Source organism: Elgaria multicarinata, chromosome 11, assembly GCF_023053635.1.
Source record: "Elgaria multicarinata webbii isolate HBS135686 ecotype San Diego chromosome 11, rElgMul1.1.pri, whole genome shotgun sequence".
Lineage (NCBI taxonomy): Eukaryota > Metazoa > Chordata > Lepidosauria > Squamata > Anguidae > Elgaria > Elgaria multicarinata.
In genome coordinates this window covers 28,443,479-28,565,374 of record NC_086181.1, presented here as the reverse complement: position 1 = coordinate 28,565,374, position 121,896 = coordinate 28,443,479, and the positions used below count along the sequence as shown (strand labels likewise).

Here is a 121,896-nt window from a genome sequence, read left to right as displayed (position 1 = left end):
GCTATGATTTAAGAGAGCTTAAAAGGCAAAACTGTACATCCTTAAGACAATTTCTTCTTTTATCAGGGATGGCAATCAGGTTTGGTTTTGTTCTTTGTGGAGGGGTATCCTTTCGCATTGCTGGAAAAAACTGGACTTTCCCCGCACCAAAGAACATCGCAAAGTGGGGTGGGGGGAGAGAGGCGAGATCAGGGCAGGGCAAGGACAACGTCATGTGAGTCCTGTGCTGCACATCAACATATAAAGCAGGGCGACTGTGGGCTAAAATGCTGGTGTGATGGAGCTCTAAGTCAGGGGTGAAGAAGTGGACTGAGGGGACCGAACTGCCTCCCCTCCACAGGCCAGATGACAACAGTGGGCATGTCATCGCTCCGTCCATTTTGCCTTCCATGCTGAGAGAGGCACGGAGTTCCATGCCTCTCTAAGTAGAGAGGAAAGGACTTGGGTTATCAGAATGTAGAAGCAGCTGTAAAGCACGGAATGGCAGTGCTGGTGGGAAGAGAAATGTTAGCTGAGTGCTTCATAACAGAAGTAATACACATGAGTGCTTGAAGCCCCCCCCCCCCCATTAAAGGGGCAATCCTATGCATGTTTAGATAGGAAAAAAGTCTTACAACTCCTGGGAATCCTGGGAGTGGTAGGACTATTTTCTGTCTAAATAAGTATAGGATTGTGCCCTAAATGGACACAAATGCCACCATTGGTGGCTGGGGAATGCTGGGAGCAGTAAAAAGTCCAGGGTTTAAAAGTACTTAACTGCACCATTGTTAGTGATTTTTTAAAAAACTAACAAGTCAGCTATGCAGTTTTCTATCATTCAAGTTTGAATTGGTGCCATTCCATCACTTTAACTTTTATAGCCAGTTTTGCTTTATTTGGTTTCCGGTTAGGCACTGGCTATTTGGAAAAGGAGATACTAGTCCACATGAATTTCTCTGCAGGCTTGTCTGGATGCTGCCACAAAAGCTTCACCGTTCAAAGGAAGTCAAAGATACAGACCCCCAAGAAACAATTCCCTCTCCAAATATTTGCAAGGAGTTAGCCTTGAAGGATATGACTTGCCTCGTGATGACTTTGTCACCCTTTAAGAAGCACTGATAGCCGTACACCCTATCAACAACATCACATCTTACTCATCACTGTTTAGGATTTCAGGCTCCAGGCTGATCATGACACAACGAATCATTACATGAAAAACTTCTTAATAACTATTTAATCAGAATAGTTAATCATGCAGTCACGTCAGTAAAGACAAGCCTGGTTCCTAACAATAAAATGAAAGTCCTGCTGGATGACACCAAAGGTCCATCTAGCCAAGCATTCTGTTCCTCACAGTAACCATCCAGATGCCTATGGGAAGCCCAGGGTGTGACCTTTCCTCACGAATTTATCTAATCCCCCCTTAAAACCATGTAAGCTAGTGGTCTGTTTCATTCTCACATTGTGTTCTGCATGTGTGTGTGCATGTTAATTAATAAATCTATATTCTGAACCTCGACTTTTATTTTTTGCCAGGGAGGTTCCATTTACAGGTTGCATGGTTGGAAGAAGTATGATAAGATCAGGAAGTTAGCCTAGAGCAGGCTTCTGCAATCTGCCATCCATTACACAGGTTGGACTACCACTCTCATGATCTCCCAGGCAGCAGTAGTCTAACCCATCAAAAGGGGGCCAGGTTGAGGAAACCTGATCTAGAGAGTTTGCAACCCAAGTTAGATAGACAAGTACATATTTGTTTCAATTTAGAACTGTACAAGCATTAAGAATTGGTGTCTGTTTTCTTGTTTTCCTTTCCCCTTCCTTTTTTGTAGCACAACATTTTAGATTGCAAGCTTGAGGACAGGGACTGTCTTGTTTTTATTGATCTAGAAGCCATTTTGAGAGTCTTTCAGGCTGAAAAGTGGGGGTATAAATTCTTTAAATAAATTACATAAATAAAAAGAATTATTTTTCTTTTGTCTGTCTTGAATTCACTGCCAACCCATTCTAATTTTATGGAAGTGGGGTTTAAAAGTTCTCTTTATTCGCTTTCTCTTGTCTGCATCATGTAATTTTATAAAGACCCACAGCACACTTACTTGGGAGGAACTCGGTGGAACTTGGTTAGGAGTAAATATGCAGAGGGGTGGTATAGATTCACCCGTAAACCAGGTAGCCACATTTGTCAACAACAACAGAGTCCCGTGGCACCCAAAAGACTTAATAAATGTAGCTTTCCATGGGCCAGAGTCCACTTCATCTGCTTTTGACCGACGACAGCTTGTGCCCCAATAAAACTGTTTAACCTTTAAACATGATAGGACTCCTCTAACAGTGTTATCACTTTGCATATGCTCAGAGACACCCTCCCCTTTTCATCGTTGCTTCACATCCTAATCTTAGGGTTCTAGCCTTGCCATTAAAAATTGCTTTTGGGGCTAACGTCCTAGCATACGTGTAGTCCCTCTAATATAAGAAGAACTACCCCAAATTCTACCATCCCCTCCCCTCCCCGTACACGCAACCTGTTATGCTGAGTGAGGGGCGTGGCTTATGCGCCAGTTCCTCAGTTGTGCGCATGCGCGAGGGGATGAGGGGGTGGGAGCGTTCCATCCGGACGATGGGGCGGGGCGGGGCGAGGCGTAACTATAAAAGGGCCACGTGCCACTCTATTCGCCCTGTTTTAAATGGCGGCGCGTACAGGGTGAGTTCATGTGTGGAGGTGGATAACGGACGCGCGGGGAAAGGGTTGTCCTTCCATCTTGGGTCCTTCCCGGGTGATTTTAACAATGGTGTGATATAGAGGCATTCAACTGGTAGAGCCTTGCAAGGGGTGGGGTGGAGGTTGGGCCTTGCCTTGCTTTGCTGGATTTCTGCCTGCTATGCAAGCGTTCTGGCGAGAATGGTGGGTGAGAAACGGGGATTAAAGAGAATTGCAGTGTGTTGAATTGTAGAGAGGCCTGTGGTACAGGAAGAAAGGCCGGGCAAGGCAAAGAGAAATGGCGCTTAGTTGGAAGAGTGCCCCAGACAGGCGCGCGTGTGTTTGTGTGCGCGAGAGAAGGAGAAGGTGGGGGGAGTTGCAACGTAGCGATAAAAGGTACTGAGAGTATAAAATGGGGAGGAAAACTAAGGGATGTTGTATGGCGATGAGGACGTGTGTAAAGGGGAGGGGTTCAGGGTATGCGTTGAGGGTATAGGGTCATTGGGGTGGGAGTAGTGTGGCAGGATGAGATTGGACTGCTTTTGGGGGTTAGGGTGTACGGGAGGTGGATGGGATGGTTGGGGTGCTGTGCAGCCCTAGGATTAGAAGAGGTTGAGCAGAGCTGGAGAAGAGAGTGAACAGGAATAGAAGGGGTTAATCAGTTCCAATTTGTGGGTTAAGGTGATGCTGGAACAAGCTGTGATAAGATGACTGGGTGAGGAAGAAGGTGATGTTGCTGTAGAGCAGCCTTTCTCAACCTGGGGCGCTCCAGATGTGTTGGACTACAACTCCCAGAATGCCCCAGCCAGGGCTGGGGCATTCTGGGAGATGCAGTCCAACACATCTGGAGTGCCCCAGGTTGAGAACCACTGCTGTAGAGGATCCTGGAAGATGGGTTTATTTTACTGATCACTTTTTCCCTTCCTGCAGCAACACAGATGCTCCTTCCTACCTCCCACTCAGAATGGAGCACCCACTTGAGGCCTCCTGTGATCCTATGACCTTGTTGTACTGGGTGAGTATTTTGGGGAAATCCTGTGCTTCCCAGGAGCCTTACTATGTGCTCTTCAAAGGTAGACAACATATCTAAAAGACAGCATGACCAGTCTTCCTCTGCAAGGTGGAGTTGCACATATCGTTTGTCTTCTAGGCTGTGTGTGCAATTCATGCAGGGAGACGGTGAGGCCTAACAGACCTGGCTGTTGCCATATAATATAATCTAGAATCTTCTGCAGCGTGCAGAAGACCCTTAACAAACATGGAAAAAGTTAATTGCTACTTGTTGGGAGCGGCAGTACAACAGAGTTTCTAAGCACTGGCAGCTGTGATCTGCATCTATTGTCTTTCCACAATTTGCCCCTTTGGAGATAGAGGTAAGTTTGGGTGGGGTGGAGGAGGAGAGAGAAATATTGTTATATGTAGGTGAGACTGCCATGGCAAGAGGGTTCCTCCAATGATGTTAAGCACTGGGCGCGGAATGTGATGACGATGACGGTGCCCCCCATGCCTTTGACATCATGGGGGACTGAGGAGCAGAATCCCTACCCATCCTGGGAGGAGGCTGGGGGCCAAGCTCTTTGTGGTGCTTGATCCCAAGTGGGGAGCTGTGGAGTGGGGGAATGGTAGCATTGTCCTCTCAACAGTGTAGGTGGGTAAAGGGTATGTTTCTCCACATCCCAGTACCACTCATGGGTTTTTTGAATTGTGTGTACAATATACATGCATACCTCTGACGGATGGCTTTTTCTGCTGAAGAGGGAACTGTTAGGACTGGATAGTTCAGGGAAATCTCTCCCTTCCTCCCCATGAGAGGCCCCTTTCATTTGCCTACCTAGGAGAGCAGTTAGGTGATAACACAAGAGAGGGCCTTTTCTGCAATGGAATAAATTGCCATCGGGAGTCTGCAAGACCCTATCTCTGCAAGCTTTTAAGAAGGCCCTGAAACCATAGTATTTCACTTTGACCTTCCCTTGATATATTCGCTGTTGTTAAGGCGGTAACAGTTTTAATTATGTGTTTTATTACCGTGCACTGCCTTGGAGGACTCCTGCCCTGAAAGGCAGCCTATTATTACTATTTTCAACTACCTTTCTCCTGCCCTTTCTATCCCAGTCAAGTATATGGTGTAGTTTTGTAGCGGGGTGATGTAACAGAGGCAGCAGCCTTGTTAATTTCTAACACCTAACTAAAGGTACTTCTGTTCCTGACAGGTGACTCCAGCACTCAGATGTGTGGCCCCAATATTGTTCCCAGGGTGAATATCTGCCCACCCTCGTGAATATAGCTACCTACTGGGACATCTGCTCTCTGAATAAGGTGAGCTGGGCTCTTTGGCATTCACTTAATGAGAGGCAAGAAGGCAAGTTTTAAGTGGGTTGACAAGGGAAAGACGACCTAGTGCTAGGATAACAAAGTCTGGGATTGGGAAGAAAGTACCCCAATGATGTCAGCACTGGGCTCCGATTACTGTGATGATTCTGTGCCTTCTGGGGACTTGACACTCCAGGAGACTGAGGGGTTTTGAATTTGGGACTGCCTGTGTGCCGTGTGTATTTGAAGGGTGAAGTACAAGCTTGGATTCCCAGCACTGAAATCCCGCTGGCAGGGGCACCATGCAGCAAATCTTGGTTCCTTCTGTTTTGGTAGTGAATCATATGCATTTTGCAGCTTTTGCAGGTCCAGAACAAAATGTGTTTCCGTTAAAACTGGAGTAACCAGAATGTTAAACATAGGGGCAGCATGTATTGCGCTGTCCAGAGACTTTCTTTAAAAAGCAAAGCAGCTTTGAGGTGTGACAATTTGGAAGAGAGAAGTAGGGCGAGATGGGTGTGTGACACCCTTGCTGAAAATGAGGTTCATTCTTTGCTGTGATTTAAATAAATCTTCACATATTGCACCTGTGAATAGCTGTGGGTCATCTCTGGTTCCTGCCTCCCTACCATTGGGCCGAAGAAAGAACCTCGTTTTCACTTGCTGGTGCTGTTCTGCTCAACGTTTCCCTCTTCCCAACTGTTTCCCCCCTCCTGGAGATCCAGATGTGCATTTATGAGCGTAAACTCTGTAACTCTGTGGGTAGAAAAGCAATTAAGAGGGTTGAGCAGGTCATAAACTAACAATGGAAAGGTTAAGCATGCATTGTGGCACAAACTTTCATGGACTAGCATCTACTTCATTAGATGTATTTACGCAAGTGGACTCCCTTTTCGTAGTTAGTTGTGATTGGGTTTGATTGGACTAGCCCATAGGTTCTGTTGGGAGGTAACAGCATGCTGCCCCACTCATCCTCTGTGCCTGTAACATCCAAACAGGGCCTACATGCATGAGACCCAATGTGCCTTAGACCCAGGCAATAGCTTGTGAAACAGAAACCAGCAGCTCGTTGTAATTCCTCCAAATATTAGTTGCGTCTGTTGAAAGGTGATGACCGAATGATAACAGCTGGAGTCGAAGTGTTTTAAACAAAAGATGCACAGGGTAACAAAGAACTTGCTGAGAGTTGCAGTCCAACACATCTGGAAGGCACCACCACGTTGGGAAGGCTAGAACTGAAGCAGCATTGGCTCTCACATCTGGGCAGCTGGAACAGCGTGCCCTATTCTTGCCAACCACATTGTTCCCTCCCTACAGATGGCTTCACCGGAGCCCTGCCCATAGTGTCTTTTGGAAGTAGAAGGATGCAAGCTGTTTCCTGTTTCACAGGTATAATGCTATCTTGGGGCATGGGACAAAGATACGGGGCTATTTAGCTTCTTCTTTTTTTAGTTCCTATGATTGTAAGCCGCCTTGAGGATTACTTTTGGGTTTTTTGCTAGAAATGTGTGGCACAAATCAAACAAATCTGGTAGAAAGTGAGAGGGCAGTTGCTCTTTGCAATGTGTGCCTTGCAGCTGAATGAAGAAGTGTTAGTCTTTTATGTTATCAGATATGTTGTGTTTGGATGTACATATATATTCTCTTCCCCAGCACCTTAGATTTCGATCCTGTGGCCCATAGGTTTAAAGGTGCTTGATGAGGAGGTGGGGGAGTAGAGGAACACCCTTTCTGAGCAAACTCCTACAATGACATTGTTGTATAGAGGTACCAGGTCCCTCAAGGTGCGATTGGCAACTTATTAGCCAATCCTAGGTGGATTTGTTGTAGATTACCCTTAGCTCTCTGGTGCTATGATGCTAATGCATTCTCCATACTTCTTCCTGTTCTGTCTCAACCAGGCTGGCTGACCGCTTGTGAGTGAAAGCAGTGAAGATGCCCAAGTGGATAAGGCCCTGCAGGAGGCAATAGGACTTTCTAACACCTTTTTTGGTCTGCTGCAGATACATTTGTGTTTTGGCATTGCCTGCCATTAGTCTTTGATGCTTCTATATGCGCATAAAGAAAATGGAAGGCCTTGGCTCAGATGGACTTCATGGTTTCCCCTGGATTAGAGGCAAAAGCGAGCCTGGCCTTATCTTCTGAACCTTCCACTATCTTTCCTGTTAATCATAATAGGAAAAATTAACCAAACGTCTATACCTTTTTTGCATGAAATTTGCAGCCATAGTAGACTCCTTCTGAGGGGGATGAAGCCTACCCAATTCCACACAAATAGGCCTAGGAATTATGGAATTCTGAATAAAAACAGTATTTGGGTTGGGTTTTTTACAAAAATATTTTCTGTTCAATTTGAGCAGTGTGATATAATGGCTAGAGTGTTGGACTGTGAATTGTTAGATCTGAGCTTGACTGCTGCTCAGCCCTGAAGCTCACTGGGTGATTGTTTCACTTGCAGACTCTTAGTCTAACTTACCTCACAGGCTCGTTGTGAGGATAAAATGGAGGGGGGTCATGTAAGTTGGCTTGGGCTCCTTGGCAGAAGGCAGAGTATAAATGTCAAAGTAGCATAGACCTACTATCAAGCACTTCTGTGGTCTTTTCAATGGAGATCATAGAATCCTAGCATAGTAGAGTTGAAAGGGGCCTATAAGGTCAGCACCCTGCTCAATGCAGGAATCTCACCTTAAAGCATAGTGGACAAGCTTGGATTATAAGATTTCTGGGCAGGGACAATTATATTCTGGGCAGTATTTTAAATAAAAGGTTACAGTTTGAACAACACATGCTTGTCTTGCATAATTCTACTTTTATGCTTTTTAAATGTAGACGTCTTTTTGGCATGGCACTAAACGGGAATCCAGGATTGATGGCCAGTAGATGTACAGTATAATAGTCATGAGGTCCAGGGAAGCTATAGAGTTAGAACTTGGAGAAAATTGTATATAAGTGTATCTGCCAAAGTCTCTTTGTGCAACGATGGGTAAATGTCGAAGAAAAGACATTAAAATTAGTACTGTAATCCCCCTGCAACCTGGCTTCTAAATCCTTGCTAGATCCTGCCCACACTTTTCAATGCTTTCTCTGCCACGAGGAGGACCGGAAATGTGATTTTGTGAGAGCAATTACAAACCTCTCTTGGCCAGAGCAATTTTCCTTACCAAATACAGAAAGCTCATGGCCCTCTGTAAGGGATGTAAATATATAAGAATTGCCTTGCTGGATCAGAGCCAGAGGTGCATATAGCGTGACACTTGCAGTTCTGAGCACAGACTGGTCATCTTCCCCAGGGATCTCACAAGCATGGCATGCAGACGATGTATACAGAGTTCAGTTTGCTTACATGAGTGTGCCATAGGCTGAACAAGTCTTGCTGTTTTATTTTCAGTCCCTTATGAATTCCCTACATTGAATTTGTCTCTGGTTAAGTGTTGCTGGCATTTATCTCCAGTGTGTTTTCTACTGTGAGCATTTGGGGATGGAGTCTAAACCAGCGCCCATTGGCTCCAACCTGTATTTCCCAGAGTGCACAAAGGCCATCGCCTGTCCTTATTTCCAACAAGGGGATTTGATGGTTGCCATGAACTCCTCTTCACGTCACCTTCTCCAGTACAAGATACCCACTCCAATTAATGCTACGCTCAGCAGACCTACTGCCACAGCCAGTGCTGTTACTGTGCGCCCTGCAAACAGAATTGAAAAGCAGGTGTAAGTTAAGCTGGCTCAGCCATCTTTACCTAAGGAAGGAGAAGGGTGAAGTGGGCGACAAGCAGTCTCTTATTACCTGTGCTTCTCTGAGGGTTTTGGCATTCAGCATCCCAGTCCTGTGGGATAACTGTACGGGTAAGGTGAATGAAGAGTGGTAGTGGGCAAGGTGTGGAGCAGCCAGGCAAGACTAGTGTGTGGGGTTGATGGCTGCTTTTGTTCCGGTAAAACATGGCTACACTGAATGAACTGAAACAAGAGAAAATGAAAGGTTAGGAGCTGCTTTTTATTTCTCCTCTCCCCCACTTTCTGACATAGCCAAGCAAATAATAGTTGCATCAGTCAGAAAAACCTTTAGAACAGCCTTCCTCAACCTGGGGCGCTCCAGATGTGTTGGACTGCATCTCCCAGAATGCCCCAGCCAGCTGGCTGGGGCATTCTGGGAGTTGCAGTCCAACACATCTGGAGCGCCCCAGGTTGAGGAAGGCTGCTTTAGAAACTATCAAAAATACATCCACACCAACATGCAGAAAGCAGTCATACTTAAAATACGTTCAATAGTCAGGAAATTCCTGAATCTGTAAAAGACAGCAAAGCCTGTCATGTGCATCTAGAAAAAGCGCCATGAAGGAGAAAGATAATATTTATATAGTGCTTTATTACAAAGTGCTGTACATAAAGTAGATCAGCAGTTTTTAAAAAATACAATACTAATAGAAACCCTTAGGTGAATTAATAGAATATAACAGCTTAAGATAAAAACCAGTACAAAATATATAATGGCCACCACAAGGACCATCAGCATACTCTACCTCAGGAACAACCAGCTAACCGCTCTATTAAAAAAAGAATGCTTTTATTCTTGCAGTCTCTCAGAACCTTCAGGTACCAGCGTCTCAGCCTCTCCATAATGATTCTGTGCTAATGTGTCAGCAACTAAATGTGCTGACAAGTCACTCTTGACTGAGGCAGTGAGTTATGCTGCAAGGATACCCGTAGCAGGCAGAGAGTGAGGGATGGGTGCACTGTCTGGTCTGGGAAGAAAACTGTGTCTGGCTTGTAAGAAAATACTGATTATGAGTTGGTGGGAGGGGGTTAGCCAAGCCACAAAATGGGCATAGGTGTGGACTTGTATAATATCTGTCCTAAAAACAGAATCCTGTAGTCTCTGCAAAAAAAAAAGTCCATTACATTCATTCTACGTCTGCTAGTCCTCTGGAGGTGCAGAATTACACAGCACGTGAAAGTCTGCTCCTGTGGTTTGAGACATTGCCAAGCGGTGTACGCTAGGCATGAGCAGAAGGTAGATCTGATTCTATTGGTACATCTCTGCTTGATCAGCAATAGATTGGCAAAGATCTCTTGACTCAATTATTTAATTAGCAGAAAAATGGCTGTCTCCAATTATACTGCAAAAATGAAGAAAGCTTGGGGTAACCAGGAGAGGATTTCTGTGTAGAAGGCCTTTGAGCTCCATTCAAATAATAAAAATTATATAGCGCTTCGTTACAACGTGCTGTACATGAAATGAAATAGGTCAGCAGTTTATAAAAATGCAATAATACAATAATTCTGATAAAAGACCTTAACTGGGCTCAGAATCCTTTAATTCTAAGTGAATGTCTTTTGTACTAGCCTTTGGGGGTTATTGGGACTTGAGTAAAAACAACAGCAATGGAGTCTGAAGCCGGCCCACCTCTGTCCTATACACTTTCCAGCCTGCCCTCAGGGCTGAACACTTTTTGGTTTGCAAAACTAATAAAATGCAAACTGGTAACTATCAGAATGCTGAGCCATTGCCCGGGGCCATGTTTTCATGCTTCTGTGGTGCAGCAGCAGCAACATCCATGTGACTTTGCTGGAGGGTGATATTCAGAGGACAAGTCCAACCCCCAACAAAACAAAAGACACCCCCCCTAATATTTAATTAGACATACTTATTGCCTTCCTGGTAGAACTCAAATCCGTGACAGGCAGCATACGGTGGCAGATGGCCATTATAAACGCCCAGGGCTCCTTGCAGAGCAATTAAGGTGCTGTCATGCTAAAAGGAGGAAGTGGAAACAATTTAGCCAAGGTGTGATTCTGCATATTACAGTATACTGTGATATCATTCCTCCCTCACATATCAGTTTGGCCGGCCATCCTGAGGGTTTAATACTCTTTGGTATATGGAGTTGTTCTTAGTGGTGCTGTCAGAATAGGACTTTGAGGCAGGGGTCCAGGGCCCCACTCAGCAGGGGCACCACTAAACGCAGCAGGGCTGGCTTACCATATCTGGATGTAACTGAATATCGAAATAGCTTCCCTTCCCTGTTTGTCCGCAATCTTAAAATTACCTACGTGCACTGCTGATTCTGCTCGCTCTAGCTCAGGGATTCTCAACATCCCACCCATGGGCACTAAGACACCCTCAAGGATTTCCAGTGGTACCCACAAAGTGCTCCCCTCCCGATCCCTTCAAGAAAACTGTTTTAAGCAAAGCCTTGGCAAATGTTAGGGCAATCTTTCTCCCATTTTCTAGCTCCTAGTCAGTGGAGGCTGGTGGCTCCAATGTCAGTGAGGTGGCGACTCAGCTCCAGGTTTTAGTCAGAACTTTAAAGGAGCCATCCAGTTCCCTTAGAATTCTGTCTGAAACCCAGAAGCATGTCTCTTTGTGCTGTAAATACGGTCCAAAGTTTGCAGGTTTGGTTTATAGCTATAGTAATAGTGAAATGTTTTTTAGCACTTAAAAAAAACTAAAGCTCCTTGCAGGGAAGCATCTAGGCTCTCAGGATTGTGAGGAAGCCATGAGATCCTGTCCTAAACAGGCAGTTCCCTAGACACCCTTGACCATCCACATTTTCCCGTGGGGTACATTCATGGAGGCTAGGGGTAGCAATGGCTACTAGTCACGATGGCTATGTATCACCTCTATTATTAGAGGCCATATGCCTCTATACCAGTTACTGGACAGCATGGCTCTTAAGTTCTTAATTTTATGCTGGGGAAGGGCTTACAGCAGAATACATCATCATCTTCATGGGCAGATCTCTGCATACAATTTTGGAGAAGTTGCTCAAGATAGCACCCAGTAGCAACCCTGCAGAGAGAGAGAGAGAATGGTAATACAGAGGAATGGCGAGATACGAAAACAAAAACTGACCTATAGACAGACACAAAACTTAAAGCAGCATGGATCTCAGGTTACGTCTTATTCAGCAAAAAAACTGTTTTGGGTTTATCGGACTCCACAATGCCCTTTCAATAAGGGTTTGTCTAACTTGCACAATTGTTGGAGATGTAATGCATCTAATGCTTCTTTAACTCATGTTTTGGCAATGCCGTGTAGTTGCCCCTTTTGGGGAGGAGGTTATAATAAGGATAAACTTTGTACTGAAACAATCCATAATATGGAACAATGCATGTGTCCTCCTAAATTACCTCCTGGCTTCTTGGAAGTAAATATGGTGAACGCAGATGGATTTTCAGAGCCTTTATGACAGCCAAAAAACGTACACTATCACATTGGAAGGACAAATCCACACCTCCCATAATACAATGGATTGAGGACCTGATAATGTTATCAACTTTTGAACAGGTGTTATATAGACACAACTTGCGAGTGGATAAATACATGGATATTTGGTCTGCTTTTCTTGAAACCTTTGTATAACTCCCCCCCGCCTTTTTTTTTTAGTGAACTGTACACATAGCCATCTCACCCCCAGCTGCAACCTCTTTTTGGGACTGGGAGCTTAAGAGGCAGGCGCCTTTGGGGGTGGGTCCGCCACCAGCTGGGTCGCCCCCAACAAGGTGCGGGCCTGTCCCCTTATTTGTTTGTTCGTTTTGTTTTCTCCCCCTACTGACCTATAATTTTGTTGTGTATTTTAAACTTTTTTTTTTACATTTCTTTTCCTATGTTTTAAAATGCATGTTTTAAACTTTGTAATACTGCCTTGAGGCCCAGTATTGGGCAAAAGGCGGGATACAAATAAATCTAATAATAATAATAATAATAATAATAATAATAATAATAGAAAATGACAATAATCCTGTATATGTAATATGTTGTTATTTAATTTTCTTTTTCATGGTGTATTTTCTGTTCTGTTGATATTCACAATAAAAATTTAAATTAAAAAAAATGAGCTGACATTTTATTTAGCAAGTTGCATCAAACCACTGAATCCCAAGATTTGTTCTGGCATGTTCTATATCAGCTCTTGCCACATGGAGGCGCTCTCAAATAAGATATTCCTCATAGGCAATGACATGGCACAATGCGTGACTTTTACTGTATCCAACAGAACATAGATATATTCATATAGTCCCAGCATTCCTGACCATGGGACGTACTGACTTGCAATGATGGAAGTCATAGTCCAATGCCTTTGGAGGGCACCAGGTTGGGGAATGGCTGTTCTAAACAAAAGAAGTAGGTGTCCCTAAGTTGTTTGTCATCAGTTTTCCACAACCCCACAGTCACCTCTGCATATCCTATTCTCCATCCTGTCCTCATGGTTTATATCTGCTTTGGGAGAATGAGAATTTCACTTGCACTTTCTGCCTCCTTAGGGAGGATGTGGCGTTAAGGCTTGTGAGCCTTAACTCCCAATTTCCCTGCTTTTTGGTGCTTGGTTGAAAACTGTAGAGCCTTAAAGTTGTTTTGTAAACCGTAGGTTTTCATTTAATGAATTTCATGTCTTTGTGTAACGGATGACCAGATATTATACAGTTGGCAACCAAGCCAGAGGCAGCCAGGATGTTACACCATGTTGACATCCAATATAAAAACAAAGCTAGTGTTATGCATTGAACTTACTTTTCAAATTAATAAATTAACCAAAATGTCTACATCTCCCTTATTTTTAAAGATAAAGAGATGAAATTTGGCACCATGGTAGCTCTTACGTAGGGATTTAGCTATGCCAAGTTTGAAGCAGATCCGTTCATCCCTTGAACTTGAAAAAAATCCTAAAAATCAAGGCATGAACAGATCTGTTTCAAACTTGGTGGCTAAATCCCTACTTAAGAGCTACCGTGGTGCCAATTTTCATGTCTTTATCTTTAATTTCAATTTTTTTAAACTTGTACTGCTCAAGGTCCTAGACCCCAAAGAGACAATTTGAATTTGAACTTTAAAAAAATCCTAAAAATCAAGGCATGAACAGATCTGTTTCAAACTTGCCATGGCTAAATCCCTACTTAAGAGCTATCATTCTGCCAAGTTTCATCTCTTTATCTTTAAAAATGATGGAGCTATAAGCATTTTGGTTAATTTCTATAGGCTATAATGGGCTCTTTATTCCAACTTTAAAAGCCCCATTGTCTTTATTGGGCCTTACTCCCAAGTAAGCGTGCCATCCCATAGAAATAAAGCTTTCACCCACACTCTTTCTTTTGTAAAAGACTGTAATGCTTGGGTGCAGGATCCTTCTCATTAAGAATGGGATACTTCTGTTGGTTCAGAATGCAATGGTAAGGTTTTAGTGTTGCGCTTATACTGCATGCTTACTTAGAAGCGATGAGGAGGACCCTGCACCCAAGCATTGGATTACTAAGAGGTATGCAAGCAAAGACTGGACAGCCATCCCTGAGGGAAGCGTTAAACTGAATTCCTGCACTAGCAAGGGATTGGATTTTGATTGCCTTCCAAATCTATGACTCTAGGGTCATCGTCTGACTGACCTGCTATGATTTCTTTTTGTTTGTTTGTTTGTTAAATGTTTATCCTGCCCTTCTTCCAAAGATCTTAGGGCAACATAAAGTACATGGTCACCTCCCCACCCCATTTAACCTCACAACAACCTTATGAGGTAGATCAGGGGGGATCTACACTACAGCTTTAAAGCGCTTTATAACAGTTTTGACAACTGCTGGAGCCCAGGACACACTGCATATACAGTTTTCAAAACGTTTTCAAAGTGCTTTAAAGTGCTTTAAAAGCAGTAGTGTAGATCCCCCCTAGGTTGAGGGATGGGTGACTGACCCAAGTTCAAGCTTTGTGGAGATTTGAAGCTGGGTCTACACAGATTGAAGCCAACACCCTGGCTCAGGGGTCCCCAGACTTTGGATTTGTGGGCACATTTGGGAATTTGAGAAACTGCTGGGTGCACCACTACAAAGTGGCTTCCATGGATTAGCCTGGCTAGTCAAAAGTGGGTGCAGGGGAGAAATAGCCAGGCTAGCAGCTGGGAAATGGAAAGAGTTGCTTCTTGGCCCCCCCAGTCTTCCGTTCACAGACCTTTCCCCTTTGCGCTCTTTCTCTCCCCGCACTCCCAGCCTCCAGCCTTACTATTTCTCCCAGCTTCTGTCCTTGCTATTTCTCTCCTTTCCTAGCCTTTAGCCTTGCTCTTTCTGTCCCCCTTTGCCTTGCATTCTCTTCCTGCCTTGATCAGCAGGTTCAGGAACAAGAAGGAGAAGCTGGCACCCAACTTTTTTCTTCTTTAATAAACATTCTTTTTTAAGGGGGGCAGTGAGTCAAGAGCTGTGTGGACCCCTGCCGAACCACACTGGCTCTCCAGTAGGCATGTGCTCCGCTCTGATTAGGAGCGGAGAAGCAGTAGCGGAGCGGGGGGCTTCGCCTGCCCTTAAGGCGAAGGCGAAGAGGATTGGGGGGCCGGCGGAGCGTGGCGAAGAGGATCGAGGTGAAGGCGGATCCTTCACCTCGATCCGGAGCTCCGCTGGAAAGGTAAGTGGGGTTTACCGGGCCCTGCCGCTGTCGCCCATGCGGCGACAGCAGCAGGGCCCGGTAAACCCCCCCTCCTCTCCCTTACCTGCCTCCGTCCGCGGGTCCGTCGCCGTCTTCAATTGAGCCCGTGGTTGCAGCAGGAAGTCTGGGCCGTGCGGCCCAGACTTCCTGCTGGAACCACGGGCTCAATTGAAGACGGTGACAGACCCACGGACGGAGGCAGGTAAGGCCCCCCTCCCCGTTGGAGGGGATGGCGGCAGGGCCCGGTAACCCCCCCTATGGGGGGGACCGGAGCTCCGATCCGGATCCAGAGCTCCGAGCGGAGTGGAGTGGGCACAGGCGGAGTGGGGGCGGGGCGGAGCAGGCCGATCCGAAAATGGCGGATCTTAAAGTGAAGCGGAGTGGGGGGTCCGTGCACACCCCTACTCTCTAGCTAGCAGGCACTTTTTGCTCTTTCGACCACTGTGTGCAAATGACCCCATGTTTCTTTCTTGTAACACGGTGTTACAATGTTTATTCTTCAGCTGTGAAGGCCTACGATTATAAACAATGAACAACTGCATTTTAAATGGTACCTCCGGTGAATCGGACCTTCTCCTGGCTGGCATGCATTCCCACATGGGCTTCGATATTAAACGCTTCTATTTCTGAAAGTGTGCTCAGGACCTGTGAGGTGGCCCAGCCAGGCAAGGCCAGGTTGTGTGTTTTCTACAAAGCAAAGTGGAAGAAAGGCATGAGGGGAGGTTTCTTATTGCTGAAAAAGTGGTGGAGGGCTGTAATGAGATGCGGTGTCTCTACCTGACAGAAAAGGGAGTCGTGCACTTTCCAAAGGCCCCTCAGAGTCAGCTGCTCAGGTTTAAGCCCTGTGTAATTGGCCATCTCTGTTACGAAGCCCTGCAAGAAAGGGTAAAATATTGGCTAAAAAATGCAGAGTTCAGTTGGTTTAGCTAGCTTTAGCATCTTACAGCCTTACTTGTATCCAATGGGACATACTTTCATATAAATCTACATAAGTCTGGCGTTTTAGGCCCAGACATTATAAGTGAAGTATGGGTGTTTTGCAAAACCCATTTCCGCCTGGTCCAGCTCTGCCAATAGCCAGAGTAAAGCTGTCACCTCAGGCGGCAGATGCTGGGAGGGGGCAAAAAGATGTCAGAAGAGATTTCTGTGTTCCTTGAGGCCTGATCTGCACCCCTAAGTTAGCTTGCTGTCTTCAGGTGCGGTGGAGGATACTGTCCCATCATCTGTGTTGAAAGCAGGGTCTTCGGCCAGTCCAGAGCGGGGGCTCCATCTTGTTATTTGCCTCAGGCAGCAAAATGCCTTGGGCTGGCCTTGTATCTACATAATCGTGGCTTCATGCTGCAGCCACAACATTTCTAAAAGCATAATCCTATGCATGTTTAGGCAGAAGAAGGGTCCTACAGTTCCCAGCATTCCCCAGCTGGCACGGCTGGCTGGGGAGTGCTGGGAATTATTGGACTTTTTTTTGTCTGAACATGCATAGGATTGCACCTTAAGTGGCTTCTTTCAGGGGTCAACTGGGGCATGTGTAAAGACCCATGTAAGGGACGGCCCCTTGGGTGGCTCAGCAGTGGATGCTACGTGAGAAGCCAGTTAATTATAGTTGTGGTGAGCTGTAATTGCCACATGGAAATGTTTTTTTCAGCAGAAAGTACATCATACTACTCTGTACCATCCTGTGTGCCCTCAAAGGCAATCTGCTAAAACTAGGGGGGGATCTACACTACAGCTTTAAAGCGCTTTATAACAGTTTTGACAACTGTTGGAGCCCAGGACACACTGCATATACAGTTTTCAAAACATTTTCAAAGTGCTTTAAAGTGCTTTAAAAGCAATAGTGTAGATCCCTCCCTCCAAGTCTGAGGTGAGATTCATGCTAATTAGAGGGACTGCTTTTGGGGGGGCGCTCCAGGTGTGTAATTCCCTTGTTAACAAGCCTCACTTGACATTAACATTGTTGGCTTTCAGATGCTAAGCTAAAACCTTCTCCTTTTCTCAGACTTACCTGGGAGTAAGTCCCAATGAATGCAGCAAGACTTACTTTTGAGTAGACATGCCGAGGATTGTACTGTCAGACAATTTATGCATTGCTGATTTATCTTGTGTCTGCTGTTGCTGTTAATGTTTTGTATTTCCATCTGCTTGTTGTAGTTTTAATTATAGTAAGCCACCCTAGAATCTATCTGGATCCAGGGCAGCATATAATTATTTAAAGTTAATAGTCTTCAAATCTGGCATTAGACAAGCCCTCTTCAAAGTCTTCAAATACACAAAGTTGCCTTAAGCAAGAGAAGGTGATCAGTTATCTCCTGTGTCTACCATGGGCAGGATAAGATCTAACTGCAGCCAAAGTGTTCTGGTTGGATATTGGGGGGGGGGGAGTTAAAATTAGGGTGACCATATGGAAAGGGGGACAGGGCTCCTGTATCTTTAACAGTTGTATAGAAAAGGGAATTTCAGCAAGTGTCATTTGTATGCATGCAATACCCGGTGAAATTGCCTCTTCATCACAACAGTTAAAGCTGCAGGAGCCTTGCCCTCTTTTGTAGTGTGACCAGATATAAAAGAGGGCTGGGCTCCTGCAGCTTTAACTAATGTGATGAAGAGGGAATTTCACCAGGGGCTACATGCATACAAATAATAACTGCTGAAATTCCCTTTTCTATTCAGCTCTTAAAGATACAAGAGCCCTGTTCTTCTTTTCATATGGTGAACTTAGAAAATGGTTTAGGATGGTAGGTAGGGTGACCATATGAAAAGGAGGACAGGGCTCCTGTATCTTTAACAGTTGTATTGAAAAGGAACTTTCAGCAGGTGTCATTTGTATATATGGGGAATCTGGGGAAATTTCCTCTTCATCACAGCAGTTAAAGCTTTTAAATCTGGTGACTCTAGTATAGCTCCTGCAGCTTTAACTGTTGTGATGAAGAGGGAATTTCACCAGGTTCTCCATATATACAAATGACACCTGCTGAAATTCCCTTTGCTATGCAACTGTTAAAAGATACAGGAGCCTTGTCCTCCTTTTCATATGGTCACCCTAATGGTAGGGCACTGGAACAGGTTACTTAGGCACTGGGCATCTTTAACAGCATGATGGGCAAACGTTTGGTTAGATTTGTTTAGAAAGATTCACAAGGCAGGATAGAAGGTTATTTCCAGGCCTGTACTTCTGAAAATGAACCTTGCCTCTAGAAACTGTCTTACCCTCTTTCCTCCTCTTCCTCCCCTCCCTCTTCATTCATACCTTCCAGCCTTCCATTTTAGCTTGATAGCTTGGCAAATTAATTGTCTCTTCCATCAACTGTTGGTATCGTCGGCAGGTCCGGGTTGGAGGCTTCAGCAGCTGTGGGGTGTAGATAGGAAAGAGAGACAGAATCGAACTGTTGGAGAAGCCCAGCTCCTTGCTCCTCCCAAATCTGAACAGCTTGTAGGGTGACCATGTGTCCTGCATTACAGGAGACAGTCTTTTAGCTGTTGGAGAATATGTCCTCTGTTTGAAGGTGTCCTCTGTTTAAAGGGATGTCCAGTTCAAATCCAGCTGAAAGATAACCTTAAGAAGGGAGAGGTAGGGGCCTTGATGTTGCCCATCAACAGCATCTGGACAGGCACACAGGTCGCCTGGTCATAGGACAGATCTACACGAAACACAATATAACACTGTAAAAGTGGTTTGAAAACGGTATATAGAATGTGTCATGGGCCCCCAATAGTTGCCAGTGCACTACAACACTGTTATAAAGCAGAAGTGTAGATCCTGCCCTGATCTTCTCCACTAGGCTGAGATGTATTTTGTTTCTGTTTAAATAGAATTCTAAATTTGTATCAACGCATATACAATTAGCATAAGCAAATCGATGTTCTCTTTTTGACTTCTTTTCCACCCTCTTTTTTTGGGGGCAATGCATAAGTGGCTACCCTACAACTAGGCCCGTGCTTCTGTGTAAGAGAAACCAAGCATCCTGAATGAACCTCAGTCATCCACATGTACACTCTCAAACCACTTCTGACTCTGAACAAAAAAGCTGCAGTGTAGTGGACTGAATGCCAGTAGGGTGGCCACTTATGAAAGGGAATGCATCACCCCAAAAAGGACAAAAGAGGCTACCAATTTGCATAAAAGTTACATATGCTAATTTATATGCATAGATTTATTTATTTTTATTTATTTATTTATTGCAGTTATATACTGCCCCACAGCCGAAGCTCTCTAGGCCAGCCTTCCTCAACCTGGGGCGCTCCAGATGTGTTGGACTACAACTCCCAGAATGCCCCAGCCAGGCTGGGGCATTCTGGGAGATGCAGTCCAACACATCTGGAGCGGAGATGCAGTCCAACACATCTGGAGCGCTCCAGGTTGAGGAAGGCTGCTCTAGGCGGTTCACAAAAATTTAGAAATATTTATTGCAATTTGAATAGAGATACAGTACATTTCACCAGAGTGGAAGACTAACTGGGTGACCGGTGTCCTGGCCTATTCAGTCCACTGCTGACAGGCAACTTCAAGGCCCTGTTTTCCCTTCTGATGGTGCTTTATCTTTAAGCTGGACTTGGCCTTGACAGCTCTTCAAACAGGGGGTGCCTTCAAAACAGAGGACAGTAGAGGACTATCTTCTGTAAGAGAAGAGGTGGTTTAGGTTCAAATCTCTGCTCAGCCCCAAATCTCTTACCTCGTGTGGATTTCACTGCCCTGGCAATTTTGGACCGAATTCACAATGCCACACAAGTTTGAATGGCAAATAGGTTTATGAAAGGACGGGTGTGTGTGTCTATGTCTAATTTATAATTTGGATCAGAATTAATATGCAGTTAATAGACTGGGATCACAGAGTATTGTATGTGTGGTAAAGCAGCTAAGAAAAAGAAACCAGAAAGAAATTCATCAATGATGTTGTTAAAGTTTGGTTTAGAGATGGTTTCCCAATTTTCTGCTTTCAGGAAAAACTTTCCTCATCACGTTTTCCGTCAAGAAATACATCTATTTGTTAACTTTATAATCCATCCTTCAATACAAGACTCCCTGGACAGTGTATAATAAAAAGAATGTAATAAAATGCCATATAAAAAGAAGTACAGAAAGCTCTGGCGTGGGCTGATCCATGAAGTCACGAAGAGTCGGAAGCGACTGAACGAATAAACAACAACAATAGCCAAGAACCAGTAAAATCAGTACATGTTGCAAAGGATTATGGGGCATGTTCTAATGCACATCCTCTGCTTGTGTGACACACTAGCTGGGCCTCTTTTGCTCAAGTGGACTGAGAATGTCTCTAACATTCCCCTGCGGCTGCATATTGCAGAGGAAGGCTGGAAGGGGAGGGAAAACTACCTTTCAGAAAAATGTTCACTATTACAGGTCTTGTTGAGGAATGTTTGATAAACTTTGAGAAACCACAGCTCCCTCAAACAAAGTTCTAAAACCACGAGTTTAGAGGACTTGGGGCAGGGACAGTGTCCAGGCTAGGACATGTTAACCCATTTGTCAAACAGAACCAAAGGCGATAAGACTAGGACCCAGAGTCATCTCATGAAGCTGAATGGTGGGAGATTCAGTACAGATAAAAGGAAGTAAAAGGGGATTAGACAAACTCATGGAGGACAAAGCTTTCAATGATTACTAACAGGGCCAGCGCTACCATTAGGCCAACTAGGCAGCAGCCTAGGACGAAGACCTCAGAGGGGCGCAGTACTGTCCTTTAAGGGTCACAGTTTTATACAAATTAGTTGTTTTTAAGAAAAAACACAAAAGGAAAATATAATAGTTCAGAAACTCTTCTTGAACAGCTGAATCAAAGTTGGCAATTTTGGGGGGGGGGGTGCAAGTAGCTCGCCTTGCCTAGGGCGCAAAATATTCTGGCACCGGCCCTGATTACTAATCAGTTTGCTTGTATGTAAAAATTTTATTTGCTAAATGGTCTATTGACCGAAATAAACTGTTGTACTAATCATGTTGGCTATATATTACCTATCAGAGGCAGTAGGTTGGTTTGCATGACACATTGACAGTTATGTGAAGTTTGTTTAAGCCTTGAATAACCCATGAAGGCCAGGTTTACACGACACAATGCAACCCCTGATCACCCTGAATGAAAATAGTGGCCATACATGCCCAGCACATGCCACAGCTCATCATAGGTTAAATAACTCATGATGATCTGGCTGTGTCATGCGAACCTGGTCAGAATGGCTCAGTATACTAGTTGCAGGGAAACATGTACATGTGCGCTTCCCATAAGCAGTTGTTGGTCACTGTATGACCAGAATGTTACACTGGTTTCCATTCACTTACCTTGTCATACTTAACAGGCACTGAGTGTATGGGGACCGGTCTCCAGCTTATCTCCGGATCTGAGTATGGATAGAGTCCCATCAGGTTGGCTTGGGCACTCATTATCGTGCGATCATAATCGGTGCTGCGGATGTATATCTGAAATGGGTACAACCATGAAATCTCTTCCTGTCTCTTGGTGTCCTAGGCGCAAGCCTGGCCTCTCTTGGAGAACCAATTTCCTCCCCAAAAAAGAAACTGTGAGGAAGATGGGACAGGAAATAGTGGGCGGGCAGTGTTGGGGGTGGAAGGACACAAGGCTTGCATATAGGTATTTAAAGGCAGTAGGCTGGTCAAGGTTGAGGATGATTTCTCTGTGGCTCTTGGTGTGTTCTGAGGTTGGAGCACAGAGAGGAAGGGAAAGGAGGGGAAAGAGAAGAAGAACGAAGAAAAGGGAAAGAGGAACGAAAAGGAAGAAGGAGAATCAACTCTCCTCTTAAGAGCTGAAGCCTCCTGTAGCAGTGCCAGCTGGGAGGTCAATTGGAATGAAGTGATGGCAGGTGAATATTGCTGTACGTGATGGAGCAGCTCTTCACTGCTTTCTGGAACTGCCTCCCTACCTCTGGTGCTCAGACATACATAGGGCATGTCTAGATGGGGCGATATCTTGGGGATTGTCCCTGTGTGTCCCTGATGCTCCCTGTGCTGGGGCATCTTCCCTATTATCCCGAGACCGTGGAAGTTGGGGGCTGCTGTCGTGGCTTGTCCTGGCTCCTCATGAGTAAACACGAGAAGCCGGGAACCAGGCATGGGGCCTGTTCTCCACTACTGTTAATAAGAAGCTCAAAGGTGGTGTGGTGGCTAACTACAAGTAGCAGCACTGCAGCAGAAAGAGAGAAAATATGATCCTTGGTGAATTTATTTTCATCTCTCTTGTTTGGCCTTCTCTTATGAATAATCTCTGAGAGTGTCAAAGGGAGGTGGAGCTAAAGACATGCTAAATCTCCTGGACAGGGCCAGCCCTGCCATTAGGCAACGTGAGATGACCACCTCAGGTGGCAGAGGCTGAGGGGCAGCTGTGTTAGCTTTCAATTTGTTCCTCATGAACTCTCTGGCTCTTCCTCTCTAGTGTGATGGAGGGCTTTATCCCATTTTCAGTGCTGAAGTAAATTTCAACTGCCAGCCCAGTCAGCTTCTGTACATGGTTTGGGGTAGGGTGACCATATGAAAAGGAGGACAGGGCTCCTGTATCTTTAACAGTTGCATAGAAAAGGGAATTTCAGCAGGTGTCATTTGTATATATGGAGAACCTGGTGAAATCCCCTCTTCATCACAACAGTTAAAGCTGCAGGAGCTATACTAGAGTGACCAGATTTAAAAGAGGGCAGGGCACCTGCAGCTTTAACTGTTGTGATGAAGAGTAAATTTCACTAGGTTCTCCATATATACAAATGACACCTGCATTAATTCCCTTTTCACTACAACTGTTAAAGATACAGGAGCCCTGTCCTCCTTTTCATATGGTCACCCTACAGAGTCTGGGGAGGGGGTGCCATCTTGTCTTTCACCTCAGGCAGCAAAATGTCTTGGGACAGCCTTTCTGCTGACCTACTTTGGCCTGTAACAGTCCCCTCATTCTCTTGAGATCATCAGTGGAGGCCCTTCTCCAAGTGCCCCCATCTTATGAGGTATGACTTGAGGGAACTGAAGGGAAAGAGCGGTCTTTCAGTGGTCACCCTCACTCCTTTGGTATATTCTCCCAAAGGAAGTTGCCTGGGCTTTCACCAATGTCATTTATTTGCCCGAAGAGGAGGTTTTTCATTTTCCTGGTCTTTTTCCTGATCTTCTATTCTTCCTGGATTTTCTAAATGATTAAGGGGCTGGATCATCTTCCCTATGAAGGAAGGTTACAACAGCTGGGATTGTTTAGCTTGGAAAAAAGGAGGCTAAGGGGAAACATGACAGAGGTGTACAAAATTATGCATAGTGTGGAGAATGTGGATCGGGAGACATTTTTCTCCCTCTCTCAAAATACTAGTGTCCTGCTTGTAGGTCCCTGGTCAACAGCTGGTCAGCCACTGTTTGAACAGAGTGCTGGACTAGATGGACCCTTGGTCTGATCCAGCAGGGCTCTTCTTATGTTCTTGTCTTCCTTACACAATAAAAACATTGACTAGAGCTGTTGTTATTACCAGTTTGGACGCGCTTTTTGGTGCTGCTTATTTTTATATTTTTTGTGAACCGCCCAGAGAGCTCCGGCTATTGGGCGGTATAGAAATGCAATAAATAAATAAAAAATTAATATATGTTTTAGATGTTAACTCTCCTGTGTTTTATGTTTTTATGATTATTTTCATGTTGTTTCCTACCTTGGGGATTCTTGGGAGCTGATGGAGTGGGACATGATGTTATTAAATAAGTCAATATTTACCTCCTGTGGTTTATAGGAGGTGCTCAAAAATCCGGCGTATCTCTCTCTGAGGAACCGGCCCAGCGCCTTCTGTTGCAAAATACCTACCTGCAGCAGAGGAAAGGAGAAAGGCCGGAAGCAACAAAGATGGTTATCGTCTCCTCCTAAAATAAATCTGCCCCTTTGCAAATGTAGGAGTTACCGAAAATAGGAGTAGAGCACCAATCTCATTCAGCCTTCACAAATACTCCCCACCCCACACATGCTGATCATGGGAATGCAAAGACCATTGCCACCACTTCACACCAGGCCTTACCTCAGTAAGCTGTTGGAAGCCTTGCGGCCAGGCCCCTGACTTGTGGGGATCTGTGGGGTAGGTGCCCAGGGGGGACCGGTCACCATGGCGATACACCTAAGAAAGAAGAAGGGGCTGCAGAATCATGGCAGACCGACAACCCAGTGAGAGTTTTCCCCTCAACTCTAATCCACAAGCCAATAGGTCTTTCTAGCACACCCCGCCGCCGCTTTAAACCCAGCCTGCAAAATGGAGCCTGCTGTAATTTATCATTCATATTGTTTATGCCTTTGTCATCAATAGCTTCCTCTTCTCTTTCTCCCCCACCTTCTCCTCTTTTTCTCCGACACTCTGGGTGCTTCCAGATGGACAGCTACTGGAGCTACGAATCAAAAGGCATTGTTCAGCTTGTCATCTTTCCTTCCCTAACAGATTTCTTTTTTTGTGGTAATGAAAAAAGATAGAAGTGGCAAGAAAGCACAGGATGGCTATGAGTGGAAGATTACACAATTTGGGGCACTCATAAAATTCCATATTTTGAGGCAGTGTGATTGCATAATAAAAGCCTAGTCTGGAAGTGCTGGTTCTCTCTCTCTTTCTCCCTCTCTCATATGTTTTCTTTCTCCTCTCTCTAATAGATGTCTGTGATGTTGCTGGTGGATCAGGGAGTAAAGCAGAAACAAAACAGCTGCTGCCCCAATTTGGGGGTGGGCAAGAGGGAATATCTACAGGTGCTTTAGAAATTTTATTTATTTATTTTTTAGGTTTATCCAGTGCATGTTATGTATATTGTTCTGTATCAAGAATATTACAAAATAAAAACATATCTTACTCTAGTATCAATCATCTATCTATCAAATCAAGATGTCAATATTATAACTTTCTGTGCTGTAAAATCTGTTCCTTTGTGGTACATTTTAGTTATTCCTCTTTAAATCTGAGGCACCCACACACATCACAGTATGCATCAAACTTATTTTTCAAACAATTCCTTTAAAACAATATTTTTCTAGTCAGGGAGCTTAAGAGAGGGACAGGGTAAAATAATTAGGATATTATTACCACTGAGCTATTGGTCAAATCAATACACTGAAAAATACATAAGCGGGTGTTTAATGTGTCTGCGCATAGAGCGCACAGAGAGACATTAAGCCCACTCTAAGCAGCCCTTGCAGAGATGGTCTTCCTTTTGCCCAGCTCACCAGAACAAGGAGGGCATCACTATATACGACTCACTGGTTCAAGCTTATGGCACTTGGCTTTCGCTCCTGTCCCAGATAATCCAAAAACATTGGTCCCCACGTCCACCTGCTGTCAACCGGTAAAGCCCACACCTCTCCCAAAGCACACAAGGAACACTGGCTCCCAGTCCTCTTGAAGCACTGACTACGAGACCCATCTTCTTTCCCAGAGAACCCAGGCATCCTAGCTCCTCATCGGCCTCCTCCTGTTCCATGTACCAGTGTAACGAAGCGCAGCGTCCGTTCTTGGGCCACTACAAGAGGCAGAACATCCTGGAGGAGAATCATCAAGAGCTTCAGAGTTACAGAGAGTTTCATTGTGTTGCACAGATCCCACCACCTGGACGTGGTTGCTTTTGGGGGAGGAAGGGCAAACTGTCTGTTTTATAGGCCCATCCTCAGACCTGGTGATTATCTCTCTCTCTTTTTTTTCTGCTGACAAGTCAGATCTAACAGGCGCCACCACAGAGTGTAAAAGTGGAGTGGAGGTAGTGTCAGTTCTAAGTGCATAATATCTTTTCTCCATCCCCTCACCAGCTAGTCATCCTTAAAACATACTTGTCTGTGAAGGATGGGGTGGGGTGGAATGGAGAGTTCCTCTCCATGATTACAAGTCCCAACCAAGACATTATGTTTTGCATGTTTGATTTGCTGAGAAAAGGCCGGACATGTGATAACGGGTTGCTAAGTTTGTTTCTGGGATATAAAACACAGGATTTGTTTCACAGGTAAGCAGAAAGGTGGGAAGAACCAAAAGGAACGCATAAGTGGATGAACACTTAACACACTTTCCCCATCCCTGCTTTATCATACGCCTCTGAACAATGAAATAGAGGAGAACCCACAATTGTAGGGCGATCTTTTAACTCCTGGCTGTGCAGTCTGGGGTTCTCCAAGGTAGTGATAAGTCTCAGTGGCTGAGAGTCAGTATAGTGTCATGTGGAGCTTAGGAGATTCAAGTTCTAGTTGACCTCCATGAAGCTCCCTGGGTGACTTTGGGCCAGTAACTGACTTTCAGCCTAACCTACCTCACAGGGTTGTTGTGAGGATAAAATAGAGAGGAGAACATGTAAGTCACCTTGGAGACCTAGCAAGAGGAAATAAGGCAAGATATATTTAATTATTTATTGCATTTGTATACCGCCCCATAGCCGAAGCTCCCTGGGCGGTTCACATAAGATAAAAACACTTAAAAACAATATACAAAGATTAAAAACCACAAAAACAAGCAAAATACGCGTACATTTAAAACCACTATAACAACTTTAAAAACGATGAGCCAAAAAACAGACTCAAGGCCATTACAAATTGCTAAATGCCTGGGAGAAGAGAAAAGTCTTGACCTGGCGCCGAAAAGACATAAATTTAATAATAATAAATAATTAAATAAATAGCTGATGACGAAACAACTGCTGAAGGGTAACTGGGCAGGCAGGATAATGCTTCTGCTGCCACCACACGCCTTCCCCCCTGCCTTCTCAGGAGTGTTCTGGATTTCTCTTCTCCTCTCTGTCCTCCCATCCCTCTACACCAGTGGTTCTCAACCTGGGGCACTCCACATGTGTTGGACTGCATCTCCCAGAATGCCCCAGCCAGCAGAGCTGGCTGGGGCATTCTGGGAGTTGTAGTCCAACACATCTGGAGCGCCCCAGGTTGAGAAAGGCTGCTCTACACAGTCTCCTCAGACTCTCTCTGTCGTTCTTCTCCCTCTTCAACAGCCTTCCCCCAACTTGGTGCTCTCCAGCTGTGTTGGACTACAACTCCCACTATCCCCAGCCAGCATGACCATTGCTCTGGTTTAAAAATAAAGCACCACAAGGGAGAGTGTAGGCTCGAAATTGTTCATCCACAGTTGGCACCTGGATGGTAGACTGAGCGGTCACACAGGTCAACTGCTTAATCTTCCCCACTGTATTGTTACATTATTTTTATTTCAATTGCAGTAACGATTCTAGTTTTCATATATAAAGTAGTATACGCCCTCTCTGTGTGTCCTCTCATCCTCTTTTTTGGTAACTTGTTTTGTCTTTTCTGGCAATGTGTAAGTGGCCACCCTCTTGTATGTCCCCCAAATGCTGGAGATATATTTAGTTGGGACTATTTGTTGTTGTTTATTCGTTCAGTCGTTTCCGACTCTTCGTGACTTCATGGACCAGCCCACGCCAGAGCTTTCTGTCGGCTGTTGCTCCCCCTAGCTCCCCCAAGGTCAAGTCTGTCACCTCCAGAATATCATCCATCCATCTTGCCCTTGGTCGGCCCCTCTTCCTTTTGCCTTCCACTTTCCCTAGCATCAGCCTCTTCTCCAGGGTATCCTGTCTTCTCATTATGTGGCCAAAGTACTTCAGTTTTGCCTTTAATACCATTCCTTCAAGTGAGCAGTCTGGCTTTATTTCCTGGAGTATGGACTGGTTTGATCTTCTTGCAGTCCAAGGCACTCTCAGCTGCACATTGTCTTTGAAACTCCCTTCCATGGAAGGCCCATCTCACATCCTCAACAATCTTCCAGAAGTTGGTACTTAGACCTCCCTTGTTAGGAGTGCATTTGCTTTAGAATTTGCTGCTTTTAAATCTGTTTTTTTTAAAAAATATTTTAAAAATCTTTATTATTACTGTATTTTAAATCTCTACTGGTATTCCCATATGTGTTTTTTTAAAAAAAAAAAAAATTACGGCTATTTTTAATTGTTAATGTATTGTTGTTAGAGGCCTTGAGCTCCTAGGAATAAAGGTGGAAAACAAATGTTTCACATAAAAATAAATAGAAATAAATTACCAGAAATAAATGTGGGGTGCAAAAACATTTGAAGTAAAGTAATGCACATTATCATCTAAAGAGGGGGGGCCGTAAGACCATAACACCAGAGTCTAAAATAATCTAATTTCACCACTGATGCCAAAATATATTTCCCAGTCTTTAAGGCTGTTTTGTTTTTACTTTGGCAGAGGGACATGGCTGCCGCTCAGGCGTTCAAAATGTTTGCACATCCAAAAGTCACTGATACTTCCAGGGAAGCGAAATTGCTGCTTTATGCCACACATGGAGGCCATTCCTGGTCAGTGCCCTTCGGGCCTCCTGCCTACTACATTCAGGAGCAGCCTTTGCCCTCTTGCATCAACTGCAGCCCTCAGAACGCGAAAGGGTTGAAGATTGACGGGGCAGCAGTTTAGAGGCGAGCCATGGCAGCATCTCGAGTCTTCATTGTCACCCTCTTTTTCCTTGGAGCAACCGGTCAGTACATACACCCCAACTGTCCCTTTTTACTACTTTTGTGTGTGAGAGAGAGATCTGTCCCTGCTGAATGGCTGTCCCTGTTTTGGCCATTGGGACTTGTTGCCTGGTTAAAATATTGATAGGGTGGGTGGCTAGAATTGTTGTTTTTCAGGATCTTGCTTCCTTGCTAGGTCTCTACAAGTGAAATCGCAGAGTGGGGAAGTCAACAGATGCAGCATATCTCTCTCAAGCACCCTTCCCCAACTGGGTGCCCTCCAGATATGTTACACTACAATTCCCATCATCCCCAGTCACCATGGTGCTGATAGGGGATTACGATAGTTGTAATCTGGCACATTTGGAGGGCACCAGGTTGGGGAAGACTGATCATGGGGCAGCCTTCTCAAACCTAGTACCCTCCAGACTTTTTGGACTACAATTCCCAGTGTTCTCGACCATTCACCATGCCATCTGGAGTGATGGCACTCCAAAACATCTGGAGGGCACCAGTTTGGGGGAATGCTGCTGTAGGGCACATGCATGTAAATTCCCATGCATGGAATCTGTGGCACTCAAGATGTTTTCAGATTGAAAGTCCCATCATCCCTAACATGCTGTTTGGAGCTGATAGGTGTTGGAATCCAAAAACATCTAGCAGGGCAAAGGTTTTCCAGGCCTGTTGTAGTGCCAGTTGTGTTATTTGCTTAACTGAAAAAGTAAGCACACTCTTAACTGTAGCATAGTTAGGTAATTCTAGACTCTGGACATAATAGTCCTACAGGGGGGAATGGGCGCTTAGATAGCAGTCTGTACAAGCCGGCTCTGTCGGGTTCAGGTGGGTCCCTCCTGCGCATTCTGCTGAGTGGGGCCCTGACATGCACCCCAAAGGTGCCACTTCTTCTAAATTGGTGAAGGACAAGCTACTGCAGAGTAAATGCATATGGCAGAAGACAACCTTCAGTAATTAGGGTGACAGTATGGAAAGGAGGACAGGGCTCCTGTCTTTATCAGTTGTAAGGAAAAGGGAATTTCAGCAGGTGTCATTTGTATGCATGTTGCCCCTGGTGAAATTCCCGCTTCATCACAACCGTTAAAGCTGCAGAAGCCCTACCTAGCATGATCAGATACAAAAGAAGGCAGAGCCCTTGCAGCTTTAACGGTTGTGATGAAGAGGGAATTTCACCAAGTGCTGCATGCATGCAAATGACACCTGCTGAAATTCCCTTTTCTATACAACTGTTAAAGAAACAGGAGCCCTGTCCTCCTTTCCATATGGTCACCCTATTATTAACGTGTAACAGCAGGTGATGGGATATGAACCTCAGTCAGTATGAGAGTTATGTTGTTGCTTACTTGTTCTTGTTTTAATCTGTCAAGGGTGCAATCCTATGCGTGTTTAGACAGAAAAAAGGCCTACAACTCCCAGCTTTCCCCAGCCAACTATGCTGGCTGGGGAATGATGGAAGTGTAGGACTTCTTTCTCTCTAACCACGCATAGGATTGCACTCTAAATGGTGGACGGTTTGCAAATGAAGTGAAAATGGCAGAGATTTCAAAAGTATATGCTGTGCAGGTCACTCAAGGAAGTAAGCCAAGCCATTGAATACACATGAAGTCATGGTCTGAATTATATAGTCAAAGTATCAAGTGTATGGAAAACATTTTATTTATTTATTACATTTCTATACCGCCCAATAGCCAAAGCTCTCTGGGCAGTTCACAGCAATGAAAACAACAAAATACAGCATAAAATAAAAATAAAAACCAAAATAAAACCTAGCAGCAATGCAGATTTAAAACAAGAGAACTAAAACAGTAAAATGCTTGGGAAAATAAAAAGGTCTTTACTTGGGGCTGGAAAGAGCACAATGTAAGCGCCAGGAGGGCCTCTCCGGGAAGCTCATTTCACAACTGGGGTGCCACAGCAGAAAAGGCCCTCTTCCTGGTAGCCATCCAGGAATTTTGATTTGATTAATGTCTGGCTCAGAGGAGAAGCACCTCTCTTTCTCATATGCACGCACGCACACTTCATACACATAAACACATACATAAATACACAAAATGGTTTACACTTATTTCCTGGGCCTCGATACTGTATATTCCCCCCAAATATTGTCTTGATATTCCTGGAAGCAGCTCACATCATTTCCCTCTTTCACAGAGTCTTTTGTTGAAGATTCATTTGATCTCTTTGATGCCCTCCCTGCCACAGAGGCTCCCCGAATAAACCCAAGAAAAGAACGTAAGTGAGGACTGTGGAGAAAGTTGGGAACAAGGAAAATGGGGGAGGGATGTTATATGTTGTTAATGGCAGAGTGAGAACATTTTAGGTAAAAATATATTGTTGTTGTTGTTGTTAAGACTAAGTCAGCAAACCTACAGGGTTTGCATGTATGCCCCCACCACGGCTTGAATATTCAGAATGGCAGTTCCCACCCTGACAACAAACTCCCCTGGGAAATTCACCCACGGTGGGTTCTCATTACATGCAAACCAGGCCATTGTCTCTCAACCATGATTTCCCCATGAGTAAAATGGGGATCAGAACTGCGGACTTAACTGAGCAAAAATCTAGTCATGAACACTGAACACCTTCGCCAGTTTCCAAGTGTTGTATCAAGGACGAACAGACCGGGCTAACCCATCCACCTTCAGCAAAAATCAGTGGTTTTGCTTTAAGCCTTCCCATCCAGTGTGATAAAGGGCTGCACCACACACATGCTTCCTGGAAGGTTGTAGGTACCCTGCCTGCTGCTCGAATAGATTAATCATTAACCTGCCTCAAAGCCACAGGGGAAAGGCTTAACTGCGATTATCAGTTCTTGCAAGCTGGGCAGGCCCTAACAGGCATCACCACAATTATTCTCCAGGTTGCTTTGTGGCAAGCAGCGCACCAATTACACCTGAGCCCTTTATGTGGCTGCATTGTCATATGTTCCAACTGTCCCCTGATTACCAAAGACAGTGCCCATTTCCTGGTACCTCTCCTTGGTAGATCGCCACTCCCATTTTGTTTTCAAGAGGCTTTGTTAAAATCTTGTTTGGGTTATCACAGCCAGTGGTGTAGTAGTAAATCTGAAAGTGCAAATTTTAATAGGGTGGGCTGGGGGGATTGTGTGAACTGTGTGTGTGTGTTAGAATGGACAGTTCCTGGGACTACCAATCAAAAGACACTGTGCAGCGATTTGGACTTTTTTTCCTTGGTGGATTTTTGGTGGAAAGAAAAAAGACATGAGAAGCAGTGGGGAAATATGGGAGGGATACAGATGGAAAATAATGATGTTTGCACCTACCACCACCACCATGTAAAATTCTGTGAATGAGAAAGTTTCTAGCCCTCACTGTTCTGAAGAATATGCTTGAATGTGTGTGGGCAATGCCCAGTGAAACCTCAGATATCACCACTGAATGTTCAGTGGTCAGATAGAGGAGCTTCAGTGCCATAAATCACCCTGGACCGGACAAACCAGATTTAATTTGGCAACCTGGTGAGAACTGCAGAATAGATTATACAAAATAAGAGGGATAATGCACATTTGCTTAGTTTACATTAGATATTCATAAGGTTTCAAAATCCAGTTCTTCTTTGGGCAGGTTTTGGATTACCTTGTGTAGAATTTTGATTTATTCAGTTATATTTTTAGTGCACAGTACACATAAAGGCTGAACTCAGAGAGCCAGACTAGATCCAGATTCCCATGCATGGATTCTTCCAAGTATCTGCTGTATGAAATGCAGTGGAGGCTTGTAGCTCCAATTTTGGTGGGACAGTGGATCCATTCTGGGTTTCAGTCAGATCCAGCCAGCACTCTAAAAGAGGGGCTGAATCCGTTTTGGGACAGGGTTCAGCACTTTGGATAACTCCTTTAGAGTTCTGGCAGGTTCTGACTGAAACCCAGAATGGATTCACAGCCCCACTGAAATCAGACCCTACAGCCTCCACTGGTGAAACGTTAAGGTGTAATGGATCAGGAAATCCCTGGCAGGAATTTTTCCTCTGCCATGAACTCATCAGGTGACCTTAAGCAACTGGGCCTCAGCCCCTGCCCCCGCCCCATCTCTAATATGGGGATAATAATACTGACCTACTTTACAGGGTTATTGTAAGGCTTACAACCAGAAAATATGAAGTGCTTTGAACACAGGAAAGTATTATATACTTGTTGTTGTTGATGATCTGTAATTTGCTGGTGGGGGGTAGTATGGAAATGATTTCTACCCCTTACTATGCATTCTCACACTCACACACATACACCATCCTTACATGTACTTAGAGGCTGATTAATGTTGATAGTTAGGGAAACATTAAGGATACCTAGCCTTGGAAAGAAAGAGGTTGCTCAGAAAAGCTATGGTAACTCCATTCCAAAAGGTTCTGTTATTTAGCACTTGTAATTTGTAAATTTCTCAGTAAAACTGGAATACTGTTTTGCAGTAATAGGGTGCAACAATAGGGCTAATAACAGAGGTTTGATAGGCAGAAATAAATGAAACATTACATAACCACAGTACGTTTTTAAAAGTAAAATGTTTTTAGGCTGACATTAGAAAAGCACTCTGCATGTGGTCAGAGGCATCCCCATTATTATTACGTCACATGTTCTAGGGCTGATGGGACTGAAAACAGATTTTGAAGGTAGGGAGGGTATGGTGGGTTTGGGGTTTTTTTGGCGGGGCTGCTGTACCTTTAACATTGATGGAACTATCAGGAATTCAAGTGGTGAAGCTTTTCCCAGCATGGAATACAATAGCAATGGGTGAAAGCTTCACCAGTTGAATTTCTGCTTGTCATGTAGCTGTTAAAATGGACAGGACCTGTGTCGGGGTGGGTGGGTGAGAAGGTAGAACTCTAGGCTGAACTGTGGCCCAAATTAAACCCTGCTGAGCTGAGGAGTCTTGTGAATCGAGGGGAAAGGGGTTTGTTTTTGAGTGAACAGCTGTGTTTTGCTTCCTTCCTACCTAGAGTGTCTGAATGATGCCCGAGACATTGTCTTCTTGATTGATGGCTCAACAAGCATGCGGCCCTCAGAATTTTCACAAATGAAGACGTTTATTGCACAAGTCATGAAAAGCCTTCCACAGCATACGCATGTCAGTAGGGGGAGAAGGGCAGGAGGGGATGGGCTTAGGTGTGATGTAACCTTTCACAGGGTTGGTCCCCAAGGCCTGGAGGTGGGTTGGAACCTTCTGGAAAAGACGTGTTTCTTTAGGGCTGGCATTCCGTTAAGGCAGGCGGATGAGGCAGCCACTTCTAGGGTGACCATATTTCACTTGGTGAAATTCCTTCTTCATCACAACAGTTCATCAGATCAGTTCTTTAAAGGCACAACAAAGAGGTGAGCTAAGTAGGGGGTTTATAACTGCTGTGATGAAGAGGGAATTTCACCAAGTGCTGCATGCATACAAATGACACCTGCTGAAATCCCCTTTTCTATACAACTGTTAAAGATACAGGAGCTCTGTCCCCCTTTCCACATGGTCACCCTAGGTTTATAGCCTTATCAGTCTTGGCTGATCATTCCTTGCTGGTGTTCTTGCATTTGCTGTAGAGAAATTATTTAAAGGACAATGCCCTAGCCAAATGCTTACGATCTAATTTATAATACACACATACACACACACATGAGAGAGAGAGAGAGAGAGAGAGAGAGAGAAAATATAAAATAAAAAGTGAGTTGTGACTCTTCCATGTTGGTATCGAAATCGTTTTGATGGTTACTGTTCAAGAGCAGCAAATTGTCAAATATTGTCATATATTACCATAGCGTTAGAGGATGCCAGTTGGATTTTCTGGCCGAGGCATCAAACAAAGGGAGGCCATCTGTCCTACTTTAGAGAAGACAATTCTCTATTTGAAAGACTGCCAGAGGACAGTCCTCTATTTGAAGCCCTGTGGTTCAAGTCCAGTTTCAAGATAAAGAACCATAAGAAGGGAGAGGCAGGGTCCTTCAGGCCCCCCACCTAGAGTTAACGCCTGAAGGATAGCAGACTGAGCAACCACACGAGTCACTTGGAGGTTACCTGCACCACGCCACTATGATGCCGCTTTATTTATTTATTTATTACATTTCTATACCGCCCAATAGCCAGAGCTCTCTGGGCGCTTTACCGCTCCTTCAGAGGAAACCCTGCAGTTTCGCTGTTGCGGGATGGGGCGGAAAAATCCCCACGGCAGAATGGAGTGTGGGCTTTCTGGCGGCCACTTGATTCATCGGGCCCACCCCTGCCCAGCTTCACCCCTTCCGGCGACCTATCAGCGGTCGCCATCCATTCCAGAACGCCCCCATCTTGACACCGAAGCGAGGTCACATGGCAGAAGGACCATGGTGACCTCGCTTCAAGGGGAAAAGTAGAGGTAAATCCCTGACTTTTTAATTGCAAAGCTTCGGCGAAAAGCCTCACATTGGTTGCGAGTTGGCGGCTGCGTCATATAACCACATAGACAGCCATCCTGGTCACACTCTTCCCCACTGGGATGTATTGTGTTTCTATTTAAATTGTAGAAATTGTTTCTAAATGTGCATCTATGCCTATGTATGAATCAGCACCTACAAACGATGCAAATCTTTATCCTCTTCCCCCACCCCCTTTTTGCATGACACGTTTCCTCTCTTTTGGAGATATGTAAGCGGCCACCCTAACCAAACATCTGACTTTATTTAACAAGAGCAGTATAGAGTCATGAACTGAAAAATTGTGGATATAATTCCAAATAGAAATGAGGTATCTCACTAGCCCCTAGTTCTTAAAAAAATGGTTCCGGCAATGGGTCCCTAGGTTACAGAAGAGGTTAAGAAACAGATTTCTCCTCATTTATATGAATACATAAATATGAGCGTTACAGAAATTCAGAGAAACTCTTTCCCTCATTAATCTCTCTCTCTCTCTCTCCATCCTTCTCAGTTTTCCCTGCTGCAGTTCTCAAACAGGTTTGAGGAGCATTTCGACTACACACGTTTCCACGGAAATCGAAATCCTGACCACCTGCTCAGACAGGTTAATCAGCTGGGAGGCTCATCATACACAGCCTCAGCGATCAGAAAAGCTGTGTAGGTATCTTTGCTCCCTTTCTCCTGTCCCCATCACCCCAGGTTTCTTCTGCCTATCCTACTGGGGCAGAAATTTTACAGGGGATTTTCCTACCACAGAGATGCAGCAATGGGGAAATGCTTCACCTCTTGAATGTCTGCCTGTTGCATCAAGAGATGTGCCAGGAAAAGAAATGCTGGCCGCCCCATCGCAAAGGCCTGTGTTTCCTCACGCCAAGTCTCCCCTCTGCTCTTCCCATTTTAGCAGGGAGCTGTTCAACCCAAGCAAAGGTGCCCGCAGCACAGCCAAAAAGTTCCTCGTGGTGGTGACAGATGGGGAGAAAGTTGGGGATCCCCTGGAGTATGCAGATGTTGTTCAGGAAGCCGACAGAGCTGGAATCACTCGCTTTGCAATTGGGGTGAGAATTAATGTTCTTGTATATTCTTTCTTTCTTTACATATTTGCTCAGTAACAGTTAGAACTCTCAGGGCAAATTACAGTGATAGAACAAAACAGCAAAGGTAGATAACAAAATTCAAACCAGCAACACACTAAAATGGCAGCTGGGGCAGGACCAATCAGCAGCACTAACAGTGAAATCAGAGGCTCAGCATCAAGCATTCCTCTCTGGTGAAAAGGTTTCACAATTGCGGTGCCACCACTGAAAAGCCCTTCCAAAACACACCACTCCATTTCCTTCCTTCCCTACAGGACTAGGCCAAATATGAAAAAGGCTGAAGGCATCAAATTGAGGTGCAGGTTTAGAGAGGGTGAATTTTTGTCCAGGATGTTCCCAGTGGAGACTGGAGGTTCTGATGTTTTCAGTCAGAACCGGTCAGAACTCTAAAGAAACTCTCGAAGCTGCTTGATTTGTGTTCAGTTTCCTTTTTCAATTGAAAAGTCTCACAGAACAGTGTGCATACAACTGATTAATTGAGACAATCCCTGCTCACAAGCTTACAATCGAAAAAGACATGACACACAAGGAAACAAAGATGAAGAAGGAAGAGGAAAAAATTCAACAGTCTTTCAGCAGGGCTGGTGAAATGGTCCTGCTTCTCCTCTTATCTCCCTCTGGGAGCAGCCTCCTGATGATGACAATTGATCAAGGAGGAGCCTTCAGGTAGGGTGACCATATGGAAAGGAGGATAGGGCTCCTGTATCTTTAACAGTTGCATAGAAAAGGGAATTCAAGCAGGTGTCACTTGTATGCATGCAGCACCTGGTGAAATCCCTTCTTCATCACAACAGTTAAAGCTGCAGGAGCTATGCTAGAGTGACCAGATACAAAAGAGGGCAGGGCTCCTGCAGCTTGAACTGTTGTGTTGAAGAGAGAGTTTCACCAGGTGCTGCATGTACACCTGCTGAAATTCCTTTTTCTACACAACTCTTAAAGATACAGGAGCCCTGTTCTCCTTTTCATATGGTCACCCTACTTCAGGAAGAGTTCTTTCAGCAGGTCAGATATGTTTATATGCACATTGCCTTTGCCTAGGCATTAGGAGATTTGGAATCAAAATTCACCTCTGCCTTTGGGTGCTTCCAGATGAGGCTTTTATGGAGCAATCGCTATCCTTCAATCACAGATGTTTGTGGAGGGTCCAAATGATGTGATCTTCTAATCGTGACCCTCCTGTGGTTTCTTACTATTTCTTCCATCTTTCTCTTAGTGCAGAACATTACTTACGCTTAATGCCTTCAGATTCCTAGAGCCAGGTTATGAAGCACCCTTAGACACACTGTTATGCATTGTTTAAGTCATGATTTCTCAGTTTTGATTCCCCTCTCTGTAAAATGGGGATCACAATTGCTGAACCTGCCAGAGCAAAGCCTACCCAAGAATGTTGAGCATCTTTCTCAATTTTGAAATGTTGTATAAATGATCAAGAACATTAGTACCAGGCCAACCCTTCCACCACCACCAAAAACCAGAATCTTTGCTTTAACCCTTCCTTTGCTGTGTGATATGAGGCTGCGTCACACATGGTCCCTGGAAGGTGCTAGTGCTCCAACATGATGCTGCACCTTCCTCTGCCCTCCAAGGTGTGTCCAGGCTGATTAATCATTAACCTGCCCCAAACCCACAGGGGAGAGGCTGATCTTTAACTATCAGTTCTTGCAAGTCAGGCAGGTCCTAACGGGCATCACCACAATCGTTCTCCAGGTTGCTTTGTGGAGGCAGCGCACCAATTACTCCTGAGCCTATTGTGTGGCTGCACTTATATATTCCAACTGTCCCTTAATTATCAGAGACAGCGCCATTTCCTAGTGCCTCTGTTTAATATATCTGTCCTCATTTTTGTTCCAGTTCTTGTCTTTTCAGGATGCCTCCTTAAAATGTTGTTAATGTGAGCTGAAGCACCATTGGCTTCTTTGTGCCTAGGGTTTCCAAGACAGGCACCCTGATTGGCCAGGGTTCCTGTCCCCTTGTTGGATCCTCTATGCGAGATGAAGGGGGTCCCTTCAGACTCTGCCAGTTGTGCTTTGGCTCAGGAATGTTACCAGCACGTGCAGCATCATGCGCTTCTGCAGGCCCTGTTACACGTCCTGAAGAGCACTAATGCTGGTTAACCAATATATTTTAACCAAAAGCACAAACACCATCCAGGCTTTTAAATCAGAGGAGGGCAAGCTGCTTTAATACAGCACATAACAGACAGAGTTGGGCCTTCAGCAGTGCATAAGGGGAGGGGGAAGAAATCAGGCATTGATCTTTGGTGTTGAAAGGATACAGCCATTTCCATCTGGGAAATGTTGGAGGCAATGCATTTTGGGTCATGGGTAGTCCATGCTGCCCATCCTTCAGTACTGGGCAGAGGCCTGAGCTTTAGTGAACCCCACTAGCCCCCTCATTTCTAAAGCTCCATCACACCAGTGATTTATCGCACTCTCGCCATACCAGGTAAGTGGTTTTGCAGCGCGGTATTTACATAACGTTGTCCCTGTTCTTCACTCATCTCGCCTCTTCCCCCTTTTCCGTCTTATTTTGGAGCAGGGAAAGTCCATTTCCCTCCCTTCATGCACAATAGTAAAGCTGTCCTCGCACTATCGGCACATCCTGATTTTGTTGTGTGTGTGTGAAGGGTGGTCTCACTGACAAAAGAGGAGGGCAGGGCGGCTCTTCTCCAGTGCGCCGTTTGAAATCCTTTCCTTATTCTGCTTGGGGACGCGTGCTGAGTCGGTGGAACGGACAAACGGCCAACCGTACTTTCACTGCTCCAACTCCAGCTCTCTTTCAGCTTCCCTCTTTTTTCTGCCCGCTATACGAGTGCTTAGGTGCAATTGCGCAACTGGGAAGGGGGAAGGAGCACGGGTGCACGAACACCCCGCACTGCTCAAATGGCAGAAACAAGTGCCACCAATAAAGCCCCAAATCGCCCATGCTGTGTCCCGTTAAAAAACACCATTCCGTTTATTTTGTGGTTCCCCAAAGGGATTGCTAACAACAACCCTCTCCACTTATATTGTTTAATACTATCTTAGGGAAAAGCGTTATCTGTTGTTTTTCCATAATTGCGCAGTTTCAGGCTGCCGTGATTGCATACTGTGGTATTTGTGCAGAATTTTTTATTAAAATGGTTTCTGCCCACAAGGAGCCAGTTTGTGAGCAGCTGGTGTAACGAAAGATGCTGCACTCCACACAGCTCAAATGCCAGAAACAGGAGATAAACCCCCAAATCCCTTAAATGTTAGACGAAAAACCAGAAGGGGGGTACCCACGTCCATCACAATGTCCCTCACAGCCACAACACCCAACGAACTGCAGGGGGAAGGAGAAGGGAGGTGGAGGGGCGGGCACAATATAGTGGGAGAGAAAACAAGTGAGAGGAGATTAATAATAATAATAATAATAATAATAATAATAATAATATATTACCCACCTCTCCCTCTGGATCAAGGTGGGGAACAACACCAAACACAATATAATACATTAAATTAGTTAAAAGAGCATATAAAACCAATGCGGTATTAAAATAACAATCACGGCATCTTAAAATTCTTAAGTTTAAAATTCATCTGGGTAGGCCTGCTGGAAGAGATTAGTCTTTGTGGCAGTCTTAAACTCTGAGAGAGCTTTAAGCTGACGAATCTCCTCTGGCAGGCCATTCCACAGTCTGAGGGCAGCAGAGACTTCACCAGAATAGTAGCGATACGAGGAAGCACAAGCTAGCACAGATGAAAAGATGCACGAGCTGAAATAGCGCAACAACGCGCGCACGTGAAAGTGACCAGCGCTTGACGCGCTAATGAAACGAAGGCAGATAACGCAGAGGCAAACCAGGACAAAAATGTAGGTGTGATGGAGCTCCTCGTCTACCTCACCCTGTTAGCAATGACTTCTCAGTGACTTTGTTTCTCCATGAAGGCCGGTCTGATGTTCGGAAGCAAAGTTGCCCAGCAAGAGCTCCATGCCATGGCCTCCCACCCTACCACAGAACATGTCTTTGTCGTGAGACACTTCTCAGGACTCCGGGACATCCAAGCCCAGCTGAAAGAGAAGATTTGTGCCAGCCATGGTATTAGGATTTGGGGTCTAAGGGAGGGAGGGGGGAGCAATGGCAGCAACTATATCTGGAATGGGCTATGGATATACAACCCCATTCATGTATTATGTAGATAGAAGTGGGACCTGCAACAAAATGTTGCGGGGTGAAACACTCCTGGTTAGCATCCCAGTCGATCATCCACATCCTCCTCCTACTCTGATCCATCTCACCTGGTTTTATGTTTTATTCTCTCACAACTAGTTAGCATTCTGTGGGCACTTGAGAATGGTCAGTCCTCATCCAGCTATTTTTTTGGGAGGGTTGCCCTCCTGAGGGTTTTTTACAGCAGTGTTTTTTCTTCTGAAAACCTCAGGGCTATGCAAAGCCTGTTGATCTCTCTCTCTCTCTCTCATGGGTGGCACTGCTCTGGCTAAATAAGAATTGGCATTCACATCTGAATATGTGAAATGCACAAGCTGCCTTGTGTATTTTTTAAAAAAACTTTTTGCAAAAAGGCAGGGTATAAATGAATCGACAACAACATATTTGCACTTTGCATAAGTCATCACAAAATGTGGTGATGGCCTTTGCTTTAGATGGCTTCCAAATGGGATTAGACAAGTTCATGGAGGAAATTTCTGTTAACTATGAGCGTCATTAGATGGGGGAAGGGAAATTGCGGTTCCCTACCGTCACTTCTCCGCCTGTCCCACAATACTTCCTCTTCCTTCTCAAAGAAGAAAGAGGAAGTAAAAAAAGACCACGTGACCCATTCAGGGGCTGTTTTTATCGCAGGAAATGGCGGCACATCCCGTTTCCTACGAAAAAGTTGAATTAAAAGTGATCAATTTTGGGATGGAGAAAAGGCAAGAAGAAGCAGGAGGTGGACGGTGTTGTCTAAAGGGTGCGCAAAAAACCATGAGTGGCCAGTAGTGAGCGTGTGATAAAACGCTTGTCTGATGAACTCCTAAATGAAGTCTCCAAGGGGCCGTGAGGTGTGTGTGGAATAGCCTTCATGTCTTATTAGTGGGCTTTCTATCTGATTGGCCACTGTGTTAAACAAGATTAGATGGACCTTTGGCCTGATCTAGCAGGGCTCAATTTACAGAATCACAAAAATGTACTTCAAGGCTCACAGAATTAGCAGGAAAACAGATTTGCTCACAGATCTCAGTGATCATGCAAATAGACCATCTGCAGGGGAAAGAAAGAACGTACATTAAGCAGCTCAGGGCAACACATGAACAGAGTTGCCATCTCTCTTTTTCCCTTGGCAGAGCTCCTGTGTCTTTAATAGCTATATGACACGCAGAAATTAAAACATATCGTACTGCCTCTGCCAAGTAAGGTTGGGAATGTCTGCTCTAGTTGGTGATTTCGAGCTGTCGCCCAGCTGTTAAAGGCCCAGGGACCTTGCTTCCTCCGCCAGCGGTGGCAACCGTACATGTAAACCAGCCCTTCATAGCTACATCCACATTGGGGATTACAGCGCAAGCCTTCCAGGCTGGAAGGTCGAGGGAGGAACACTGGCACTGCTGAGTCTCTACTAGGAGAAGGTTGTAGTATATCGAACGTGCCGGGATGACATTATGGGAAATTCTGTTTTGTGTCCTCCAGGCCCAGTGGTTCCACCAGCGCCACAGGCACCTGCCCCCTGCAGCTCGCATTCTGATCCCCAGGTGATGCAGAAACTGGAGCAAGTGCTGAATGCCCTGGATCAGGTGAAAGCCAAGGTGGACCTGCTTGCTGCCAGGCAGGGGAAATGTGGCCCGTAGGAAAGCAAGCAAGAAGAACATTCAGTGTAGGCACGTGGAGGTCTTTCCTGTATATGACTTTTAGTCAGGATTTTTACAGTATGCTAAACTTCCTCTGATGCCAATAAAGATACCTGCTCATCAGCCTTCTCTGCCTTTTACCCCCACAGCAGCAATAAATCAACCCCTTAGCAAAGCTGCTACAATTTTACTTATTTTAATTTATAGTCCTGCCCCAACCCCAAATATCAAGGTAATACAAGTCAAATAACCACAGCAAAATAGACATACAGTCCAATCCTGTACATGTTTACTCCAAATAAGCCCCCTTGTCTTCAAGTGCATTTACTCCTAGGTAAGCGTGCATAAGAGTGCAGTCTAAAACCCCACCATATTCAAATGATGCATATAGATTTTCCCCACTCTCTGTCTCCCAAAATATTAGAACTCAGGGTCATTCAACGAAATGGATTGGCAACAGATTCCAGACAGAAGAAAGTGCCTCTTGGCAAATTCACTACCATAAAATTGTACAGCACCATGTACATTGATGGTGCTATATAAATAAATAATAATAATAATAAAATATTGTGATGACCACTAGCTTAGAAAGGGGTTAGTCAAATTCAAGGAGGAAAAGTATGTCAATGCCTAATAGTCATGATGGCTAAATGGAAGCACCACGATTAGAGGCAGTGTACCTCCGAATACCTAGGGTGGGGTGTCGTAGAGGTGGGAGGCAACAGCAGGAGTATTGCCTTCTAGTCCTGCTTATGAACTTCCTGGAAGCTTTTGATTGGCCATTGTGTGGGGCTTTGATCTAGATCAGCCTTCCTCAACCTGGGGCGCTCCAGATGTGTTGGACTACAACTCCCAGAATGCCCCAGCTCTGGCTGGGGCATTCTGGGAGATGCAGTCCAACACATCTGGAGCGCCCCAGGTTGAGGAAGGCTGATCTAGATGGAACTAAATGAGGCTTTAATCTCATCCAGCAGGTCTCTTCTTAAATTGTGCAATGACAGATAGGTATCAAGAGAAAAAGCAGAACTTTTTTCCCCCATGGCAGGACTCTGATCCGAGCAACGACAAATGCTAAACATCACACAACTGCAAAATAAAGTTACCAAATCGTGGTTCAATGAATTGCTGAGCGAGTGAAGACTTTACAGGACTCCAGATTTTATACCTGTTTTGCCACAGCTTCCTCAGAACCTCACTATAATTACTGCAAAACATAACACAATACAAATGAAAATAAATCCCAATTCCATATGTGTAACCTCAGTTAGGGAATTTATTTTCATTTGTAGTGTGTTAAGTTTTGCAGTAATCATAGTGAGGTTCTGAGGAAGCTGTGGCAAAACATGTATAAAATCTGGAGTCCTGGAGTCTTATCTCACTCATCAATTCATTGCTAAATACATGAACCATGTTTTGGTAACTTTACTCTATTTTGTATACATGTATACTGATGTTATAGTTATATGATGTTATATGTCTCTATCTTGTTATAATTTCTTTCGTGCTCACATATTATATCAGTTCTTTTACCCCACTGCCTTGGCTGTTATTCAGATTTTGTGCAGTTGTGTGCTCTTTAGCATTTTCTGTGAACTGCCCTGAGAGCCCTGGCTATGGCTATGGAGGCGGTATACAAGTGTAATAAATAAATATAATAATAAAATATTTGTCCTTGCTTGGTACTTGCAACCACTGCCTCTGTTTTGTGCTTAGGATTCTGATCCGAAACGCATTAACAGTGCTAAATAACAAAGCCAAGGTGGCTACCCTCCCTCCAAATCTGTAAATGGGCTTGAATTTAAAAATCCCACATTACCTAACAGGGCTGAATTTGGTTCTCTAGTTCTGTGTTTACACTTTCTGGTTCCCCTATTTGATCTAAAGATGCAGGGGCATCCTAAATGATTTCTTGAGTTTTGACTTCTGGCTGTTTGTACTCCAGTCACCCTGTAGCATGAATGTGAACTACAAACCTTGGTGCTTGGTTTGGCTAGACTTTTTGGGTACTCTGCAGGTCAGGCTTTGTCCTTAAATATGGCATTTATTTTTCAATATAATAATGGGTAATTTGAAGTGTATGCTTCCCCCTACCTCTCCCCTTCCCCCCACCGCAGGTCTCCAAAGTCTCCTTTTCTTTAAGCACCACCCCAATTCGACTAAGGAGGGGCAGTGTTGCCGGTAAGCCAATTTCTAAAACAGAGGGACAAAATCACGGATTTATCTTTCCTGCTGTATCTGGCACAGTGGACACAGTGGACGACTTCCTAATCTCTTTACCCTTCGAGCCGCCTCCCTGACGACGGGGAAAATGCCAACAAGGAGCGAAAGGGGAGAGGTTTGGGAGTCCGGCGGGGCCTCTGGGTCTGCCGCTGCAGTGGGCCTCTCCGGTCTGGCAGTATCAGCGACACAGTATTTTCCAGGGGCCCCCTGTGAAGAACCAGCAGGTCTCGCCTTGCTGCCGCCTTCTCTGTGGCATTGGGCAAAATTGCTTCATCCCAGCTGGCAGCTCGCCCTACTGCGCTCAATTATGGGCAAGGGCGTATTTGAGGTCAGAGTTCACCCCCGAAGGTGTTTTTTAAAAAAATGTTTTTTTAGAGGGGAGTAAAATTTGGAACACTAAATGAGAAATACGAGATAGCCTCTGAGCATGGGCAGTGTTCCTTCTCCACGGAGGGTTCGCAGGCTACCGTGCCTTCCCGTTCTTCCATCTGCAAGCGCGGCTCTTCCAAGTCAAAACAACGGGGCTTAGAGGCTGGTTTGTGAGCCCCGGCACTTGTTAATCCCCTCTGACAGCAACAGCAACGGCACTTCCGGGAGCAGCCACACACACCCTTCTCGCCTATGTCCCCGCTTCACTTCGGCTCTCTTCGGAAACGCTCGGGCAATCTCGGCGGGTCCGGAGGAGCGCGAATTGGAAGCGCAACCTCCCCTCCTTCGGGTCCGTTCGAGCATTTCCGTTCATTCTCGGGAACATCCCTTTTTTTCGGCCGTTCCCGTGCTTATTCGGCTATTTCCGGTTCCGCTCGGGGGATTCCGGCTCCGCTCGGCCTCCGGGGAAGCCGCCGCAGCCACAGAAGCCTTTGCGGGATGGAAGGTACGCGCGAACTCCCCCTCCCCTCTCGGCGGCGGGCAGGGAAAGGGGGCGGGAAACCGGGAAGCCACGCCCCTCGCCGCTCTGGGGGCTCCTAGAGCCGGGGTCTGGTTTGCGTCACACGCACTGGGGGCAGGTCAGAGGTCACGGCCAGGGGTAGGATGATTGGCCTGCCTGCTGGTTCATGGGCAGTGGAGAGGTGAAAGGCCAAAGGTTTAGAGTGGGGGTCAGGAGTTCTAGGGCTAGCAGCAGAAGTTCAGAGCTCACTTGAGAGGGGAACAGGGAAACAAGTCCTGGATTCAAATCTAGCCCCAGTTTTCATTCCCCATCCCTGTTCCCCTCCTACCCAAGAACCACAGAGGGTGCAGGATGTGGTCGCCCCTGGTCCTGACCTCCCAAGAGACCCTGGCCCCGAGGAGACAATCCAAAGCCTGCAGGCCCAGTTGGCGGCTGCGTTGGCAGAAGTGGAGACCGTCCGAGCTGTGGCCGCCGTGAGCGAAGGCACGAAACACGAGGCTGTGGAGGGCGTCCGGCGCCGGTGCCAGGAGGAGGTGGCTTCGTTGCAGACCATCTTGAAAGGTGAAGGGATGCAAGTGTTAGGAGATGGAAAGGGAATGCCTTCCCTGGACGTTTTAGATCACTCCTAGAACTGGGGTGGGTGGGTGGGGGGCAGGACCCAGGATTCTGGGATGCCTCGTGTATGTGGGGAGGGACCATAGCTCAGCGGGAGAGCATCCGCTTTGCATGCAGAAGGTCGTGGGTTCAATCCCCTGCATCTCCAGGCAGGCTTCGGAAAGAATCCTGCCTGAAACCTCAGGAGAGCTGCTGCCAGTCAGTGATAACAATACTGGACTAGATGGATCAATGGCCTGACTTGATATAAGGCAGCTTCCTATGTGGCTGCTCATGCGTCCACTCTGCCTACAGACACCATCTCCAGCTATGAAGCTCGCCTCTCGGCTGTGGAGCGGGACAGCCGGGAGAATGCTTGGAGCCGTTTGCTGCCGAGGACCAACCCCCTGGACTCGTTGGAGAAACAGATGGAAAAGGTAAGCAGTGGACAGCCAGGATTTCTGGTGCTCACTGGGAAGGTGCTAAGCTGAGGCTAGGATGAAGGCTCTTGTATTCCCCACAGGCGCAAGAGGACACTCAGCGGCTCCGGGCCATTGTGCTGCCAATGGAGCAAGAGATTGCGGAGCTGAAGGCCAAGCTGGCACATGCTGAGGGACTGGTTCAGGAGCTTCAGGGTGAGCAGGTGAGATGCGGGTGGGTGGAAAGGGGAGATAGGGCGCTGAGGAAGGAAGGAGTCGGAAGGGATGGGTGGCTTCCAGCAGCTCAAAATAGGGTGAGTATGCAGTTTGGGAAGGAGCCGACGAATGAAGGAGGAGGCCGGGATTTCCTGCAAAATGCACCTGAGGGTGATGGTTGCCCCAGAATAAATCAACATAGAATCTTCGTACAGCTACTTGACTCCAGTAAACCTAGAGCCACAAGTCTGCACTTGGCTGTCGTAGTTGTTTCACTAGATCAAGAGATGGTTAGCATGCAAATGACCAAGTGCGACAAAAATGGAGTGATGGAGCCAGCCAGTGACATCTGAGCGACGGCAGGATGAGCTGGATTTTACTGGGTGGCTACAAGTCTGAGAAAATCACATTAGATGAGTCATTACGGGAAACCAGTTGTGAGCTGCCAATTAGGTGTTTGCTTTTTGACTCCAGGCTCAGAATTACAGGGCTACGGCAATGGTGGGCCACTCCTTAAGCTCTCAGTAACATCAGCCTGCCCAACCCAGACACCAGGCTATAGGGGTTGGTCTCTGAAGTATCCATTTTGGGTAGCCTGGCTCCATGAGGGCTTCCTTAATCATTGTTTTTCCTTTCTCTTCAGCGTTCCTTATGTAGCTCAGCCGAATCCCTGCTTGCTGATCCTGAGGCTGTGCCCTCCGATGCGCCTGGAGATGACCATGTTACTCTGGGGGAAGGAGGAGTGGCTGAGAAATTTGCCCGTAGCCTTGACAGTGTCTCCATTGCCTCTTTTTCTTCCTTGGCACCAAGCCCCGGGCCTCCCGTCCGACGCAGACGCCCCCCGAGTCCCGAGACTGCATCGATTGCCTCCTCCACCGGAACCCTGGTGCCTGAGACCATCTACTTACCGCCAGCTGGATACCAGCTGGTACCTGAATCGGAATGGATGCAGCTCCACGGACAGGTGCATGTGCTTGGGACAAAGTGTGTCAACTGGTGTGTCAAGATGGAGAAAGGTGCCCAGCTAAGGTGTTCTCTGTTGCGGCAGTCCTAACTGAAAATCCCTCCCGAGGGAGGCCTGCCTACCTCCGTTGCTGCTGGCTTTCTGCCGTATAGTAAGGACTAGGCTCTTTGGTAGAGCGTTTGGGAGTGGGGCTTTTAGTTGGAGGTGATTCTGTATTCAGTATCAAGGCAGCTTTGAAGACTCTGCTGTACTGTGATTTTTCTTTCTTTTGCTTACTGTGGGCTCATCTACACCAAGCAGGATATTCCGCTATGAAAGCAGTATATAAAATGCAGGATCCACACTGCTGCTTTATAGCGGTATTGAAATGCACTGCAGGGTCTACACTACTGTTTTATAGTGGTACTGAAGTGCACTGACCACCGTTGGGGCCCATGACACTTCTACACCAAGCAGGATATAACACTATGAAAGTGATATGAAAGCAGTATATGATATGCATCAATGGGCCCCAACAGTTGTCAGTGCACTTCAATACTGCTATAAAGCAGGAGTGTGGCTCCTGCCTTTTATATACCGCTTTCATAGTGGAATATCCTGCTTGGTGTAGATGAGCCCCCCCCCCATGTTAATTGTGCTTTTTCCTTTTAAAGTGTTTTTTTTTTACTTGCCTTGGTAGATTCTTTGAGGATGGAAAGGCAGAATGTATAAATATTCCACCCACTTTAACCGTCTCCTGCTGACATTCCTTTTGCTCTTAGAGGGGGTTTCTCTTGTTAGCATGAAGGGGGTTGCTAGAAGGTTGCTGGGGACTTAAGAGGATGTATCCCCAGAGGCCTTCCTGCCCTCATTGTGCCCCTGGCTTCCCTCCTTCCAGGTCCGGCAGCAGTGTGAGGCTCTGGAAGAAGCAGCACGGGAAAAGGCCAGCCTGGAGGAGGCACTGAGACGTAGCAATGATGAATGCACCAAGCAGGTATGTATGTGGCATGACGCCCTCAGTGCCTGTTCGTGTGATAGTAGAATTCTATCCTGCCCGTCCTCCCAGGAGCTGAACAAGGTTCTCTCCCCCTCCGTTTTATATTCACAGCAACTCTATGTGGTGGATTAGCCTGAGGGGAGGGGAACGTCTTTCACCTCGAAAGCTGAATTCAATTTTAGAGAAGCTTTCAGGGCCCACATTCCAGTGGTGGGTGGGGCAAAAAATGGGCGGGGTGGGTGGGAAATGGCATATTTTTGTGTAAATTTCCTACTGCCAGTAACTAAGTCTTCAGAGGGGCATTTCAGTCTTTCAGAATGGGGGGAAGATGCAAAAGAAAAGCCAAGAAACACCAAATCATCATTTTTGGGGGGCGGGGGGGAAGGAGATGTGAGACTGAAAGAACTGGGCACATTTAGCCTGGAGAAGAGAAGATTGAGGGGAGACATGATAGCACTCTTTAAGTACTTGAAAGGTTGTCACACAGAGGAGGGCCAGGATCTCTTCTCGATCCTCCCAGAGTGCAGGACACGGAATAATGGGTTCAAGTTACAGGAAGGCAGGTTCCGGCAGGACATCAGGAAAAACTTCCTGACGGTTAGAGTAGTACGGCAATGGAACCAGTGACCTAGGGAGGTTGTGGGCTCTCCCACACTAGAGGCATTCAAGAGGCAGCTGGACAGCCATCTGGCAGGGATGCTTTAGGGTGGATTCCTGCATTGAGCAGGGGGTTGGACTCAATGGCCTTATAGGTCCCTTCCAACTCCACTATTCTATGATTCTGTGACATCTGGGGAAGCCCAGAGGGCTGGATTAGGACCCCTGGGTGAAGAAATAGGGTTGACTCAAGATTATCCAGTGAGCTTCATGGCTGAGACAGGATATGAATTTGGGTCTCCTAATCCAGCACTTTATACCAGCCTTTCCCAACCTGGCACTGTCCAGATATCTTAAACTACATCTCCCATAATCCCCCAGCTTCATGCAGTTGACCCGCTTTGCCCTCTGTGAATCATCCATCCTCTCCCTTTGTTTTCCGAGCAGGTTCAGGTTCTTCTGACCCAGGTCCAGACCTCGGAGCGCCTTCTCCAGGGACTCCAAGCCACAGTGAGCGAAACCCAGCGCCAGACTCAGGAGCAGATGGTGAGCAAGTGCGTGTGGGTTTTGGGAGGCGGTGTTGGCCATGAGCCACAGTCTAGCAGGGGAAAGCAGGAGTCGGGCTTGGATGAGGCCTGGCCCAGTTGGAGCAAACTTGGGGCATGCAGGACGGTGGTTTTGGAGGGAGACGGCCGAGGGGAGACGGCTGAGAGCTGGGCTGAATGTTGTAGCCCTTCTGTGGAGACTGACGCAGAACACCTCCCTGTGGCGAAGCTCGGATGGCACGCCTGTCACGTAGGAAGCCTCTTCCGCTGCACGTTGGCCCAAAGACATCCAGGTCCATCGTGCCAAGACTGCAGCACCACACCAGGGATTGGGGGCCTTGGGTGTGGAGGGAGAAATACCCACCGTGCGGCCTTTGCGACGGCACGTTCCAAGCTCGCACAGCGTTGGCTGGATATGTAGCATCCTCATGCCATGGATGCGGAGACCTTGCGGTGCATTTGCACTGATGCATAGGATGAAAGGCTTATGGATTATTTATTTATTTATTTATTTATTTATTACATTTTTTATACCGCCCAATAGCCGAAGCTCTCTGGGCGGTTCACAAAAATTAAAACCATGAAGAGCATAAAAACAACCAACCATCTCAAAACACAAATACAAAATACAATATAAAAAGCACAACCAGGATAAAACCACACAGCAAAAATTGATATAGGTTAAAATATGGAATTAAAACAGCAAAGTTTAAATTTAAGTGAATAGGTGTTTAAAATACTGAGAAAATAAAAAGGTCTTCAGCTGGCAATGGAAGGAATACAGTGTAGGTGCCAGATGAACCTCTCTGGGCAGCTCGTTCCACAGCCGGGGTGCCACAGCAGAGAAGGCCCTCCTCCTAGTAGCCACCTGCCTCACTTCCTTTGGCAGGGGCTCACGGAGAAGGACCCCTCTGGATGATCTTAAGGTCCGGGCAAGCACATATGGGAGGAGGCGTTCCTTCAAATAATCTGGCCCCAAACCATTTAGGGCTCTGAATGTTAGTACCAGCACTTTGAATCAGGCTCGGACCTGGACTGGCAGCCAATGAAGCTGTAGAAGGACTGGCGTGATGTGGTCTTATTACACTGTATATCTCACCTTGTTCAAGATTGGTTACAAATATATAATTAGGCATGGCTGGGGAGGACTCTCTTCTGTCCCCTGGTAGACAGCACTACAGATTCAGTCCCAGGATCTCCCCTCTCTAGGGAGAGGGCAGAAGGAGCTGCAGGTAGACTCGGACTGACGGATGGCTGAATGAGAGAGACATTTTGGCTGCATAAAGCCAGGTGGTGACGTTGCCATCCCAGTGAGTCCTGGGAAAGGTAGGGATGTCGCTGGAAAATATATTGGGAATTGTCATATCTAGCCCTGCTCCCGCTGGGTTGGAAGAAGGTGTTTCAGGTGATCAATCAGAATCAGACTCTGAAGTAGAGGAGTCAGCGCCAGAAACAGGCCAGCCTGGACCAGTGGGGGAGAAAGCTCTCACAGGCCCTTAACCAGAGCTTATCTTGTCAAGGGTAAATAATACACAGTCAGTGGGAAGCCAACATTCTTCCAAGGGAGAGAGCTTGGAAAGGTTAGCCGATCCTAGAGTACACCACAGCCTAAAATGGGCAGAGCTAAAGGAAGGAGAGAGAAAGTCTGCCCGGCTGGTGTCCGGTCAGAAGCTGCCTCAGAACTAGTCTCTCTAAAATTTCCATGCCTTAGGAAAAGGCTTTCCATTCTTCTTGAAAGGACAATTGTGTTGCTTAGTTTGCATCGTTTTGCCCAGGGGAAAGTTCCTAGAGATTAGGCTCTCTTCAAGTGGGAAGAGATGTTTATTGCTTGAATAAAGCTTTGTGGACAATAACGAGCAGGCCTCGTTATTGTGTCCCAAGAAGGCAGGAGGTTTTGAGAAACACGACAGGAATGTCACTGGCATGAGGGGGGGGCGTGGCGTGGTGTAAAACCTTACCCAAGGTGAGAGCTGCTGGTGAGGCAGGGAAGCGTGCAGACATTTGGGTTTTGAATGGTTTGTTACTGGGACATTATTGAAACATTAAGATCGTTTGAAATGTGCTGTTGTCGATTTTCCAAAACCCATTGTAGGGTAATACCTTTATTAGGCCAACCGAAGGATCTCAAAAAATGTGAAAGCTTCTGAGATCTGCAGATCTCTTAGGCAAGATGTTATAAAAAGCAGGTGGGGGGTAGGGGAAGAATCTGACTAGATGGTGAAATCAGGGTTTGCATGTTCGGATTCCCAAGATGGAGTTGGGGAGGAGGAGACTGCAGACATTCCGTTTAGGCTTTGCAGGTCGTGTGACGGTTACTGGTTGGACCTGCAGCTGCCCTTATGGCTGCTGGGAGCAAGAAGGTGAAAAATGTTGGATCCTTGATTTTTTTTTCATATATAAAATCCAGTTGTTCTGGCTGTTGCTTACTTTGAAATGCTTATTGATTTTATTTTTATGTATTGTTATGCTTTGTGCACCTTGTGTATTGCTACCCACCCTGCAGACCGCTTACTCTGTGGAAAGGTGGCAGACCTATTAAAATCTAGTCTATTCGAAAGATAGGAACTGGCAGACACAGTCCCCCCCCCCCCCCGATACTGTTCAGGGTCCTCTGCTTCCTGGCACTTGGTGACTCAGCCCAGGTTCCAGGCTTTCCCCTCCCTTTTAAACAGTCCGCCAGCTTTCCCCAACCTGATGCCTCCCGGATGTGATGGACTGCAGCTTGGCTGGGGATGGCAAGTATTGTAGTCCAACACGCCTGGGGGAGGGGAGGGGGGGCACCAGGTTGGTTGGGGAAGGATGTCTCAGGCACTCTGCTGTGGGAAAGTGCTTTTCCAAGGCCTCCCCGTGGAGGGTTGTAACTTTTCAATCCTGTGTTAGGAATTAAAGGTCCCAGTCTTAATTTTCTTATATTCCCCACCAGGCTGACCTGGCCGCATCCCACAAGCGCCTGAGCTACGAAGTGCAGCGTCTCAATGCTGAGAATGAAGGGCTGCGTGGTGGGGCCTGTTCCCAGGCTCCCTGCCCGACAGAAGAGGAGAACAGGCGCTTGCCTAGCACCATCCCGGTAATTTTGCTGGGCCTCTCTCTTGCGTTGACAAGAGCATGTGGGATGCTGGCTTGGAATGGGCGAAAACCCCAGTGCGATCCGTAAGGGCTCTTTCCCCATCCTTCTGTCTCCGCAGGAGCTGCAGGCCTTGGTGCACCAGCTGAGACAACAGTCTGCTGCGCAGCTCCGGGCTGCCGAACACCAGGCTGAGCGCCTGCGAATCGAGATTGTGTCTCTGCGGGAGCGGCTGGATGAGGAGGCAGCCTCTCAGTCGGGGCTGCAGGGGGCGCTGGAAAGAGAGCAAGAGGAAAGAGGTGGGCAGGGGAATGGCAGCTCCCAAGTGCAAAGATGGTCATGTGTGTTGTGGGTTCTGAATGGATTCTTGGGTTTCCAATGTATTTATTGGGTTGTTGCATTTAGAACTTGGAGCCTAGGAATTTGAAATACTTTTCTAAAGTACGTGACTAACTCACTCTCTCTGTCTCTCTCTCTCTCCGTCTCTCTGCCTTCTCCTTCCCCACTGCTTCTGGCTGGAAGAGCTTTTGCAAGGTAAGTTGTTTTCAGCTGTTGTCCCTGTGTATACTTCTGTCCTTGGAGGCTCAGTGCTGTCCTCCTTGTGGACTGACCCTCTTCTCCTTCTCAATCCCCAGCCTCCCTAAATAGTATCCGGAGCGAGATGGAGAGACTGCAGCAAGAGCAGGAAGAAAGGAATAGAAGCCAGGTGTGTTTGGATTTCCTCCCCCCCCCCCCCCGCAGATATCTGCCCAAAAACATTTCATTTCCCTAAATCAGGCTCTACCTTCAATCCCTTCCCAATCCAGACCAGATCTGTTCCTCACGTGGAAAGTGACCACGTCATACTTGAATTCTTGATTATGAAGGAGACAAAAGTCGAGCGTAGCCATACACGTACTCTGGATTTTAGGAAAGCTGATTTTAATAAACTCAGAACTATAATAAGTAAGGTCCCGTGGCAAGGGAGCCTAAAAAGAAAAGGAGTGCAGGATGGGTGGGAGTATCTAAAAAATGAAATTTTAAAGGCACAGTTACAAACAATTCCAACAAGGAGAAAAGATAGAAGACAACAGAGGAAACCAATGTGGCTCCACAAAAAGCTTATTGATGAACTGAAAACAAAAAGGGATACATATAGGAAGTGGAAGGAAGGCCAGGCTACAAAAGAAGAGTACAGACAAGTGGCGCAGAAGTGCCGAAATGGCGTCAGGAAGGCTAAAGCTGTGAATGAGCTGAGATTAGCGAGGGATGCTAAAAGCAATAAAAAGGCTTTCTTCAGATACGTGAGTAGTAAAAGACAGAGGAAAGAAATGGTGGTTCAACTGCTTAATGAGGATGGCAAATTGATAACAGATGACAAACAAAAGGCTGAAGTGCTCAATTCCTACTTTGCCTCGGTCTTCTCCCAAAAGCGGATCTATGACCCCCCTGGAAAAAGTGAAGCAGAAGTTGAGGGGGCAGGATTGCAGTTTGAGATTGATAAACAAATGGTCAAAGAACACCTAATTTCCTTGAATGAGTTCAAATCCCCAGGGCCCGATGAACTGCATCCAAGAGTAATGAAGGAGCTAGCGGAAGAACTCTCAGAACCTTTGTCTATTATCTTTGCAAAATCATGGAAGACGGGTGAGGTGTCGGACGACTGGAGGAGGGCTAACGTTGTCCCTATCTTCAAAAAGGGCAAAAAGGAGGAACCTGGGAACTACAGACCAGTCAGCCTGACATCCATCCCTGGGAAAATTCTGGAGCAGATTATAAAGAAGTCAATCTGTAAACACCTTGAAATCAATGCAGTGATTACTAGAAGCCAACATGGATTTGTCAGGAACAAATCCTGTCAGACTAATTTGATCTCATTTTTTGATAGGATAACCTCCCTTGTGGACTGTGGGAATGCTGTGGATGTCATATATCTTGACTTCAGCAAAGCTTTTGACAAAGTACCACATGACATTCTGATTAACAAACTAGCTAAAAGTGGGCTAGATGGAACAACTATTAGGTGGATCCACAGTTGGCTACAGAATCGGACTCAAAGAGTACTTATCAATGGAACCTTCTCAAACTGGGGAGAGGCAACGAGTGGGGTGCCGCAGGGCTCAGTCCTGGGCCCAGTGCTCTTCAACATTTTTATTAATGATTTGGACGAGGAGGTGCAGGGAACGCTGATCAAATTTGCAGATGACACCAAATTGGGTGGGATAGCTAATACCCTGGAAGACAGAAACAAACTTCAAAGTGATCTTGATAGGCTGGAGTGCTGGGCTGAAAACAACAGAATGAAATTTAATAGGGATAAATGCCAAGTTCTACATTTAGGGAATAGAAACCAAATGCACAGTTACAAGATGGGGGACACTTGGCTCAGCAATACTACAAATGAGAAAGATCTTGGAATTGTTGTAGATCACAAGCTGAATATGAGCCAACAGTGCGATATGGCTGCAAGAAAGGCAAATGCTATTTTGGGCTGCATTAATAGAAGTATAGCTTCCAAATCACGTGAGGTACTGGTTCCTCTCTATTCGGCCCTGGTTAGGCCTCATCTAGAGTATTGCGTCCAGTTCTGGGCTCCACAATTCAAGAAGGACGCAGACAAGCTGGAGCGTGTTCAGAGGAGGGCAACGAGGATGATCAGAGGTCTAGAAACAAAGCCCTATGAAGAGAGACTGAAAGAACTGGGCATGTTTAGCCTGGAGAAGAGAAGATTGAGGGGAGACATGATAGCACTCTTCAAATACTTAAAAGGTTGTCACACAGAGGAGGGCCAGGATCTCTTCTCGATTCTCCCAGAGTGCAGGACACGGAATAACGGGCTCAAGTTAAAGGAAGCCAGATTCCGGCTGGACATCAGGAAAAACTTCCTGACTGTTAGAGCAGTGCGACAGTGGAATCAGCTACCTAGGGAGGTTGTGGGCTCTCCCACACTAGAGGCATTCAAGAGGCAGCTGGACAACCATCTGTCAGGGATGCTTTAGGGTGGATTCCTGCATTGAGCAGGGGGTTGGACTCGATGGCCTTGTAGGCCCCTTCCAACTCTGCTATTCTATGATTCTATGATAATCAAAATCGCTAAAGAAAAGCAGTCATCACAGTGCTCATAAACGCTGGGAGATGTTACTTGTTATGGGAGAGAGAGGCATAACAAAAGAGGGTGATTGGGGATTGATGGCCATACACATTGGTCATACACATGCTAATACAGCCTGGAGTTCAGCAACAGGGCTGTATTAGCATGTGTATGACCAGGTATGACTCTTGCCATCCAACATTTCGTATTCTGCTTAGTTTTACCCCTGCCTTTGTCTCTGGGGAATGCATTTGAAGAAGTCTATCAGGAAATGGTACTTGACCCAGGCCTTTTGTGAATGCTCTCAGTCTGTAGGTGGGGTTTTGGGTTGCTTCAAAATGGAGTCAGTACGGCTCACGGAAGCTACCTTGTAACAGGTTGTTTGTCCACACATGAGAGCTGACATTGCTTCCAAGTGATCACTGCCCCTTTCTAGCCTTCGTCTCTTCCAGTCTTGTCCAGAAAGAACACCGTGGAGGCTCTATCCCATTTCCCCTCTTTCTCTCTCAACCTTTTAAAGAATGAAATTTTCTATGCTGCAATGACCAGCTGTTGCAGGGTTATGTGTGTATTCTACCATTGAGGCTGGGTACCCAGAATTTAGTATCTTCAAAATCTCAGCTTTCAGGTTTGTTTGTTTTTAATGCTAAGTGAGAGACCATGAGCTTGAAAGGAATTGGGCAATGTCTGGTGAAATCTCATTGTCCAGGCAGGGCATCTGACCCATGATCTAGTAGAGCAGCCTTCCTCAACCTGGGGCGCTCCGGATGTGTTGGACTGCATCTCCCAGAATGCCCCAGCCAGCTGGCTGGGGCATTCTGGGAGATGCAGTCCAACACATCCGGAGCGCCCCAGGTTGAGGAAGGCTGTAGTAGAGTGTTTTTCCTTGGAGTGCCTCAATCCAAAGGGAAATTCTGGTGCGCCATACTGTGTTGAGAGATGTGCCCTACACCCAGAAGCCCTGCTCCAAATCTTGGAACTCACTCTGGAGTTCTGTCACACAACTCTCAGATTGCAAGTCGGGCTTTCCCCGAAGGGGTATAGTCAGTTGCATGGAGTACTAGTTAGAAACATAACACATGTTTTAAAACATCCAAATCCAGGCTTTCCAGTTTCCAACATTTTAAAATTCAGTTCTAAACAACATTTTTTTTTAAAAAAAAAAATAGAACTAAATCTTAAGAAAAAGTACTAGGAATAAACATGATTTAGAACGTGAGGTTAGGGTAAGAATGGGCAAATACGCTTGTCACAGTGGGCAAGAGCGCATTAGAGGTGCAATGCTGGTAAGGCATTGCAGGAGCAGCAAGAAGGATGGGGAGCTTTGGCATGGATCGGTCCTCATGTTCTGGCTGTGGTGGAAGGTGGTGTGGGATGGTGTTTCTGGTGCTGTCATGGCAAGAGTGGGGGCTTTGAGAGTACCTGTGGACTCATTCTCCTTCCTTCCTTGTATTATAGGCTCAGCCGGATGCTCCCACTGTGGGAGAAGCCAGCAGTCTTCAGGATAGGTCTGAACCTTAGACTTGAGGATGGGATGGGGAGGTCAGGCCTGCCCTTCCTCCCCTCCCCGGCACCACGGGAACCTCAGGGAAATGATGACCTGCCAGGCACCAAAGGGGTCATCTCTGTCCTCCAGAGCCTTTCCAGGCCCCCTCTCCGCATGGGATAGGAGAACAAGAACTCTGGAGGAAGGATGGCTGGAATCTTCTGTTCCTCTCCCTGCCCCTGCATCCTGACTGACACTGGAGCTTCCGGAGCACAATAAAGGAGATTTTTGTATCTTTCCCTGCCTGTGTCTCTCCCTGCCTTAGGTGTGTCAATGATTTCAGAGGTGGGATGGGGTGGTAGCAGTGGTGCAAAGCTTCATCTCCTTGGGAAGAAACCCTCCAAAAGTTCACAAGTTGATATTTGCTTACCTCCTTGGAACTTAGGGATGCATTCGGAATGTGGAATAGGGTGAGCGGGGCTGATCCAAGATGCTTTGCCGCCCGAGGCAAAACGCAAGAAGCTCCTTCTCCCCGGCCCCTATTTTATAGATGGAGGTTGCCTAGCCTGGTTGATGAACCTGACGTCAACACCGACAACGGAACAGCATTCACCACCACACCTGTGGACAGCAAGCTAGCGGAGGGGAAAGAAGGCAAACCATGTGGCACACCTAGCTCTGTTGCTTGAATGTCTTGCTGCTCCTCCTCAGCATTTGGGAAGGCTTCACCCTTGAAAGGGAGCCAGGAAATGCATTAAATCATTTTATTTATTTATTATATTTTTATACTGCCCATCAGCCAAAGCTCTCTGGACTGTGCTCAATTAAAAACCATAAAATACAAATATAAATTTAAAACATAAAAAATTTAAAAGACAGTATAAAACCAGCTACATTAAAGATCAGGGAAAGCCTGTGTAAAAAGGTATATCTGCAGGAGACGTTTAAAAGATATTATGTTTTCCGCCTCCTGAGCTGCACGAGGGCGGGTGCTCCAGAGGAAGTTTTGGGTGAAAAAAATTCAGGATTTGTTTTCTTTCTTAATGTCGTGGCAACTTAATGGGCTTCAAGCACTCATTAGCCCAAACCTTGCAACATAAAACACATTGTGCCTTTGGCTCATTTTTGTCACCACTGCAAGTAAATCCCAGCAGCAAGTAATCATATTTCTGATATTTTTTCCTTGCTTGATTTGTAGCACCAGCTTTAACAACTCTGTTGACTCCTCTTCACACACCTTTTCGCTAGTACTTGCAATATTATCTGCTTTCCTTTTTGAACTCTCAGTTTGAAGCTACTTGTCCGTATTATCAAAAGTCCACAAAGCTGAAAGTTCAAAATGTAAAAATCCCCAATTATCATATGCATAAATACTGGGCTTTAATCAGATTTTATAGGGGAACATTTAAGAGGCAGAACATTTGTCAAATATCACTAGATTTTTAAAATATTTTTCTCTTGCTCCTATGTGCCTCTATTTTTATACATCTATCATTTCTTCTTTCCTTCTCTTTTCACACTTAACTCATACCCTATCACTCCCAAATTGCCAGTTCCTTCCATCACTACTCCCTGTTCCTTCCTCCTATAAAAACTTCCCTCTCCTATTCCCTATTATTTAAAAATATATTAACCTTTTACTCTCTTTCAAAATTCCTTCAGCATTCCCTTTGGCCTTTTCCTTACAACTCTCTCTTGTCATTCCTGCATCACATTCTTCATAATCTCCACAAACTCAGTGTGACACATATACAACATTTTCATTTAACTTTTTCTGGAAGAATTGCTTTCTGCACTTTCTAAGATGCTTTAATAATTTTCCAGTGAAGAGTTGATTACAGTGTTACATCAAGAGACTCCACTTCCTAAGGACCCTTTTACTATAGCCTGAGCAGAAGTTGCCACTGATGTTTTATATAATTCCCAAATCATTCCCTTTTTTGTGGTGTTCTTGGCACAGGAAATAGCGGAGGCAGGGGAGTTATTGAAATCAACATGATTCCTTTCCTACTCTTAGGTTTATGAGTTATAGTGCAATCCTATACGTCTTCTCCGTGGGAACCACCATTGAATTAAATGTGACTTACTGCAGCCCAAATGTCTCTAGATTAGTTATCCACCTCTATCCCTGTGAAGTTCCATTTATTCACATCAGAGATGTGCAAATGGAAAGAGTAGGAAAATCTACATGGACTGCATGTCTCATGAAAATTGCCTGAGGACATGTGATTTGCTCAGGCCCTTTGTTGTCACAAGTCAGGAACATATCAGCCAGTCTGGAAACACTATTGAAATGTAAGGAAGAGCAGTGACCCCATGCTAGAATCATTCATGGAATTATTCTTTTCCTGTGCACTGACTGATCTTTCTCTCGCCCCTCGGGGTTCTCCTCTCTGGTACCCCGGAGCAATGGCCCCAGAATCAATGACTGGCCCAAAGTCACCCAGTGAGCTTCATGGTCAAGTGGGGACTTGAACCCAGGTTTCTCAGCTCCCAGGCCAACACAGGCTAACTCCCAGGCTAACTACCGACCTGTCTCTCTGTTGCCCCTTGTCTCAAAGATTCTGGAACGTGTGGTCTACTCTCGCTGTCTTGACTTTCTCTCTAGTAACTCTGCTCTGGATCCCTTTCAATCTGGATTCCGTCCTTTGCATTCCACTGAAACAGCCCTTACCAAGATCACCAATGATCTTCTCACTGCCAAGTCTAAGGGCCATTATTCCGTCCTTATTCTCCTTGATCTAACTACAGCCTTTGACACGGTTGATCACGATCTTCTCTTAGATTCCCTCCATGACCTTGGACTCTGTGGCTCTGTCTATAACTGGTTCGCCTCCTATCTAGAGGGTCGCTCTTTCGGCAGCTCGTCCTCCTCCTTTCCCCTTTCAGTAGGGGTTCCGCAAGGCTCGGTGCTTGGCCCGCTGCTGTTTTCTCTATACATGCTGCCCTTGGGTAAACTTATTCAATCTCATGGCCTCCAATATCACCTGTATGCCGATGACACACAACTATACCTCTCATCTCCGGAACTTTCTCCTGATGTCCACGATCGTATCTCAGCATGTCTTTCAGATATCTCAGCCTGGCTGCTTCATCGCCGTTTGAAACTCAATATGGCAAAAACTGAACTGCTTGTTTTTCCTCCTAAACCTTCTCCTCACCTCTCATTCTCTCTTACTGTCAACGATGTCACGCTTACTCCGGTCAAGGAAACTCGTAGCCTTGGCTTTATATTTGATTCCTCGCTCTCCTTTATTCCTCATATCGAGGCAGTAGCTAAATCTTGTCGTTTCTTCCTGTATAATATTGCCAGGATTCGACCATTTTTGTCTGTCTCTTCTGCCAAGACTCTCGTTCACGCACTGGTTATCTCTCGGTTGGACTACTGCAACCTCCTCCTCTCTGGCCTCCCCTCATCTCACATCAGTCCGCTGGTCTCTGTCCACCACTCTGCTGCTAAGATCATCTTCCTGGCCCGCCGCTCTGACCATGTCACTCCGCTTCTGAAATCTCTTCATTGGCTCCCAATTCATTCCAGAATCCAATACAAACTTCTCCTGTTGACCTTCAAAGCTTTTCACGGTCTAGCTCCTGCCTATCTCTCCTCTCTCATCTCACACTATTGCCCCGCTCGTGCTCTTCGCTCCTCTGATGCCATGCTTCTTGCCTGCCCAAGGGTCTCTACTTCCCTTGCTCGGCTTCGTCCATTTTCCTCTGCTGCCCCTCATGCCTGGAATGCTCTTCCAGAACACCTGAGAACTACCAACTCAATCACAGCTTTTAAAACACAGCTAAAAACTTTTCTTTTCCCTATAGCTTTTAAACTTTGAGTTTGTTCTGACTCTATACTGTTAGCTTCACCCTTTCCGGTGCCTGTTTACACTTCCCTGTGCCTGTTTGCATTCTCCTTCCCTTCTTATTGTTTACCACAACTTTATTAGATTGTAAGCCTATGCGGCAGGGTCTTGCTATTTACTGTGTTATCTGTACAGCACCATGTACATCGATGGTGCTATATAAATAAATAATAATAATAATAAGCGGTGCCCTCCTGGATCAGACCAAGGGTCCATCTAGTCCAGCACTCTGTTCACACAGTGGCCAACCAGCCATCGGCCAGGGATGAACAAGCAGGACATGGTGCAATTTTAACCACTACACCACACAGGCTCCCCAATAGGCACTTGCTTGCACCTCAGGTCAAGGCTGGGCTCTTTGGCCCATATAAAGGCCGAAGGTGGTGGTAGTGGTGGTGATGACACCCCCTCCCCCTTGGATACAACAAGCAGCAGTGGCTGTTGCACCACACGTAGGGGCTGCGTTTGGAGAACGAAGCAGGGTCTGCCTGTCTTTGCTCTCCCCACGATCCCTCCTCCCTCTCGGGCCACTGCCACAGCTGAGTGGGCTCCATCTCTCCTGCCCTCTTAGCAACGCCAGCTCCTTGCGTTATCATGCACTGCACTTGCGGGGGAGCAGAGGTTTCACCATAGAGATGCTAAGCGGTAGAGCGACGCCACTCTTGGGATTCTGGGAGTTGTAGTCCAAGGCATCTGGAAGGCTCCAGCCTGGGGAAGCAGCGCTGATGGAATTCATGGCCAGTAACAGAGCCCTTTAGCTCTACCCGCTACTCCCCATTGCCTACTGTAAGTGAGCCTGTAACCCAGGTTAAGCAGGTGTAACTGACACAATTGCATATTCCTTCCCTGTTTCGTCCTGCCTCCTCTTACCCATGTCAACTTTTAGATTGTACACCCCTCGGGGCAGGGACTTCTCTTGTTTTATATGCAGAGGAATCCTCTAAAACTCCATCCACACCACTATGTCATAACCGTGGCTTTCAGCGTTTACCAGGATGCCGACCTCCGGAGGCAGCCGATTCCACCCTTGTGCAGCGCTTCCTATGAGGGAGGGTCTCCTAATGTTTAGCCAGGATCTGCTGCCCTGCAATGTCCAGCCTGCCCTTTGTGTCTACTCCTGCCTTTGCGAACAACAGGCAATGAGTCTGCTGTATCTTCTACGAGACACACCTTCAGGCATTCGAAGGCATCTACTATGTCTCCCCTTCGTCTTTTCCCCGGCTGGCTAAGCAGATCCAGCTCTTTCAACCGCTCCTCATAGGACTTAGTGTCCAGACCCCACACGCTTGCCGTCAGTTACACCGCTGTTCAGTTACAGCGACACTAAATTCCTGGTTTTCTCCTTGGTTCCTTATGCACAGCCTTTTACTCCACACGCGCTCACGCGCACACAAAGCCCCACAGGCAACAAAAGTGACTCAGACAGTCCACAGAGTTGATGGGACTAGAAGAGCGGCCTTCCCCAACCTGTCGCCTTCCAGATGTATTGGCCTACAACTCCCTGCATCCCCCAGCCAGCCAACACCACGTGGAGGACTCCAGCTGGGAAGGCTGCTCTAGCCCCATCAACTCCGTGGACTAGCTCGACCAAGGTTGGGGGGCCTTTCCATGTGTGCCGGAAGTTCACCGTGTCCCTCTCTAGCTTTGGGGACTCTATGCGGCTTCTCATGCGAGGCGGACGTGATGACGACACTTCCGCGGGCAGCAGCTAAGATGGCGAGCCGCGCGCTGTTGGTGGCGCGAGGAGGGTTCGACGGCGTTGCCGGTCGGTTTAAACGGCTGCGCGGGGGAAGGAGGAGAGAGGGAGAACAGGAGGGGGGCGGCGGCGTGTTTTGGTACCTGGCTGGGGGGTGAAAGCGCCGCCAACGGTTACCCCGCTCCTTCGCAGCCTTTTTTCCTGGAACTGCTCCGTCAAGAGCCTGTGACCTTTTCTGTCCTGGCCCTGCTATTCGATTCATTACGGCCCCCAGGGTGGTGCGGGGGAGGGGCAGAAAGAAAGGATCGGCGAGACGGGGGCAGCATCTCGCCCATCCTGTGCCCCTCTTTACTGCTGCTCCTCCGCGGCTAGAGGGGCGGGCTATCCGTGGTGCTTCTGCCCTTCGTTACACCCGTGCAGGACTCAGATGCTAAGCACGTGTGAGGGCGCGAGTGTTAGGGAGATTTCGGCAACAGCACGGATTAGGGGAGGGGGAGGGGGGGCAAAGGCAGCGGCAGTATTTCACTTCGCGTTTGGGTCTGGGAGGCTCCGATGCGGCTGGACAAGTACTGCCCTCATCCCTGGCCATTGGCTGATGGGAGTTGGAATTCACCAACATCTAAAGCGCCACAAGTTTCCCACCCCAGCTTCTCACTGGGGTGGGATGGTAAAGCTTTAGTGCAATCTTCCTGAAACTGGGGCCCTCCAGATGTGTTGGACTACGACTTCCAGAACCTCTGTGTTGGGCTGGGGGAGGGGGATCTGGGAGTTGTAGTCCACTCAAGCCAGTGCACTGGCTTGAGTTTGTTTATATGCTTTCCTCTGGTGCAATAAGAAAGGGGCCTTTTTGTAAGTGCTTTGCAACTGAAGCTGTTCTGAATTAGGGTTTTGCACCATAGAATAGTAGAGTTAGAAGGGGCCTATAAGGCTATCGAGTGTCTGACCCTCTATTGATTCTCAGTTCTGGCTGAATCTCTCTGCAACCTGGGAAGTACTATGTCATCATAAAGTGAGAAGGATGATTATTGGTGTAGTTCTATGTATTTGCAGTGGTGTCATAAAACAATGCAGTACAATCGGATGGCCTTGCATTAAATGCATTGTATCAGCAGGATTGTTGTGTGGAATATGGAGACTCTCCCATCTTCCTCCACTCTGATCTGGCTCACATGACACAGTAAGACAACATGGGTTAATTCACCAATGTATGCTCCATGCCAACCACCCATGACCCTAAAACAGCCCATGTGGTGTGGGTGGTTTGTTAACCACGCCAGCAACTCACCCTCAATGGGCTCACATGACAAGCAATGGCATAGGCCTGTCTCAGCTTGCTTATACAAAATGGCGTCCGCTGCGTATCATGGAGCTCCATGAGTGAATTAACCTACGATGGCTTCTTGTGATGTGTGATCAGGCCCAGTGTGTTTTAAAAGGGCTAATTTTAAATGCCTATCCTGAAAATTATGGGCACTGATATGAGAGGGAAAGGCACAGAGGACAGAAAGGGAGATCCGAATGTTCAAAGGTAATGTAATTATTATGACGCATTGCATTTCATAAAAGCAGGCAGTTGTTACAAGTTGATGGAAGGTTTCTGTCGTTGCACTGATAGCCCATTTTGTGTGTGTGTTGCAGGCCTGCGTGGCTGCCTGTCTCATTACCTGCAAGGTGCTCTATTCACGGTAAGAAGAATCCTGTTTTGAGATGTGGGTGTGATAATAATAATAATATATTTATTTCTTACCCGCCTCTCCCTTTGGATCGAGGCAGGGAACAACATTAGAACAAGAATCAATACATCTTAAAAATTCTTGATTTTACATTGATCTGGATAGGCCTGCTGGAAAAGGCTAGTCTTTAAGGCTGCCTTAAAATCACACAGAGAGTTAATTTTACGAATCTCCTCCAGCAAGCCATTCAACAATCTGCGGGCGACAGAAGAAAAGGTCCTCTGGGAAACTGATGTCAGCCTAGTTTTAGCTGACTGAAGTAAGTTCACCCCAGAGGACCTGAGTGTGCGGGGCGGACTATATGGGAGAAGGCGATCCCGCAGGTAACCTGGACCCAAACCATTTAGGGCTTTAAAAGTAATGACCAACACTTTGTACTTTGCCCGGAAACTAATTGGCAGCCAGTGGAGTGATTTTAATGTTGGAGTAATAAGCTCACCCCTAGATGTACCGGTGACCAACCTGGTTGCCATATTTTGAACTAGTTGAAGTTTCCGAACTAGGTACAATGGTAGCCCTATGTAGAGCGCATTGCAGAAGTCAAGCCTTGAGGTTACCAGTGCGTGCACTACTGTCTTTAGGTCTTCTGACTCTAAGAAGGGGCGCAGCTGGCGTATCAGCCGAAGCTGATAGTACATCGCATCTATCTGGGCTGTTATTTGGAGTGACGGATCCAGGAGCACCCCCAAACTGCAAACACAGTCTTTCAGTGATAATTGATTGCTCTGTTGTAGCAACTCAGAAGGAAGAAATCCCAACTGACTCTTAATGTCTCTTCTTGTTCTTTTACAGCCGCCTTTGCCCTGCACAGCTTTCTATGGGCAAACTTTCCTAGTGCGAAGTTTTGCAGTCGAAGCCAAAAAAGTATACTTACGGGACAAGCCGCACGTCAACGTTGGGACCATTGGGCACGTGGACCATGGCAAGACCACGTTAACGGCAGCCATCACCAAAAGTGAGAGGGGTCGGTGGGTGGGAATGGTTACTAGAGGAAGACCAAATGCATAGGTAGAGAATTGACCTGGTTCTCCAACCACCCCCTTTTTCGATAAAGGGCCACTGACTGAAAAAAAACTTCCTGTGAGGTCAGAGCTTGCTGGTAGGCAGAGCCAAAAGTAGGTGGAATAAGCTTGGCACAAATGAAGCCTTGAGTATTGGGTTATGCTGTGTCCTGTCAGTGGGACACAGCCCTAAAGTCTGCTTCTATCCTTGGATTTAGTAGAAAGCTGAGGAATCCAACCTCCCCGGAGCCAACAGTCCTGATTTCCACCACCCCAGCCCCCTCTGCAAAGCCTCTTGGCTAAAGACAGGCAAGGACTTCCCACCCATTCTTCAGCTCCAATCCCAAAGCTCCACATCCACTATGATAAACACCTTGGCCATCGTCTCCTAAGTTGAGATACAGGCAAAAGATTCTTGAACATGCGCGCGCACACACACGCACACACCTTGCACTATAATAGCAAGATAGGCTTGGGCAGAGCGCTCCCTGTACCACACACCTCAGCTGGGTTGGAAAGTCTGGTGTGACTTACAGCAGAGTTGCTTCATACAGCGAAAACATGGCAAACTGCATTTAGCATTGGAGGAATAAACACAGGCTAGAGCCAGTTTATTGGAAGTTCAAACCAACTTTCTTTGATAGTGCTTTTATAGATATCATCAGAGAACACTGTCTTAATACTGTTTAACTACGAACATCTAAAACTGGGCGTGTGAGTGTAAGTAAGCAAAGGCGTGTGATATGGTTGCTTGCTTCCTTCAGGAAGAGAGCCATGTGGTACTTCTGGCAGAGGCAGAAGGAAATATGAACTAGAGAATATTCTCTACTGCCCCTAGTGTCTAGAAGCATGTGGAGTTGTTCTATTATTCAACAAGCACAAGTGAAGCAAGAAAATGTAGAGGTGTTTCTACAGCAGAGTTGCAGAACCTTTTCCACAACCATGGAGTCGGGGAGCAGCTTGGGACCTATGGCCTGAGGTTCTACATCCCTGCTCTACAGGGAAGGTTCAAGAGAGCTTTTAGTGCTGTCCGTTGACCGAGTGCAAAGGTACAGGCAGTGATGCTGGCCTGCCAGCCCTTGCTCAGCTGAAAGAGTCAGTGTGGTGTAGTGGCTAAAGTGTTGGACTGGGAGTCGGGAGATCTGGGTTCTAGTCCCCACTCGGCCATGGAAACCCACTGGGTGACTCTGGGCCAGTCACAGACTCTCAGCCCAGCCTACCTCACAGGGTTGTTGTGAGGATAAATGGAGAAGAGGTGGCGGCTTATGTACGCTGCCTTGGTTTTTTTGGAGGAAAAAAGGCGGGATATAAATGCAATAATAATATAAAATAAAATGTGGCCATTATTGGTTTGGTTTTTTTAAGAAATGCTGCCAACTGGGACACTTATTTACCACGTTTCTATACTGCCCAATAACCAAAGCTCTCTGGAAAACTCAGGAACCTTGGTCATTATTTATTATTATGTATTTATATAGCACCATCAAGGTACATGGTCACTCTTTTCTTCTGTTCCTTCCAGTTCTGGCAGAGGCTGGAAGTGCTCAATTCAAGAAATATGAAGAGATTGATAACGCTCCGGAAGAGAAGGCACGTGGCATCACCATCAACGCCTCCCATGTTGAATATACAACAGCTAACCGCCATTATGCGCATACAGATTGCCCCGGGCATGCTGATTATGTCAAGGTATGTGTCGGGAGGGATAACAAGAGAAACTTCTATGCGCCTCATCTAGAATATCCCTTTCAGAAAGTATTTGCTGAGAACACTTACTTTGTGTATTCAGATACATGGGTGACTCAAGGTGGCTTGTGAAGACCTGGAATACTTCCTTTCCTTGGGGCAGATATTTTTGTGCGAGTCAGTGGGCTGGTTTTCCAAAGGAGCTGGGGTTAGAGAGAGACCACAGACTGACGCGTTTTCCCTTGTCCTCTCGGCAGAACATGATCACAGGGACAGCACCATTGGATGGCTGTATCTTGGTGGTGGCTGCAACTGACGGACAGATGCCGCAGACGAGGGAGCACCTTCTCCTTGCTAAACAGGTGACACTGTGCTCTGGTGGCAGGGTGGAGATGACCAGGGGGTCAGTGCATGCCTCTGCGGATATGTGGGATGCTTCTCTCAAGCAGGGCTGGGCATCTGGAGAAGTGAGCCGTGTACAGGCGGGTCTCATCCTTCTGTTTTCTCCCCTACCATCCCAGATAGGAGTGAAGCACGTGGTAGTGTACATCAACAAGGCCGACGCAGTAGATGATCCAGAGATGGTGGAGTTGGTGGAGTTGGAGATCCGTGAGCTGCTGACAGAGTTTGGCTATAACGGGGAGACGACTCCTGTTGTTGTAGGCTCGGCTCTCTGTGCTTTGGAGGTCAGTGGTGCGAGCGCATGCTGCCTGAGCGTCATTGCTTTGCCTGAACTCCTGTGTTTGTCAAGCTGTTGTGTCACCTTTCCACCCATCTCTCTTCTTTGCAGCACCGAAACCCAGAGCTGGGCTTGAACTCAATCATGAAGCTGCTGGACGCAGTTGATACATACATTCCTCTACCCCAGCGTGAGCTTGACAAACCGTTCTTGCTTCCCATAGAGCACGTCTACTCCATCCCAGGTATTAAGCCTCAGACGTTGGCTGCCCTGGTTTGAAGACAGTAGCTGTTACACCCACAGCACTGGCTGGCTGTCCGTGCTTTCCTATATTAGCTTCATCTGGTTTGTTTGTTCCAGGCCGGGGCACTGTGGTGACAGGTACCCTTGAACGTGGCATTATCAAGAAAGGAGACGACTGTGAATTTTTGGGTCACAGCCGGAACACTCGCTCTGTGGTGACTGGTAAGTCTTGTCTATTTTCTGCAAGACCCTATAACCTCCTAGTCCCAGGTCAACTTGCTTTTCCTCCTGAATACCCCTGGCTTGCTGAAGTTAAGGTTGTCCTCATGTGAAAATGCAGCTGGGGCAAAGGGTGAAACTGTGGTCTCGGGGTGGTGGGGGAGGCGGTGGAAAGTTTGCAAAGGGTAATGGCTCTCCATTGGCTTCAGGGGTTGAGATGTTCCACAAACAGTTGGATCGGGCAGAGGCTGGTGACAATTTGGGCGCTTTGGTGCGGGGGCTGAAGCGAGAGGACATACGACGGGGGATGGTCATGTGCAAGCCAGGCTCCATCCAGCCCCACCAGAAGGTTGAGGCTCAGGTAAGCGGGCGCAAGTGATGCAGGATCACCCCAGGGAAATGGAGGACGGTGATGATTAAGAGCATGTAGCTCTTTCAGCTACGTTCAAGATGTAATTACAGAAATAGTCGCACCTCTGTAGAATGCGGTGGGCAACATGTGACCCCTATCACCGAAATTCATGGTGGTGGCAGAAAACTGTGTTTACTGCCAAATTGCTGGGAGTTTTGGTGTAGTGGTGGCCAATGGGGCAAAAATAGTCTCCAGATCGCTCAAGGTTGTCTATCCACCAGAGGAATGTGGACTCTATAGTGAGGTAAAACCACCTAGCGACTGTCCTGAAGGCTTTGTTTGGAGCACACATGGGAACTTTTGTCAGTTTTGGTGCTGTTGCCATTACGCTGGCAGCCAAAAAAAAACCCCCAAGATCTTTCCTCTGCTATATATGTTGCTAAATGATACAGATGTAATTTTTGCTTCCTAGATTTATGTTCTGAGCAAAGAAGAAGGTGGCCGCCATAAGCCTTTTCTGTCAAACTTTACACCTGTCATGTTTTCTCTGACCTGGGACATGGCCTGCCGTGTAGAATTGCCTTCAGGGAAGGTAAGTATCTGTCTCGTCCTGCCACCCCTTTGTCTCCTATGAGCAAGTTGTGAACACGTACACAAAAATTAAAGCTGACTGATCCTCTCTCCTTAGGAGTTAGTGATGCCAGGAGAGGACACCTCTCTTGTTCTGATACTGCGACAGCCCATGGTCTTGGAGCAGGGACAACGGTTCACATTGCGGGATGGACACAAAACCATCGGCACTGGAGTGGTCACAAAGACACTGCCCCTCACTCCAGGAGACGAAGAGAAGTGGGCAAATTAAGAAGTCATATCCTTCAGAAACTTGGGAGGCTGTTTCCATCCACCCGACAGGTAGACTGAGAGAAACCTGGGGTTAAAACTGTTGCGTAAAGGAGGGTAGTTGCTGTAGGCATCAAAATATTGTGGGCAACTTTCCAGAGAATTCTTCTGGTGAAACTATCCAATCTAAACTACTCTGCAAGCTGTTAGCCCTCCAGCCTTGGCAGGAGGGAGAGGGCACTTACCTAACATGTTCTGCTCATTTCATGGGAGTGTTTGGTGGGAGGGGGGGGAGTTGGTTAAATAAAAGACTTCAAAGCGGATTGTGAGTACTGCTTATTCTTTAAACGGCAGGCAAGATTTTCCTAGTCTTAAGGAACTGCTTTAATTTTTGTACTACTCAAAATTAGGGTGATACATGTTTATATATAGTTAGCGGATACAGATTGGATGGAGTGTGGTGCTAGAGAGCTCTGCAGCTGTTGTCACAGGCACTACCAAGCCCAGAAGCTGCTGAGCAGTTTCAGTTGATAGACTTTTGACCCAGGGGCATGGACAAAATGACTTGGATCCCAAGGGAAGTGTCTATTCCCTTGCTCTCCTGCAAAGCCTCTCTTGAAGGTTAGGGAATCCTCCGTATGGGAATTTAACTACAATGAGGATAGCTGTAGGTGTAAGAATATGGGGAGAAGCGAACATCCTACAGTGGTTGAGCAAAAGGCTTTAGGAGAGCCAGTGTGGTGTAGTGGCTAAAGTGTTTGGACTTTGAGTCAGGAGAACCCAGTTCTAGTCCCCCCTCAGCCATGGAAACCTACTGGGTGACTTTGAGCCAGTCACAGACTCTCTGCCCAGCCTACTTCACAGGGTTGTTGTTGTGAGGCTAAAATGAGGATTATGTACACTGCCTTGGGTTCTTTGGAGGGGAAAAAGGTGGGGTATAAATGCAATAAATAATCCATGGCACCATGAGGAGCCAACTTTTGGCTGGGCCCTTAGGAGCAGTTTTATTTATTTATTTTAATGAGCTCTGTCCCTATACAGACCCCCATTTTGGAATTTGAGAGCTAGAATGCATACTTGGGCAATACTTGCTCCCAGTGGAGAATCTGGATTATGGATTTTCTTTGTGCTGTTTTACTAAAAAATCGGCAGTGCTGACAAGGCTATAACGTGCTCTTTGCTAAGACACAAGGTAGTCATGACATTTTCCCTATGGCCAAAGACTCAGAAAATGTGGGCAGTAATCTGGACAGAAAATTAGAAACTCTAGAAAAGAGAACCAATAAGAGGAGAAAGTCCTTTGTGTTGCTGCCACTGCAACAGCCAAAATAAACTTGGCAGGAACACGAGAGTCATGGCCCTTGGAGTAGACAGCCTGCCAGGAACCTAGAACACCCTTTCCTAAGTTGGTGCCCTCTGGTGACTAACTCCCATCATATCCAGCCAGACACCTGTAGAAGTTATTTTAGTTTCTTATTCAACAGTAGGAAAGAAATGTACTGGTAGCAAGTTGCAAACTTCATTTGAGTTTGGGGAGGCAAATATGAAATAGAACTTGCTCTTAAAAGGTGGAAATACTGATAGTTTATAAATAGTAAAACTAACACTTTATATTTTATCTGCATTCTCCCTATATGAAAAGGGTGTGTGTGTGTGATGTAACTTTTTCCTAGCTTGCAACTCCATTCCTTGTTTAAGACATTTGTATCCCACCCTATATCACAAGGATTCCTTGCTACATACTTGACTATAGTTAATTTATTTCCTTGTCTGGCTGGTCATACGAGTGACATCGGCTTCTTTCCCAACACAACAGCTTATTAAAAAGTAACTATATTCCCAAAACCTTTTATAACCACATTCTCTTCCCTAACCTCACTTTTGAAGAGGGTAAATTATCTTCAGGGTATGAAAAGGCGAAGGGGGGGGGAACTCTCACATTTACTTAAGGAAACCTGAAGAGGCTTAAGGAGTTACTTTTTTTCAATTAAAGATCAAACAGAACATATGCCATACTATCATCCCCAAAATTTATCAGTGTCAAACACAAGGGTAGTAGTAATAGCTATCCAATGCAGAACAAATCCAGCACTGTAAAAAGCAGTCACAATGCATCATTGTCTCTTTTTCCCCCAGAGGTAGGAAAAAAATGCCGTAGTTTAATTCTTGTGTATGTAATAAGCCATCACATTTTAAAATCTCACTTTCCCTTCAGCTAGAATAAAATGAATAACCAAGTCAAAACCAGTGCCCTCCTGCTGTTTCGGAGTATACCTCCCATCAGCCCCAATGAGCATGGCCAATTTTTGGATTATGGAATTGTAGTCCAAGACTACATCTAGAGCTCAGTAGATATGGAAAACTTATCAATATCAAGTTGCTTGCTGAAAGTAGCTATGCAGGGCAGTGAACTGCACCACAGAAAACTTTTTCGCTCCCTTTTCTTCTCCAGCAGCCTTATTTCATTATGCATTGCCTACAAATACTTTCGGCTTTGCAGACAACCATAAAGGCAATTTTTTTTTTAAAGCAAAGATTCCCAGAAAACCAAATTTGAAGAACATACACAACTATTACAACGTGTGCTACACCATTAATTTAACACCATTTTTGATAAATGTTTAATGCTCAAATTTTGGCCTACGTAATTATGCACGCCAACCTCAGTTTCATAGATGTGGCTGATAAAGATAAAATGATCACAGAAAGAATTGCTAGATCTTTATTTCAGTTGCCAAATAAGTGTATGTCAATTCTATACTTAGTATTTTTGTCCTGCGCTGCTCCTTAATCTCCAAGACCACGGCCCTACGTGCTCTAGGTCTAGCAGCTCTTTAACACTCCAGCCGTATGTTCAGACTACGGCTCCCATACCAACCCCAATCCCTGCTCCTCATTTCTTACCAATGAACATGGTCACAGTAAAGATCAGTCTGGAATTTAAGTAGGCTGCCAGATAAAAAAAGCTGAAGACCTACGGCAGCACAAGAAAAAACTCATGGCCCAACCTATAGAATTGAACCTGCATTCATCGTAATTGGGGCATATAATTAGGATTTTAAATGGCCTGTCCAATAAAATGTTTAAGGATTGTGACAGCAGTACCACCATAGTACTAGCTTCTTGCTGCCTCTCAGTAACAACTTTTGAAGAGACAAAAATAAGAGGCTCCTGCCAAGCCTGTGCTAGGGGTAAGAGCTGAACCCGATATATGGCATTCAGCTAAGGGACCAACATACAGTTGTCCAACCCCAAAGTCCTTAGAATTTAACATAATACGTTGATTCCAATAAAAGCAACAATTACAAATTTATTGTTCAGTTAAAAAATGGTGTGTAGTGAGGCCCCAACACTTCAGGACCACTTGCGTAGATGTTTGTTCCGTTGCTGCCCCCCACCCCCCATCTTGGTGATCCACTATTTCCAGAGGGAGGGGGGGTAAACAAAGCAATGCCGCCTCTGAACTGGACAAACAGGGAGTTTTAATTGCCCATCCTTGCAAACGTGTCCCTCGTGTCTGGATGAGCTACAAGTTTGGGGAAGTGCTTGAAGCCCCCACCCCCACTCCGCAGAACCACGAACAAGAATTACTGCTTAGAAATTGGCCCTCCCTCCCACACACAGTCACCCCAAGCCCAACATTAGTTAGTTTAAAATTTTATTGGTTTTTTTTTTAACTTTTTAAATATTTTTACTTAATAAAAAGTCAAGGTTTGTCCATCTGGTCATGTCCTTGTCAAGTTAATGTGGGAAAGTGGCATTTGCTCTAAGAGCCCGAATGGAGTCATAAATAACAGAAAAGAAACCCTGCCCTTCTCCGGGCAAGGGGAAGGGGCCCTGCTCCGTCCCGCTGGCTGACAGCGCCCCGTGCGGGCTTCACTAAACCAACGGAAAGGAAGGTGCTTGGCGAGGGGGGGCCGGGCCAGACTGCACCCCTCCAGGGGCCTCTGCCATGGGCATGAAGGCTGGCCCAGACTTGGGGCCAGCAACAGAGCCAAGGCTGACTGGGGTTCTCAGGTCACAGGGAGAAGCGTGGACATCAGTTCCCAGGGGTGTGGAATGGAAGTTGCTGGGAGGGATGAGACTGAACTGGAAAGAGAGGAAAGAGGCAGTGAAGATCATGAAGGCACACACAGTCCAGAACCACCACCCCCCTCCCGTCATCTCACAGGGACAAAACCTCAGCAAATGTACAATCATCTGTGCCCAAGACCACAAATCTCTGGGCTCTTCCACAGCCCTCAAGGCACAGAGAGTCTACCCACAAGTCCCTCCTTTTCTCAACTCCCTGCCTTGACTCACCTTGGTGGTGCCCTATATAAGTGTAGGGGGAGGGCGTGGAGGCTGAGAGGGTGGGCACACCACTCTGGGGTACACCTCCTTGGGGGGGTCCGCCATGGGTCTGCGAGGGGTGCAGCAGCATGACCTGTGGAGCCCCAGGGTGAGGTGGTGGGGCAGCTGCAATTCCAGTCTGGACATGGGCCTGTGGAGAAGACAAAAGCCATTTCAGCCCATCCACAACACAGTGTTTTAATAAGGAATAGGTGACACAGCATTTTACCAACTGACCAGGTCGCCAAGAGAAGCCCAATTCTTCAAAGTGTGGGGGAGATTATTTATACTTGGCAACTAGCTTAGCTAAAGCAGCTGAAGTGTTATCTAAACTTCATTAAAGCTTTTGTCCCAGTCCCAAAATTTGCTGCAGTTCATAGTCCTTGTTAATCACCAGATGATAATTAACAAATAGGCTAAGGGAGCAATCTCATGGCCCCTAGGCAGCGCCCCCAGGGCCCTAGGATTGTCCTTTTTCCTGGCTCCGACATCTTAGCCTGGGAACTGCACTCCCCAACCAGTGCTGAGAAAACCACGCTGGCTACCTCTCCCTGCTCAATACATGGAGGGAGAGATGGGGGAAAGGGTGGGTGTTCCTGGGTGTGGGGAGGGGACCGGACTGGGACATCAGCCTTACGTTTTCTATGGCCACCCCAGCCTCCTTCCCTTCTGCTCTGAAGCACCACTGCAAGAAAAGTGAAATCGCCCATTTGGCAGAAATGCAGGGTGGCTGGAGAGCAGAGGCAAAACCAGAGGCAGCCCCGAAAGAGCCTGGGGGCTTTGACTGGTGTATTATTTCAGTAGAGCAATATGAACACACATTGCTTCATCAAGCATGGTTCAGTTCTGAATTCAGTGCTGGCTGCTGCGCTTTGAAAGTGCAGAAAAGTAAGTACCGCACTGACAGGAGCACAGAAGCTCTAGTGCTGTTGTAGAAATGAAGCTCCTAAAACTTCAAGCTGCTGCTGCCGCCTTTTTTTAAAGGCCAAATTACTAACCATCCAGTAATGTGGAGCATCCTTCCTGCCCCCCACCCCCCACAGCAAAGTGTTGGGATGTGTGTGCAAATACTTAACAAAGGCAGCACTCGTGGAGTTTCCAATAACTGGGGGGGCAAGAATGAAGTCAAGCGCTAAGGCTTCACTCAGCAAGTTTCGATGGCTTCACCTCTCAGTTGTATCTCCGCTGTCTCTTTCCAAGCATAAGAGCCCTTGTTCTCCCATAACATTACATTTGGGGGTGGGATGAAAAGAGATTCAATGTATAAGGGAAATTATTCCATCTACAGAATTTGAGTCTTTTGATTGCCAGTTCTAAGCCACCAGTTCTAAGCCACCTCTGAGTAAGGCCGGTATCATGCTTGATTTCCTCCAGGGCTCCTTTCACCAGTTTCAACAACAACAGAGTTTCTCAGCACAATCTCAGAAGGTGGCATGTTTAGTGCTACCTCCCTCCCTCATTTTTTACAATTGCCAGGGGGCTAGCTGTGTTGTTCTGTAACAGATTTGTGGCACTTAGTGTTGCATACGTTTTCATGTACTAGAAGAGCCCACTTCATCAGATGCATGAAGTGTTTTCCTATATAAAAGCTTAAATATATGTAAAGTAATTACAATGACCATTCACAAAACTGTGTTAAACAAATCTTGATATTGGATTTAATATATCCCAATTCAGGATATAGGTGATGCAATTCAAGTTCTTGATCAGTTGAAATTCAGCAGTTTCATGCTGGAGTCTCAAGCTGTTCAGAAGTAGCCAATAGTCAGTAAAAGTGCCCTGTAAAACTGAAATGTTCTCCCACTGGTTCCTGAATATTACTCTCAGGTTAGAGGAGTCCATCTATTCTTTTATGTAGAGGCATGGGGAACACATGGCACTCCAGATGCTGAACTGCAACTCCCAGCATCACTCACTGTCTGCTGGCTAGGGCTGATGGGAGTTGCAGTCCAACATCACCTGGAAGCCACACATTCCCCATCCCTGCTATAGAAACTAACTGAACACCATGTGTCACGTTGAGCTCCCAGCCCATCCAGAAGACACATAAACACAGGGACCAGATCCTGCAACAAATCCAGATACCAACTCTGTCCTCATATCTATCCTGGCAATGCTATTACAGGGCCTAATAGCTTCAGCCATAACATCAAAGGTTATTTCACCTGCTCATTTTCCAATGTGATATGTTAGCGTCTGCCAGCAATGCCCTTTTGCATTCTACCTAGAAAAGGTCACTTTCTCTTCTGGGTCTGTTCTATAGCAGATTATTCCTGGATGATCTGGTTTTTCACTTTATTGAGTGGGTATTATCTTAAGAAATGCCTGGTGTAATACTTAAGTTGTGAGTCTGTGCTGATGAGTTGAAACAGATGAAGTCTTGTCGTATTTTATGGGTGGAAGTTAGAAGCATGCAGATATGTGTAGCTGTCAGTAGGTTTCTGATATAAGGCAGTGCTTATGTCAATTGTGTTGTCCAGGGGTCTCAGGCCTGCAGGCCAAATCCAGCCTGACAGGGTATCCCATAAGGCCATGCCCCTCTCCCTGGCCTCCCCCCTCCCCCCCAGTACCATTTGATGATTACCCAGCTTGTTGTTTTGTAAGAAGTTTAAGCTAAGATATGGTGGTATTTTGACCCCACCCACCATTGGAATTCAGCCTCTAAACTGAATTTGGCTCTCAGGCTGGAAGAGGATAGCACGACAGGGTAGCTGAACAGTAGCGTCCAGAAAGCGATCCTGCTGCATGGAGTGGTTTAGGCTCAGCTTTATGGTAGGGTTGAAAGTGTTTGTGTTATTATCAACATTGCTTTGTGAATGGTGACTAGGTATTTTACACACATTAAAGCTTTAATATAATTATCACAGCTTTAACTTTTTTTGAAATTTGTTTTCTTCTGCCCTCACTGTTTAATTTTTCCTCTCGAAAACTCACCTGCCGTTTATAGCTAACTCTTTATGCATCTGATGAAGTGGACTCCTGTCCACAAAAACATAGGCCGTAATAGATTAATCTTGAACGTACCACAAGACACTCTGCTCATGGGTTACATTTTACTATTTTATACACTGTGGAAGCCATTTTCTTGAACTTTACAAAATCGACTACCCTTAAACTTCAATTCTCATGCCCCCAAAATAGAATGCTTTAAAGAACCTTTCGCTATATCCACTCCCCAGTTTGTGGAACTCTAATTTAAACGGAGATGCTCATGTCAGCATAATCAGGACTACCCTTTCCAGAGGCAAAGCACACTCACCTGGGTGACGTGGGCCATGTTGGTGTAGCCGTGCTGCAGCTGCTGGTGGGCATGGATGGCATAGACTGCCTGCTGGGGGAAACTGCTCTGTGGAGACTGAGCACTGGGTCCGGGTGTGATGGAGGGTGGTGTAGCCGTCAGCGTGGCTGTGTGGTACAGGTTCTGCTGCTGCTGGGCACTGGCCAAATGAGGTGGCTGTCCAGCCTGGTGCTAGGGCGGAAAGCACAAAGACCACAGTTGAACTACCAAAGATTTTCATAATAGCTACCCTGAAGCCTCTTTCTTTCGCTTTCTCCTTGGTACAAAGGTTAGGCATTCTATGGAGCACATGTTTTAGGGAACATCTAAACCAGAAAGAGCATATATGTGTGCGATGGTGGTGGAGATGCCCTACCTTCCTGAATTAAGTTTATCCTTGCTGTTTTTTTCTCCTCTCCAAAATGAAAACCTAATACATGCGGAGAAAGGATTTCCTAATCCTTTCCATAATTGATTTATCGCTTAAGGTTAGGCCAAACGGCTTAGATCCCCAACACAGGGGGCAGATTATATAGTGAAAAATCCATCTTATTAATTTTGATTAACTGGAAGGAAAGATAACCATGGCTATTTGGCAAGCCCAAAATGGATCCCATCCATTCTCCTCCCATCTGCCTAACATGTGGGTGCTGTTGAAATCTGCCCCTGCATTAATACTCAAAGTCAGACATGGATGCAAATACCACCTTGTCCTACTGCTAGGAGGTCCTCAAATGGCTAAAAGAGCAAATAAGCACACAACAGTCTATCCTTGACACTTCATCCCTCAGGTAGCAGCTCTAAGAGCTGGGGCGGGAGGTAGAAGCTTTTCGCCTGCCTAATGCAGGAGTCCCTTCCCTGATCAGAGCCTGAAGGTCACACCAATGTCAAATGCAAGACCAAACTGTGCAGGGTGCAAGAGCCAGACAAGCATCAAATGCTTCCCCCGCACTAGTAGCCCCCACCACGTGCTCCCTCCTCCCTCTGGTACCTGCACAGGGCTGGGGGCGGCGTGTTGCGCTTGCTGTTGGTTGCCCGTGGGCGTGGTAGCTGGTTGAGGCTGATGCGGATGCAGCTGTGTGGCATGGTGGGGATACGACTGATGCACTGTGGCTGGGGAGAGAAGCGGCAAGCAGCAGTCAACAACGCGAACGGCGGGTGGGGTGGGGTGGGGTGGGGGAAGGGAAGCTCACGATGGACAGGTCTCGAGGTTCAGTACAAACTCACCATACAAAGCCTGGGGCGTCGGCTGTTCTGCTTGGGGATACTGGGCAGCAGACGACGAGACAATGGCCTGAGGGTGGTTGCCCGACGTCATCATGCGCGGATTGCTCTGCAGCATGGGGGCAAAGACGGGCTGGAGAAAAGAATGCGAATCAGAAAGCATGCGCACACACCACGTCCCTGTTCCCCACTGAAGCACTTACCATACCCACCTGCGAGGGGTAATGGGCCATCGGCTGCATCATGGTGGGTTGTCCGGTGAACTGCTGGGGGTTGTAGGAGATATATGAGGAGTATGGAGTAGCAGCCACCAGAGGGGGTCCTGCGGCTGCTGCAGCCTGCATAATGGGAGGAGCTGAGGTTGGTTGGTGCTGGTCTGAACGCTGCGGGGGCAGAGAGCCTGTGTAGGAAGGGGGGAAAAATAATTCAGGTAGGAAAGCCAGTCTCTGCCCATACTCCCCCCAAGCTACAACCCAGCCAAAGATCCCCATGGCTTCTTCATCAACCCTCTAACAAGCACCCACTCACCTTTAGCTCCTCGATACTTGCCCTGCTGCCCAGGCACAGAACTGGAAACAGGGTAGGGATACATCTGAGGTGCCTGCAGGAAACAGGCAAGCCAATGAGCTCTAACATTACCTGCCCTGCCTCCCCCACCCCATCATCATTTGGAAAGAACCAGATGGTGCAGCTCACCCTTCTGTACAAGGGTAGAATCGTTCACACACCAATCCCCCACTGCTCACCTGCACAGCTGGGCTCATATGGATCTGTGGGATGTAAGAAATGTACTGCGTGCTGTACATGCCGCTTTGCCCTGGTGTAATCACTGGGATGGAGGGTGTAGAGTGGGTGCGTGGTCCTGGTGATGTCGGTGTACTGGTTGACTTGTTCTGGACAGAAAAAAGCAACTATGAAAATGTTCAAACGCAGTGTAGGATGCCCCTGAATGGGCACATCCTGCTTGCAGCCCCAATAGCCCCAGTGGTAGTTTCCCATTTACATACCACAGACAGGAGAGTCTTTGAGGGGTTGAATTCCTTTGCATTAGGGTTCAGTGTTGACTTCTTCACCTGCCTGGAGACAATTACAAGAGAAATGAGATAGAAACCCACAACATACATAAAGCATCTGCTCTTTTACTGGTTCCCACCACTGACTCACTCTGAAACAGGGCCATCCTCCTTGTCATCCGTGTCACCTTTGCCCAGAGGGCTAGCCGTTTGGGTCTGCCGTTCCATGCCTTCGCAGGGTCCTTTCTCCTCCTTGCTACTGCCTTCAGCTAGCTCTAGGTTCGGCTTGGGGGACTCGTCAGCCACCTCACACGTAGCCCCAACCAAGGCCTCAGGGGGCTTTTCCTTTGCCTTCCCTTCGAGCGGCTCTTTGGGCCGGAAAGAGTCAAGTGCTGCCTCTGGGGAGGTGCTGGGCTGCAGCTTGGAGACAAAAGGACACGGGGTGAGCGACTGCAGCCAGAAACACACAGGACCTCCCCTCCCCACCACCAAAGCATACTGAGTGGGGGATAAGGAGAACACGCCCTCACCTTAAACTGGGCTCCAAACTTGCGCAGCTCCTCTAGCTGATTCCTCTTCTGCTCATTCTGAAGGCCTAAGAACAGGGAGAGTGTCAGTACTATTATGTAACCCAAAGTTTAGAACCGTAACTCCCAAATTTTAAAAAGCACTTGCAAAATGAGCCATAGTCCAGGCTGTGCTGCATGAAACCTGTTAAGACTTCTTTCCTTATTAAGGTTTGTATTGGTCTTTACTCAAGACAGAAAAGCAAAAGTCACCAACACAACCCGTCCAAACAGAAACTTCTCAAGAAGCTGGGAATCAGAGGATTAATTTCTGAAGAAGTTTCAAATGAGTAGCAAGCATAGCTCTAAAACCATGAAAGACACAAACCTTTGCTTGCTTGTTTGACCAAGTCTGAGGGCCCCATAACCTCCAAGGTCCTGCTCGGCTCTTTAGTGGCAGAACTCGGTACCTCTTTAACTAGAAGGAGAGGGAAAGGGAAGGGGAGGAGAAAACCTGTTAAGCTACATTCCCCTGGATTTCTCACAAGGAATGGGACAGAGGGGCCTGAAATGAAGGGAGAGAGTGTGGCCTCTTCCTATGACCTTAATCAGAGAAGAGAAATGGGAGATGCTCTGTCCTCTGGACAACAACCTGAGGGGAGGATGCCTAGTTCCATTCCTTGCTGACTGGTACTAGATCAGACAAGCTTCATGTCCTTACCTTCAACAGCAGCTACAGGGGCAGAAGCCGGGACCTTGGGGGAAGGTGGAGTTGGGGAAGCGCTAGACTCCATGATAGGCCTCGATTCAGAGGGCGATGCAGGAGCAGCAGGGACTGCTGATCCCACTGGGGGATCCTGGGAAGAGCCTGGCACAGTTGAGGCAGACTTCGGGGAACGTGGAGCATAGACACGGCCCACTGTATGGGAAGAGCAAAGCTGTTAGATGTCAGCCTGAATGCACATAGCACAGCTTCTTTAATTCAACCATGTGGAATACAGAAAATGACCCATTAATTCCGCTGCGTGGTCTACCTGTAGGAGATGCAGCTGGGACTTCCATGGTGCGGCTGGAAGGGGAAGACATGCTCTTGGCCCCCCGGATGGGTCGCTGAGACTTTGGAGACATTCTCGATGGACCTAAAAGAACACAACCACAGGAGTGGATTAACAGAGACCATGCAGGCACACCAAACGGTCCTTTGCTATCTGCAGCTTTTCCTTGCTGGCAAGAGATGGAAATTCCATCGTTCATTCACCATAACCCAGGACTATCCTGGAAACCTCGACGGGAAAGCCATGGCCAAACATTAAAAAGGCTAACTGAATATCAAAAACCTTGTTCTCAAACCCAGTACAGGGGAGATTCCACATCCACTTGACATAGGTAAGTTAATCCATTAACTAATTAGACCTACCCATTTTTGTCCCATAAAAGTGACTGCATCAACCTACTCAAATATCCCTATTCCCAGGCTTGAGATGTCCAGCCTCACCTCCATTGATGCCTCGTTGCTCTGGAATGGAGCCAGCGTTGCTTTCTGAATGATGTGTACTCCCACGGGGTGGTAAGGAGCCCAGGCCTGGCCGTCCACCCCGAGAGCTGCTGCAGCGTACGCCTCCTCGTGGATTTTCTCTGACACGTTGGGGAAGTGGTATGTACTTGCCCTCTCTGCAAAAAACAGAAAATATGGTGGCACAGAAGTTCCCAGGGACTTGCTTGTGGTCAAAGCAAGGAAGGAAAGTGGACTTCAGCCATGGAATGGATTGGCAGCCCCAGGCATAGGGAACGGGCACGTTTTCAAGTAGTAACTTTTAGAAAGTGGACTTTGACGTTATTCTTTCCTCCCAACATATGCAGTGTAAATCAGCAGCAAATGAAAACCCTGCCTGCCCTAGGCTAGTGACGGCATCTTGCTGCTAGAACTTGCAAATAATTAATATGCAAATACATGAGAGCAATCACTTAGAGCTTAAAAAAAACATTCCAATGAGAAACGGCCTAAAAGATCTTATCTATACGTCAACGACCCTTGTAACATTTTAATCCTCTTAACATTAGAATAAAATCTTGAAAAGCCTGGGCAAATAAAAAAGCGCCTGAAACCGAAAAGTTAGCAATGTATGCACCAAGTGAGCCTCGCGAAAGAGCAGTCCATAACTAGGGGCCCTCTATAGAAATGGCCTCTCTTGTGTGACCATCCTCTAGAATTTCAGACTGAGGGAGCGCTCAGAGACAGGACTCCATTGGCTGCCTTAAGATGCATTTAAGTACATATTTTCACTCTTCTGACCAATACACCTTCTTACCTGGATACCAGACTGGGGCTGTCCCTTCCCGACACCTGTCTTTGCACAGAGCTGTGCTTCTCCTCTTCTGTGCGCCCATCATCATTTTCCATGGCGATGCGCAGTCGGTACTGGGGGCTTGACTCAATCTCCCGAGCCAGTTGGGCAGCCCTGGCCTCTCGCTGCCGGAATTCCTCGGAGTTATCCTTTTCAAGAGGGACCCTGCGATGCACAGAAGGAACCGTGAAAAGGAATAAGGAGATAAAGTAGACACACACTACCAATACCTCAGAAACATGAACCTGCTGTCCTACAAGAAACAGAAAATGGCAAAACACTTCACCCTACTTTGGAGAAAGACATTCCAGCTGTTCAAGGTCATTGTCTGGTCTTCTAAGGGCCTGTGTGTTTTAGATGCAGGTCTAACTCCAGCAAAGCCTACTTTCCACACAAGCAAGCTTGCAGTAATTAATTTTAACTCATGAAGGGAAAAAAGTTTTCTTCAGTAAAAAAATATGTACAGTCAATTTAATAAGGGCGAAAATAAAAATGTAGTTATAGCTTTCCTGATTACGTTGCTGTGTCAGTAAAGATTTAGAGAGCAATCCTATGGCCCATGGACAGAGTCTGGAAGGTTACAGGATAGTTTGGATGCCTGGATCCAAGGTCAGAGAGACTGCTCATACCCAGGAATCTGAGCTCCCTGTCCACCACCTCTTCCCTCTTGCAGCCAGTGCAGAGAACATCACACCGGTTGCCTCTACTTCCCGGGAGGGGAATGGAGAGGCCAGCTTACACTGTATTGAGAGGCGTCCCCAGTCTCTCTCCCTTCCCCCAGTCTCTTTCCCTCCCCAACAGCTTAGCTAGATGGGCAAAAATGTCCATCTAGCTAAAATGCAGAGCAAGAGGACCATGGAGGGGAAGATGGCTGTCACTCCTCCAGCTCTGCATTGGAAGGCTTTCAGCCTCTGAGTTTGGAGGTTTACAGCCATCCATACAGGACTTTACACATCTCCCACATAGTTGCACATTAGAGGTCAAGGTGGGAAAGTTCCAAGAGACATAACACTAGAGATGTAAAATTTCTGGAAATTTGGAGGCCATGGAAAAAAACATGTTTTCCCAGGATTTTTCCGGGGGGGGGGGGGGAATAAATTTTGGGGAAATTTAGTGCACTTTACAAATTTAAGTCACTTGGTTGTTTTAAAACAGCCTTCCCCAACCAGATGACTACTATAATCGAAAACAACCAGAGGGCACTAGGTTGAGGAGAGCTATTTTAGGAACATAAAGCAGCCTTTCTGTTCATGAAGTTATTTTATGTATAACTTAGTTTGTTTATAAAATTATCATTGCGTCTTAAAACTTTTGTCTGAATAGATTAGATCCACATTAAATGACTGCTACAGCGTCAGAAACACAGGACTCAACAGAACAAAGGCCAAACTGCCGAAACGGCACAATGGTGACTCTACTCAGATGTTGGGAAACTGAGGCATCTATCAGTAAAATACACTTTAGATTAATAATTTTAATAAGGCAATGAATTAACTATCTACACTGGAAATCTTACACAGAGGATTAAAAACCGTTATTCCCCAATGACTTCAATATTTTTAAGTATTTTACATTGCTTTACAGTCTTTCTATAAAAGCATTCTTATTACATAGTTTAGAAATCATTTGAGGGGAGTAAAAGCTGGGCAACCATATATAAATAATTTTGTCTCAAATTCAAAGAAAATATTTTACAATCCAAAGCTGTTCAATATTTCCTAACCCAAAACGGTTCTTGGGGGGAAAAAAACAGGTTTTTTCCCAGGCCTTCACATTTTTACGTAACGCAATTCAAGAGTGCACCACCTGAAAGTTTTGTTTGTTGTACAAAAATCAAAGGTAATAAAAAAGGTGGCTGCGAAGAAGGAGACCACTTAATCCCTCAAATGACAACTTATATTTAGCCAAGAACAAGCTGGACAGTGGGGTAAGAAGTGAGCACTGGGGAAAGAGCCCGGCACTTCTGTGCAATACAGTCTAGGGCCTGGAGGAAACCTAGACACCAGCTGACACTTTTGGGATCCATGCTGCACAATGGATCGCAACTCCCATTCCACCATCCTAGGATGGGGAATAACATTTTCACAGTTCTTCTAGAACTCTAACCAACAAAAATACAAAGAAGGGGAGAGGCCTGATAGCCTCAACCGTTTTAGGACAGGGGTGCACAACCTTTGCAACTCCCAAGAGCCTCATCGGATGCCTGATGGTGACGAGGCGCACAAGTGTGGTAATGCACACACCCCACTCACTCAAATCCAATTCCTGCCCAAGAGCATTTCAGAGGCTTGACATCTGCTTTGATCAGAACAAATATTCCTCCCAGAAATCTCAGTTCTCAAACTATCCAGGAATATCCCCTAGCCCTTCTTCCTCCTCTAATCCAGACAACTCGCACTATTACCTGGAACCGTTTCAGAAAAAAAAAGAGGGAAAACACTCTAGGAATACTCTGCCATGGACGCCTTTCCTACGAAGCAAGCAGGCGCCTTAAGACCATTGCCTCCTAGAACGTTCTGGGGATGCTCTAGAAAGGATGCCTTTATGGCAGGAACCAACACTTTTCCTCCATTGGGGGGGTGGGGAGTCTTGGGGGCTCCTGTGGCCTGCACTTTTGGTTTAGGGCTTCAAAAGGTCAAGACCAGAACAGGTTGTGCAATCAGTCCATCACTCTTCCCTTGCTCATTGCTTTCTACCAGCTAGTTACAGTTTTACTACTTGTAGTAACTAATTAAAGGGGAGACAGATGGACCAACTTGGGACTTTCTCTTCTACTTTGGCACACTACTCTATATCTTCCGGAATGACATTTCCTGGATAGCCCTACCATCAACATCACGTGCCGTCCCCTCTTATACCCACATGACCGAAATGTTAACTTACGTATATGAGGAGAGGCTGCTATCATAGGTGGTCTTCACACCGTAATTTTCCTCATTGAACTTGAACATCTCATTTGGGTCCCAGCCATTAGACTGAAATGACAGATACAGCAACCTTTAAAAAAATGGTGAAGCCTTTGCCATAAGAACAAAACACCACTCCCCAAGCAATCCTCTTTTGTGGCCTCAACCCGGATCAAGACATTTACCATATCAGATTCCAAGTCATAATCATCACTGTTGCTATCTCCTCCGTCCCAGCGTTGTAGCACCTTCTCTTTGTGCTCTCCATTCACCTTGGAATTCATGGCGATGGCAGAATCTGTGAACTTATCTAGGACACAGAACAGAGCAGAAAGTACACCAAATTTTCTCCCCAGTCCAGGTCATGTCCTAGTACTTCAAGTTTGGCATCTTGAGGCTGCATTACCTTTGGTGGCGTAGTTAAAATCAACATTGTGGAAATGCACCAACATCACATCGGCAGGCTTGAAAATCATGGTGTCCACAATATCTTCCCTCCTGGGCCCCACTGACTGGTCAGACATCTTCCTGTGCACAGCATCCACAGCAAGCTCAAACTGCAGAAACAATCCCTGTTAATACATGCCACACATCTCTACCCAACCAGAAGCAGCTAAAACTTGAAGCACACCCATATTACACCATCTCACTAGTCCACTGAGCACTATCCATTACCCGGTCTCATCTTTGCCTGATCAAACTACTAGGCTGCCTGAACAGGGTTTTTTTTGGTGGTGGGGAATGGGACACCTTCGCCAATGGATTTCATTCTAAAGTTAAACCAACAAACCAATGCTTTTCTACTCCGACCTGCTTCTTAATACCCTAGGAAAACCAGTCAGCGAACCAAGCACTCACCTTGGAGCTCAGGGTTTTAAAAATCCCTTCAAAAGTGTTTCCATTTTTCACTTTCACATCACATGTGGAACCCTGGCAAAAGAACAAGATGGAAGTAACACTAAGAAAGGATAAAGGGACATTTCAAATTGTAAACTAAAGCTCTGCCCCTTTCCCCAAATATCCAGACAGCAGCTTTCTCCATGTATTGCAACACCAGATAAAAATGGAAAATGTATCTTAGAGTATGCAGGCTTGGCATTATAGCTACTAGTTTAAACTGTATGACCCATGCTAATCATTTATTTAGAGAATAATCTGTTCCTCCATCTATGTTAATTGACTTGTAATTTTGTTGTGTATTTTAAAGGTGTTTTTTCTTTTTTCCTTTTCAATGTATGTTTTAAACTTTGTAAGGCCGCCTTGAGGCCCAGTATTGGGCAAGAGGCGGGATACAAATAAATATCATCATCATCAAGTCTGGGCTAGCAGCAGTTACTATAGAGATCTGCATGGTCTGTGTGGCTTGCAAATATTAATGCCCTGTATTTACAAGGCCTTCCATCTCAAAGTACCCTTAGGAAAAGTAAAACTGATGGAAAAGAAATGCGCAGAGAGCATTCTGTTAACAGTAAAGCTCAGCAGGTACTTATTCTGAAAAACTTCCCATGCTAAGTGATAGGACTGGAGGAAGTTCCATAAGGAACAGCCCCTACTGCAGAATCATTCGTCTGCATAGGTACCCTTCAAATCCTACACCTTTCTTAACTAGGAGACTCACCACAACTGCTGTCAAGAAGTGCAGCATTCGGGAATTGTTATAGACACCCTCAAATACCTGATGACAAATAGAAAGGAAAGAAAGACAAGGCTCATGAGAAAGTTTATAAACATCTGCTGCTCTTTGCCGCTGCAAGGTATGCAGTTGCAGAAATCCAGAAAGGGTGATGTAACAATTCTAATAAGCCGAGGCCTAACAGAAGTGTGAAAACATTTGGTTTCTAACTAAAGAATTTCCTTCATAGGCATCTGTATTTAGAAATCTTGACCAGGGCACTGGGAAATGGTATCAGTTGCCTCTCATCCATTTTGGTCAGAGGGCCTGAAGTAGAAAAGGCACATTGTTACCTTCTAGATGGGTAGTGTCTACACTGTTACAAACTCCCAAATAATCCTGCCACAATAGCCACAAAGTGCACGGCTTGCAGATTTTTCTTTTGCTGATACACTTCCAGTTTCTACTTCTAAATAAAACTTGTGCATTCCAGCAACAAGACTGTAACAGTGCTAGAGAACTTGCAAGTTCAGAAAAGGTACTTTCCATGGCTACCCAATTATGAGTGGCCCTTTTTGTACCAAACAATACTGCTCTGAAACGCTACAGAAAACCAGCTAAATTCACTATAAGGCATTGGTTTTTTTTTAATCAGAGAGTTAAATCACCCTACCACCAGCCTGGGAAGGTGAAAAAGAAAAGAAATATAATGCAGACAGAGGCACAGCCAACAGACTGGGAATTAGAACATAAGAAATGCCATGCTGGATTTTACATCTCTAGTGTTATGCCACTTGGAACTTTCCCACCTTGACCTCTAATGTGCAACTATGTGGGAGATGTGTAAAGTCCTGTATGGATGGCTGTAAACCTCCAGACTCAGAGGCTTAATGCCTTCCAATGCAGAGCTGGAGGAGTCACAGCCATCTTCCCCTCACAGGGAGCTTTGGCTGTTGGGCGGCATAAAAATGCAATAAATAAATAAATAAAGACCAACGATCCATCTAGTCCAGCACTCTGTTCACACATTGGCCGACCAGGGACCCACAAAGCAGGACATGGTGCAACAGCATCCTCCCACCCATGTTCCCCAGCAATTGGTGCACACAGGCTTACTGCCTCGAATAGTGGAGATGGCACACAACCATCAGTGCTAGTAGCCACTGATAGCCTTTTCCTCCAGGAATTTATCCAACCTTTTTTTAAAGCTATCCAAATTGGTGGCCATGACTTCCGTAATTGCGCTGTGTGTAGAAGTACTTCCTTTTATTTGTTCTGACTCTCCCACCAATTTGCTTCATGGGATGACCCCAGGTTCTAGTATTTTGAGAAAGGGAGAAAATTGTCTCCCTATCCATATTCTCCACACCATGCATAATTTTGTACACCTCTATCATCTCTCCCCTTAGCCTCCTTTTTTCCAAACTAAACAATCCCAGTAGTTATAACCTTCCCTCATAGGGGAGATGCTCCATCCCCTTAATCACTTTAGTTGCCCTTTCTGCACTTTTCCCAACTCTAATATCCCTTTTTAGGTTTGGTGTGCCCTGGCCAAGATGGTCTTTTACCAAATATCAAGAACCCAAACTCTTGTTTTTGAGATGCATTCATAGCCAGAGGAGTTGCAGCTTTGAGACAGAAGCATTTAGACACCCTGAGAATCGACACAGCATGACTATTGAGGACTTAGATGTCACAGGTATGCATATCACACAGGTTACAAACCCCAATGTACAAAAAATGGTCTTGTGGCCCTGGGAGACTTAGCTTTCGGTACTTACGGGAGACTGCGGAGGTCCTTTGCCTGTGCTCTGGCCCCTGAAAATGAATCAGGCACAAGGGTAACTCACAGGAAAGTGATGTGATGCCCTACCCCCAAATATAAACATTTTTTTCAAATTGATAGGTCACCTTTGGTGCATCACCACTCATTAAAAATAGTTTATTTATATTAGTTCTATAACCAGGGATGATACAGTAACTGGAAGCCAGTATTTCAATAAAGCAAGAACAAAATAGGGACTGTCTAGATCAGCTAATGAAGCAGAACTCTTTTTCCATACTACTGGATGAAACTTCCTCTGAAACACTGGTGTATATATTGCAAGAACCACCACCCTCAGCACGCAATACCATGCAGCAGAGGAGTGGGAGTTCATATTGCCCCCATGGATGAATAAATCAGCCTAATTTCACCGAAATTCAAAAACAAATTTCTCACAACTCACCAAACTGCAGCCTAGGAAGGCTTAAAGGAAAATCACTCAAATGGAGATGATTAGGTGGCATTTGAACCAAGTGAGCAAAAGGAATTTATGTTGAATCATGTTCTGTGCTCCTATAGCCCTGACTCACATACCTTGTTTTCTACCAAGACTAGAATAGTCACAAAAACTCCTGTCCTGCTCTTGAAACCATGACAAAACATTCAAAGCTGACAAACTCCTACACATCTCATAGTTCAACTTTCTAAAAATGACGTGACTAACTATGGCTTGGAAGCATTATTCTAAACCTGATCTTTTTCATAATGGATATACTCTTCAGTTTGTTATAAATGTAAACATGGATGTGTTAAATGCCACATGATCTGAATATTAGTAGAGAAGAGATAGGAACAAGCCTGTCAGTTTTTAATTGTTAACCATCTTAAAAAGAACCTATTATGATCATTACCCTAAGTATCATTTCTGGACAACAGTGTATCAGTTTCCATTATTCAAATAGAAGCACTGATAAAAGGAAGTGCCTTAATAAAGCACAATGGGACCAACCATTCACCCTAGAAAGTTCTCACATTGTTATGTTCAAAGAGGGCTGGAGAGCCCCTATTGCACATATATTACTAACTTGGATTGTTATATTGAAATGTATTTAAAATATTTCTAGGCCACTTTACGGGGCAGCAGCTCTCCCAAAGCAGGACTCTACAACCGGACCTATGACTAAGAAAATCAGCTTTAAATGGACTGTTACAGCACAACTCCCAACCTCATTTCTTCAGAAGTCCCAGAGTTAAATAACTGTGCTAAGGATTGGGAAATCACCCACGAGGGTAAAGGAAATGACAAACCAAAAGCATATGATCCATTCTTAGCCCCACATTCTGACCGGGATAGGTTAGCCAGACCTCCATGAAGCCAGCAGCGTTTCTCCTCTCCCGTCCTCGGGAGGGGCGCACATTGGGCAGAGTGACGTCCAATCAGCGGCCGAGCGAATGAACTCTGCTTATCAGAGCCTCTCTCTCTCTCTCTCTCTCACACACACACACACACGCGCGCGCGCGCACCCCTCCCTCCCGCTCTGCCCGGCCAAGTCCTCTTTTCAACCCTTTCGAGAGGGAGCGCGCGTGCGCGCGTGCACGAAGCCCCTTATTTCCCTCTTTTTTCCACGCAATCCACCCGCCCCCAGTTCCCCGGATGTAGAGTCTCTCTCTCTTTTTTAAAAAAGTGTACCTGGTGCCGCTTCCTCCAGGGGGGCCTCCTCCTCCTCCACTCCCGGGGGGAGCCACCGTGGCGGCTCGGGCTCCTGCCGCGGCGCCGGGGCTGAGGCTCCCGTTGGGGCTAGTAGGGGGCGCGTTGGCTTTGCGTGAAACGGCGGCAGCGCTGGCTGGGGGAGGTGGCGTCGGCGTGGTCGGCGGCGGAGGCCCCGAGCCGGGAGAGCCGGGCTGTGGGGAGGGCGGCGGCAGCGGCTGCTTCAACATGGCGGTCGTGCTGGCGGCGGCAGCGGCGAAAAGGGGCCGAACGCCGCAGGCTCAACAACCCCCCTCAGCACGCGCGCAAGGCCGTTGGGCGAGAGAAAGAGAGAAGCCTCCCCGCCCGCCTTGTCCTGGTCCGTCCGCTCGCGCGCCTCTTTTGTGCCGTAATAATAATTAAAAAAAAGAGGGTGGGGGGAGGAAAGAGGTAGGGAATAGGGCACTAACCGGTCACCCGGCAGCGGCCGTCAAGGTGTGAGGCAGTCCCGGATTAAGCCGCCGAAGACCACCACCGCCGCCGCGCGCTCTTGCTGGCCCGGAAGGGGAAACTGGCAGGCAGGCCGTCGCGGAAACGGGGAGGGTTAAACACTCGGGAAAGGGGGAGGGGTGTTGAAACGCGCGCGCACCACGGTCACCTCCCGCCCCGCGCTCAAGTGAGAGAGAGAGAGAGAGAAAAGAAGCGCCCGTAACGTAGGCCTCGACCCGACTTGGTGCCGATGAACGAGGCGACGCGCGCTCCTATTGGCCGCCTAGAACCCTCCGCGGGCTCGCGCGCCGAGGAAGGGAGGGAAGGAAAGAAGTTAAAAGTCTCGAGCACTTGAGCCAATCAAGAGGCAGCGCTTGAGCGTGGAGGCCGCGAGGAAACTCTCCAGCTCGCGGAAGGGCGGGGGGGGGGAGAGGGAGGAGGGAACGATAGAAGAAAGTGAGCGCGCGGGAGAGAGAGAGAGAGAGGAGATAGAAGAGGGAGGGGGGAGTGGTGATGTTGGCGTTGAGGGCCGCGACGCGAACGGTCTCACGCCCTCCCCCTCCGCCGTAAGACGGTGTCGGTCTCTGTATCGGGCGCGCACTTGCTTGTGAGAGCGTGTGTGGTGGGGGAAGGGCAGTACGGATCCCGCCGGCCCGCGCGGACGAGGAGGAGTCAATCCGGTTGCTGCACAATGAGTCCCTGGTGGAGGGCGGGGCTTCGCTCTGCGCCTGCGCCTCACGCGCGCCCCCCTGCCGCGCACGTTCCCTGTTGCCGTTGTGCGCACGCTCCCCGCGTAACCGCCGGCCCCTTGAGACCAATCGAGAAACGAAAGTGGGCGCTTGAGTTCCTGGTGGAGCTTTAAAGGAGAGGAGGGGCGTTCCTCCGGTAACGGCACAGTGCACATGCGTAAGAGGAAACAAAGACTTGTGCTTGCCTGCTGGTTGCCTCTAGCTCGCTGTGCGCATGTGCAAAACGTGTCGCGCATGTGCGTTACTGATGGAAGCTGGCGGGGGAAGTCTCAACGAGCTAAGGCCTGGGTGCGCATGGGCAAGAGGAGGGACCTTCTGCTGAGACAAGAAGGTCCCGGATGTCTCTTGGAGACGGTTGACCCCAAATGACCCCGATTTCCTCAATGTCACATGGGTTCCTGTATAGCCTTGGCCTCCGTGACCTCAAGGGCAATGTGACCCCCCTGACGGGAGGGGTGGCAGGGTGAGGGCCGAAACTGTGCTTCTGTGCCTGTGTTTTAAAATAAATATATTCCAATATTGGGGTTTTTGATTTTTTTGTTGTGACAAAACCATGAAAAAAGGAAAGAAAAATATAACATAACTACGAGATTTAAAATATTGCTTTCAATTGATATATATATATGAGATATATAGATATATATCATTCTAAAAAGAGGAAATTGTGCAGAAATTTGAACAAAAGCAGACCAAATATCCATGTATGTATCCATTCATGACGCCTATATACAATCTGTTCAAATGCTGAAAGTGTTGTGAAATGTGTTTTGCTAAATAAGTTCTAAGAGCCATAGATTCTTCAAATACAGACATCAAAGCAACAATCCCTTGATTATGCAAAATATAGAGCCTTCTGAATAACTATGCATCAGATAGAGCTGTACGTTATGGTTTTAGTTGTCTCTGAGATGCAACTTCATAATACTCTTCACTGTCCCTCCCTCCCTTAAGAGTAATTCACACATGTGAGTACTTATTCTGACAATCTGGATAGCTGACATGCTTCAGCCTTCCTCAACCTGGGGCGCGCCAGATGTGTTGGACTACAACTCCCAGAATGCCCCAGCCAGTTGGCTGGGGCATTCTGGGAGATGCAGTCCAACACATCTGGAGCGCCCCAGGTTGAGGAAGGCTGTGCTAGATGAATATAAGATGTCAGGTTGTATTTTGATCCAGGATATCCTGACTCCCATATAAACCAGGAATAGGGCAGGTGTTGTTTGTGCTCTGTTTAAGGACTTTTTTTAAAAAGGAAAAAATTGCAAGTGGTTTAGAACAATCCAGGGAATGAACCTGGGACCTTCTGCAAGCCAAATGTGCTCAACTGCTGAGCTATGGCCCTTCCCAGAACACATGTGTTATTCAGAGGTACAGTATACGGCCTCTGATATGAGGTAGCGTATAGTCATGAATTTGTCTTAATTGCCTGTTAAAGCTATGCAGGTTGGCAGCCATCACTATATCTTGTGGCAGCGAATTCCACTGTTTAACAATGTACTATCTAAAGAAGCACTTTTTTGAGCTGTTCTGATTCTCCCACCATTCAGCTTCATGGAATGATCCTGTAGTTCTATTATTGTGAAAGGGGAAAAAAGCTCTCGCTATCCACTTTCTCTGCACCATACATTATTTATACACCTCCGACATGTACCCCCACCCCCTACACACACCCTTAATCATCTTTCTAAGTTAAACAGCCCCAAACTTTGTAACCATTCCACTCAGGGGAAAGTCTTACTGTGTTCAGTGAGATTTATTTCAAAATAACTGTGAGTAGGCTTGCTGCCTTCTTGGATCCTCAGCCAAGCGCTTCTAATTTTGACATCCTAAAATATGACAGTTGCTACCATCTGATGCGGAAAATTATATAAGTAAAGGAACTTCACATTTCTTGAGTTGGCAGGGATAAGGTCTTGGTATCCGCTCATTCGAATTCTCCCTCCAGCGCTTGAAACATTTTTGGCCTGTTAGAGGAGCAGCAGTGGTTTAGATCCCATCAACTATCACACCATACACACACAGACAGCTTCACAAAGCTTTGTCTGTGCTGCCTTAGAGTTGTTCTGGAGGCATTGTCTGAAATGGGTATATTACATGCCTTAGTTATATCAATCCAATATAGTATGGTATTATTTAAAAAATGGGAAGGTGAATGTAAGTATCCCTCTTAGTTCCTACTCCACAGTATATATGTAAGCAAATGTCGCTATTCCATGATCCCCATTCTGATCTCATTTGCCACCTCTGGGACATCATTGTATATACTAGGAGCAAAGTCACCCTTCAAGTAGATCCTAATGCAGCCAACATGTCACCAGGAAGTATCAGCAGGCTTAGGGAAACCCCAGGATTTGCAATAAAACATACAGTACACACACACACACATATATACTGTATATATGATTGTGATGATAGTTTATTGCAGTGGTTCCCAATTAACTAAGTACTGCGGACCCCTTGTTTTTCAAATGCCAAGCCATGGACCCCCTACTTTTGAAAATGTTGTTATCTCTATGGTAGTTACCTGTGCGAAGCCTTTTTTTTTTTTTTTTTGAGAAAATAAGGGGTAGCCCCAAATAAGCAAAGGATTTTAGGTATACTAAAAAACAGACCATAAAATTTGTGATATTACCACGGAAAAATGACAATGATTTAGTTAGGAATATAAAGACGATTTAAATTTTACTAACGTCTAGTTTACAATTGAACAAATTATGACATGTCTAGCAGCTACTAAACCTAAATGTGATGGGAGAAATCATGTCTCTTTTTGTCCCAAACAATCCCTTCCACATCCGGTTCAATATTTGCTACTTTTAATCTCAAATCTGGATCAACATCAAGCCAATTTCTATGCTTGTTCTTCATATAACAAAATGTCGAAAATGTTTGTTCACAAAGATATGTGGAACAAAAGGGAACTAGATGTTTCAAAGCTTTTTCACCTAACTTCTTATAATCAGGAAAAACCTTCACCCAGAATTGGTCCAGTCTATATTCTTTGAAAAATGATTTCAATGAACCATTACAAGTCACATCAACAAGTGCACCTCGCTCTTCCACAGATAGAGTTGTTAGCTGTACCTCACCACATTCAAAAGGATTCCTTATCCATGAGTTTTCAGGATTAGGTGCAGGGAAGTAATCTCTGAAGCTAGTCACTAAATCACGCAGATGCTTTTGCACATGACGTCACCGTCGAAGCAAACGGAGCGCGGGAGACAGCACATTTTCTTTTATTAAAATGTGGACCTTGCAGAACTAATATGTGAATGGTGCTACAGACCCCCTGGGTGGGATACGTGGATCCCCTGGGGTCTGCGGACCACCAATTGGGAACCACTGGTTTATTGTATTTCATTATATCCCTGTGATTTCAGCATATTTTAATGTCTATGTGGTACACTATATTGATTATAGGTTGTTAGCTGCCTTGGGATCTTTGTGAGCAAGGGTGAGATATAAATTATATATATCTCCATAAACACACACGAGTAATTTCAAATATATGTAGTGCTAAGTGTTGCAACTTTCACCAACATCAGTAGCTGTGATGTTAAATGGATACCAAGAGTGGTAGCTTATCCCAAAACAACCAAATGAGGACTGAACTTTCTCAGTGCCACAGAATACTGAGTCTCAGTAGGAGGGAAGTAATGGAAAACCAGGCTTGAGACTGGAATGGAATCTCCTGGAAAAAGACATGGCCAGCTGGTACTCAGCAATGTTTGGTTGAAAGTCCCATACTTTGCTTAGATTGATACATATTAGCCGTGCAGGATGAATACATGGTGAGGAGAGTTACGCCAACTCACAGAAGACACAGGTATTCCCATGCTGAGGGAAGAGGGTGAAGCACATGAGAGGCCTGTTTGGATGAACACCAGAGGAAACAATAGCCCAGCTGTGGAAACAGTGGTTGACCTTGTCTGAGAATGACCTTGAGACTGCTGTGAAATAGGTTTTTGATGGTACTAAAAATGTGGGTTCAAAGGAGTTGTTTACTACGTTGAGGCTCAGATCTCACCTTTGCCTGGTACTCAGTCTTTGGGGGAGGTTACTTGTCCTTTGCCATGCCTCCCATTGCAGCCATTTTGTGGTGGTGCCCATGTGCCAACAGGCCAGAAGGGTTGCCTACCCCTAGGCTATAGCTTGGCTGGAAACAAAGGCATACTTGTGAGTGAATTCCTACTCAGGAATAGGGATGTGGGGAATTGAATAGGAAATGGGAGTGGCTTCCTGTAAGGGGCTTCCTATAAGCGATAGAAGGAGGGAGAGGCTGAAGAGCAGGATGGGAGTGTGCAACTTCCCAGATGTTGTTGGGCTACAGTGCCCATCATCCTTCACAATTGGTTATGCTGACTAGGGTTGCAGTCCAACAACATCTGGAAGGCCACGTTTCCCACCCCTACTGAAGAGGAAGGGATAACTGAGCAGTAAGAGGAGGATGTTTATCCAGTTTCCTTCGGAGGCTTTGTAGAAGTGGAAGGAGGTTCTTACCTGGGGTGTCTTTTAAAACTTTAATGTTTTTACATGTTCTTAACTGTTTTAATTATTATTTTGTCTTGTTTTTATATTGTTATGTTGTATTTTAATGTAAACTGCTTAGGAGTTTTAATATATTAAGCGGCATAGATATTGTAAATAATTACATAAAAATTCACAGAGAGAAAGAGAAGCACACCACCCCTCTTAAGAACCGTTAGTAAATCTATATCACGAGCTGTCATGGCAACAAGCTGACCGCCTGAACCAATGGAGAAAGGGAACCAAGTTCACAGACGCTCCAGGGATCGTCTGTGACCGCTCTAGGCCTGAATACGCCTTCTCTCTATGGTAACGTTTTTATATAAAAAATTAACCTCTCGCCCCTTTCTTCCTCCGGGTTGATGACGAAGACGGAAGTGAAAGGAAGAAAACAGAGTCACCTGATGAAAGGGAACCTGGAAGCGGAAGTGGCGCGCGAGAGACAGGGAGAGCGACGGACAGGCAAACCCTTCCTCCTGGAAGGGAACCAAGGCCGGGATGGTAAGTGACAGACGCACGAAGCCCAGGGGAGCCCCCTTCTCCTCCCCCGGCTGTGCGTCCCGGAGGGCCTCTTTCCCCGCCAGCCCCACCTGCCCCTGCCCCATTGAGGAGGGGCCGTTCTCCTCCTACTCCCCTCCCCGCGCCCCGTCTCTTCCTGAGGGGGGTGCTTTGGGCTGCCAGGTGGAGCGCCTGAAGGGGTTCACCGCGGCTGCTCATGCTGCAGCCCTGTGCCCGCTTCCGCCAGGGAAAGGCTCGTGGAATTGGCTGGGCTTTCCTTCCTTCCGAGGGAGATGCGTGGGTAGGGTCGCGCCGCAAGGCTGGCCCAAATACCGAGCCTTTTGCCAAGGGTGGCTTTCCCCTCCACGGTGGCGCAGTGGGAAGAGAAGCTGCGACGTGCGAAACAGTCCGTGCTATGCAGTGCTTAAAGGCACAGGTGCTAGTAAAAGTAGGGATCTGGCCACCCTAGAGATTTATGAGAACCAGCTCCCCTCCTTTCTGTGGGGTGGGATGGGGGGTGCCCTCCCCTCCAAGGCTACATTTGTTGTGCTGTGTGCCCATCTCCAGGCCTTGCCTCAGTATTGCCCACGCCTTGAATCACCTCTTCAATACTTGATTTGTTATTTATATAGTTATACCCTCCTCCCCCAATAGCAAAAGTTCTGGAAGGGACCATAGCTCTGGTAGACCACATGCTTTGTATGCACAATGCCCCCAGATCAGTCCTGAGTATCTTTAATTAAAAGGGTCTCTTGCATTGTAAGTATGAAAGACACCATTGCTTGAGACCTTGGTGAACTGCGTCCAGTTAGAGTAGATCTTTTCCTTCTGTTCTTTTTGTCCCCAAAAGGAATATAGGAAGCTACTTTATATTGAATTAGACCATTGGTCTATCTAGATCAGTGTTGCTGACACTGACCGGCAGCGGATCTCAAGGAATTCAGGCAGAATTCTTTCCTAGTCCAAAGCCAGGGATTGGATCTGGGACCTTCTGTATGCAAAGCATGTGTTCTAACACTGAGCTACAGCTCCTCCCCATCAGGACATCGTACTATTAAGAAACATGCCTTTCAAATCAAGGGTTGAAAGTGTTTTGCCACATAAGATGATTATCCTACAGCTTTATCCTGTTCTTCACTAATATCATGATATCCTGCTATTTACATCACTTTGTCCTGCCTTCATGGAGGATTCAGCATATTGGAACAGGCAAACTGAATAGCATTTACTCTTAATTTAAGATTCAGATCCAGCTACAGGGAAGAGTAGATGCAGGGGACTTGAGTAGACTCAAGTACTGAAAAGTGCTAGTGAAGTGGCCTAGTCTTTTCCAGAAGCATAAAAAGTGGGCCTTTAGAAGGGTATCATCTCATGTGAGGGGACAAAATTCTACAAGCTAAAAAACTCTTTATCTGCAGGCTGCTGCTCATCCTAATTTTTAAGGCAGACATCTCCGTATAAGGAGCAATCTAGGTTTGCTTTTTAGCAGGGACTGCATGAACATTTGAGAGTTAGTTCTGCTCTGGAAGGACTAGGGCCCCTCATGGAACCTTACAGTAGCTAGAAGCAGGTGTATGGTTTTGATCCAGAGCTTACTCAAATTTGTGGTACGGTCTGCTTGTGTGGTTTCATCATCTCACAATGCAGATGAGACCACTACTTTAAACATGCATCCAACCAATAGTTTGAAAATACAAAGGCAGTCTAGGTCAAAGGCTGCCTTTGTGTAGAAAGCTTGACTCTTTCCCCCTGATGTGTAGGTGTTCCTTGCAGAGGTGCTTTCAAGCATGCAGTTCCCCCATGGATGTTCAGAGGCCATACAGTAATAGGCCAGAACTGCATCAGCACATGAGGTGGGGGGAGTCCTAGGGGCATCTATTCCAGGAGTGGGCTAACTTCAGCCTCACATGGTCTCCCCACCCCCATTAGAATCCTTATGCTCCACAAATGTGTGCGGCACTTCCAAAACAAGAAGGAATTCTCAGGTGCTTTTTATAGTGATCCTGCAAGTGCACTCTTGCTCAAGAGTATATCTCGTTACAGGCTCAGGCCATGATCCCACTAGTGCAGCATTCTTTGCAAGAGTCCCAGTAACCACCATCATGAACAATAAGCCCAAGCAGGTTGCATCCTCCCCTTCTTGTATTTTATCACAACCTCTCTGTTTCTCCTGCAGGTCACGAGGTCACTGGTACCAACAGCAGCCCAGTCCTGGCGCTGGGTGTGTTTTCACTCAGCCCCCCCTGGGCAATCATGAACGGGAGTGCGGTGCCCCTGTCACCGGTAGGGGGAGGGATGGTGGGAGAACCTGCCTCTCTCCCCTCTCCGGGCTGGCGGGAATTCTGCGAAGCGCACGCTCGTGCTGCTGCAGTGGACTTTGCTCGTCGTTTCCGGGCCTTCCTTGGCGAGAACCCTCAGTTTGCCACACCAGGAGCTGAAGCTGCCTTCTCGCGCCGCTTTGCTGAGCACTTCCTGGAACATTTTGAGGCAGAAGTGAGCCGAGCCTATGCCAGCGACTCCCCACCCCGGTGTGACATTGCCCCCTTCACCGGCTGCTCCTCTGCACGGGACCTCTCTGAGACTTGTAGCGACTCCTCTGTCGCCTCCCCTGTAGAGCCTCCCGTGGGGCCGCCCTCTGGCCTCTCCAGCAGTCAGTCCCGCAGCTCCGAAGACGTTTCCAGTGTGGCGACGGTGACCGCCACCAAACCGAAGCTGAAGAAGCGTTTCTCCTTGCGCAATGTTAGCCGCAGCGTCCGAGGCAGCGTACGCGGCATTCTGCAGTGGAAGACCTCGGCCGAGTCACCCTCTGGTGGCGGAGACGGGGCAGCCACAGGAGCCAACAGTAATTCCAATTCTTCAGGGGGTGGTGACTCTGAGCGCTGGACTCACAGATTTGAGCGCCTGCGACTCAACAAAGCCTCCCCAGCCGCCCTCCGAGTGGAACTGGCCAGTGTGCGGCGTGAGGGCCTACTGAACTACATTGTAGCGGACGATGGGTCCGGTGGGGGCAGCCGGACCCGCTGGCAGAAATGCCGTCTTCTCCTGCGAAAAGCGGGGAAAGGGGAGGGGGAGGGTTACCTCTTGGAGTTCTACATCCCACCAAAGGTGAGTAATGGGTTAAGGCAGGAGAGAAATAGTGGGGTGGAGAGAGTTGGTGAGGGGAGGCAAGATTTCATTGTGCCAGGGGGTCCTGGTCTGGGAGTGAGGAATATTGTCACCCCTCCCTCTTTACTTTCACTGCCAGGCATCAAAGCCACGGGTCAGCATCTCCTGCTCCTGCGTAGTGGACGTGCGGACGACGACCCCCCTGGAAATGCCAGACAAGGAAAACACCTTTGTGCTCAAGGTCAGAAAATAGAGGGGTAGGGTCAGAGCCGTAGTGGCTTGGTTTGTCAGGCCTGGTAAGCTGTTAAAAGCCCAGTGTGTTTCAAGCAGCTACTAAAATCACATACCTATTCAGTAATAATTGGGACCACAGTACTGATGCACCCAGTGACTCTAGTGAATTTGAACCAATTCACACATTACCCACTCAGCAAAGTTCTGCATGGAATTGAACCCCCTCATCTGGATCAGCATCCTTTCTATCAGGAGCCAATACAGGTGGTCCAGGCTGGAGTGTGCTGTTAGCAATTCCTTACGCCTTGCCTCTCGCTTCTCATATGGCAAGATCGGCAGCCCCACCTTCATGCTACGATTGTACTGTCCCTCTCCAGCAGTACTTTGCTAGCTGTATCATGACTGATCGTCCCGAGCAGGCTGCTGCTGCTGCTTCCAGCAACTTCCCATGCCTTTGTGAGGAGAGGAGCCCACCGGGTGTAAAGCAGACTTCCCCAAACTGGTGCCCGCCAAATATTTCGGACTACAATTCCCACCATCACTGACCATTGGCCATGTTGGTTGGGGCTGATGGGAGCCCCATATTGGGGAAGGCTGGTATAAAGCCACTTCATATACAAGAGCTTGTAGCCAAACCAGCATGTGTGTTCTGAGGGTGAGGGTGGGTGTTTTGTGTTCCTTGCACAATGAATGGGGTGAGGGTTCAGCCGGTGTAGCGTAAGTGACCAGCAAAGACAACAGGCAGAGAACGTGAGGCAAGAGGTGAGTGACTGGCAAATTGCTCTCCAGCCACGATTGCCTGTATTGGCTCCCTTCTATCAAAAGCCAAAACAGGCAGTCGGGGGCTTGCTTCTCTCATTACTAAGATTATATTGTCTGTAGCGTGTGGATTGGCTCTTTGTTTTCAGTTGTGCATACATGTGTGTGTTCACTGTGACTCTTGAAGATGCTTTTCAACATTGAAATACATTTGGCTTCAAAACTTGAAAGTATTACTATAATAACAATACAAACACTTCAGGTGGGAGAGACTTACAGCACAGCAGTGGGCCAGTTAAGTTATAAAAATGTATAGCCATGAGAGGTACTGTTGTGCCAATTGATATACAATGATAAGCAGCCAGGATTTCAAGACAACTATATTGGTTATGTCTATGGAACCCCTGTGTATTTCTGTTTCGAGTCCATAAAAGTTTTCATCAGGTATGCCTGTAGATCTAACATGCTCTGTAACAATTTACAATAACAAACTTTTGGAGGGCACGCACGGGTTCTAGGAGCAGGAGCTCCTAAAAAGCGTTATGTACTTACATTTTTTCCTCCCTCTGCCCCCTCCCCAGCTGTCAAGCTCCTTGGAGTATATCCTTGAGACGGTTGACTCGCTGCAGATGCGCTCGTGGCTGGCAGACATTCAGGAATGCATGGGCCTTGGGTACGTCGCACCAGTTCTTGGGAGAGGACCATACCCCAATGGGAAGCCCCAGGTTCTATCCCCAGAATCTCCAGCTAAGGGCATTGCTAGTGGTAAGGCTTGGGGGACCTCAGCCTGTCTGAGCAGATCAGGGGTGGGGAACCTGCGGCACTCCGGATTTTGTTGGAACGCAGCTGCCACCATCCCTGACCATTGCAGTCCCACGACATCTAGAGGGCCACAGGCTCCCCATCCCAATTGTAGGCAGATCAGAACGAGAGTGAGAGGGGAATAGCAGTCCTTTGATTTCTAGCTCACTAAATGCCTAAGCAGTCAGACCAAAATCTGGCATTTCCGTTTCCAAGAGCAGATGGCCGGATGCCTCTGGGAAGCTCGCAAGTAGGGCATTTGTGCCTTTCCCTGTTAGTCCTCAGCATCTGGTCTTCTGAAGAATATTGCCTTTCAGTGTAGAAGTGCCATTTTAGCTATCACAGCTAATAGGGCTTTTCTCTGCAGTGAGAGCACCGACAGTCTGGAGCAGCCGTGCATGAACCATTCAGAGAGCATGCCCAGCCGGGAGCTTCCCATGGTGCCGAGCGAGAGCAGTGAACAGCTCAGCCAAGGTACGTGACTCTCTGTCCCTCTCTTTCTTGCACACACAGACCACTGTGCCCTTCTCAGTGCCTTTTAACAGCTACTTGAAGTTGAAATCTACCACTTTTGAGCAGGCTTTGCCCATTCCTCCCCCTCCCCCCCCCGGGTGTCCTGTGGTTATCTTGTGGTGGAGGACCTTTCAAATGTCCGTTTCTCTCTCTCTCCACGTTGTGGCGCAGAATTGGTACTGCTTTTCCCAAGAACGAGCCTTAGTCGATTGTGTCATGTGCCGTTCCTAAACCAGTGCAGCATCTTCAGCCATTACCTTCCGACGCATACTTTCGAGGCTTCTCTCTTAACAAGCAGGCCTAGAAACATGTACTTTAAATTGTAAGCTCTTCAGGGCAGGGACCTGTCACCACCTGCTCTGTAAGGTGTCATCCACATGGTTGCACTATATATTCATTGGTGGTGGTAGTAGTAGAAAATAATAATCGTCATCATCATAATAAATAAATAATAAATAGAAGTGTTTTCTTTTCAATTTCAGTGAAAGGTGACATTTGGCAGATGCTTTCGGCATGAGATTTATAGGTTCCCATGCTTGACAGCCAGTAATAATAGTAATAGTGTATTTATTTGTTACCCGCCTCTCCCTCTGGATTGAGGCGGGGTACAACACAAATGCAAACTTCATAAAATACACATAACTAATTAAAACATTTAAAACTAATACATTATTAAAAGCACTATGCACTAAAAAAAATCCACTACTGACTTCATTCAGTTAGTAGGCTCATGTGTAGAACTGCCAACCCATTCAAAAGGGTGGGAAGTACTGGCCCTGTGTCATAATACAGTGAAGCCTCCCACTAAATCCACAGCCATTCTCTTGGGTTGCATTTGAGGCAGAGGTGAGGCAGCGAGGCCCACTCCATTGGCCTGGATGGGATGAATGGCCCATTGGCCTCCTCATCCTCTTCTAGAACTGTTTCCTGCAGTTGCCATTTCTCGAAGAGAGCAAGTTAACCATATAGTAGAATCTGCTGAGGATCAGGACATCCCTTGGAAGCCTCCATTTAAATCAGTACAATAAGTTGAGAAAAGTTACTATCCCACAGAGATTTTTTGCTAGCTGCCTTGTACAAACGATAGAAATGAAAAACAAAAGAGTTGTTTTCCAGTTAACAAAAGCTTACTTTTAGTTGTCCTAAAGTTATTCTTAATTACCTGACCAGGCAAGTGACTGTTGACCAGTAAGATGTTAAAGTGGCTAGAGTTAGTGTAGTTTAGTGATTTGAGCACCTGACTAGGATATCTGGCTATGAAGCTTAGAGCGCAATCCTATTTGACCTGCCGTTGATACTTGTAGGCCTCAGAACTCAGAATCTTAGGAGAATCCAGTACACAGCGGGCGGCACAGCGGAGGCAGTAGTACCTCTGAGGTTGCTTTGACATCAGAGAGGCAGCTGGTGTGGTTCCCTCCGTGCCGTCTGGGAGGTGCAGGAGTTCAGATTCCTGGCTCCAAGGTCAGAATGGTGTCTCTGATCTCGGATCCAGGAATTTGAAATATTCTGTACACCCACCCACACCTGACTCTGTCTAGGAGCTATAGGATTGCTCACTTCCTGAGCTTGGGCCCGTCACGATCTTTCATTTAATCTACCCACCTCACAAGACTACTGTTGAAGATAAAATGGGAAGGGAGCTTTTTTGGTGACGAGCTACATACATGGTAGCTTACAAACACAACATAAACAATCAGAATGAATTAACATATGAGAAAAATATATTCTTTCCTTATAGGCAACCCCCACAAAAAGGTCTAATTGCAAATAATGGCCACTCATAATATTTATTTATTTATTTATTCATTTATTGCATTTATATACCGCCCCATAGCCGAAGCTCTCTGGGCAGTTTACAAAAGTTAAAAACGTGAACATTAAAAACAAATATACAAAGATTTAAAAACATAAAAAGCATAAAAACAACAATATCCATTTAAAAAATTCTGGAGTCAGTTAAAAACAAACAAACTCAGCAAATGTTGTTAACCGCCTGGGAGAAGAGAAAAGTCTTGACCTGGCGCCAAAAAGATAACAATGTTGGTGCCAGGCGAGCCTCGTCGGGGAGATCATTCCATAATTGGGGGGCCACTGCTGAAAAGGCCCTCTCCAGGGAGTATGAATTTATGAGGGAAATGGCTGGGAATGTGCTATCACAATGTACGCAGGTTAGATAAAATCAGTTCAAGATTATGTATCAGTAGTATCTTACGCCTGCATGATTATTTAAAATTTACAAGCAAGGGACAGATCAGTGCTGGCGATGAGAAGCAGAAAAGGCATTTTTTCTCCACACATGGGGAATATGGCCTAAGGTGAACACATTTCTGGAAGAAAATGAAATCTTATAGATTTCATATTAGGTTATGAAATTCCAGTAGTTCTGATTATTATGCTACTAGGATATGTGAAAGAATCAGTTTTAAGTAACCATCAGGAAATAGTTTGGATTCTATCTAGACCAGAAGAAAACATTGATAGCCATCAAAAGGAGGGGCAATGAAAGATTCCCTAGGAAAACAAACCAGCTAATGAAAGCTTAGGAAATAGTGAAAATGGTAACCTTAAGAGAATACATACAAATAAGAGATGAAAAAAGATGATTTTTTTTTAAAAAAAAATGGAAATCTTTTCGAGAGTTCATGTTTAAAAATACAATGTAAAGTAGACACTGGAAAATATAAGAGTAATGGGTGTGTATGTATGTATTGGGTGTGTGATAAAAAGATTTTAGAGTATATAATTGCAATATTTATAGTACTTTACTTTAATGTATTTCCATGTGTAAGAAATACATGTGTAAGAAAAGATTGAAGCATGTATGTTACATTATGGAATAACGTGAAATGTTTCGTGCCTATTGAATCAATTTTGTAAAATACTTTTTTAGAATCATAGATCCAAAGAAATGTGGCTGTATTTGTGGTGGTGGTGGTGATGATGTCGTTTAGATAGTAATATCCCATCTACGCTTGTCTTGGCCATCCAAGTTCCTTGCAATAATAATAATAATAATAATAATAATAATAATAATTTATTTCTTACCTGCCTCTCCACTTGGATCGAGGCGGGGAACAACAGCAAATATCAGACACAAAAAAGCTGATTAAAAAGATAGTACACATGATTAAAACATCCTAAAAACATTCTAAAATTCCACTGGACAGGCCTGCTGGAATAGATCACTTTATTGTTTTTTTAAGTGCTTTCAAGACTTTCAAGTTGACTAATCTCCTCCGGCAGGCCATTCCACAGTCTGGGAGCAGCAGAAGAGAAGGTCCTCTGGATAATAGTTGTCAGTCTTGTTTTTGTTGGTTGGAGTAAGTTCTCACCAGAGGACCTGAGTGTGCGGGGCGGATTGTTTGGGCGAAGGTGATCCCGCAGGTAGCCTGGACCCAAACCATGTAGGGCTTTAAAGGTAATAACCAACACTTTATACTTGCAAGCAAATTACATCCTACGGTCTGTGAGACATCCCCATTCCTCCAGTGAGAAGTCCAGCCCACTACAATCCAACATAGCGAAGAAAGTGGAAACACATTTTCCTGAGTGTAAGCAGATGTAGATCATCGGCATAACGCTCTCAGCAAGGTTACGTCTTTTCCCATATGGACTGGGATTAAAATAGGAATGCATGTTGACCACGTAGTGGGCTCCTTGGAAGAAAGGTGGGCTACACCATGTACATTGATGGTGCTATATAAATAAATAAATAATAATAATAATAATAAAACAAAATACATGATAGAAAGTCTAGCCTAAATCCAGATACTCATCTAGAAATGGATTATTCCTTTCCCTTACTTCCCCCATCATCTCCTTCAGTGATTGATGTATGAATGTTAAGACTAGACTGCCTCCAAACAGTGACATGGTTTGTGATATATAATGATACATGATCAACATTGTTATCAAGATTTGGGAGAGTGGTTCCTATTGCACGTTTCCCCTTTTTTCTTATTTGCTGATTTGTAAGAAATGTTATAAAGCTTAAGGGTGCAATCTTATGCACGTGTAGAAAGAAGCAAAAGTCCTACAACGTGGCTGGCTGGGGAATGCTGAGAGCGGAGGGCCTTCCTTATGTCTAAACATGCATAGAATTATATCCTAAATGAGTTGGTTTTTTTTTTTTTAAAAAAAAAATCACCTCGGCCTGTTTTGACCAATTGCCTGATTAATTTGTATGTAAATACACAACCACACCACAGACCATGGCTTTGCTTTTGATTTAGTTGAACTTGCAGTAGACCTATTGAAATAACGGGACTTAAGTCCCATTAATTTTAAAATTTTAACTCTTGAGTTGCCTTGGGGATTCTATTTGGGCCAGAACCTGCATCAGTTCTAAGTGTGATTAGATATGGGTCCAACCCTATCACTCCATTGTTGGAAGGAGAGGCCATTTTTAATATTTCAGTTTTTAAAATCAAATTGGAAGATGTGGACTTATTTTTTCTCTCTGGTGTGTACTAGACAGCATGTAGCCTTGTGCCTTTGAAAAGGAACGCGTAAGACGTGTTAGAAGCCAGACTGGTACCTGACCCGTTGTATCTGCCGTGCCCCAGGTGCCTACGGCGGACTGATGGAACGTCCGTCAGCCTCCATGTCCCCAAGCTCGGTCTCCATCGCTGCCTCGCACTTTGACTCGATGGAGCTGCTGCCTCCGGAACTGCCGCCTCGGGTGCCGATTGACGAAGGGCCATTTCCCACTGGTCTCCTGCACACGACCTTCCCGGACACCCCCGATACCACAGGTAACACTTTGGTTCTCTTCCTGGATTCTGAGCAAGTACCGGGGTGGGGGAGGCTTCTGTGTGTGTCTCTTGGGGGAGATCTGTTAGGGCTTGCATGATGGTGGGCTGGACAGGGCCGGAGCCAGCCGTGAGCGGAACCAGAGTCAAAAGCGGGCAGGGTTTGCAACTTCGTAGAATTTGGTCTTCCTTGCCCTCCCTCTGTCCTGTACATTTTCTCTCTCTCTGCCTCCACAGCTCATGGGGGGTGGGGGGTGTCGCACGATGTTCGGCTGAGAGCCAGAGTTTCCCCACCCCTGAGCTAGAGTGTTCTTGAGGCAAGACCCAGAATCCTCTGAATGGGCTTTGTTGGGATTCTCCTGCTGCCTCTCTCCCTGCCTCAGGTTCCTTCCTCTTCCAAGGGGAGCCCGACCCAGGTGGAGGAAGTCTTGGTGACACAGAGCACCCCCTCTCCGAATACCCTTGGTTCCACGGCACCTTGTCCCGTCTCAAAGCGGCCCAGCTGGTGTTGGCAGGGGGAGCCAGCAGCCACGGTGTTTTCTTAGTCCGTCAAAGCGAGACGCGGCGTGGCGAATACGTCCTGACCTTTAACTTCCAGGGGAAAGCCAAGGTGAGTACACGCATGTGAAGAGCTCTTTCCGATGGGGCCAGGCTGTGGGTTAAGGCGTGTAGGCTGGGTTCTGCGGGTGGCGAGTGGCCTTTCACCCGGCTCTCTTTTCCCACCGCCAGCACCTGCGCCTCTCCCTTAACGAAGATGGGCAGTGCCGGGTTCAGCATCTCTGGTTCCAGACCATCTTCGACATGCTGGAGCACTTCCGGGTCCACCCCATCCCCCTCGAATCGGGCGGCTCCAGTGATGTGACGCTCGTCAGCTACGTGGTCGCTTCACAGAGGCTGCACGGTGAGCGAGGGAGGAGCGGGGTCCCGGGGTGGACAGAGCATAGACCCTGTTGCCCGTCCATGTCATGCTCCATCTCCCACCCATCTTCTTCCATTGTGGCTCCAGACACGCCCCCCCTCCCCCCCCCCCACCGTCCGAGTCTTCTGCTCCAGCCCTGTGCAGTATGCATACGCCACGTGGGGGATGGCCTGCCCCCTTCCACGTCCGCTCCTCCCTCTCTTCCCCCCACCCCCAATCCCTATTTCTGATGTGGGCATCTCTGTCACAGGCCGGGACCGGGCTGGGAGCCGAGCGCCGGTGTCTGGGTTCAGTGGGGACCCCGACTCGCCCCCCAACCTCATCTCCATCCTTGCTGCTGCCTCCGCGGGTGACTGCGTGTAAGTGTGCCATAGCTACCACGGGAGGAAGGCAGGGATACGAGAGCGTGTGTGTGTGTTACGGCCCCACGCCATAGCCCATCGCTATCCATGGGTCGTGCGAGTGTGCGGTGCCCACACCATCCACTGTGTCTGTGACTTGAGGAGGCAGGGGAGAAGAGAGTTCAGAGGGAGGATGCTCCTTCTACCGTCTCCAGGTAGGGCTGGGAAAGATTCTTCTGAAACTGGGGAGCCGCTGTCAGATAGTGAAGGCAGTACAGCGCTACAGCAGGGGTGGACAGACTCTGTGCTTGTGGGATCATTTTTTCCCCCATGGGGAGAGGTCCACTAATCACAGTGAGAAGGGGCAGTGGAGTCAGCCACCTACTGCAGCCCTGATCTATACACTGTATATATACCAAGGGTGGGGGACCTCCATTCTGCAGGCCAAGTGTGGCCCACAGAGGTTCACCATCTGGCCCGCAGAGCCTTCTGGAGGAATCCAAGGGGGCGTTACGGGCCCTTTAGCATACAAGCCTGTCTGTGCCTCCTTACAACCATAGCGGCAGTTAACCTTATGATGTTCCCCTGTACAATCTGACTGCGTTGGACACAGCAGTATTCTGCAAAAATACTCAAGCCAAGCCAACCTGAAATGTAGAATTGCTCCCTCTTCTGCTCCCCACTTCACCCCAGCAATCTGCCAACCACATGCAGCTGTTTTGAGTCTGAATTTGATGGCCCAACCCCCCACCCCCAAGTTGTAGTGCAGACGAAAGGCAGGCCGTTAGGACCACTTCAGGCCGTGGAAACGCAAAGCGGAGCAACTCCTGCCTTCCGTGATCAGCACAGTTGTCTTAACTCTGTTCTGTGCAACGGAGCACTAGCAGGAGACCCTGACATTGAGAGGGCACTGGCCTCCCCTGTGCGAGAAACATCAAAACGAGGGAGGTATGCTATGAATCACGCTCATTCTGTGCAGTTCTTGTTTTGTGGACGTGGAACAAGCATTCTGAAATGCACACATTAGGTTTGTAACAGTGCCTAAACAGTATCCGCTTTAAAGCGGATACTGACCACTCAGCAAAAGTCTCTAGTGAAGCCAGTTGTGAGTTTACTTCTTTGCATAGCTGTCTGCCATGCCCAGTTCAGGGTTGAAGTCCGTCTAAAGGAAATAAAAAGCTTTAGGGCACGTGGAATCTTGGTCTGGTTGGAACAATTCTACAAATACTGCCACTGAGACATGCCAGAGAAATAGGTTTCTGGAGATTTCATTCCCATGCAGTATTTGAAACATTGGCCCCATTCAGAAGACACCTTAAACCATGGCTTTAACCATGGTGAATAAAGCAAAAGGCCTTATTCACCATGGTTAAAATCATGGTTTAAGGTGTCTTCTGAACATAGCCTGGCTTTCTGGCTTAACTACCATGGTTAAAGCCATGGTTAAAGGTGTCTTCTGAACACGGCCCATAGATTATTGAGGGTGTGTGTGTCTTAATCTGACTGCAAAGGTGAGTGTGTAGGCAGTACCTGGCGAATAGTTAGGAGCCCCTGGATGACTGGTTAGGAGCTCATGGGTCAGGAGATAGCGCTTCAGCACCCTGCATATCACGCCTTGCATCTCTCCACGATTAGCAGGGCTCGATTGGTTTTAATACTTCCAGCCATGTTCTCAGCCAGAGTGGTACCTGGGCAGCGGGGATGATGTGTAAACACCAAGAAATAAGACAAAATTTGAAACCATGCAAAATCTGAAACCACACTATTTCACTTTGTGTGGACTATGACCAAATCCTCAATGAAGCCCATGCCGTTTAAATGACTTGGCTTGATGCTGGCAGCATAAGTTGAGGATTGGCGTTGTTTGTATCCACTCAGGGATTGGAAATTGCAGATCTCAGTGTAGATAGGAGAAAGAACATTGGGTACAGTAGCGTTAGTCTCTCTTCAGCCTCTCTCCTAAGCTTTTGTATTTATAATCATAATAAATATAAATTAGGATTTTGTGGTCTGATTAATTGGTTAGGTTTAAAAGCACTTGATTTAAAAAATGCTCTTCTCCTCCCCCCGCCCCGGATAAATCAGCCAGCAGACCTCTTTTGAGGGTTGGGGTTTATCTTTAATACAAGTACTTGAAGAAAATGTGAGGGTCTGGCATCCTCTCAGAAGACTCATTCTTCGTTTTTGGAAGAGGGAGTTGCCTCTTTGCAAGTGGTGCCTGCTATCATGCATTTGTGTATCAGCTGAAACAAAGAAAAAGCACCTTTTTTCCTTCAGAAATGTATGCAGATTTAGTCAATTAGAAGTCGTAAGATTTAACTGGTGAAGGTTATCTGAAAGCACACTGGTTTCATGCAGCTGCTATACAGTGAGGTTAGAAGGCCATTTTTCTCTTAAGTCGTATTGAGCATAGTGGTGCCAGCCGAGTTCTGCCATATTCCTTGCTCACCAGGCAGTCTCCAGGTGATGGCGTTTGAAGGGCTCTCGCTACTGGATATAGCTAATGATGGATTTGCCTCCGGAAAGCCATCTTTAAAGAACTCTGTTGGGGTGTAACCCTCTGTTCCGGACTAGACATGGTGCAATATTGGGGGCCCTCCGATGACTCTCAGTGTCCTCCATCCTCTTCTTAACCCCACGCCATCCTGTCTCTTTGTCTGTCTGTCTCTTTCTGTTCTCTCCACAGAACCGAACACCTCTCGTAACCTGCCGCCGCCACCTCCGCTCCCCCCAGCTCGGCCTCCTCATGCACCCCCTGACCAGGGATTGCTGGAGGCTGAGGGGCAGGTTGAGGAGGAGGCCCGGACGGAGCCTGAGGTGGATGAGGGAGCAGCCACAAGAGGAGGGGGATCCCTTCCCCTGACGGAGGAGTCAGAAGGACGAGCCAGGGCTGTGAACAACCAGTACTCGTTTGTCTGAGTCTCATGGAGATATATGAGTGAGAGAGAGAGAGAAAAAGAAAGGAACGTGCTCTTATTACGCCCATCACCAGATGGAGACCCAATACCAACTATGGGTACAAGATGGGCTTGAATACCCAATAGAACTCTAGACTTTCCTCCAATAACCTTTTGAGGTGGGGACTGGCCTTACCCCCTCAGTTTCCCCCTTCCCTTTGGAATGGAGCAAACGTCACTTCTGCTTGCCCCAAAAGTGTAGGTACGCTACCCCTCCCCCCACTCCCAGTTCCTCATGTCCCCAACTTGCAACAGCTCGGTACACACTACTTTTGCCCCATTTTGGTTGCTAAGAAATGGGCCTGCTCTTCCCCTCCCCTCTCCTTCCTCCCCCCTACCTGCATTTGGGCAGGATTAAATGCTCGCTGTAAACACTACATGGAGGGGGTGGCGGGGTGGGGAGTGATGGTGCCACCCCCCACCCCAGATAAACTCCTATTCCAGACACAGTCTTTTGCACCCCAACCCTTCTTGCTGAATGTATGGAGTCTCCGAATGTAACACCCTCTCCCACCCCATCTCTCTGGGCAGTGGGGAGGGGAAGGTTAGCTCCCTCTTCCCAGCTTGGAAATATATTTATATTCTTTTGTCAGTCTCCTCCCCACCCCACCCTTGGCTCGGGGACTGGCTACATGTTATAAAGTCTCCACCATCCCAGATAAATTAAACAAATTATGAATATATACCTTCACGGATACTGTCCCCTCCTCTTGTTCCTGCTACACCCACCCTTTCCCCCTTAAGATTTATTTTTCTACTGTGGACTAGTTGGACTGCTCAGGCCCTCTGTCTCTTCAATTCGCCATCTTTTTTTTTTTTTAATTTACTCTGAGGTACCGTTTGTTCATCTTGTGTCTTTTTTGTTTTGTTTTTCGTTTTGTTTATTTTTTTGGGGGAGTTTGTATGAAAATAAAGGAAACATCATTTTACCTTTAAAAAGAAAAAATGGTGATTTAAAAGTAAAAACAAACACCACAAGCTAAATCTAAACCAGGGGTGTAAAATCTCTTTCATCCTGAGGGCCGAATTCAGTTTTGGAGTAGCTCGTGTCAGGGTGTGTGTGTGTGCATTTCAGTGGTATGCCGGGCTGTAAATACAAAGAATGCCGCCCTATTTGAGGTTAAAGCTTTTACTGCTGGTAACGAAGCTTGGGGAAGAGACATTTCAACCTTTTACAATGAGGGGAGGAAATTGGACAAAAGTTGGGAAACCTCCAAATGTTTGGGTTTTTTGAGGGAAAAGTGTAGGGGCAGGAGAAGGGGGCAGGACTATTTGCCTTTTTAGATGCTTGATAGCTGGCTGTCCACATGCTTTGACGTCACTTTTCCTGCCCTGATCGACAAATGGTGGTTTGGATGATGATAATAAGTTTGCATTATATCATGCTTGAGTGTGTTCAAAGTGCTTCACAGACATTCTCTCTCAATGGAAATGTACCCTTTCTAAATGCTCCCCTGCAAGTAGAAAGCTAGCACAGCAAAAGTTAGGCTGAGCTGGAGCCTCACTCCTGAGGCTCTAGGTTTGTGGGTGGTGGTGGTGGCGTTTCTTTATAGAGGCTTTTTTTTTTAACCAGGGGGCACCATTAAAAATGCTAACTTCATCTGAAATCAGAATTGGTACCGTCTATCTACCGTTTCACTTGCTGCATATGTAGATCCCAGCAACAACAAGCATCTAAAGAAGGTGAATAATACCCCCCATGTTGGGTGGAGACCATGGGACTGAGAGAACAGGAGTTTGCCTTAAGCTGCTGAGTGAGGTCATGGTGGAGGCCAGATTAAGAAGGGTTTATTGTTCAGCCACTACATTAGTTCCCCAGCAGAATGGAATGGGACAGAAGTGGGACTGGCTTCATTTCCACATAAGAGAAATGGAGAAGGAGATTATGCCAGCCTTGCTGATGAGTCCACACCTTTTAATCTACTTTCCCCACATGGACCGATGTTTTTGGCACATCAGCAGCTGGGTTGAAGTGGGGGGGGGGGGGAACCTATTGGCAAATGCCATTGTTTACAGGCCTGCATTGGGTGGAGTTTTTATAATGGAATGGGGCGGCTACATTTTAACTATAATTAGATGAACCAGAGACTAAAAGCCAGAAGGCTTTAAATATTGGGATGCAAATTGGTATTTATTGAGGACAGGGGCCTTTTAATTTTTTTAATTTGTGTGTGTGTGTGTTCAGTATAACTAAATGTTGTCTACCAGTTTGTGTAGAATAGAGCTTCTAATTTGGGTCAGCCCGAGACATTTTGCTGCCTCAGGCAGAGCAAAAAATAGAAGTTAAGTTACAAAGTACCCAAGACAGGATCAATTATTTTGGCAACTGAGGTAAAAAAAAAAAAATCCCACAAGTGTCCCTTCCCTCCCTACTAATAAAAATGCAATAATAATAAATGGCCATTTTCTGCTCTTTCGTGACACCTGAAATCAGATGCCTGAGGCAGCTTCCTCTTTGTCTAACGGTAGGGACGGTCATGTGGAAAAGCTGTTGGGAGGCTCAAGTGGAGGTAGAAAGTGGATTATTCAACTCTCTTGAAAAGGATGGGAGGTAGAAAGTGGATTATTCCAGGACTTTCCCCTTTGGCTGCACTCTATGGAGTGAACCACTATGGGAGGCTGGCAAACTTTGTTGTCTCAACAGCGACACAGTATTGCTGGTCAAGTGAAGGAGGCCAGAAGCAGCAGAATTCGGAACCAGCAACTGGTAAACTGGCACATTAGCCAAGAGGAAGGAATGAAAATTTTACTTGGAAGTGAAGCATCACTATATGTAGTTTGGCCCAAAAGGCGGGTAGCCAAAAAACCTCCCGGAACAGCTTGCGTAGAATCATTAAAATGAGACAGGCTTACAATCTAAAAAGACACGACGCAAAAGGAAAAGGTGATAGAAAGGAAAGAAGGGTGTTTATTGAATTGTCTTTTAGCAGGGCTGGGGGAATGGCCCTGGTTTCCCACTCACCTCCCTCCACACTGGCTGCTGATGGCCTTTTAGAAAGGCTGCCCTTGTGTGACCACCAGCCTCTCCCCCAGAATAGAGAGTCAATTTGGACAGGTGAGCTGTTCACTTGTTTAATAATACACAGCAGCCAAGGCCTGCTCTATGGAGGTCATGGTTACATTTTAATTTCAGTTAAAATAATTCCCCCTCTCCATGATGCAGTCTTCAAGGTGAAGGAAATTTTTTTTTAAATACACTTAAAATGGTATTAAAACCCACCTGAAACAGTGGCAGAATTAAACACAGATTAAAGTGAGCTAAGAATACTTCTTTTTCCTGCCAACATTTGCCAAAATCCCAGTTTAGGGTGCAATCCTATGCATGTTTAGATAGAAAAATGTCCTACATCACTTAGCTTTCCCCAGCCAGCCATTTTTTTTTTTTGGTCTAAACATGCGTAGGATTTCGCCCTTGGTGTGTATGTGTGGTTGGGAGGGGTGCCAACTGAACATTTTTTGGGAGGTTCTTACATGGCCTGGGCGACATCCCCGAAAAGGCCCTGCCTAACTGCCAGACTTTGGGATTGCTCAGAGTAATGTCTCCGATAAATAACCTTGACCAATGAAGCAGATTCATACATGGGAAGGTGGCACTTCAGACAGTGTTGTCTTTGGCTATTTATGATTTCGTCAGTTTTCAGCAGTGATTGGATTTGTGGCACACCTCAAGGGTGGGCTCTGTGTACTGGGGCAGAATTCCGCATCTAGCCCCAAATTGTGTAACCTGTATCGATCACACAGTTTTCATTTCAGAGTTTTGTTTTGCTTGTGTCACTGGGAGGGTCCAGGGGTCTTGTGTGCTCCTTGAACCCCTCTCTCCTCCAAATGAAAATATTACTTGCTGTGCCTTTTCCCTTTTCCCACAGTGTGCTTGTGCTTTGTTCCCATAAATGTTCAAGCCTACCTATGCTGTCATAAGGACTGTTCCTTTTTCTCCTTAGAAAATAAAATATAATCCCAGCTGCTTCATTATGCCTCCCCGCAAATCTGCACCTCATGCTGCATGGGTGGCAAAATACACATACCTTTCATCTTAGCCGTCCTGATGCCAAGGACCTGTGCAGGGGGCTAGGCTGAAGCCTTGGCTAAAAAATGTGGTAAGAAAATAAAGCTGTTCAGTGTGTTAGAGTTAGGGATGGTAAACTGGCCAAAACTGACACGAGATCTACTATTTCTGTCAACAAGAGGCATTTCTGAGGTTATAGGAATATAGACCACCATTTTGGGCCACTATAGTAAAATCTCATACAAATTCCTCAATTAAATGAAGATTACTCACATGCATGTCCCATGTCAAATATCCAGGATTTTCTGTTCTGGCAGCATGGGATACCACAGCATTCCCCAACTTGGTGCTCTCCAGGTGTGTTGGCTTGTAAGTCCCATAACTCCCAGCCAGCATAGCCAAAGGCTGGGGATTATTGGAGTTGTAGTCCAACAAATCTGGAGGGCACCAGATTGGGGAAAGCTAGGATACCTGCACGGATGGACCACATAGGTATATACAATGCCCTTCAAAAACTAGTGAATGAACCTGATGAGTCTTTCAATGTTTTAATTGTATCTGTTGTATATTTGCATTATTATTTTGAGTCACATTGAGCATGTTTTGTTTTTTTATCCTCTATAGAAAAGCGACCAATACATTGTTATACCTGAAGGGCTACAACTGATATTTGATGTGGGAAAATTAGTCAAATAAGGGCACAATCTTATTTATTTATTTATTACATTTCTATACCGCCCAATAGCCAGAGCTCTCTGGGCGGTTCACAAAAAAATCGTATGCATGTAAAACTTTTTTCTGTCTACACAACTCTCAGCATTCCTAGCTGGCTGGAGGATACTGGGAGTTACATTTTTTTCCTGTCTAAACATGCATAGGATTGTGCGCTAAACCCCAAATTTAATTGACTAAAAAGGTATCTTGATTAATCGGGTAGCACATGATTTTTATAGATATCTCACTCTCACATGCTATTAGGCATCTTAGAAGAGACATTTTGCACCTACTTTAACATACATGTACAACAATTTATTTGTTTTTTTAAAAACATACATTTCTTAAACAATCTAGTCAGATGCAAATTTATGTGGATTTTATTGATCAATTAAATCTTTGTTTAATCATCTTTTAATTGAGTGGTAGCCCTAATCATCTCTACCAGTAGCTCAACTCATTCAGCTACGCTCTCTGTAGGTAGTTGAAATGGCACCATCCGTGCACGATGAAGAAGGTTACGGTTGCCTTGGGGGACCCTAAGTTTTGCAGAAGTACGATCTTTTTGGGGCACTCCAAAACAACCCAATCAGGGCTATGCATGTTCAATGGCCACAGAATTCTGCCCGGCTAGCTGGCTAGCACCCTGAACAGCAGCACTCCAGGCTATAACATTTTGTTGCAGGTTCCAGTTATATCAGCGAATTCTCAGAGTTCTGTCCCACCCTCCCATTGCAACATCCTTTTCTGGGATGGGGTTATGCTGGTCAAATGCCCAGAATAAATTCTTAAGGGCTGTGGTCATCGGGGCCCAGAAAGAGGTTGAACCTCTGTATGTCCCTAACTGTATCACGATTGGCTGCTTATGCATTGCCAAAAAAGAGGAAATGCATCACCCAAAAAGAGGGCACACGTGCTAATATATATGTATAAATGCACATTTATGGGAGGGGAAAATAACTACAATGTAAATAGAAATAGAATACATTCACCATAGTGAGCACGACTGAGCAGGTTAGCTTTCACTAACTTTCATAACTATTGATGGGCGAAACAAAGCTGGAGAACATCCAAAATGATCCTACGGAATAAAGAGATGAAATCTCGATGTTTTTTTTTTTAAGTGTGATTTTATTCTGAGAAGTAGCCCTATGAATGTGGGCCTTCAGGGGTCAGTTTTAATATATAAATGCCTAAATAGATCTATGAAAAAGATAAGTCTACAAGATCAGTCCTGTGACTGGTCTTTCTCTTTCAAATTGCTTATTGCTGCTTCTCACAAGCTAAACATCTATCTTAAATTCCCAGCCATGCAAGTAAGTTGCTAGTCCACAGGACCAATAACTGGGCTGGCTAATTTCAAGGCCCATCCTTCTTCCTCATTACAGTCCTTCAACTTTAAACCAAACTTTTGCTCTTTTGACAAATCCTGGAGTTTAATCAAGTGTCTTTTTAAGCCACAGGTGGGGAACCTTTCACCCTCCAGATGTTGCAGAACTAGAATTCCCATTATCCCTGCCCATCAGCTATACTGGTTGGAGCTTATGGGAGTTGGAGTCCAACAATATTGGGAGGGCCATTGGTGTGTTGGTTTATATGGGGCTCATCTACACCATGCAGGATATTGTACTATGAAAGTGGTATATAAAAGACAGGATCCACACCAAGCAGGATATAGTGGTATGAAATTGGTATATGTCAACGGGGGCCCAACAGTTGTCAGTGTACTTCAATACCACTAAAGCTGTGGTGTAGCTCCTGCCTTTCATACCACGTTCATACTGGAATATCCTGCTTGGTGTAGATGAGCCCTTAATTGAATTGATTTCTGCCTCACCTTTCTACAAAAAACAACATTCAAGGCACTTCCCTTCCCCCGCTTTAAGCATAAGGCAAAACTATAGCGATAGACCCATTCACAGCAAGAGAGAGCAAGTTGCAGTACTAATGGCAGTTTTCCCCAGTGCTTGCTTGCACTGGCTGGGTTTCATGCCTAATATTATTCTGCTGCAAGGACAGTCTGGAGTCGAGAGTGGCTTCTAAATTGCAGGACAGAGTAAAAATGTCTCAAACTGGGCTTGAGGGTGTTGAGCCTTAGTTTTGCCAGAAGAGAGCACTGCTGGTCTTGGTAGGTGGTGCGATGCTTGGCAGAGGCTCCGGATACTTGCCTAGGGTACATCTTGGGCCGGATCTACACTATTGCTTTAAAGCGCTCTATAACAGTTATAAAGCGCTTTGTAACTGCTTTAAAGCGCTATAAAACTGTTATAAAGCGCTTTAAAGCAATAGTGTAGATCCGGTCCTAGTGAGGGCTTTGCCCCTGGGTGAATCTGCAGCGGCGGCAGGTCAGTTATATGATGCAGCCGACATCGTGGAGACTTCCCATTCTGGTTTTTAAAAGTTGTGTATTTACTGTGACTTTTCCCAGTTGGAGCGAGGTGACGACGGCTTCCGCTGTCTGTCATCTTCGGAGCTGCAGTGGAGGCATGCCTCAGCTGATGGCAACCCCTGCTTGGTCGCCATCAGCTGGACAGGCGAGGGACACAAGCACACATTTCCCCCCCCCCTTCATTTCCCTTTTTGTTGTTTTCTCAGTCTTTTTTTCTTAATGGAAAGAATTAGGGGGAACATTTGGCAATGTGAGCGCCCATAGAATAACGCCTCCGCACCTCTCCGGCATGGCAGAAGGACACCATGCTAGAGAGGTGCATAAATGCCCCCCCACTTTAAAAATGGGGGGGTGCTGCGAATGACATTCAAGGGTGGGTATATGGGCGCGACGGTGGCAGTTCCTTCCAGTGATCCCCACACTTGTGCTCCTTCCCATGCAGATAGCAGGAAGGGATGTAAATGTGGGGGATCGAGGGCTCGCAGCGCCGATGCATCAAGGCACAGCCCAGAAGTTCAGAGTGACAGGCTGCCTCCTGCCACGTCTGCTGCTCTCCTTTATTTAAAGGTGAAACAGGCGAAAAGCAAACTTCAGTAGACAAGTGAGGGTAACAAAAGCTGGTCCAAATCCGGAATGAAATCTATATTGAAGTCCCAGTTCTCTCAAGTCAGGACGCACCACTCTGGCTTCCTACTAAGAATTTGGGCTTTGGATGAGCCTGTCCGTTCTGAAAAGCACATCACTGACACTTGAACCCCACTTAAACAGAGGTAATTGGCCTGTCTGACTGTTTGGATGTGTGAAATGAATTGAAGCTTTTGAATTTGTGCTGTCCCAAATCCCATTCCCACCTGTGGCCCATCCATTCCTGCATCCCATTGGCAAGAGAAATATTCAGCAAGTGCTTCAGCTGAGCTTCTCCAGCCCTGACTTTTCTAACTGCTACTTGGGAAATGTCCCCAGCTCCTAAAAGTGAAAAGTTTTCTTGTTTTTTTAAATCAGACTTCACTTATTTTTTGTACTGCAATTTTCAAACTTTTTATAGACTGCCTTGGTTGACTTCAGAAAGGTGATATAGAAGAAATACAATCAATCAATAGTGAATACATTTCAGGCACGTCCCCCAGTACCCTTGCTGAACTGAGTTGGCCTTTCCCCTGACCTGCCCACAGATCTCCCCATCATATCAAAACAATCACTGTCTTTAAAATACACTTTCTTCAGGAGGGGGAAAACTTTTTTTTACAATATAACATGAAAAAAAGAGGAGAAAAATGAAACAAACAGCAGCAACAGGAAATGGAACAACACTGAAACAGAGGGGGGGGGGGAAATCCATTCGCAGTAACTGCTCCCAATGCCGTTAATAAAAGGGAAAAAAGAAAAGGTCAACAGTTCTATTTCAAATGTATATGTTAATATAGGCAGTCCATATATCTAAATAAGCATCCAAACGAGATAGAGGATTATAAGATATAACTTCAAATGTAGAAAGAGCAGTAAAATCTTCGGATCACTGAATGATAGGTGGTGGTTTAACCTTCCATGCCTGAAGTATGAGGGCTGTCCATATAATGGTAACGTTGATCTGCTAAGGATCAGTCCCGCCCGCCTCAACACCCCCCCAAACATGTTCTCATCCTTGTGCTCTGTCTTGAAACTTGCTTACACCTTTAGAAAACCTCATTCAGAATTCTCTCCCCTCAATATTCCTTGTTTAGAAAATATAAAAGTGATAGAATTCTTTTTCTTTTTATCTCTCTTCTTTTAATTAATAGTGAGTTTATTTTTGTAGTTGCCCCTCCCCTCAAACAGGCAGATTATGCTCTCGGGACAGTTTGCAATGATAAAAAACCTCAAACAACGATAGAATAACAACTCAAACATTCAATGCAGCAATGAAAATAAATGATTAATCGGCAAGTTAATCATGACTAAAGTTACTCCCCTAGATTTTGCGACTAAGCTTGGCTAATTTAGTGCACAACCCTATGCAAGTTTAGACAGAAAAAAGTCCTACAGCTCCCAACATTCTCCAGCCATTGGGCTTTTTTTCTGTCTAAACATGCATAGGATTGCTCCCTTCGGCCGTTTTTACACGAGGCATTTATCGTGTGATCATTCACTCATGGAAGTTTGCAGGTCGTTTTCATGACAATGTCAACCTTCAGTGCCTCTCTCATCATTTTTTAGGTTTATTCTGCCATTTTATAAATCGCCGAAAATGCAGTAACAACAACCCACCCACCCCGCCCAAAACACACCATCAAAAAGGCGGTATAATTCTTAGTCAAGAATCGTGAGATAGTGTAGAATTATTGCAGCGCCATCTGCTGGCTGTATAAATGAAACATATGGAATGTGTCCACAAAGGAAGCAAAAAAACCAAGGGAAGGGGAAGCGCCAGTGTTCTGCCCATCATAAACCTGCAAAGACTCTGGAAGACGAAGCCCCGATAAGGCTGTGGGATTTTTCCTTAATGCAGAGAAGACCTAAATCTGCATCTAGATCAATGTGTCAAAGGGGGTAGTAAAAATACTACTATATTATTATTATTATTATTATTATTATTATTATTATTATTATTATTATTATTTCTATAACACTCCATAGCTGAAGCTCTTTGGGTGGTTTACAAAAGATTAAAATGTTAAAAAAAGATAAACAATATTTAAAACCATAAACCATACAGTATACACAGAGACAACATATATCTATTTTGCAAGCTGCCTTGGGGATCCTTCATCAACTTAGGAAGGAGCCATCTAATTCAGAATTCTCCATCCTGACCAGCTGGCAGCAACTATCCAGGAGTTGTTCCCAGCCCGAGTAGGAGCTGCCAGGGACTGAACCAGCAACTTTTTGGCCATGTTCAGAAGATGCCTTAAACCATGGTTTTAAAAATGGAGAATAAAGCAAAAAAGCCTTATTCACTGTTTTAAAACCATGGTTTAAGGTGTCTTCTGAACACGGCCTTTGTGTGCAAAAGTTGTGCTCTACCACTGAGATAGAGCCCTTGCTCTAGGTAAGAAATGAGGTAAGATATGGCAGAATTATAACAAGGAATAAGAAATAAAGTGGCAGGAGAGAAGAGGCGGCGGCAGCTAATCAGTTCAAGGACAACTTAGGGCCAAATTATATGTGAATGGATCTTCTACTATATCTACATCAGGAATGCAGAACCTTAGAGCCGTGAGCCGAATCTGGCCCTCCTGGGACCCCAGTATGGCCTTCCAAGGTTCTCCAGATATAGGGTGATCCTATGAAAAGGTCAGGGCTCCTGCATCTTTAACAGTTGTGGTTGGGTTAGGGCACATGCCACTTTCCTCAGAAGTTGAGAGCTCTACCATTCCAAATATTCCAGAATCATCTCTGTGTCAAGACATTGTATTCTAAGAAATGGGCTGTTGTTCATACAACATGCTAACCACACTCAGCATTCGAGTGTGGGTTGCTTTGAACCGTGGGTTGTCTGTTGAACCATGGGTTAGTGTACTGACTGAATGCAGCCTATTTTCTTCAGGGTGGGTTATTGTAGGGTGACAATATGAAAAGGACAGGGATCCTGCATCTTTAACGGTTGTATGGGCAAGGGAATTTCAGCAGGTGTCCTCTGTATGCCTGCAGCACCTGGTGAAATCCCCTCTTCATCACAACCGTTAAAACTGCAGGAGCCCCGCCTTCTTTTGTATCTGCCCAGCCTGCAAAAGAGATGGCCCTGGCTGTACCAGATCCAAGTGTGCACATGTTTTATTTAGTCGTAATGCGGGCGTAGGAGAGATCGGCCTGTCTTTTTGTCCATTCACACTGCATGTCTCTGTCTAAATCCGATCCAATCAGCCCACTGGTATCAACCCATCCGTTCTCCATCATCTGTCTCCGTCCCCTGCTCTCCCACCCCACCCCCCTCTGCTTCCCATCTTAGTTCCCCTTTTCCCTCTGAAAGTCTTCTCTTGAGCTCTCTAATCCAGAGGCGGCAGCTGCATCTATTTTGAGCTGAAGGAGCTCCCAGCTGCTCCCCTTATA

General features: G+C 46.3%; 6 protein-coding genes, 1 long non-coding RNA gene and 2 other non-coding genes across 15 annotated transcripts; 7 read left to right on the top strand and 2 right to left on the bottom strand.

Annotated features, from left to right (window-relative positions):
* The first annotated feature begins 2,665 nt into the window (after positions 1 to 2,665).
* Positions 2,666 to 7,774, top strand: LOC134406094 (uncharacterized). The gene is made up of 5 exons (XR_010025960.1): positions 2,666 to 2,683; positions 3,611 to 3,695; positions 4,891 to 4,996; positions 6,308 to 6,379; positions 6,892 to 7,774. It is a non-coding gene; the product is annotated as an uncharacterized LOC134406094 (long non-coding RNA).
* On the top strand, positions 4,126 to 4,216 carry LOC134407092 (small nucleolar RNA SNORD88). The gene has a single exon (XR_010026016.1). It is a non-coding gene; the product is annotated as a small nucleolar RNA SNORD88 (small nucleolar RNA).
* Positions 5,113 to 5,201, top strand: LOC134407091 (small nucleolar RNA SNORD88). The gene has a single exon (XR_010026015.1). It is a non-coding gene; the product is annotated as a small nucleolar RNA SNORD88 (small nucleolar RNA).
* Positions 7,775 to 8,558: 784 nt separating the features above from the next.
* LOC134406274 (testicular acid phosphatase homolog) lies at positions 8,559 to 25,921 on the bottom strand. Its single transcript, XM_063137618.1, has 11 exons — positions 25,823 to 25,921; positions 24,384 to 24,479; positions 24,089 to 24,175; positions 21,679 to 21,816; positions 18,637 to 18,735; positions 16,167 to 16,262; positions 15,944 to 16,076; positions 11,695 to 11,777; positions 10,633 to 10,739; positions 8,775 to 8,944; positions 8,559 to 8,673 (listed from the first exon to the last, which is right to left on the bottom strand). Exons 1-11 carry the CDS (start codon positions 25,919 to 25,921, stop codon positions 8,588 to 8,590), a joined length of 1,194 nt encoding a protein of 397 aa, XP_062993688.1. The 3' UTR covers positions 8,559 to 8,587.
* A 2,772-nt stretch (positions 25,922 to 28,693) lies between these two features.
* On the top strand, positions 28,694 to 42,228 carry LOC134406391 (integrin alpha-M-like). The gene is made up of 7 exons (XM_063137796.1): positions 28,694 to 28,832; positions 30,976 to 31,056; positions 33,778 to 33,905; positions 35,718 to 35,863; positions 36,108 to 36,261; positions 40,210 to 40,360; positions 41,948 to 42,228. The coding sequence occupies exons 1-7, from the start codon at positions 28,781 to 28,783 to the stop codon at positions 42,103 to 42,105; spliced, it is 870 nt and encodes a 289-aa protein (XP_062993866.1). The 5' UTR covers positions 28,694 to 28,780; the 3' UTR covers positions 42,106 to 42,228.
* A 2,865-nt stretch (positions 42,229 to 45,093) lies between these two features.
* On the top strand, positions 45,094 to 57,443 carry RABEP2 (rabaptin, RAB GTPase binding effector protein 2). Its single transcript, XM_063137748.1, has 12 exons — positions 45,094 to 45,199; positions 45,548 to 45,775; positions 46,124 to 46,245; positions 46,332 to 46,451; positions 47,087 to 47,407; positions 48,285 to 48,380; positions 49,428 to 49,526; positions 52,449 to 52,592; positions 52,711 to 52,888; positions 53,112 to 53,123; positions 53,225 to 53,295; positions 57,118 to 57,443. The coding sequence occupies exons 1-12, from the start codon at positions 45,193 to 45,195 to the stop codon at positions 57,178 to 57,180; spliced, it is 1,461 nt and encodes a 486-aa protein (XP_062993818.1). The 5' UTR covers positions 45,094 to 45,192; the 3' UTR covers positions 57,181 to 57,443.
* A 5,240-nt stretch (positions 57,444 to 62,683) lies between these two features.
* On the top strand, positions 62,684 to 69,774 carry TUFM (Tu translation elongation factor, mitochondrial). Its single transcript, XM_063137830.1, has 11 exons — positions 62,684 to 62,767; positions 64,337 to 64,383; positions 65,224 to 65,386; positions 66,955 to 67,121; positions 67,376 to 67,480; positions 67,640 to 67,804; positions 67,909 to 68,041; positions 68,158 to 68,262; positions 68,469 to 68,620; positions 69,084 to 69,203; positions 69,300 to 69,774. Exons 1-11 carry the CDS (start codon positions 62,686 to 62,688, stop codon positions 69,471 to 69,473), a joined length of 1,413 nt encoding a protein of 470 aa, XP_062993900.1. The 5' UTR covers positions 62,684 to 62,685; the 3' UTR covers positions 69,474 to 69,774.
* Positions 69,775 to 72,743: 2,969 nt separating this feature from the next.
* Positions 72,744 to 90,906, bottom strand: ATXN2L (ataxin 2 like). Of its 6 annotated transcripts, none has more exons than XM_063137793.1 (23): positions 90,589 to 90,906; positions 88,448 to 88,484; positions 86,673 to 86,729; positions 85,913 to 85,984; positions 85,461 to 85,611; positions 85,222 to 85,364; positions 85,032 to 85,123; positions 82,113 to 82,313; positions 81,299 to 81,474; positions 80,838 to 80,942; positions 80,525 to 80,722; positions 80,192 to 80,281; positions 79,828 to 79,892; positions 79,449 to 79,717; positions 79,292 to 79,361; positions 79,031 to 79,177; positions 78,813 to 78,885; positions 78,488 to 78,684; positions 78,288 to 78,417; positions 78,052 to 78,173; positions 77,043 to 77,252; positions 73,754 to 73,934; positions 72,744 to 73,540 (listed from the first exon to the last, which is right to left on the bottom strand). In XM_063137793.1, the coding sequence occupies exons 3-23, from the start codon at positions 86,697 to 86,699 to the stop codon at positions 73,491 to 73,493; spliced, it is 2,769 nt and encodes a 922-aa protein (XP_062993863.1). In that variant the 5' UTR covers positions 86,700 to 86,729; positions 88,448 to 88,484; positions 90,589 to 90,906; the 3' UTR covers positions 72,744 to 73,490. The 6 variants fall into 6 exon arrangements, with proteins under 6 accessions (XP_062993863.1, XP_062993858.1, XP_062993860.1 ...); XM_063137788.1 differs by lacking the exon at positions 90,589 to 90,906 and adding an exon at positions 90,122 to 90,408; XM_063137790.1 differs by lacking the exon at positions 90,589 to 90,906 and adding an exon at positions 90,122 to 90,408 and having other exon boundaries at positions 78,813 to 78,876.
* A 5,409-nt stretch (positions 90,907 to 96,315) lies between these two features.
* SH2B1 (SH2B adaptor protein 1) lies at positions 96,316 to 110,607 on the top strand. 2 transcript variants are annotated; one of them, XM_063138479.1, is made up of 10 exons: positions 96,316 to 96,384; positions 98,558 to 99,486; positions 99,626 to 99,727; positions 101,061 to 101,152; positions 101,648 to 101,754; positions 106,359 to 106,547; positions 106,946 to 107,154; positions 107,274 to 107,445; positions 107,714 to 107,822; positions 110,491 to 110,607. In XM_063138479.1, the coding sequence occupies exons 2-10, from the start codon at positions 98,635 to 98,637 to the stop codon at positions 110,507 to 110,509; spliced, it is 1,851 nt and encodes a 616-aa protein (XP_062994549.1). In that variant the 5' UTR covers positions 96,316 to 96,384; positions 98,558 to 98,634; the 3' UTR covers positions 110,510 to 110,607. The 2 variants fall into 2 exon arrangements, with proteins under 2 accessions (XP_062994549.1, XP_062994548.1); XM_063138478.1 differs by having other exon boundaries at positions 106,928 to 107,154.
* The last annotated feature ends 11,289 nt before the right edge of the window (positions 110,608 to 121,896 follow it).

What these genes read in the sequence shown, in the direction of transcription:
- LOC134406274 (XM_063137618.1), bottom strand. Translation starts at nt 25,921, where the DNA reads ATGAAACTCTCTGTAACTCTGAAGCTCTTGATGATTCTCCTCCAGGAT. An exon ending in CTAAAATGGAAGGCTGGAAG is followed by an intron (nt 16,263 to 18,636) that starts GTATGAATGAAG and finishes CCTTTCTTGCAG; the next exon opens with GGCTTCGTAACAGAGATGGC. An exon ending in AGATGATGATGTATTCTGCT is followed by an intron (nt 10,740 to 11,694) that starts GTAAGCCCTTCC and finishes TCCTCCTTTTAG; the next exon opens with CATGACAGCACCTTAATTGC.
- RABEP2 (XM_063137748.1), top strand. An exon ending in ATGATGAATGCACCAAGCAG is followed by an intron (nt 48,381 to 49,427) that starts GTATGTATGTGG and finishes TTTTCCGAGCAG; the next exon opens with GTTCAGGTTCTTCTGACCCA. An exon ending in GCCAGACTCAGGAGCAGATG is followed by an intron (nt 49,527 to 52,448) that starts GTGAGCAAGTGC and finishes ATTCCCCACCAG; the next exon opens with GCTGACCTGGCCGCATCCCA.
- TUFM (XM_063137830.1), top strand. Translation starts at nt 62,686, where the DNA reads ATGACGACACTTCCGCGGGCAGCAGCTAAGATGGCGAGCCGCGCGCTG. An exon ending in GGCATGCTGATTATGTCAAG is followed by an intron (nt 67,122 to 67,375) that starts GTATGTGTCGGG and finishes TCCTCTCGGCAG; the next exon opens with AACATGATCACAGGGACAGC. An exon ending in ACCTTCTCCTTGCTAAACAG is followed by an intron (nt 67,481 to 67,639) that starts GTGACACTGTGC and finishes CTACCATCCCAG; the next exon opens with ATAGGAGTGAAGCACGTGGT.
- SH2B1 (XM_063138478.1), top strand. Translation starts at nt 98,635, where the DNA reads ATGAACGGGAGTGCGGTGCCCCTGTCACCGGTAGGGGGAGGGATGGTG. An exon ending in AGTTCTACATCCCACCAAAG is followed by an intron (nt 99,487 to 99,625) that starts GTGAGTAATGGG and finishes TTTCACTGCCAG; the next exon opens with GCATCAAAGCCACGGGTCAG. An exon ending in AAAACACCTTTGTGCTCAAG is followed by an intron (nt 99,728 to 101,060) that starts GTCAGAAAATAG and finishes CCCCCTCCCCAG; the next exon opens with CTGTCAAGCTCCTTGGAGTA.
- LOC134406391 (XM_063137796.1), top strand. Translation starts at nt 28,781, where the DNA reads ATGGCAGCATCTCGAGTCTTCATTGTCACCCTCTTTTTCCTTGGAGCA. An exon ending in CTTTTTCCTTGGAGCAACCG is followed by an intron (nt 28,833 to 30,975) that starts GTCAGTACATAC and finishes CCTCTTTCACAG; the next exon opens with AGTCTTTTGTTGAAGATTCA. An exon ending in TCAGCGATCAGAAAAGCTGT is followed by an intron (nt 35,864 to 36,107) that starts GTAGGTATCTTT and finishes TTCCCATTTTAG; the next exon opens with CAGGGAGCTGTTCAACCCAA.
- ATXN2L (XM_063137788.1), bottom strand. Translation starts at nt 90,369, where the DNA reads ATGTTGAAGCAGCCGCTGCCGCCGCCCTCCCCACAGCCCGGCTCTCCC. An exon ending in TTTTAACTACGCCACCAAAG is followed by an intron (nt 85,365 to 85,460) that starts GTAATGCAGCCT and finishes TCTGTGTCCTAG; the next exon opens with ATAAGTTCACAGATTCTGCC. An exon ending in ACATGGCCCACGTCACCCAG is followed by an intron (nt 73,935 to 77,042) that starts GTGAGTGTGCTT and finishes TCTTCTCCACAG; the next exon opens with GCCCATGTCCAGACTGGAAT.